Source organism: Schistocerca piceifrons, chromosome 3 (genome assembly GCF_021461385.2).
Source record: "Schistocerca piceifrons isolate TAMUIC-IGC-003096 chromosome 3, iqSchPice1.1, whole genome shotgun sequence".
In the NCBI taxonomy this organism is placed as follows: Eukaryota; Metazoa; Arthropoda; class Insecta; order Orthoptera; family Acrididae; genus Schistocerca; species Schistocerca piceifrons.
In genome coordinates this window covers 212,952,049-213,083,253 of record NC_060140.1, presented here as the reverse complement: position 1 = coordinate 213,083,253, position 131,205 = coordinate 212,952,049, and the positions used below count along the sequence as shown (strand labels likewise).

At 38.0% G+C, this 131,205-nt stretch overlaps 1 protein-coding gene and 1 non-coding gene across 2 annotated transcripts; one reads left to right on the top strand and one right to left on the bottom strand.

The window, feature by feature from the left end:
- Positions 1 to 9,670: 9,670 nt before the first annotated feature.
- Positions 9,671 to 68,742, bottom strand: LOC124788359 (ATP-dependent RNA helicase dbp2-like). The gene is made up of 14 exons (XM_047255624.1): positions 68,683 to 68,742; positions 68,493 to 68,582; positions 56,275 to 56,511; positions 56,064 to 56,189; positions 54,269 to 54,380; positions 53,997 to 54,185; positions 42,621 to 42,800; positions 42,252 to 42,424; positions 42,059 to 42,169; positions 38,538 to 38,599; positions 37,719 to 37,778; positions 21,109 to 21,345; positions 17,056 to 17,974; positions 9,671 to 10,914 (listed from the first exon to the last, which is right to left on the bottom strand). Coding segments are annotated over exons 2-14 (2,736 nt in total). The 5' UTR covers positions 68,495 to 68,582; positions 68,683 to 68,742; the 3' UTR covers positions 9,671 to 10,586.
- Trnaa-agc lies at positions 30,211 to 30,283 on the top strand. Its single transcript has one exon. It is a non-coding gene; the product is annotated as a tRNA-Ala (tRNA).
- Positions 68,743 to 131,205: the final 62,463 nt, after the last annotated feature.

The following is a 131,205-nucleotide window of genomic DNA, read 5'->3' as shown; positions in this document are numbered from 1 at the left end:
TCTGAGAATTTACGTACCCTGACATATACAGCCATGCATCACCAGAACAAAATGCATCTCAAGATAAACTTCCCCATCGTGCACAGACTGTAAAACTCCTGTTACACGAAGCGCCACACAAGTGCCGAAAGCGGGCATATCTGTGCCAGCGCAAATCTTAGAATGGCCTACACTTGATTAGCATGATGACTGGTTTCTATGCCTTTGCAATATTTTGTTGTAGAACTTGCACAAAATTTCAGAAATTTTTGATTGTGTGGTTTTGATTGTTTATAAAACTGTTCAACTGGTCCTTTTGATGAATGTAAATTTCAGTCTCTTCAGTAATGTCCACGACTTTACCTTTCTGTGAAGGATCTGTAGTGATTTATGAACACTGGGTGTTTTGTGATCTGCACCACAAATGTGGAGAGGTTATTGTCATTGTGTGGTGTTTAAACAGGGTGCTAATCTTCCTGTTTGTCCAATATAAAAATTTTGGTAATCTTTACTGTTAATTTTTTTATATTCTGGATTGTGAAAAAGGGCCCAATTTGTGTGGTATGTCTTTCAATAGATGTTATAGACAATGTCCCTGTACCTAGCTTCTACTGATTAATAGTGACAATGCTCCCATAATAACTGAGCTAACATTTCTGACTGTTACATCTTCTGCAATGTTACTTGTAATGTTCCTAGCATATTCTGAGGTCTGATATACTTTGTTTAATTCTTAACTGATGCTAGCACCCTGTATATTATGCTTCTATTTTAGATACTTAAAAATAGTCTAGGACTGATATTGCACAATAGCACAACAAATAAATAAAATGACAGCTGAAGGCGGGACAAAATCACTAACCAAATTGCAGCTATGAACCCAGTTTCAGTGATTATTGACTGAAGAATGACTTGTATCCCCATTACACAAGTGGTTATACATAATGATTTCTTGTGGTTAAAACACTATTATGATACTTCTAATTAAAAACACTACAAACTATGCCCCTTATGATGCTAGTGCAAAACATTTAAAATTTTTCGTTTTAACTATTCAGACTCTTGACGTGATGTGCAATCTTCTGTTACGGTGGTATAATGCCACTGAAACCAACAGTAAACATTTTACGGCTACGTTGTCAAGCATAAAAAAGGGGCACTGAAAGACCGTCAAAGGTTCATTGGTGGTTCTAAGCAGATTGTTTGCGCGTGCGCTCTCTCTCTCTCTCTCTCTCTCTCTCACACACACACACACACACACACACACACACACACACACACACACACACACACACACACACACGAAAGCATGTGAGCCATATTGGTACAAAACTCTACACTACCAGCCAGCATCAGGAAGTTAGAAGATAAAAACAGATTTAAAGTACAATTAAAAGAATTTCTACCTGAACAATGTTTTTACCCAGTAAATGACTATTTAGGCCAATTAATTCTGATAATGTTTATATTAAGGCAAAACTGAATTACACTGTCTTTCACCTCCTCAACTTTCTGTTAATTTTTTAAATCTGATGGACAGCTGGTGAGTGAGGTAAAATCTTTACTGAATTATTGTAATGATGAATACTAGGGCTTCCTGTTCAGGGAAGACAAAAGTAAAGCCTTAGGGCAAAAAGACTATGCAGTTACAATACTGTCAGTATGTTGTTGTGGTCTTCAGTCCTGAGACTGGTTTGATGCAGCTCTCCATGCTACTCTATCCTGTGCAAGGTTCATCATCTCCCAGTACTTACTGCAGCCTACATCCTTCTGAATCTGCTTAGTGTATTTATCTCTTTGTCTCCCTCTACGATGTTTACCCTCCAGTATTAAATTGGTGATCCCTTGATGCCTCAGAACATGTCCTACCAACTGATCCCTTCTTCTAGTCAAGTTGTGCCACAAACTCCTCTTCTCCCCAATTCTATTCAATATCTCCTCATTAGTTACGTGATCTAGCCACCTAATCTTCAGCATTCTTCTGTAGCACCACATTTCGAAAGCTTCTATTCTCTTCTTGTCCAAACTACTTATCGTCCATGTTTCACTTCCATACATGGCTACACTCCATACGAATACTTTCAGAAATGACTTCCTGACACTTAAATCTATACTCGATGTTAACAAATTTCTCTTCTTCAGAAACGCTTTCCTTGTCATTGCCAGTCTACATTTTATATCCTCTCTACTTCGACCATCATCAGTTATTTTGCTCCCCAAATAGCAAAACTCCTTTACTATTGTCTCATTTCCTAATCTAATTTCCTCAGCATCACCCGACTTAATTCAACTGCATTCCATTATCCTCGTTTTGCTTTTGTTGATGTTCATCTTATACCCTCCTTTCAAGACACTGTCCATTCCGTTCAACTGCTCTTCCAAGGTCTTTGCTGTCTCTGACAGAATTACAATGTCATCAGCGAACCTCAAAGTTTTTATTTCTTCTCCATGCATTTTAATACCTACTCCGAACTTTTCTTATGTTTCCTTAACTGCTTGCTCAATATACAGATTGAATAGCATCAAGGAGAGGCTACAACCCTGTCTCACTCCCTTCCCAACCGCTGCTTCCCTTTCATGCCCCTCGACTCTTATATGGTTTCTCTACAAATTGTAAATAGCCTTTCGCTCCCTGTGTTTTACCCCTGCCACCTTCAGAATTTGAAAGAGAGTATTCTACTCAACATTGTCAAAAGCTTTCTCTAAGTCTACAAATGCTAGAAACATAGGTTTGCCTTTTTCTGCGGCTGACGCTTATAAGCGTCAAAGCAAGCCATGAGCCAGTACGGCTGACGCTTATAAGCATCCGCGCTTACTATCGGATTACTCAGTTTAGTTGCAGAGTCTAAGCTAGCATCAAAGCGTGTAAACTTTTGTTTTGTGGGGTCAGTTATCGAACATATATTGTTGTAATGGTGGCAAATCAACCAACACCTAGACCTTCCAGTGTGAAAAGTGTTAAATTGACAGAGGAACAGTTACTTAGTGTACTAGACGACAGTGATTTTCTGTGTAGTGAGGACGAGGCATACCATGGAGATTGTCATTTACAGGCTGCAAAAGAATTGCAGAGTGATGATAGCGTGGAAGCACAGCTTTCGAATCTGTTTCGTGACAATTCCGAATCTGACGATACGAATCACGACGATTGTGTGGAAATCGACGATGAAAAAGAGCTCGACCTGTCACACGGAGATAATCCAGGTGAGTCCTGGCATAAAGAACCACATAATATGCAGTATCGCCCATTTACAAAGGAAGAAGTTCTGCAAATTCATCTTGCTGGCAATTCTCCTATGGATTTCTTCAGATTATTGGTAACAGACGAATTGTTGAAACTTACAGGTGACGAAACGAACGATAATGCAGTCAACATATCGCTGAGCGAAAATACAAAAGAGGGATCTAGGATCTGTAAATGGAAACCTCTAAGTGTAGGCATCATCATTAAGTCAGTATAGAACATGATCCTACAGATCTTACAAGGTCTTGACGTCGGCCTGTATCTCAGCTGTCTTAGGAGCGTCGGCTCCAAGCAGTACGTGCCCTTTCAGAGTGTTACCGGCCCGCACTTGCACGTTGCCGGGCCACACTGGAGAGTTGCGCACCTGCACCGATGCCGCAGCGAAAGTGTTAATTTTTCTTCTAAGGTAAGTCGTAGGGTCAGTATTGCCTCACGTGCTCCAACATTTCTATGGAATCGAAACTCATCTTCCCCTAGGTCGGCTTCTACCAGTTTTTCCATTTGCCTGTAAAGAATTCGTGTTAGTGTTCTGCAGCTGTGACTTATTAAACTGATAGTTTGGTAATTTTCACATCTGTCAACACCTGCTTTCTTTGGGATTGGAATTATTACATTCTTCTTGAAGACTGAGGGAATTTCGCCTGTCTCATACATCTTGCTCACCAGATGGTACAGTTTTGTCAGGACTGGCTCTCCCAAGGCTGTCAGTAGTTCTAATGGAATGTTGTCTACTCCCGGGGCCTTGTTTCGACTTAGGTCTTCCAGTGCTCTGTCAAACTCTTCACGCAGTATCATATCTCCCATTTCATCTTCATCTACCTCCTCTTCCATTTCTATAATATTGTCATCAAGAACATCGCCCCTGTATAGACCCTCTATATACTCCTTCCACCTTTCTGCTTTCCCTTCTTTGCTTAGAACTGGGTTTCCACCTGAGCTCAAATATTCATGCAAGTGGTTCTCTTTTGTCCAAAGGTCTCTCTAACTTCCCTGTAGGCAGTATCTATCTTACCCCTCGTGAGATAAGCCTCTACATCCTTACATTTATCCTCTAGCCATCCCATCTTAGCCATTTTGCACTTCCTGTCGATCTCATTTTTGAGACGTTTGTATTCCTTTTTGCCTGCTCCACTTACTTCATTTTTGTATTTTCTTCTTTCATCAATTAAATTCAGTATCTCTTCTGTTACCCAAGGATTTCTACTAGCCCTCATCTTTTTACCTACTTGATCCTCTGCTGCCTTCACTATTTCATTCCTCAAAGCTACCCATTCTTCTTCTACTGTATTTCTTTCCCCCATTCCTGTCAATTTTTCCCTTATCCTCTCCCTGAAACTCTGTACAACCTCTTTATCCAGGTCCCATCTCCTGTTAGTATACATGTATAAAAAGTTGTATAACTTTGTATGACCAAGTATTGTTCTTTGTACTACTTCCTGTAAAATTTAGTATGTTCCTTTTGCACAAATTTTTTCCCATAAATTTACATGTACTTTTCAACATCCATACAATATTTGTCTACAGATGGATAAGTAAATAAATAAAAATTTATAAATACACACGCTGGTGGATGGTTTACTGCCACGCCAGGGTGTCAGGCACTGCTGTAGCTGCCACCAAGCAAACGGCTTCCGGCATAGACGTCAGCTATGGCCACCAGCACCACTGTGGCATTCAATGTCTTAAGGGGAAACCCTTTTTTTTTCCACATTTTCAGATTTTTACCTCATTATAAAATGATTATATATTGTACCCTCTGGCTCCTACCCTTGTAACTGCCCCCAGTGTAAAACCTATCCCATGCACCCTCCCACCACCACCTACTCCAGTCCTGTAATCTGGAAGGTGTACACGATCAAAGGCAGAGCCATGTGTGAAAGCACCCACGTGATTTACCAACTGACCTGCCTACAATGTTAAGTTTTCTGTGTGGGAATGACCAGCAACAAACTGTCCATTCGCATGAACCGACACAGGCAGTGTTTGTTGGTAATGAGGATCACCCTGTGGCTAAACATGCCTTGGTGCGTGGGCAGCACATCTCGGCACAGTGTTACACCGTCAGGGTTATCTGGATACTTCCCACTGAAACCAACCTATCAGAACTCCGGAGATGGGAACTTGCCCTTCAATATATCCTCTCTTCCCGTTACCCACCAGGCCTCAACCTCCGCTAATTTCAAGTTGCCGCCGTTCATACCTCACCTGTCATTCAATAACAGCTTTGCCTCCGTACTTCCGTCTCGTCTAACATCTCTACCCAAACTCTTTGCCTTTACACATGTCTGCTTGTGTGTGTGTGTGTGTGTGTGTGTGTGTGTGTGTGTGCGTGCGCGTGCGAGCAAGTGTATACCTGTCCCTTTTCCCCCCAAGGTAAGTATTTCCGCTCCCGGGATTGGAATGACTCCTTACCCTCTCTCTTAAAATCCACATCCTTTCGTCTTTCCCTCTTTCCTGATGAAGCAACCGTGGGTTGCAAAAGCTTGAAATTTGTGTGTGTGTTATTGTTTCTATCAACGTACCGATGCTTTCGTTTGGTAAGTTACAGAATCTTTGTTTTTAGATATATTTTTCCCACGTGGAATGTTTCCCTCTATTATATTGATTATATATACTTATATAATCACATGAGAGGTATTTTATTAAAAAATATAATCTACACTGGCTGAAATTGTTAAAATTTTTATGTGCATTACTTCCAAGATCTAAAAAAAAAAATGCTAATTTTTGATATAGAATGCTGTGTTATAAAGGTTAAATTACGTGTTTGCATTGGTAGCACTGCCAAAAGCAGTATCTTATCATTTTATAGTATAAACGCACATTGTATGTCTAAGTGTTAACGTTTTTCCGAGGAAAATTGACGAATAGATTGGTAAATATCTCAAAAAGTAAAGTATGATGCCAAAATGAAGTGTTTGTAAGAAACATGGGTTTCATGGTAATGGATTTTCGAATAAAGGGAAACACTTGGTGTGTGAAGTTATGGACAATGAAATACAGGCAAACTTCTCAGTGCTTCAAAGACTACAATAAAACTTGTGATACACAGTTTTTTTTTCCAAAACGAAAGTGATGTAAGTGGTAGGTTAGGTTATGTTCTGATTGATTTACACATACTAACAAGAGTGTTAGGTGAATGTATGTATTGTAAAATATGTGGAGGCCAGTTAGTTTACATGAAGACAGTGAGGTATCAAATGGACTAACCAGGAACCTTATTAATTGTGCCAGTTGCAAATATACTCACTCACTTTGGTTTTTATGGATTGAGAGCTATTGGCAAAGGACACACTGCAGCAGAAACGTTGTGTGCCGTGGTGAATATGCCATGCCCACCTTGTAAAATCGAGAAGTATGCAGAATTTATTGGAGCTGCTGTGGAATCTGTTGCACATGAGTCAATGAAGGGTCCTGTAAATGGGCACCAGGTTGAGGAAATTGAAACAAAGTTTGAGACACAAGAAACTATCTGATGGTAAAACCATAACAGGTAGGCTGTCAGACAAAATGATTGATGAACAACAGCAATATTATGGAATGGCCATTAGAAATAATACTGAGGATTTGTTGAAAATGAAGCAGGCAGTATGGGCTGCCTTTTTCCACATACGGTCAACTGATGAAAAACCAGTACACCACATTTGCCCTCCTGGCCCTGATTGATGGTGCCATGTCCAGTACTCAAATACAGTAGTTCATACAGCCATAAACATTTCATCCCAGCAGCAGTCATGGATATCATAAAACCTATTTACAGAGACCTGGCAATTCCTGAAGTTGTGTCTTCATGGTCATGCTCAAAATCACAATGAGTCATTCAATAATCTTATATGGGCTCGTTTATCAAAAAATGCTTTGTTGGAATGAAGACACTAAAGTGGGGAGCTGTTATTGCTTTTAATGATGGTAACATTCGTAGGGTGAAAATGCTACAGCATGTGGGAATTAATCCTGGAGCAAACTGCATCAGATAACTTGAACAGATTGACAAGGTTCACACTGATAAAGCAGAGCATGCAGCACAGTTGGCCACTAAGGAGTGCAGGAAGAAGAAAAAACTTGGAAAGAGATCAAGAGGTCGATACACACTATGGTGCAGGGTGCTTCTAAGTGACTAAAAATAAAAAAAATTACGTGAATTACAGTCTTTTGAAAATTTAGAAGTCGTTCCCGAAAAATTTACATTTTCTGTTGCTTTTTTCCCCAAATCTCAGAAACCATTTCAAGTAGAGTATTTAAATTTTCAGGGAGTAATAACATCTATATCCTGAATCTACTGAACTAAAAGAACATAATGTTATGTATAATTAAAAAATGTATTTCCAAAAGCAGTGGCCAATTATTGAAGGTCAGTAGACTCACAACATATGGTTTAATGCCTTGTAAAAGTTTCATGTCAATGGCTACAGTGGTTCCTGAAATACAGGGAAGCCAAGTGACTAAATTTAACATTGTCAGGACAGGGCGTTCCAACTCCCCTTAAGAGGGTTGAGTCTTGAGCGCATTGGTTTTATTGTTTCACTATTGAGAATGACACTGAAAGAATAAATAATTACTGGTCCAGCCAAGTCAGTACAAGATCGTATTTTTCTGAACACGAACACACTTCTTGGCCATGTAAAAAGTGACACTGACTTACAAAAATCTTATGTTAACCATGCGCAAATTTGATGTGAACAAATTCATCCCACAATTCTAAATTCTTTATCATCTTCACATTCAGCAAATGTAATGACTGCATTAAACACTGATTTGTCACGAAAACAAAAATATGCATTTATGATCTGGAGATGAAGGGTGGGGGCTGGAGAAAATAGGACAATTACAAGATGAGCCAGTTCTTTCCCTTCCATAACGTTTGATGTTACTCCTGTGTGTGATCTGCGACTGCTGGAATTTCACTTTGGTGGATGCATTCTTTAAAGTTAAAAGCTGTAACACCAGAATGTCCACATATTAAAATTTGAAATTACATGCCCAGTAAGCTGTAGTTAATAGATCCTAGTGGATTTCTAAACAAGTGTATAATTTTCACTTGCAGTGGTGAGGCATGGGCTTAAAAACTGAGGGCTGCTCAGTGAGCAGATAGAAGTGGAAGATTGTGACTATATTGAAACAGAAATGGAGACGGGAATAGTATTTACCAACACACATAGACAACTGACAAAATATAATTTTTTGCTGGATTCCAAAAGATAAGTACCTCACAAAAGCACAACTGTCATGTGCGGTAGTTTACATACAACGTATATGTGGGTTTCCACTGCTTCTTTGGTTCATCTGCTAGAAAGTTTCCTCCAAGTTACTTGTAAACAATTTATTTACAGAAGGAAATGACAAGAGTTATACCCAATTTTGATGGCACTCCGAAAATTTTACTGCTCTTTCTCACTGAATAAAGTTGTTTTATCTTCCTGTGAATTACCCTATTGTTCTAAACTTTCTATTCAAAATCATAAATGCTGTAAAGTCAGAAAGACGAAATAAAATCAATACAAGAATACCATTTAAGCTTTTAGAGACAATATAATTTCTACATCAAGTCATATAGTGCACTAATTTCACAAATATTTTTTTACTTTATACCTAGTAATTTCAGAGCTACCCTTCTGACAATGCAGTACAGAGGAATCAGTGCTTGTTTTAGTGTACACAATTAAGTTGTGCTGGAATGTGAAACTTACATTTCACTGAAGGAATAATATGCAAAATAAACTATCTGGACTGAGAACAGTAGTACACAAAGTATGCACTTTCATGCACTGTATGCTGGTTTGTGGAGTGTAGTTGTAGCTGAAAATAACCTTATTTCTAAACAACGTAGTGGCACTAAACATAATTGTGGAAACAATTACTATAGGTGGTTTCTTTGCTACACCTCACAACAGCCAATGACAATCCAGGCTCCAAAATTTGTAATGTTGAAAATATGTGGAATATCTTAAAAATCCTTCGCTAAAGGCCATCACAGTACAGTATTATGATATTTCCAGAAGCCTGGGAGACATTGAAACAGTCAGAATCAACAAGTAAACATTTTCGAAGTGCATTTGCACAAAAGGAAGATGACATCTGTTTACGATGGACTTAGTTCGACACAAGGTATGCTATGGTTTAAGGTTTGTGCGCCAATTTTTGTGAATTAAAGTTAATTTCAAATACTCAACCTTCTCTTTATATTGATATTGCCACAGTCATTCATGTCAACACAATCTTCAATGTCAAAGTGCCCATGCCAGAATCAATTGTTACAGGTTCCACATACGTTCAAACAAAATTAGCAGCAGAATTCACACACACACACACACACACACACACACACAGAGAGAGAGAGAGAGAGAGAGAGAGAGAGAGAGGGAGAGAGAGAGAGAGAGAGGGAGAGAGAGAGAGAGAGAGAGAGAGAGAGAGAGAGAGAGAGAGAGCGCAAGCAATAAGTCAATTGAAGACTGTTTATAATTTTATTCAATTGTATGAATTTTACATTACTGCACATTTTTTCCTTGTGCCAATTAACATTGAGAAAGGTTATGTGTGCAAGTAGCACTTGTAATGCTTTAAAAATTCACACCTGTCACAATATTTATTTTCATCAGTGTGAAATTGTTTTCAAGCACAACTATTAAAAATATACAAACATAAAATACTGAACGTACAAAATTCTGAACAAAAATTCACATGACTTTTTTCAACAGAACACAAAATAATTAACTTTCACATTTATAAATTATGAAAAATTCATGAAGTTGTGAATGGGAATGTCAACAGCCGTCAGATAAGATAGACAGTATGATTTATATTTTAATAATCCCAATATGCCTGCCCAATTTAACTACAGCTGTGCCATTAAGACAGCTTCTTAAAAATTTGTAAGAAGCACATCTGCTGAACACTCTCATCTGTACATGAGAATTACTCATTTCCACTATTCACTGCATGGTCAAGGTGCAACAACAGCAAGTAATATGAGCTTGCACATGTCTGAGCAGAAATCAATCTGCAAACGCAAATTTGTTTAATCAAAACCATGCATTGTCATTAAGCACCATGCTTTACAACCAGGTAATTGTTGTCTTAAGTTACAACAGCTAGGACGAAACAAATCCATTTTAATACACGAAACTATGAAGCCTCACATAGAACCAGACAGCTTACAATGCACAAGTAGTGGTCAATATGCATTAAATCATGATAAATATGAGATTATAATGGATGCACAGTCATGTGCTAAACAATTCTATTAAGATTGTGATGGAGGTGATGTGCATCTTCCTTGCTCCATTCACACTATCACAGTGACAAACTACACAAATTAAATTGTGACAATGTTTTGAAATTATTACACAAATATTAAGAATCCAGTTTAATTCCTTTGGTAGCCAAAACCATTTTGTGTATTACGTGACTGTGGATTCTGTTGGTAGTGATTGAAATTCCCACTATTGCTCATACCACCATATGCAGATGACCCTTTATTCATGTATGGCATCTGTGCTGGTGGACCACCTGTTTTCCCTGCAGGTGCTGGTGGTGGAGGTGGTGGTTTAGCTAAGTTCATTGATAACAATGACGGTGGGTTATTGAGAAGAGGCTGACCACCCCTGCTTGGCCCTGACAGTTGCCCATCTCCAGCTCTACCACGAGGCCCCCTGCTGACATCATCATTGTGTGGGAAGCTGTGAGGTGGTCCCCTGGAAAAAAAAGTGTGTGTACAATAAATTGAAAGCTTTAATACTAAGAGTATAAAGTGACCAAAAGTCACATTACTGTTTAACAAAAACACAATATGTGCAATAACGAATATCTTAGAGCGTACACACTTAAAAATAATGAAGCACATGAACTATTGCAGTGCCACAATCCAAACAAGGAAAACTAAGAGGGGACAACTAGTTTCAAAAATATTCACCAAGAACAACAGATTCCTAGCACAAAAGACTAACACTTTAGTCACTTCCTCAAATATTTCTAGGTGCAATATGCAGTTACCTGCACCACTTTGGAGAATTCATTTGAAATGCAGATAAAACTGATGAGAAAACTTAAATTACCAGTAGACACATGAACAACAGTTAAAGTCTGAAGAATTTGCTTTTGTGATAAATGTAAATTCTACCTCAAAATGCAAACTATGTAATACACCTGGTTCATATAGAATTTTATCCAGGAGAACTACTTTATCTGAGACAGCTTGAAAGAGCTCTATTTTGTGCTTATGAATGTAGGGAAAATTACCAATTTTCAGTTAATGGTATTGCACAACATCTGTCTAGGCTGAGCACAACTTCGAAAGAGAATGTGTGTAGGAACGTGTTTTCAAAAGAAAGAGCTTACCAACACACAAATGCGATGATGTATCAATGTGTTTATAAGATACGTCCCAGTCCCCTGCCAACTGTTGGAACACAGGACACAGCCATAGGACCTAGCACCTTAGACAAAGAGAAGCGTACATTTGTCTGCTAATTAAAATTGGTACAAGGTGTACATGCGGGTGGGGTGGTATATTAATCACAGATTTCCCATTCAAAATCCCCCCCCCCCCCCCCCCCCCCCGAGTGAAAATATCCTCTTTCCCCATGTGAAAATGTATGGCTTCCGTGTTAAGTGACAGTAAACTTTCCCTCGGAGCTGTAAAATCTACGATTCCTTTTAATGATGAAGGTTTTAGACATCAGTGTAGAACTTCCGCACACTTTGGGAAAGGAAAAACGGCAAACAAAATGTGTTTTGGAAAGATCTTCGATAAGCAGAAACTTGTCCACTGCATGTGTTTCGATTAGAAAAGTATAAATACATATTCCATCAAATATAAAACATTAGTTTCCAAAGCACTCAAACTGAGCACAGAACACATTAAGTAGTCAGCCAATAGCAACATCACTTAAGTAGCACAAACACATGAATTTGAAAAGTTAATGGTTTAAATTAATATACTACCAGTAAAGTTAAGCTTTCACATATAATATTGGTCCTTTCTTGCGTGTGTTACTCTTCAAGATGTATCAAACATACACATGCCAGTAAAATCTTAAATAATGACAAAACGGCTGGTCTTCTGGGCCCGCAATTTTTCAAAGTGGTTGGTCCTCAAAGTATTTAATTTAGAATGAGAGTCAAACGTTCATGATTTAAGAAATTCATCCTACATTCTCATACTTAACATATATCATCTTGTGTAAAAGGAAATTTATTTGGGAAGTAGTGCTTCTCAAATCACCATTCACAATATTTTCCTGCAATGTGTTAGAAATAGGTTTGTTTGAGCACTTACCATAGTGTGCCAGAAAACGGGCATTACTGTGCAGCTACGATGATGTAGGAAGCCATTGCTTGGTGTCTGCTCTGTTTGTTATGCCTTTTGTTGCTTTTCTGTTTGGAATTTTGTGCATGGTGGGGCATCATGAGCCCAATGTACAGCATTGCAGTGTGTTGTTCAAAGGGGACCTAAGGAGTTCTGTACTTATGGCAATTTTTTTCGTATTCTATTCATGCCAGGAATGCAAAATAAAGCAGTTGTTGACATAATAATCATGTCAAACCTATACTCTTCAACTCAAAGTATCCTAGTATTTTGCTATGTGTTGAGTTTAACACACTTTTTAGTTGTATTCTGGAATTCTGTTATCTAACATTTCCAATCAGGTTTATATCCACATAGCACTGCAAAAACCGAAAAACAAAGAATACAAATTTCTTTAGGGGGGGAAAAGTTGTTCGTACACCTCAGAATTACGGAAAATAAGCTTTTCATGACTTTTTGAAACAGTTTTCTGTGAAGCCAGAAACTGCATAATTGGCAGTTTATATTCTACTCCAGAAGTAAATAAAAAGCCTCGTTGGGAGTTACAATGATAAAAGACGGTGTGCTCCCAGTCTATAATTTACTGAAGAATGGTGTTCTGTAAATTTAAGATGTAAACAACACAAATTAAGAAATAATGTAAAGCCTAAAGAAGGTACCAGACAAGTGTTTAATGCCTTGTGATCGAAAAAATGTTTCACGGAAGACAGATTGATAAAACTCTGCTGAAGCTTTCAGTCTATTTGAAACAAAACATTTTATTCAATACTACAGGCAAAATTTGCCTGCTTAGATATCTCTAAGTGAACATTTACATATCTTCATAGTATGTAACATTAACAGATCTGACATCACGTCAGAATACTCCAAGAGCATCAGCATTTTGTAAACCATGCTAAAAAAGCATAATTCCACTCAAAGTGAACATTTGTATGTCCACATTCACACTGAGGTAGGCCCCTGCCAGGTACTGATCTTTTCATTGTGATTATCAGAATGCCAATTTTCTTGGAGTACCAATACTGCATTATCTCATGTTTGGTACTTTAGTATGGCATTATGCTGTAAGTGTCGAAGATGAAAATGTGCACTTGAAATTCTGCGAACAATTGAAACTGATGTGGAATGAAACACTTTGTTTCACATAAATTGGCTGCCTTTGAAGAAAAGATTAATAAAAGCAAAATTTCTTTAGCAAACCAACAAAAATAACTGTTCTGCAAATCAATTAATACTTGATTGCTAATAATGAGGAAAACCAATAAAATCAGAAACTTAAAATAACAGCATATTCTAGTCTGCCATAATTATTTGAACGTATTTTACACAAAAATTAACAGAAGTGGAGACTAACCCCCCCCCCCCCCACTATGATTCCGACTGATCTGTGCGTGAGTGAAATCTGGCAGCTTGAGTGCACTAGAAAAATTTTTGCTGCTAGCATCTGGCTGCTTGCTGCTACTGCTTGTAGCCAGAAGCAGGAGAAGGCACTGCTCATACGCAGCTTCAGTTCTGTGGATAAGCCTGCTGGTCAGCCAGCAAATGAAACTAATATAAACAGTTGTGACGTAGTGTTCACTGAAAGCAGTTTCTTGTTATGAAGTACTGCATAGCTATCGTCCGAAAGCCCTCGACGCATTTTACTGTTGACAGAGGATTGTGTGCGCGCTGTGTTGTTGTAAATGGTGTATTTTCTTTGTGATTTACGTTTTATTTTGGTATTTTTCTCTTGTTTATTTTGTTTTGCTGCAGCGTTATTCAGCAATAGTGGGCTAAAGTAAAATTCTTTGTTGGAGTAACACTTCTTATCAAAATTACACAAGTTTAACTGAAAACTAGAACAACTAACTCAGAGTTATAAAAAGTTCCGGGGTTTCCCCCCCCGTTTTCTTCTGGATGAAAAAATTCCTGAGTTTTTCCTGAGGCGTATACATCCTGTGGTATTATGCAGCCATTTTAACTTGGCAAATTTTAGGGGTGACGAGTGTTCTGCAATATACTGGTCAGCCTCGTTTATGACACTAACAACCTAGGCAAGGAATTGTGTGGTTGCCATTACCAAATGCTTTATGTATTCTGCTTTGCTGTGTGTAAGAGTGGAGAGACTAATCCTTATCTGTTATGGGAGTCAAGGGTAAGTCACACATCATCATAAGGGATCAGTAATCCCTTTGACTGAGTCAGTTCTGCTTTACATAAAACACAGAAAATGGGTGCAGGGTGTGACATACCTTCACTCAATATGCACACAATTTCAGAGATCGCATGTCCCTAGAGTACACAGACCACCTGGGTCAGCTCCCTGGCACATATTGGTGGGCCATCAAAGAAACAGTATTATTTAAGTGAGAGCAAACGGGTGCTCAGCCTATTCTGTAACCTGAATTACTGTTGTCCAGTTGATGTGTTCAGTACTATGCACAACCTGTATTCATTGAATCTTGTGTGTTTCTCTATAAAGTACTATGTTCCATAAATTGCATTTGTTCTTACAATAGCAGGCTAGTTGCCCTGTGAGAGGAAGACAGGGCTTATTTCCCCATACAGCTCCTCTCCTCTTGAGCAATCAGAGTTCTCGGATGTTTATGTTCACAGCCGAATGCCTCTTAACATACACGCTACAGTGAACACAAAACTGGTCAATACATTTCGACCAAGCGAAGTCTTTCTTTAGAACTACTTGTTTTCAGTTCTAATCCTAGGCCCAGGCCTTGTTGGTTCTGTTTGTAGTGTTCTCAAGTACATGTCACATAGCTCTGAATGGCCATGAAAGAGATCTCTATTATGTACATCAGTGCTTATTTGAAATCAACATTCTGCAGGTTTTGCAAATATTGAATTGGGTGAGAGAATCCAGCTGCTCCTCCGCAGAATTATTGAAACCTTAAATAGAACGAAAAGTATAAAGTAACTAGCACCATTAATCGCGCGCGCGCGCGCGCGCGGGTGTGTGTGTGTGTGTGTGTGTGTGTGTGTGTGTGTGTAGATTTTACAAAAGCAAACACTCTACTCAGAAAACTCTTGTTGTAGGACTAAAAATGAAATAAAATACGATATTCCAGTTCAACTGTCCAATTATACTAAGTTATCAATTTTGCAAATTTTTCACAAAGCACTTTCCGGCATCTGCCCATATTTTCATTGCTTTTTGGGAATTACCTTGTATAGACTGCATCCTTATCTGGTCTACATATTACTGCACAAATTTAACTGTTTATGCCGCTTTCATTAACCAGTGACGAAGCAGGTTATAACAACTGTGTAAATTTTTGCTAGCTGTAGGATACTCAAATGTGAATTGAGAAGTGACTATATCTAATAATTTACAAGACAAGAAAAAGAGTACATTGGATTAGATAATTTGGTAAACACCCATTTTCTCCACAGGTGGGTTTCACTTTTCACAAAATCACTCCTGTTATCTTGTCACTTTTAATAAAAAATTATATATACTAGGTAACATAATTGTCCAAACCTTTCATTAAATGCTATCTCTAATTACTACCAGCTTTAATTTATATTCACTCAATAACAACGACTACCTTAGAAACAGGAATGTCCCTAGCAACTTCTTCACAGCAAAATTCAAATCCATGCATAAAATTTACATTTTATGCCATTAAGTGTACAATGATTTGGCAACCTATTTGATGTCCTTTAGTACAGTAGTAGCAACTGCAGAAGTTTCCACTGATGGGAAGTTCTTCGTAATTTGTTTGTCCTTGTTTCTCTCTGTCTTGATCGTCTCGCTCTTGCTATCTTCTATTCATCTTTTGCAGGATATACAGCTTTCTCTGAATATCTTCCTCAATTATGCTTATCTTCCTTTTCTGATGCTATGATGTTGACAACACCCATTCTAATTTAGAACTTTGGCCCACAATTTTATTGACATTTCTTCTGACATCTTCATTTCCACTTCCACAATAATGGATGCTGTTCATTACAGTACATCATTTAAATTTTGTTTTAACTTACATAATTTAACCCCTAGTTTATCATATTTCTGTTTCATATTAACACAAGGGATTTTTAAAATTTGCAAAACTAGTCACGCACACAAAAAATTTTGTTTTTGAAGGTATTTGTATGGAATGTCATCCATTACTGAAATAAAATGTTAACGATAAGCAGTTCAGACAAGAGGAGAATAAAAGAATGTGAAAATTATGTTGGTATATTGAGTAATGAGGAAGTAGTGAATCAAGCTAGAGAAAAAAGAAATTTGTGGCAAGACATAACTAACTAAAAGACAGGATTGGTCAATAGATCACATCCCAACACTTCGAGGAATTGTCAGCATGGCAATATAAGGAAGTGTTGGGGCAACTGTAGTGAAGGCCATGGCATGAATCCAGTAAGCAGGTCCAAATGGATGTAGGCTGCAGTAGTTTTTTCAGAGATGAAGATGCTCGCACAGGATAGGCTTGCAAAGGGAGCAACACCTAACCAGTCAACAGACTGAAAGTAACAACTACTACTTAATATATGAGAAAAGAATTCCTTTTAATGCGATAAGCATATATACCTGGCAGAGCTTCCAACATGCGGCTGGTTGAAATCTTGCAGCCCACGATTTCCTCCCGTCTGGTATTCATTGGGCGGACGATTTCCTCCATGCTGAAAATCAGGATTAGGTGGGCCTCTGTTTCCAACAGGTTGGAAGTCAGGGTTCTGGCCCGCTCTGTTGCCACCTGGAGGAAAACTCGAATTCTGCATTCCCCTATTCCCTCCTGGCTGGAAGTCCTGGTTTGAAGGTCCCCTGTTACCACTCTGCTGGAAATTTGAATTTGGTGGGCCTCTGTTAGGACCTTGCTGAAAATCTGCATTTGCAATATTCCTGTTACCGGCTTGCTGAAAATCTGAATTCAGCATATTTCTGTTCCCTTCAGGTGGAAAGTCAGTGTTACTAGAACGTCTATTCCCAGCATGCTGAAAATCGGGATTAAGAACACTGCGACCACCACCCTGAGAGAAATCAGGATTTTGTAACAGACCGGCCCTACCACTGGCAGGACCAGTTCTCTGATTGCCAAGTCCTCCAAATCCTGGACCACCAGTATCATGATTCACAGGAGCTGGCCTCTGGCTTCCTAATCCACCACCCAAACCGCTACTGCTTGGGATATTCTGCAAACCGAGTCCTCCCTGGATGGTACTTCCTGAGCCCAGACCTCTTGGACTATTAGCAGAACCCAAACCTGGACGACTGCCTCCCCCTCCACCAAGTGGTTCAAAGTTTGCATTCTGAGAGCTGTCCCTACTGAAATCACTTCTGTCTCTGTCAGAAAAGCGGGTTCGCCTGCCACCCCCGCGATCTCCGTCACCCCATCGACTTCCACTCCGATCATTGCCTCTATCACGACCACCTCTGTCTGCATCACGGTCTCTACCTCTGTCACGCCCTCTGTCTCCTCCACCACGACCACTGCTCCATCGGTTTCTTCCTGAAACAAATTAATATTCCTGCTAAGTCTTAATATAAAAATACGTAACACACAAATCAGCTCTACAGGAGGCTACGTAAGGAATCACAACTTTTACGTTTAAATACTGATATCTGAACTATCTCTAGCAGCAGGAGTGGGGGGAAGGAGATGATGAAATAATTTGGGACAGGCAGAAGTGATATAAATGTTCATATTATTTCAATGTTTAGGTTTAAAACATGTACCCATTAGTTTATAGTTTGTCAGTAAAGTTTTTCAGTTAAGTGTCTGCTTTAGAATTTGGTCAAAATGTTATATAATATTTGCACATATGTTAAAAGATTATTGTTGATAGGTGTTTTGTTCAGATTTAATTACACTGCATTAAACAAATACATCCCTACAGAAAGGTTGACAAACAGAGCCAGGCAATAACAATGCGATTTTAAAACTCAGAAGAAATTAAATTCCACCACAAAGGTAACTATCTGCAAACATGGAAATGAGTGAATAACTTACATGTAAGCCTACCAAAATAATACACTTCAAGTTTGATAGGCTTTGCATATGTTGTAATGTAGAGCAAAACGAAAGATATATTTTTCCATAGAAGCCCACACAGCCTTTAAAGTGTGAAATGCCCCTTAGAGAGGTGGGGGTGGGATGGGGGGAGGGGGGGGGGGCGCAGGGAGGGGACACCTGAGTTTAATGTTTATGAATGAATACCATTGAAACAGTAACAGACATTAAAACTTCAAGTAACACTAACATGGGTCTTGCTGTACATTACAATGGTGCATCCATTTAACAAAGTTATGTTTTTCACAATCCCCTCCCCCACATTATTTTGTTTTCCACTTTGACATTCGACTAACAGCAAAAAATACTGAATGGGAGAGGATTTCGAAAAAATGACTTCTGTGACAAATATGGATGCACCTTTGCAGGGCACATACACAGTTACACTGTCACAAGTTGCAACAAAGTCTCAGCAAAATTTTCCTATTGATGACAGTGTGAACACGCAAGCAATATCGCAAGAACTGGAAATGGTGCAGGTTCCCAGAAAACTAATAAAACTAACACAAGCATGTATACATGAGACAACACGCACAGTGAAAATTGGATGGAAAATATGCCAGGGATATCAAGATGAGGACTAAAGTGCGATAGAGAGACTGCCCCTGCCCTTGCTGTTTGGTTCCAGTAAGAGCACTGAGAAAGGTAACAAGCCTAGAGACAGGAATTCAATTGCGTAAAAGGATCAACACCCTGGCCTATGCAGGTGATGTAGTTTTAATAGCACATAATAAGCAAGATCTGGTTCAGAAGGCAATGATGTTAATGGAAGAGGCAATGAGAGCTGGTTTGAAGATGAATACCTCAGTGTGCAGAGGGAGCAATGACAGACCTTTAGATGTGGATGGTAAAATCTTCGAGAGGGTGAAAGTTCAAATATCTTGGGGCACCACCCAGTGAAAGGTTTGAGACAGAAAAATATATAACGCGAAGAATTCAAGCATGAGACAGGCACCGTTTGCACTCAGAAAGCAGTTCCAGTCCCAGCTCTGACTCATATTAGATTCTATAGGAGTTTGTAATACTGTAGTCCTACATGAAGCAGAAACCTCGAATGACCCAAAAGATAAAAAGCAAAATTCTTGACATTTAAGAATGCTGTCAGCAAATTTTTGGACCAGTGAAGGATAGTGACTAAGGAAAAGGAAGAATAGTGAATTTCAGGGGTCGTGCAAATCACTGGACATTATGGTTGTGATTAAAGCGTGGAGACTGAAGTTGTATGGGCATTACCAGATCACCAGGCAGGCAGTGGAAGAAGGTATCGCAGCCAACAGACCCAGAGGATGACTGGCTGAGACAGACGGATGAGATCGGATAGGATATGAAGATAATAGGACTGACTGGAGAAAAATACATGGATTGAAAAACTGGAGGAGGACTGGTTAGGCCAAAGACTAACTTCAGTTCGTGTGGCAGAACTAGAAAGACAACAAATGTTCATTTATCTCCACATATTCTCATCGTGTTTGTGAGATATCTTTCACACAATCTGTGAAGCATATTGACAAAGTCATTCTTGACTATCACTTACATACGATGCACTAGTTGTGAGCTTCTCGCTGCTTTACAGAGTAAGTAATCAGCTGAAGTGGGCAATAAAGTTCACTTTGAGAGTGTGTCAAGAAATTAAATCATGGACCAAATGACATGTAGAGTGAAGCAGGATTACTGTATACTAATTCGAGAAACCAATTTAAAGCAAATGTAGTGTCTAAAATTTAATTACAGAAAACTAATACAATGGCTTTAAATACAACCATATGTTCTTACAGTGCACACAAACATGACTTTAATTTCTTCACATACACTGGTGAAGCTTCAGGAAATAGTATTACTAGCATTGCATCAAAGCCATGGGTATCGATTCGAGCAAATGGAAACTTTTAGGTCACAGTCCACAGCAAGAAGTCTAACCCCTGAAATGGTTAAAGTAGTTTGCAAAATTTCTGTTTATGTGGATGCAGGTCAGGGACTAGTAGATGTTGCTAACATTTCACTTGTTCTCACACATTCTAGCTATCACACTTTAGGGAAATTCTCCATAATAATAACAAAAACAAGAAAAAACATGAGTGCGAGTAGCACGCACTGAAAGTTCCTTACAAACTTGATTACATGTCGATAGTCGATCTATAGGTTTTGGCGAGTGAGCTTACGAGTATCGAAATATGTGACATGAATGTATCTTCTGACTGCACTGACTTACAAGCTTAAATTTTCACACCACCAAAGGACATTAGTATTTGACAAATTTCAACTGGATACCTCTACATCTTCCTTAGCAAAGGGATCGTAACAGACAGAACATGGTGATGATCCTATAGGAGTTCCATTATTACCAACTGATGTACAGGTGGTGGTGGCGGGGAAGGAAAATCCAAGGAAAATCATGATTTCTTTAATCTAAATATTAGTGAAAAAACCAAATTAAATACAAATTCTTAACTTGTATGATGTGATACAATTTGTGCATAGTGAATTACATCAGCAAATGTTTTGTACCCCCATCTATTAACATAAAAGTTAACAAATAATAATTACTTTAAATAAGGAAATACAACAGGTTTTACCTCTTCCTCCAAATCCACCTCCAATAGAGGCCATTTCCTGTAACTTTGGATTCACTACTTGATTGGCTTCTTTTAGCACAGAAATTAAATCACCTGCTTGCTTTGCATTACTTGGTGTGAAAAATGCATATGCTGTTCCTGTCTTATCTGATCGTCCAGTTCGTCCTATCCTGTGGACATAATCCTCTGAACTCTGAGGATAGTCAAAGTTGATGACAAACTTGACATCTTCAACATCTGAAGGCAAAGAAATACAGACATTGTGACACCGATTACATGGCTTACAAGCAACAAAACTATAAAGCTTATAATATCCATACCAAGACAGATAAAAAATATAAATCAACATAAAAATGGTCACAGGGCAACAGCAAATGTATACTGAATTCAATCCTTCATAGCTGAATGTTCAGACACTAAAGGAAACAAATATATGAGAAATTGGAAAGAGTGGGTTAGTCTTACCCACCAGAGAAATAAACCATGGAATAGTGGATATGAATGAACCAGCCTTTACCTCACATTCAGTGGTTGTACTGGCAACAAATATTTATTCCCTTTATTTCTTGGCTCTGAGCACTATGGGACTTAACATCTATGGTCATCAGTCCCCTTTATTTCTTCTGTTCTTTACCACTGTACCTCAGCAATGAAGTTAAAATTAAAAATAATATTTTCAGTATCCATTATGCATTGTTGCCATTCCTCCCATTCTTTATGTATTCACCGACTGTAGTCCTTTTTTATTTGCCTTAGCATAGTTTGTAAAGAAGAATGAATGCACACTATCAGCTAAAAACCTATTACTCAAATTACCTGGTTTTCCACTACTGCAATAGTCAACATCTATAAAATGATTGTAGTATTGAACTGACAATGACAAAACAATTTTTAAAATAAAAAAGTAATATTTTTGTATAACATACTGAATGACAAAATGCTTAAAACCATTTCGTATATACATACTGGCACTGAATTTTGATACCAAGGATTTAAATGTGTGTGTTTTGATTTTTCTTTATACTGAGTTGTGTGTGTGCCAATATGCATATAAATTTCTGGCAAGAACTTATTTACCTGTCTATTCCTTGACAGCATATCACTCAGCTGTGAACCTAACTGCTCAAGAGTTGAGTGGGTAGGGGTGTGACAAACGATAGGAGAAGGGTGTTCATAGAATCGTGGCATGAATTAAACTGCTTGTGGCTGGCTCTCCCGTGGGCTTCAACACCGTTGCCCTCGAGGAGTAACCAACCAATCAGAGGCACTGCCAGACAGATGCTATAAAGCACACGTGTTTTTTACTAAATTATCTTGCATGTGCCTCTGAAAAATAAGAAACAACCAGACTGATTAGTTGACAAATATAAAATTGATGCCCAACTATCAAGATATAACCAAAAGTCTGATGATTTATAGATAAATATGTACGCAATCAAACTTTCATCAACACTTCAACAAATAAGAAAGGAACTACTGGTTTGATTCACAACTGTGTCTGCTTTACCACCAGATAAAAAGCAATTTTCAGAAGTGCCAAATGAATAATTTGATTGAGTTACTTCTAAACTATGTATAAAAGCAAACATTAAATTAATTTCAAGGAAATTCTGAGCAATTTTAGTGCTAAAACGAGGTTCTCAGAAATCATAGCAAAGAATCATCCACAACTTCGTTATAGAGACACTACTTCATACTTATAAATGGAATTTGTTGTTGCTAAACTCTAAAAATAAACTGAAGGGTACATAAATTATTGTGCTTAACTAATAACACAATCTTGATTAACAATAATATATACCATTAATTCAGTGGAGCATCACAAACGAACTGGTAAATGTAGAATAAAATTTACACTGGTCACCTCCAACTGCAATCTCCCTTATATTATCTTAAACAAAAGGAAGGAAAACAGGCAAAGATCACACATTTCCTGAAAATGTGGCCAAAAAAGTCAAAAGAGTACTGGTGACAGAACTAGGTATATTATAAATGTTTCTCAAAAGTCATTGAAATGAAGTAAAATTTAGGAAACCGAAAAATATACAGTGTAATGAGTGCAGAAATGTTTACTTTCTTTTTCTCCTTTTCTTACAAATATGTTACAGTTCTGGACTTCGTGTAATTTTGAGGAACCTAATGACTCTTATAACAATATATGAAACAATCTAGTTTATTACAAATACTGTATCAGCAGAGGGCATCTAAATTCACATTACATATACAGTTATTTTTTTACTATTCACAAAAATGTAGAGGGGGAAAATACTGAATTACAATAGAGGTCAGCTTACAAAATAGTTCAACTGTGACTTCCTTTAGAAACATGTAAATATTGTGGCATTTTAGTAATAGACAGTTGACTAATTGCTAGCATGTGTGTTCGCATGGGAGTGGGGGAGGGGGGGGGGGGGGGAGATTCGAGGTAGGAGGAAGGGAGAGGGAGAACAAATTTTTATAGACTTTGTAAACGGAAAAATTGCAGTCTGAACAGAGAAAAAAAAATCATTAGACTGAGTAAACATGCATATTTTAAGCATTGTTTTTAAGTTATGCTTAGTAGTTCAAAAGGTACAAAATGAAGGGACTCAAGTTGAACCTTAACATGGGTTTAGTAGAAGTATCCATTTCTGCACACAGACGTATTTCAGGAGTAATGCTAGATGTAAATGTAATTTTGACAGTGTACAGTGCCATTTATGCGTATACACACTGTGTGCCACTTCACTGAGGAAAAATAGTACATGTTAATTGCTGGAGCAGTTTGATATTCCACAGCAAATCCCAACAGTGTGACTGACTATAGTTTGTAGATTGTGTTTTGTCACGTTTCAGTCAGTCTGCGTACATAAACGATCACTGGGCAAGAGACATTCCATAACAACAACTGTTTTACTTACAGTTAATTTAAATACAACAGCTGCACTATTTCTGAAGCACGTTGACAAAATTGAAATCAGTGTTTCTAAATTAACAAAACTGACAGATATACTTCACTAAAAAATTATGAATAAGAGAATGGAAGGTGGAGTTAATAGAGAGGGAGAATGAACATTATATTGACTTCTTACGCTGAAATGAACCACTACTCTTTCATATCTGGGCATACAGTATAACCCCACTTAACATTTCAAGTATTAATGTTTTCTAACCTTTTAAACCTTCTTATTGGCCCCTTCAAGCTCCCTATACTCACAATGATTTGCACCTATTTGTGTGTAGTTATCTATGTCACACCACACAACTCATGAAAAAAAAAGTGGCTGACATTATATTGAACTTCTAGTAATGTTTACAAATATTAAGCAGAAAACACTCTTGGGCCCTGGACTTCCTTGCTATGTATCGACAGATGTCTATCAAGCCCTAACAATCTGTGCACCAGTGCTGCGTCCCCTACCAAAGTCAACTTAACAATAAATATACATGTAATTATTACAAGTGTTCCCACATTTAGTAGATGTGTTAAGGTAGACTTCAGTTTAGTCTGAGCAGAGAAAAAGTTGGCAATGATGAACAAGAGCTATGGTAGTGCGTCTTTCGATTAATGTACAAACTAGTTTTGAACATTTGCATATGCGACATCTCTTAGGAAAATATATGAACTACATGAAACCTGTTGGGCTATTTTTCGTCAAATGAGCAATACTTTTCATTTCAAGGAAGATATTATCAAGTGGTAAACTGTATGCCCCCATACAGAATATGAAGTGATTCCCAATGTGTTGGTTAGGTTGGGAGCTAATAGCACAGCTTAAATTGTTGTGAGTGAAATTAGCAGCAATGATATTTATAATAATGACTGCCAAACAACGATTTTCAAGGTGTTAATTTCTCCCTCTTAAGTGCTACAGAATAATATTTCATTATCCTGCAGAGTATCTTCCTGCAGGTTACATCATGACAACATTTACCAAACATTCTATCACTCCTGTTCTTTTATATAATCATTTAACTTTGCGCTTTGTCAACCGCTATTCCATTTTTCTTAAAAATTTTCTGTTGTATATGCAAGCATATTTCTTTTGAATATATTTGTGAACTACAATAATAACTACAATTACAGATTTATTGGTAAAAATGCAAGAATTACCAATGTGTTCATGAAATCTGAAATGTATACAAGACCAAGCATTTCAATTTACATGTGAGTACAATGAATTAAATTGCTTACTGATCATTTCTGAAGTATGCACTTAAATTGTAATTTCCCATATTTATGTTTTCCCACAACTCTTGAGATAAGACCCTTGGCCAACTACGAAAGACGGGTTTTACTGTATTTTCATTCTATAAAGATATCAGTTAATTACCTGGCTAAAATTTCCATACAGCTTAAGCTTGCTGGAAACTGTAACAGGGGCTAACCTAATAATCTTTCTTGATCACTCTCAAGGCCGGTATCCGTCTGTGTTTAACAACTGTTAGTATACACAATAAAAAAGGGTATTATCACAAATGAGTTAATTTATACTCCTTGTTTACTTGAAACCAAGAATTTTAACTTTTTTCACGAATGGAGCTTCAACAAATGACTAAACCTGTTCCATATTGTACAATTTGGAACACGTTTTCTGAACACAAGTAGTTGATAATATTAATTTTTGTTAGGCTCAATAATTTAAATACACAAAATCCAACAATGCTCCTATGAGTATGTTGATACATATTCATTCTTGGAGAATAGTAACTTCTTTACATTAATGTGCAATATATCTCCTATATCTATCTTATCTATCTTATTTTCCCCGATCATATCAAAATAATTGAAAGGCTTAACATACCACCTCCACTTCTGCGTGAGAAGAAACAATCTATCAATGAAAACAATTTCTGAAATTGTAAGTGATTGGATATATAAAAGAAGCCTACTCATCATGCGGCGGAGGGAGGAGACACACAAAAAGGTATTACAGTTTGCAAGCTTTTGGAGCCAGTGGTTCCTTGTTCTGGCAGAAGGGCTGCTGGAGACAGAAGAGGGGTGAAAGGGGGGGGGGGGGGGAGGACTGATGAAGTTTAGGAAAAGGGGAAGAGTTCAGAAAAGTCGCCCAGAACCCCAGGCCAGGGGAGACTTACCGAACAGGTTGAGAAGTAAAGACAGACTGCAGGCAGTCCACCATGATTATCCTTTCCTTCTCACCCTGTCCGGTAAGTCTCCCTTAATCTGGTATTTTGAGTAACTCTTTTGAACTCTGCCATTTTCCCTCAACCTCACCATTACTTTTCCTTCCCTATTTTCCTTTCTCATCAACCCTTCTGCCAGGAACCACTGGCTCTAAAACCTTGCAAGTGTGTTGTCCTGCTAAGTTGATGTTTTGATGTTTTTATCTATGCATTTACTTCTTTTGAAAAGGAATAACCTGTCAGAAAAATAGTGTTTTAAAACTAAGGGTGGCGTCGCACAAAAACAAAAAGTGAACACTGTTTACAAAAATAAGACTAAGCCCAAAGACCAAAAGAGTCTTGTGTACAACAAGAAAGTCAGAAATTCAACTTGCTACTGCCCCTAAGGCTCTTCTTAACCCAGAAGTGGTAGTGTCAAAAGGAGAGAGGACATACCAAAGAGACTAGCTGAGTCATTACTCATAGGAAAGCTATCTTTATTTCCATTGATTGTAACACCACAGTGCTTTATAACACAACCTACTGGTCGAGATGGAATGTCCTTGGCTACCAACTCCAGATTAACGTCGAGGGCCGGGGAGCCGGCCTGCCTGCGTGGGGTTTCCAGCCTGTTACCCACACTCAATGAGGTATATGTAGGGCTGGTACCAACTTTCTGCCTCAAATACACTTTAGGCAAACACTTGGGAAATATTATCACATCTGAATATGAGATCTGAAATCTACATCAGACACATGTAGATGGGGTAGGGGGCAGTACGACAGCATCAAGGCGGCCATCTAGGCACCTAATGTCACCAACACAACCAAAATCAATATAGAACAATGCTGACTGGGTAGAGAAACGAGAAAAGGCAATGGGAAATGAAAAATTTTGCAGTCACATGCTATGATCGAACACCATGTATTTAAAACTGCACGTGACCAACTAATTTGAATACACTAAAACTTAAGCTTTTCAGTAACTTCAATCCTGTGATAATTATATCAAATTTTTGTACACAGGGTGTATATAAGCACAAGAAAAAAATTCCTGGTTTCCCCCTGGATTAAAAATACACTTTTTCTGCATTAAGGGACAGTATTCTTTCCCTTGGAACTACAAAACCTATCAATCATTTTGAACTGTTAAGCTTTTATACTTCTTGGCACTTTAGAAAACGAAAACGGATTTTGGAAAGGTCTCTGATGGTGCACCTGTACACTGCATATATTCGTATTACGAAAGCATGTACTCAAATTTCACACAGCACATTAGTTTTCAAAGCATTGTAATTGAGTGAGATTGCAATGAGCTTTTGTAAACCAATCATAGTTCATTGGCTCATGTCACGTGATCTCGTCAGCTGATGACAGGAGACTTTCACAGCATAGGACATGTGATGTAGTCAGCCAATAGCAACACCATTTATGAAGTGCGAACACAACGGTAGGAAAAGTTAGTGGTTTAAATTAACATACATAGTTTAAGTAATAGAAAAGCTAAGCTTTCACATATAATATACACGTTTTTTTGTGTGCCAGTAAAATTTTAAATGATGACAATATCTAGTTTCCTGGGCTCGAAATTCTGGTTAAGTGACTGGCACTCAAAGGGTTAAGTTATAAATGAGAGTCAAACGCACTGTGATTGAAGAAATTCAAAGCACATTCTTGAATGTAACATAATTCATCTTGTGTAAAATCAAAATTACTTTAAAAGTAACTCTCATCAAATCAACATTCACAATATTTTCCACAACCTGTTTTAAGTCATGCAGTTGTCAGAGCACCAGGAAATGAAATGTCACTGCATGTGCCCAGCTACAGTGACATAGGAAGCCTGTATGTTCGTACATAATAGCATTGAGAGATCTTATATTGTGCTACAAAATAAACAGGACATCAGATATTCCAATAACATTGGAATTTCTTAAACCACACTGGAATGCATAATTTGGCTTACAAGTACACGCTCTTATGTCCAGCTTCACAAAGAAGTAGGCCCCAACCTGATATTAAGCTTTTCAATGTGGTTTTCAGGACTCAAATTGTCTTGGGAGTATCAGTACTGTATTATTTCATGTTTGGTTCTTTATTATGGTATAATGCCATACGTGTCAGAAGATGAAAACATTCATTTGAAATTTAGCAAACAGTTGAAACTAGCCAACAGTGTGAAATGAAACACTTTGTTTCACATAAACTGACTGCCTGTGCGGAAAATATTAATAAAAGCCAAATTTCTTTAGCAAATCAACAAAAATAACTTCATTTTTCCACAAGGCAATTAACGACTCGCTGCCAAAAATTTAGAAACAAACTAAAAATCCGAGACCAAGTAACATATTTCAACCTTCCTTAATCATGTGAATGCATTCTAACCTCTCTCCCACTGCAACTCACATTGCTCTTTGCATCCATGAATTGGGCAGCTTGGGTGCACCAGAAAAATCTTCCGTGTACCTTCTGGCTGCTTGTTCCTACTGCTGATTCAGCTAACTGCCACACCACATCAAGTAACTAGGTGTGGGAGAATGTGCTGCTCATATGTGACTCAAGTGCGCATGCGCACAAGCTCCACTGGCAATTGCTCAAACGAGCCTTATGTAAACAGTATAATGTCATGCTCATTAGAAGCAGTTTGTTATGAAGTATTGCATTGTCTTCGTCCTAAATCCTTTGAGACATTTTGCTGTTGACAGACACTTTGTGCACTGTATTTTGCTGTTGTAAATAGTGCATTTCTTTTGCAACTTACACTTTTCCCTCTATCTTATGTGTTTTATTGCTGCAGTATTATTCTGCAGTGGTGGGATACAGTAAAATTCTTTGTTGTAATATCAGTTCTTACCAGTCAAAATTATGAAAGTTTAACTGAAAACTAAAACGATGAAACACTGCTGGAATTATAAAAAATTTCCAGGTTTTCCCAGATTGTCCTGGGGCGTATACAACCTGGTACAGTCGAGATGGCATAGAAAGATCCCCGAGAGCTTGCAGCACTGTTGCCAGCTTTCAACTATGAAGCACAAAAGGCTGCAGGTGAAAACAAGTCATCTATATAGCTGTGACAATACTGAAGTGTTGTCACAGAGATGTTTACAAAATTGCATTACACTACTGATTGTTGTAGACACGTGAAGCTGCCACATCCAGCCCACTGCAACTAACAGTAATCAACTTACATTGATTCCACTATGGAATGGTTTGCTCACTCCAATTCATATAGTACTTGCCCCTTTTGACTGTATATGCACTTTTGATACCTGCAGTGACAGAATTCTAACCTCCAAATTTAAAGTTTCAAATACATCACATGGCCAGAAGTCTCCCGGCGATTTCTGTCATTTTTTTTAAAGAGACATCAACCGTCTAACAGTCTGAATGCTTCCCTTTTGCTACAGTTACATCACCATGTCTAAAATGGCATTCCACTAAGTTCTTACTGAATGGCGAACTCTTTTTCCCATTCCTACCAAAGACTGGTGAACAGCATTTATCAGAACCTTCGTCAGACTGGTTTGTGATGTAACTGACACTATTTCTACGGTAATGATTGAATAAGAAGAAATGAATTAAAAATTTGTGCTGCGGCCTGGACTCTAGCCCAGGTTGTCATGCTAACCATTACACCACCACAGCCCTATGGTTAACATTCCTGCATGACCTACCCAAGTTGAGTGCCCTCTCCAACACAAACTTCAATCCGTATCTTCAGCTTATTTTCCCTTACATTGTCACTACTGCCAGATCTCTCCAGCATTGGAATAGCACCCCAGTGCTGGACGTAATGGGAAAGTCCTGTACCATAGATGACTGTATAGATATTATTATATTTTTCCCTGAGACATTTTAAGTCTCTTCTTTATCTACAATAATGACTGAAGCAGAAGAAATGAAATGAAATTTGGTATTCTCTAACATTTCCACTTCATTGTAACATTGCTATGGTTAAGTATTTGGTATTCTCAGACATTTCCACTTCACTATACCATTGCTATGGTGGTGTAATGGTTAGCATTTTTGCCTAGCAAGCAAGAAGACCTGGGTTCAAGTCCCGGCCACAATACAAATTTTTATTCATTTCTTCTGCTTCAGCCATTAATCGTAGATAAAGGAGAGACTTAAATGTCTCAGGGAAAAATATAAGATCTATATGACACTATTTCATGATTATCATATCAGGCTTTAATCATTTGATCCTAAATCAGAGGTGTAGCTAAAAGAGCATCACAACACCTCAATTCCATTTCAGTGCCACTACAATGCACTCAATAATATTCCCTACGCATCCACTAGATACCCACCGACCCAAAGAGCAACTTCATATACTGTGAACTGACCCTCCATAAAACCAATTCCACAGACCAATCACAGCATTACTTGCCCCACTAAATGGTGCAGTGAATTTATATTTGTGATCAGAGGCTACTCAACAATTGCATGTCCATGAACACCAACCGATTGTTTTGTCAATTACTTCAATGCCAGGGCTGCTTTACAAGTGCTATGCACTATATTCTTATGCTGTCTTCCGATTGGTTCATTCAGTAACATGCGAGTTTGACAGAACTTCTCAGTACATTTCTCACCCTTACCAGACTGTATTTTGGTATTCTCCAACATTTACACTTCACCATAACATTACTAACAGCAAATCTCAAGACACAAAACTAAAAAGTAATATCCCTAACGGAATGTATTAACTTACGCTGCTCCTACAGGCATGATTGATTCAGTTTCACTGATTCTCTCACTACCTTATTCTGAGAGAAGACCTTTATGATGCTCATGGAACATGGATGCTCTTAGATGCACAGCCTGAGGATATAGTGTGTTGACAGTAAGATGCGTAGTGATTTGTTGTCATTAGTACACAAAGTATGATAAGATAGTTACTCAATATTCAATACTGATACTGACTCGAGTAACCAAAACACACTGCCAGACAAAAAAATTAGTACACTTAAGGAAGATGACAATTTTGATCCAATGAGAGCATATGGCACCTGGTGATAGATGTACTGGCATTGGTATCAACACTGTCCACCAACAGATAGGGTAGTGGCATAGCTACCAGAGCTCCATCTGTGTCTACCTTTCAATAGGGACTTCTCACAGCCAGAAGGATCAGTGAGATACAAATGGGTGAAGCAAACAGGCAACAGTGCCACAGACACACACACGTGCTTCCTACAGCCAACTGAGCAAGTTTAAAAGGGGTCAAATTGTTGCCGTTTGAGTGGCAGGATGGTCTTTTAAGAAAATTATCAAACAAGTTGGGTGTGCTGCATCAATTGTGCACCAATGGTGTCAGTAGTGGCTACGTGAATATTCTCATGCCTGTAGACACGGTTCAGGACATACACATGGCACAGACGCCCACGGGGATTGTCGTATTGTAAGGGCAGCCGTGGCAGATCATATAGCTACAAACAGCGCAGATAAGAGGGCTTGTCAAACCAGATGCTGTGAACTGGTTATTAGCAGTGGGGCTATGGGCACCACACACATCTCTAGCCCATCTTCCACACATGCCACAGCATCAACATGCTTGGTTCAGCTGGAAGATGGAACATCACGTCCTGGTCTTCAATGATGAAAGCAGATTTGCCTGCGTGCATGTGGCGGTCATTTTTTGTACACAGTGTAGATCTGGTGAATGCTGTTACATAGAATGCATTCATCCATGAACAATGGTGCTGCCCCAGCCCTTATGGTCTGGGGTGCGATACGCTGAAACTCTCTTTCACCTTTGGTGTTTCTGGAGGGGGTCGTAACCAAAGCTCGGTAGGTGCAGAATGTTGTTAGACGCGTTCTTGTAACAGGAAGGTGATGTATTGTTTCAACAGTATAATGCTCCCCTGTAAGACATGCAGCAACTTCCCCAGCCAGCACTATCTCCAGATATGTCCCTCCATTGAGCATAAGTGGTATATGATAGGACGAGAAGTGTCTTGAGCAACTTGTCAGTCAACAATCTCTTATTGAATGATATGATCAGGTTGAGTGGGAATAGCATAAAATATCTGAGGATTGTATCCCCCAACTGTACGACTGACTGGATGCAAGAGTCAGTGACCACACTGGCACCCATGCAGCCTACACTGTGTACTAATGTGTTTCAGCACAGGTTGATACCTGGAACCTCAGAACTGCGTGTGCTATTGACCTGTAAGTGTGATCATTTCCATGTACTTCATATGCACTGTTGCAACAATAAATCTTTAGTGAAATTTAAACTTCTAAAAGTGTATACTAATTTTTTCTGGCATTATATAATGCATCTATTCAAAAATTCTTTTCATTCATAAGAAGTTTTATGAAATATGCTGCTTGAAGGTGATAGCAGTTGGCTTTTAAGGTCAATGATTGGCATGCACTTTCAACTGCAAACACACAATTTTATAAGATTAATAAGACTTCAATGTTGCAATTAACTAAAAAAAAATATCCCGGATTATTCCTGGATATCCCATTTACAAAATATGCTTTTTCCCAGGCGAAAATACACTTTTCCTGTGCTAAGCGGCAGTAGGTTTTTCGTAGATTTTCCCTCGGAACTGTAAACATTATCAGGATTGAAAGGTAAATGTTTTATACAATCGCGTAGAACTTCCCAGGAAAAAAAGACAAAAGACGGGGCAGAAGTTTTGGTGAGACTTAATAAAAAGAGAGAGAGAAGTTTTGGAAAGACCTTTGATTTGCAGCAACATATACGCTGCATATTTTCGGATTATGAAAGTATAAATTTGAATTGCACCAAACACAGGGCGTTAGTTTCCGGAGTGTTGAAACCGAGGTTGCGATGTCCTTTTGTAAGCGAGTCATATCTCAAGTCACGAGATCTCGCCAGCCGATGACAGCAGCTATTCAGAGCATAGGACACGTGTTATAGTCAGCCAATAGCAAGATCACTGGTTACATAGCACGAACACGCAAGAGTTAGTTAACGGTTTACATTAATGTACACAGTACCGCATATCTACAAGAAAAGTTAAGCTTTCACATATAATATTGGTCTCTAAGATTAACATGCTACAACAGAGGCTAAGCTTTCACATGTAATATTGATCTTTCTTTGCGTGTGTTATACTTTAAAATACATCACACAAATGTGCCAGTAAATTTAAAATTCGAAATTCTAGTATGTGGCTGGTCCTCAAACTGTTCAATTTCGAACGCTCTGTGATTTAGATATCCATCCCACTTTCTCACACGTAACATAATTCATCTTGCGTAAAAAGAAATTTACTTTGAAAGTAACGCTTTTCTATCCACCGTTCGCAATACTATCCGGAGACCGTTGGAAACAGGTTCGATTTACCAGTTGCCAGAGAGCGCCAGAAAACAGGCGTTATTGTGCGTGTGAAACTGCAGTGGTGTAGGAAGACCGCATGTTCGTGTGTATAAAGCACTAAGAGAGCTTACATCACACCATAAAAGAAACAGAGCATCAGAGAATACTCCAAAGAGCATCGGAATTTCGTAAACCATACTAAAATGCATAATTCGGCTTGAAGTGCAAATTGGCTTTCCCGGATTCACAATGAAGTAGGTCTCATCTGATATTAAGCTTTTCAGTGTGGTTTTGGGATGTAAATTTTCTTGGAGTACCAGTACTCTACGATCTCATTTTTGGTTCTTTATTATGGCATAATGCCATATATGGCAGAAGATGATAACATGCACTTTAAATTCAACGAACAGTTAGAACTAGTGAATACTGTAGAATGAAACACTTCATTTCAAATAAAATGATTGCCTCAGCGGAAAGATTAATAAAGCCAAATTTCTTTAGCAAACTTGCAAAAATAACTTCACTATTCTGCAAGGCGGTTGATTAATGCTTGACTGCTACTAACTTGGAAATAAAATAAAATCAGAAAACTGAAATTAATAATATATTTTTGCCTTCCGTAATTATATGAATGTATTTTAATTCACCTGATAGCTCCCGGCCACAGAAATCCGATTTGTTTTCATTTGACGTGGGAGCTGTACACGAAGAGAAGCAGCGAAATCACTTAACGTAAACACGTGTCACGTGGAGGTTAACTCCTTCCCCACTACAACTCAGATAACTCTGTGCAAGCGTGAATCTGGCAGCTAGGGCACGCGAGAAAAATTTTTCTCGTTTGCATCTGGTTGCTTGCTGCTACTACCAATACAGCTGACAGCCAAACTTCAAGTAGCGGGAGAAGGTACTGCTTATACGCGAGTCAAATGCGCAAGCGCAACGGACTGCTGGCAATTGGTCAAACGAATCTAATGTGAAAAGTTGTGACGTCATGCTCATAGCAAGCAGTTTATTGTTACGAAGAATTACAGTCTGCATCCTACGGCCTTTGACATATTTTTGCAATTTGCAGACGCTTGTGCGTGCACGATGTTTTGTTGTTGTAAATTGCACATTTCCTTTGCCACTAAAGTTTTATTTTTTCCCTCTCGTTTATATTTTATTGCTGCAGTATCATTCTCCAGTAGCAGAAAAATTCCCGGAATTCCGAAAAATTCCCGGGTTTTTCCCGGGTCGTGCACACCCTGTAACAGGAATTCTCTCACTTGCCAAATGACTTCTAAATACACAGTAATCATTGCTGGGGAATTTACTTTACACTTGAGAAAATCTTTAGTACCCTAGCAAAGCACCAGAGAAGAGGGCACATAAGAGCTGACCGACATTAACAGCATTGAGTAACTGACATGTTCTAAATTTAGAAGACAGATTATGGAATTGAAGATACTCTCACATATTTGAGTATGGCAGGTGAGCACACACACACACACACACACACACACACACACACACACACACACACACACACACAGAGTGAGAGACTAAATGGCTGAAAAACTTTTGCAAATATATAGAGGAGAACGAGGGGTAGCAAATTTCACAACACTGCTGATTTTACAGTGACATAGGTTTATAAAATCTGATATGAAGCTTCAAAATCTGATTGGATAAGTGATGCAATTTGTTCAAAACTGGAAAAAAACATGCTGCACTATGATAAATCAGTTGGAAGTTGGTGACAAAGTTTAAGTAACTGTGGTGTTATTCAAAGAAACTGTAAAACAGTTAATAAATCCTATAATGTTGAAACACTAACTTAAATGAGTGCACTCTGACCTCTTCATCTTTAGCGATTATTTCTTGTTATATGACGACGACTTAACTTATTCAGCAGCAATAAATCACCAGTCCACTGCTGAAAAGGATGTCTTGACATTGCGCTATCCTTTTTTTGACCACCTGATTTGTCTCCACCTTTGCGTAATTTTGTCTTCCCAATACTGTGAACTTCCCCTTCACCCAAATCCACGTGCATTTCTGCAATTACCATTTTACATTTAAAAGCTTTGTTGTATGTACATTCTACTTGTAAATCATGCTATAATCTCTACTTGGCGATTTCCATTCACCTGATCTAACTGTTTCCACAGCTTTACTGTAACTGTACTATACAAAACAACTGTTCTCTCTCAAGCATCTTACTTGTATCGAGACTGTGGTGCTCCAGAAGATTATGAAGGCATGCCCTGAGAAGCCCAATTCCTATATGATATAAATTTAGAGAGTAATATTCTATAAGTGAGGCAGTGTGTAAAGCAAAGGAAATGTGTAATCTTTAGCATCTGATAAACCTAATTAAGGAGATAGACTTTATCACAACACATTGTCATTTTCCAACCATCACAGTAGGCATAAATTAAACCAAACACCCACCAGTTTATTTTTTCTTGGCATTAAAAAATGCTTACAAGATGACAGCTGGACTACAAAAAGTTGAATGAATGTTATTATCATGACTGCAACTAAGTTATGAAACACACTTGGTGGAGGACTTTTCACTACTCAGCTTAAAAACTATGAAGTTAATGAGGATTACTCCACACAAATTCACCGAACGTCTATTACTCCATTTGCATCTTTAGTGAGCAATGGTTTCCTTCCACCAAATGTTACGGGGGAAAAAAATATAGATTTACCAAATAGCTCCACTGGAATTTCACACTCTTGTGGGATTCTTAGACATAAAATTTGGGAGACCCTCTTAAGGATAAAGTAACAGCTAGCTGAACAGTGAAACCACCATTTAGTGTGACCTGAGTGATCCATTAATGCTGTTTAAGTAGTTTCCAGCACACTTCCATACACTGTATTTCATCCAGTCAAATCAACAATAAATAGGGGTTTCGCTGTAACACTGTCAGATGTTTCATGTACAATCTTGATGCATGAAAACAACCGTGAATAATCCTAAGAAATAATGTTTACAGGGCATCAGCTTTTCCTATTTTGTCAACCAGTCTGGTGACCACTGCCACAATTTGTCTTTTCACCTCCAACAGAACACCTGGTATAAGTTTTGGACATTTATTTTTAAAAAAGACCACGGGCAATAAATAAGCTATAACTGGTAGTGCACATATTTTAAAATTTATCATGTTCACTGCAGGCTTAAGGGAATAACAGGTCAGCTTTATCTAATAATTTGACACCTTGAACTTGGCTGCAGTATACAATCTATACCATATTTCAGAACTATTACTGGGTGCTAAGTGTAATATTTCCAATAACCTCTATAGATATGGGTTTTAAATGACTTATGTAACTACAAATAGCATGATCAATTTTAAGGAATATTACATATAACATAACTTATTACCACTCCAATGCAGCATTGTCTGCTAATGTCATAATGAGGTGATTGGCTGTTACCTGAATTTAACTTCCCCTTTTATACATCAACCTCTCAGCTGTAAACGCTGATGAAGAAATACTAACATACTGAAAACTGTCAAAAAGTACTGTTACATGAATGATAGTGCTACAAAGAAATCACAGATGAAAAAGAAACACAGATCTGTAATAACACACTTTACTCCATGTTGGAAAATAACAGAATGTTTTCACTCACATGAACACTGCATTAATCTCATGGCATTCAGAACTATCTGTAATTAGATACACTAATGCAATATAAATGACAATGAAAGTTCCTTGATGGAATGTTATGTAAGGAGCAGAAGAAACAACTCACACAACAGTTTATGAGCTAAGTCACTGACAGGCAGATAAATAAGACTATGTTACTAGCTTTTTTACATATCTGTCAACTACTTAGTGTCTGAACTATTCAATGGGTTTATCTGTACTCCTTAAATTACTAATGCAATTTATGAGTATAGTGTTTTCTCCCTGGATGAAACAAATGATTCTGCTATGTAATTAACACTGAAAAATTTTAACTAGAAATTTTCACAGTCATGTGTGTATAAAAATAACTGCTTCAATTTAAGTATTGTATTAAGTGTGATTTGCCTGAGCTAACAGTGTTGTCTTTCTTATCAGTGAACAGAAATAAAAGTTACGAAAACTGTTGAATACATAGATTTTGTACTCCAAATCCATTACATCCAAAATTTCAATGGCAAAATTACCTTTGAAACATGGAAAAATGAATAATGTTTTGGAGTAATCTATCTGTACTTACCCAAACCACGCGCAGCAACATCTGTGGCAACCAAAATTGCTGCCTTCCCATTTCGAAATTCTGGAAAAAACAATTACATTGAAATTTTATGTAGAATAAAAATTCTTGATAATTGCAATAAAAATGATTTCTGGGTGGTTGCAAAATATCATCAAATGAGATCTTCCTTCTAAAATATTATTGGTTTCCACTGTTCTAAATTTAACAGCAAAGTAAGAAAGGTTTGGCTAATAGTCAATGCTAGTAATTTGTCTGTATGAGCTAATTACCTTAATTATCAAATGTTCAATTATGCTTCTCACATAACAGAAGTGGACAATACTGACAAACCCTGGGTGGCGCTGATAGAGAATGAAGAGATAGCTACTTACCAAATAGTGAAGACATGTCATTCACAGGCACCTTAGTAAGTAGTAATAGAACTTAGAAAATTTAATTCAGATTTCTTCTTTGGTCCAAATTACAGATCTCTTTTATATGTATGAGTACTACTCAACACACACACAATGCAGCAAATAGTGAGCACTAGCAAAAGCAACAACCCCTGAAGATTAACACTTGCCAACTTTTGAGACAGTTTGCTAACTTCATACACACCCAGTCCCTAAACTGGTGTATTTAGAGAGTGGATTTTTACTCCAAGCTACACTTCAAAGAATAAAATTTTAGTTCAGCAAAATCAGAGGATCCAGGATTTCAAAATGACAGGCATACTGCACAAATGTGACTACTTTACAAATTACAATGTATCACACAACACAAAACTGCAAACTGGGTTCAATTTCCAATTATTCTTAAATAAAATGTTGTTGACCATACCTGCTAATACATAATCTCTCTCCTGCTGTGATTTATCTCCATGAATACTTTTAGCTGGCCATCTAAATAAAGAAAAACAACAGTTAGCACATGGTCTGTACAAAAATATGGATAATAAGTAGATATTTTGAAATAATGAAGTTGTCATCTAAACTAAATAACAGCATGATTATCAGTTAAACTGCCATTCTCATCCTGGCAACAGCCAATGGTAATAGTGCTCCTCAATATATCTTGTCCTACATGTTTTTGCAAAATTTCAGCACCTCGCCAATATCACTTGGAATATAACATTCTACACGCTAAAGGTGTGCATTCCATGTCATCTTACAATGATCCAAAGTTTATTACACATTTCAGAAGGTTTAATTCTAATGCTTACACAGAAGGCAAGGATCAAAGAACTTTTTGGGGTGAATGTCCTTTGTACATGATCATAACGAAAGGTGATGATTACAACATAGCTACAACAATGTCAGTATATTATCAACACTGAAGACTGGAAATGCTGAAAGTACCAAAATTGTGCAATGTCAAATTTTTCACGGAAACTGTTGTAAGAGCCAAGGTCAGTAACATGGAAAAGGTTGGTAGTACCACAAAGATTTCCTTTTAGTTAGTTCACAAAACATCTGATGGGCGTAAGAGGAATGGCAGTGGCACTGTGAAACTTCAAAAGGCAGGAACATTGTGCAAGGACTGTAGAAGACACACTCCAAGTTCTCGAGCTCACAAAAGAAGTTCAACAATGAAAATGTGAACCAAATCACAGAATGTGTCAATAGTTTCCTCAAACAGCAAAAGGAAGTAAAGAATATTTCAGTCTTGATTTAAATGTAAGCCACACATACACTTCTTTTAGAGAAATATATGTGGCTTCTTCAGTTACTTACAAATATTATTCTACGATCTTCAAAAAATTCTACAGCAATGTTTCTTTCAGCAATCCAAGAAATGATGGGTGAACTATGTGATAAAGTGAGTATGCAGGCAAAAATAACATCTAATGAATTGCCAAGTCTACACTACAAACTTGATACAAACACACCAAGACACCTCAGGACTTGATGAAAATCTACTTTACAAATTCACAGATGCCCTTAAGTGAGGCATGTACTGTGTCCATAGATTTGCAACAATTTATGTTTACACCTATGCTGACACACATCAGCAAGTTTTACTCATGACAGCTCTCAAATCATAACTTGGGAATACATATCGATGCAGGAACATCATTTAAGTGCATGTGGCACGAAGGCCTAACTGGTCGAGGAGGTAATGAAGTGGTATCCTGTGTATTAATGCTCATGGCTTCAGGATTAACTCACAAGAAGGAACTCATTTTGTAGTGTGATAACTAGAACAAAAATTGTTTGATGTTGATGGTTTTAATGTTGCTTGTTTCAGAAAGATATAATAAGTGTTGAAATCAAGTTTTTAGTGACTGGTCATAGCTACACGTCTTCTGATCGAGACTTTGGTACTACACGGAAAAGACAAAGAATGTTAAATGCACGATGGAAATGGGAATTTTATGAACAGAATGATGGTTTAGCTATGGGTTCCCCTGTCTTGCCTAATGCAGCAGACATCTTCATGGAGGCATTTGAAGAAACAGCGCACCATTACACCAATTGCGGGCTACGTTATGTTGTTGATGTGATTTCATCTGGCCACATGGTGAGGAAGAACTACTGAAGTTCTACCAATGTCTCAATCAACAGCATAGTGAAATATAGTTTACAATTGAGATTAAAGAATGGGGTGCTGCCTTTCCTTGGCATATAAGTTTACTGAAAGCCTGATGGTATACTTGGCTGCAGAGTATACAGAAAAGCCACCAGCATGACCATGCCTCCTACCACCATCATACTACGCACAAGTCTGCCCTTCACACTTTAATCATGTGGGCCCACAGAATCAGTGATGACATACACCTGAAGGCAAAACTACGAAAGCTCAGATCCATTTTTGAAGCCGATGGTTATGGCAAGAATATGATAGATAAAACTATGATGACAACAGTGAAGGCAACAGGGAACAGCAGAAGGAAGCACAGAACATACCCCTATTACCCCACTGAACGTGTGGGCAAAATTCTCCATGGCGCCGACATCAAGCCAATCTTCTGAAGCAATAACAAAATAAAAGATGTTTTAGGCTCAACGAAAGAGGGAATTGACAAGCTAACCTCCACAGGAGTCTATGAAATTGGTGTGCAATGTGGACTGGTCTATGTAGGCGAGACCAATCAGCACACAAATTGCAGAGCACGAAACGTATGTCTATCTGGGACAACGCACCAGGTCAGCAGTGGCAGAACACCAGGACAAATATGATAGTCACCAGCATTGTGTATAACTCATTGCCAGTGACATGGCAGTCTTATGATACCCTTAGCAGTGCCAGTTGTGTTGGTGGTTACAGTGTAGCAGTCTACCATCTGAAGAATCTCTGTGCCAGTTCTTAAACAAATGCCATGAAATGCTTCCTTCAATTTAGGAATCAAGTTGAAGTCACAGGGGCTAAGTCCAGAGATTGTGGTGGCTGGCACAGCATTTCCCAATGCTATCGATTGAACAAATCAATCACTGCTTTCACCATATGCACCGTAGCATTGTCATGCAAAATGGCAGGTAGGTCCTGCAAACAGTGTCCCTGCTTCTTTCACAAAGCTGTTCATTTGTGGAACATAACCTGTGACCGGCTTAGAGAAACAAGAGGTGACACTATGTGCAGGACCAGCCTATGATTTTGCAGGATAATAATCAGGCGCAGGTTGTAATTGATTTGTTGGGTTATCATCCACCACGCACCCCAGACGTTAATACCATGTCTCTTCAACTTAATTCCTAAATTGAAGGAAGCACGTCATGGCACTTGCTCCACAACTGTTAAAGATTTTCCAGGCAATAGGCTGCTACACTTAACTATCAACAAAACTGACACTGCTGAGGATATCCTAAGACTTACACATTGCTGGCAATTGCTTGTATACCATTCTGGTGACTACTTTGATAGACATTAAAACTTTGAAACATGTGCCTATTCCTTATAAGACGTAAATAAATAGTTGCCACTATGAATGTTTCAACCCTCCTAAAATAGTACCCACTGCATATGAAAATTTGCGATTAGATTGTTTCTCCTCACCTCATTTTATGTCATGAGTAAACTTTTGAACAGATGTAAATAGCATTGTAACACATGTACATTGAAATTGTGCAACAATACACAAATTTTATTTGTATTTTCCACATAGCAGCTACTCTGGTGCACCTCCACAATCTGCCTGTGGCATTTTGCAGTCAGTCAAGTCAGTCAGTCAGTCAAGCTACAGTGGCCTCCATTAAATATCCTCTTACAATATTTTAATTCTGGGGAAATGTAAAGACACTGAAGCCTATATCATATTGAAACAATCATCTGTATGTTGCAGCCATTTGTTTTCTAAAAACAGATGACAATTTGCCATGTGGTATTAGATGGTACTAGTTATTTCACCTAAATGAATACGTTACCCATAACGAACAATGCTTCTTGTTATATCATCCACCTTCCTTTTAGTCTCTACAAATATTATGGTTTTGCTGTCTGGTTCAGCAGCTATTTCTGACAGCAACTTCATTAACCTGTGAACGAAAACAAAAAAACATTGAAACACATAATAAAAATAAAAAATATTAACAGTACACTTATAACTTCTGTACATACTTTGCTTCTTTCTCATGCTCCTGACATACATCAATAATCTGAAGGATATTGTGATTGGCAGATAACTGCAGAGAGCCAATATTTATCTGGATGTAGTCTGTTAAGAACTCTTCTGCCAGGTTACGAACTTCTTTTGGCCATGTTGCTGACCACATCAGGACTTGTCGGTCAGGCTTTTAACACAGAAACCAACACTTACTGTCATGAGAACATAAAACTAATTGTTTTCCATATGATAGATCACACACAACCTACACATTATGTGGTTAAATCTATTGTAACACTGAAAATAAGAACTACAAAATTCGTTTAAAATTACGTTTAGTTAGATAATGCTTGGAAGCAAGTTGGTGCCATGGACATACTTACCCTAATCTGCTCAATTATCTTCCGTATCTGTGGTTCAAAGCCCATATCAAGCATACGATCAGCTTCGTCCAAAACCAAATATGTGCAACGACGTAAATTCGTTGTACCTCTCTCCAGAAAGTCTATCAGACGTCCTGGTGTTGCAATCACTATTTCAACACCACGTTCCAAGTCCCTTGCCTAAAAGGTGAACGGGAATTGATTTAGAACTGATAAGACAACTCTAATTTTATCTAACCGACACTGGAAACACACAGTACAGTTGCCACAAACTATAGCTACTTAGTTGTTTCACACTTAGACGAAACATTTGAAACAGACACACACAAAAAGTACAGTGAAACACTGAGGAAAGTTAACATATTTACAGCATTTCCAGAGTACCTGCATGTGCTCTATCACAGCCATTAAAACTATCATTGTTCTTAGTTAGCGAATCATACACAGACCCTATATAGTTAAGACGAATTATGCCGGAAGAGTTTGAAGAAGCGTACTTTAACAAAATACAGTGTTATGACACACTATCTTGCAAAAAACCCCACACTAATAAATTATTGCAGTAGTTTACTCAGTATGAGGTACTGAACCTCGTGTAAAAATGAAATAGTAACAACAACAATAATACCAATATTAGATGCATTACTTTCACTGTTTCTGCTATCATACTGAACAACTGAATACTTTCATAGGACCAATACAGCACAAAGAAATTTTACAGCTCAGCAAAACAAACACAGAATGCATAAACAAAGGCATAATTCCAGGCAAACTTAATAATGATCCAACCACAAGAAAATTATCAAGCTCAACAATGGTGAGCCTACATATTGCAAAATAAACTTACAAGAAAACCTTATAAGTGACTTACGCTGCAAATAGAAACATCTAAAAATGGAAGCAAAATGTCTACCGTGAGTGGTTTTCAAAACATTAGTGCTAATATGCAAGAGCGTATGTGGAAAGCTATATTATTGCCCTAAAGGTATGTAGACACAATGATGTTTCATCGTGCACAATTGCATACACACCGAGTAACTGAGGAAGCACAAAAGTTTGTGAAAAAAAAAAAAAAAAAAAACCATGTACTTTTACGTCCACATGTTGCCACACTGCACACGCAGTCTGCTAAGGATCCCCTTCTTTGCTTGGAAGGGCTTGTGGTGCGTTTATTGAGATGAAAGGCAACAGAAAAACACACAAAAGCGACTGGAGGTAAAGATGTATCTAGATAAAGGTAAGACAAATTCGAAGTGACGACTTTTTGTTTGTGAATTTCAGGTCACTGAGATTTCAGATTTTCTGCTTGGGAACTTGCTGGAAATAACATTCCCCTAGCTAGTAGCTAGCAATTTATGTATCAGTTTCAACTATTTATTTCTGAAAAAGAAATACTTAAGGGAGGTTCTTAGTCATTATATGAAGGTTAATTTTCAATGCATAATTTGTATTTTATTTTATAAAAAAGTTATTTACACAACTTTAATCATGAAAGATTATATGCCAGACTATACAAATATGGAACTTCATAAAAAACAGTGGTTGTGTTTTCCAATACATATTTTTGGCATCATCAGTATCATTCAATTCTAACTCTAGCAGTTTATTGAGAAGCTACACACACTTCATCATCTTTTCTTCAGATGTCAGTTCCACAATTGTTCTAATATGTCCCCAGTATTCTTCTCTGTTTTCCTACTCTGAAGCTTACAGTACCTTATTCTTCACAGCAATAGGATCGGAAACTTGATCTAATACTTGACACACAGGGCATCCCATCTCAAATTCTTATTCAAATAATTTGTGGGTGCAGCATTCATGCAGCCTTTGTTGTTATCATTTTCGCCACGGACCTAATGGGTTCAGAAAGGATATGCTAAATACAATTGGGGTGGTGGCATGTTTGTTACTTTTAGAAGTAATTTATCTTTTAATGAAACTGAAGCAGATAGTTCCTGTGAGTTAGTATGGGTAGAGGTCATGTTTTGTAACCGGAATAAAATAATAATTGGCTCCTTTAACTGACCGTCCAACTTGGATGAAACAATTGATAACATTCGCTTGGCGCCTTCCTTAGAGACAATCTCCACTCCTACCAAATTAACACTTAAGTGTAGACCAGATGTGGTTTGGATTCAAAGTAGTAGTATTGACAGCAATTGAGAGACTTAAACCAAATAAATTAAGAAATGATGGAGCTGATCATTCACAGTGCACTAAACAGGTCACAACACTGTTCTAGAAACAATTAAAAAGGCAAGCCAAATTTAAACAAATGCAAAATCCCCAAGATTGGTGACCTTTTACAGAAGCTTGTAATTTAGCATGGACTTCAATGCAAGATGATTATAATAATTTACACAAAGAAACTTAAGTCTTGAAACCTGTCAAACTCCAAAGAGAGACTAGTCGTATATGAAGTGTGCCAGTGGTAAGACACAATCAATGCCTTCTCTGCACAACAACAATGGTATACTATAGACAACAGTACTGCCGAAGCAGAGTTACTACAGACAGCTCTCAAAAATTCCTTCACAAACGATGAAGTAAATATTCCAGAATTCGAATCAAGAACAGCTGGCAATGTAACTTAGTAGATATCCTTGGAGTGGTGAAGCAACTTAAATCACTTAATAAAATCAAGTCTTCTGGTCCAGACCATATTTCAACTAGGTTCCCTCCAGACTGTTGATGCAATAGCTCCATACTTGACAATCATATACAACTGCTCGCTTGACTAAAGATTTGTACCCAAAGACAGGAAAGTTGCACAAATCACACTAATATTCAAGACAATCCACTAAATTAGAGGCCCATACCAGTACAGCCGATACGCAGCACGATTTTGGAACATATTTTGTGTTCGAACATCATGATTATCCCAAAGAGAACCACGAAGTATTGAGTGCGGTTGACGGGGGATTTCGAACTGATTACGTATTCCTGGATTTCCATAAGGCTTTTGATACAGTTCCTCATAAGCATCTTGTAGTGAAATTTTAACAATATTCTGAGAAGGAAAGTTGCTACTCACCATATAGTGGAAATGTTGAGTCGCAGATAGGCACAACAAAAAGATTTTCACACTTGCAGCTTACGACAAATGGCCTTTACCAACGACACACACACACACACACACACACACACACACACACACACACACAGCTGTATGGTGAGTAGCGACTTTCCTTCTCAGATTATTGTTACATTCCATCCTGGATTTTCCACTAATGAAATTGAGTGTTTATGGAATATTGTCTCAGTTATCTGACTAGAGCCATGATTTCCTGTCAGAGAGATCACAAAGTTCGTAGTAATTGACAGAAAGTCATAGAGTAAAACAGAAGTGATTTCTTGCATTCCCTAAGGTAGTGTTATAGGCCCTCTACTGATCCTTATCTATATAAATGACTTAGGAGACAATCTGAGCAGCCGGTTTAGGTTGTCTCCAGATGATGCTGTCATTTATTGTCTAGTGAAGTCATTGGAAGATCAAAACAATTTAGAAAAGATATTATGTGTGTCGTGCAAAAACTGGCCATGAACCCTAAATAATGGGAAGTGTGAGGTCATCCACGAGTGCTGAAAGGAATCCGTTAAGCTTCGGTTACACAGTAAACTAATCAAATCTAAAGGCCATAAGTTCAACTAAATACCTAGGAATAACTATTAGAAACAACTTAAACTGGAGAGAACACATTTTCTATGTGAGGGAGGCAAACCAAAGACTGCACTTTTATTAGCAGAACAATGACAAGACGCAACAGATCTACTTAAGAGACTGCCAACACTACACTAGTCTGCCCTCATTTGAAATACTACTCCGCAGTGTGAGATCCTTACCAAATAGTATTAACGGAGTCCATCGAGAAAACTGAAGGAAGAGCAACACGTTTTGCATTATGGAGAAATATGGGAGGGAAGAATACAAGATTTGGGACGGGCATCATCATAACAAAGGCGTTTCTGGTTTTTTAGATCAACTTTCTCCTCAAAATGTGAAAATATTTTGTTGGCACCGACATAAGTAGAAACAGTCAACATAATAAAGTAAGGGAAATCGGAGCGTGCACAGAAAGATTTTTTTTTCCCCACGCGCTGTTAAGTGTGGAATAAGAGAGAATTATTATGAAGGTGGTGTGACGAACCCCCTGTCATGCACTTAAGCATGATTTGTGGAGTACCCAAGTAGATGTATGTGTACATCCATAAATTTAAGCAGTTTCCTTTGGAGTCAACAGACACACTTGACTTCATCCCATTTCCTTCCTCTTGACATCTGATGTGACTCAACGAGTTTTAAGTGGCACGGAAGAAGATATGGTTTGCACCATGGATGGTGACGGAGTTAAGGGAATGTTTTTTGCCGCTGTGAAGAGAGTAGATGTGAGAGGAAATGTCAACACAACTTGCAACATTCAGCATCATTGCACAATGATACAACTACTGCTAGATTGTGGCAGCAATGAAAAAACAGAGCAGTCAACATGACATGTTCCTGACCGAGCCAATATGTGACGCAGGGGCCCAGCCGCCACCTTTCTTGTGTCACTTATAACTCAGTCTCATCTTTTTGCAAGTATTTTCAATGTACTGTATTCAGTAACAACACTGATTGTAAATCTTTCAAATCCAAACCCCGAGTCTAGAAGAATATGCTCAGTTAGAATCAAAGAGAACCACTTGTATGAATATCAAGAGCTCAGATGGAAAACCAATCCAAAGCAAAGAAAGGAAGGCAGAAAGGTGGAAGGAATAAATAGAGGGTCTATACAAGGGCGATGTACTTGAAGACAATATTATGGAAATGGAAGAGGATGTAGAAGATGAAATGGGAGATATGATACTGCGCGAAGAGTTTGACAGAGCACTGAAGGACCTAAGTCGAAACAAGGCCCCAGGAGTAGACAACATTCCATTAGAAATACTGAGAGCCTTGGGACAGCCAGGCCTAACAAAACTCTACCATCTGGTGAGCAAGCTGTATGAGGCAGGCGAAATACCCCAGACTTCACGAAGAACATAAAAATTCCAATCCCAAAGAAAGCAGGTGTTGACAGATATGAAAATTACCGAACTATCAGCTTAATAAGCCACAGCGGCAAAATACTAACGCGAATTGTTTACAGATGAATGAAAAAACTTGTAGAAGCTGACCTCAGGGAAGATCAGTTTGGATTCTGTAGAAATGTTGGAACATATGAGGCAATACTGACCCTACGACTTATCTTAGAAGATGGATTAATCCTTTCCACTCCAATGTTGAGTGCCACTCGACATCGCGAAATTTGTTTTCCGCTCCGATGTTGAGCCTCATTCGACACGACTTTTTGAAGTTCTCAGACGTATTTTGAGTCTACTAGGCATTATTGCTGCAGTGTGCTGCCATCTAGTGTTAACTCTGTGTCAAACAGTAGCAGCTGTGTTAAGTCAAAGATTGTAATTATTACGTTCAAGTCCACGCGCTCAAAATGGCTAGTTCTTCATGTACAGTCCTTTCTGAGGAAGAGATTTTAGATCTTTTAGAGCAATCTCTAAGTGAAAACAAGAGTGAAAATGACTGATTATGATAGTGATTCATTTCAAAACAATACGAGTGACAATGACGAAGAAAACAGTGACAATGTGCATGTTTCTAGTGATTCAGCAGAGGATTCGTGGAGAATGTGGAGCGACACTGACTTCACAGATTTTCCTTTTGACGAATCGAAGTGTGGTTTTATAACAGAAACTAGTTTTGTTCCATCATTGCCCGGCGGATTCTTTCAATTAATTTTTACAGATAACCTACTTCAACAAATAGCAGATGAAACGAATAGGTATGCTACATCAAAAATACGTAAAGTGACACCACTTCCACAACATTCTGCATGGCGAGACTGGAGAAATGTTACCATGGAAGAAATGAAACACTTCCATGGCATTACAAAAGTGTAACAACTTGCAGGACTTTTTTCAAGAGAATGGTTACAATCATCCAAACTTCTTTCCAGACTGTTTTAGTCGCCGACGGTTTATGCAAATTTTCTGGGCACTTTCACGTCTCTAATCCGACTAGTGCTACACATGTCAACAGTCAGGTTCAGTCACGTCCGAGTAAAGTGACAAATGTACTAAATTATTTGTCAGGTAGGTTTCTCGAAATTTATCGACCATATCAGTATTTAGCTGCTGATGAATCTACAGTATCGTTCAAGGGTCGTGTATTATTCAAAATGTACAATCCTCAAAAACCAACAAAATGGGGACTCAAGAGTTTACGTAATTTCGGATTCATCGAATGGTTATATCTGCAGTTTGATACCCTATGTATACCCCAATTGTTGGCTAGCGGCCACATTGTTTCCACAAAGAGATCCACGCAAATCTCTGCGGTGCACTGCCGCCCAGGCGGCGGCGATTTAAATAAGAGCGCGCGGAGCCGCCCTGTGTCTGCCTTACAGAGTGCAAAGGGTTAAGGAAAGGCAAACCTACATTTCTAGCATTTGTAGACTTAGAGAAAACTTTTGCAATGTTGACTGGGATACTCTTTCAAATTCTGAAGGAGGCAGGGGTAAAATACAGGGCGCGAAAGGCTATTTACAATTTGTACAGAAACCAGTTGGCAGTTATGAGTCGAGGGACATGAAAGGTAAGCAGTGGTTGGGGAAGGGTGTGAGACAGGTTGTAGCCTCTTCCCCATGTTACTCAATCTGTATATTCAGCAAGCAGTAAAGAAAACAAAAGAAAAATTCAGAGTCGGTATTAAAATCCATGGAGGAGAAATAAAAACTGAGGTTTGCCGATGACATTGTAATTTTGTCAGAGACAGCAAAGGACTTGGAAGAGCAGTTGAACGGAATGTACAGTATCTTGAAAGGAGGATATAAGATGAACACCAACAAAAGAAAAACAAGGATAATGGAATGTAGTCGAATTAAGTTGGGTGATGCTGAGGGAATTAGATTAGAAAATGAGTCACTTAAAGTAGTAAAGGAGTTTTGCTATTTGGGGAGCAAAATAACTGATGTTGGTCGAAGTAGAGAGGATATAAAACGTAGACTGGCAATGGCAAGGAAAGCCTTGCTGAAGAAGAGAAATTTGCTAACATTGAGTATGGATTTAAGTGTCAGGGAGTCGTTTCTGAATGTATGGAGTGTAGCCATGTATGGAAGTGAAATATGGACACTAAATAGTTTGGACAAGAAGAGAATAGAAGCTTTCGAAATGTGGTGCTACAGAAGAATGCTGAAGATTAGATGGGTAGATCACGTAACTAATGAAGAGGTATTGAATAGGATTGGGGAGAAGAGGAGTTTGTGGCACAAATTGACTAGAAGAAGCGATCAGTTGGTAGGACATGTTCTGAGGCATGAAGGGATCACCAATTTAGTGTTGGAGGGTAAAAATCTTAGAGGGAGACCAAGAGATGAATACACTAAGCTGATTCGGAAAGATGTAGGTTGCAGTAGTACTGGGAGATGATGAAGCTTGCACAGGATAGAGTAGCATGGAGAGTTGCATCAAACCAGACTCTGGACTGAGGACCACCACAACAACAACAGAATCAAAGAAATCTCCGATTTCTGGTAGTGTGCTCTTATTGGTTGATGACTTGTACCGTCACCCATCAACCATTGCAATGACACCACACTGAAGCTGGTTTTACTTGAGCTATTTACTGGTCAAAATCGGCTACTCTAAGTGCTCGCGCCTCTCGTACTTGTGTGTAAAACGATGACAAGTGTGTCTACGACATCAATTATCTATAGATCATGCCGGAGTTCTAAATTTCCAAGTATGTCACATGCTGCGCACGTGCAGACAATGTACTATGGCAGCATCTGCTACCACTGGGAGCTATAATCAATCCTGACTGAGTTCATTCCTATTATAGAAATGCATTTTGTGATTTGTTGTCTTGTTAATGTTTATTGTTTTGTTTGCTTTGTTTTCGTGGCACACCAAAAAGTTACACAAGGTTCTGGTATTTTTTCCTACTAAAGTGCGCGTCATTTATGCTGGCGGCCGAGTTTAGGTTCGTTCTGCGTATCTGACGTCAAAAAATACAGTCAGCCAATGAACAGAGAACGACGTTGCCAGATCTCGACTGCAGAGCAGAGCACGGATGAGTGTCTTCAGTTTTAGAAACGTTCAGTCAGTAATAGAACAAAAGCAATGCCTTGATAGCATACTTTTTTGAAAGTTTGGAAAAACCATTCTTTATACCAATTGCTTCATTTTCTATTAATTAATTAAACCAAACAAGCAATAAGACTCTTAATTCAGGCGATAGCAAGGAAAGGTGTTTGTATCAATTTCACGAACCGCTTTTTCGGAATAAAGAACAGCGGTAATTGTTTATTTCCTATTGTACTTCGACAAAGTGCGAGTAATTCATAGGCATACCAACAGCGTTTGTCAGAATTTTGCGTGACCTGTTAGACTCCTTTTGTAGAGACGTTGCAGGACGAGCTGCGCTAGCGTAACGGTTAAGGTGTTGGGTTAGTAAGCGAAAGGTAAGGAGTTCAAACCTTGTGCGATACTAAATATTTTTTTTATTTTAAAACAATATCGAAGTGTCTTACTTCATGAATTTTATTCGTTTGAATGCAATTTTTTGAAATTTCTAGTGCTTTGTCTCTTCATTAACCCTTTCGCTGCTGCAGTCACGTGCTCCCCGCATTCCGCGCTGTGCGCGATTTTGTCATCACTGCACTGCTCGCCTGTGCAGACACATGGTGTTCCCACTGCTTTGACACACTTATCACTCCATTTCACAAAAACTATTTGGCCCAAAAATTAGATTTTTACACACCTTCTTGACTGATACCTTCCCCCCATAAATGACTTAATTTTGTTTCGATGTTCAACACAGTTATTGTGCAGCATTAAATGTAGTAAACCATTGCATGAAATTTTGAAGAGTTTGCAGAGGTAAAAGTCCATAGGGTATACTTTCCGTATGGTCAACTTTAGTTGCCACAATGTTGAGAATGAAATGTGAACAAGGTACCTAAATTTCATATAAAATTTACTGTATAACAATATCTCATTTAATTTAAGTACCACATAGGTGTCGTATGTAGTATTGAGAAATATTCCGTCTTTCGCGACTGTAATAAAAGTTTTATTTACACCGGGCACGTTTGGCTTTATTTTAAAGCACTTCAGTCAAAGGAAGTGGGGGGAAGGTATCAGTCAAGAAGACGTGTAAAAATCTAATTTTTGGGCCAAATAGTTTTTGTGGAATCGAATGATAAGTGTGTCAAAGCAGTTGGAAACACCATGTGTCAGCACAGGCGAGCAGTGCAGTGACAAAATCGCGCACAGAGCGGAATGCGGGGAGCACGTCTCTGTAGCAGCGAAAGGGTTAATGCGGCCGTGGTGGCTTTACTTCATAAACTGCGCGCTCCCCCCTAAGTGTAAGCTTGCGAACTACACTATACTATGGCGCTGTTTCTCTTGGCGCGTGCGTCGTGTGCAACTGGCAACGCAGCAATCTCCCGCGTCTGGGCGGGCATGCGCGAGCCGCCAAGATAAAAGAATTCAACTATAGCATTCTCCTACAGGAGAGACAAAATAATTGAAAGCAAAAAGCATTTACGTTTTACATAGAAAGTGCCTATACTGTGCACAGCTAAGAATGTAAACAGATAAATGTTTTAATTAAAATTATTTCAACAGTAAAAAAATTAGAATTGCTGGATGAGAAAAACAATTTTTGATGTTACTTGGCATCTATAAAAAGTAAGATACAAAGGATAAAAGGCACTATTTACTGAGCTATACATAGTGCCTGATACGTTTGCAAGCACATATTTTCTCGAGCAATTAAATGTGTGTGTTCTGAAATGTTTGGATGACATTTCCCATTCTTGCAGTTCTCAGGAGTATGAACTATTTACCACAAGATGTTTGACTAGAACATGATTTCTGCCTCTGTCATTAATTAACTCTGTTATCATTGCTTTTTCCTACATTTTGTTACTGTATCAATTTTTCTACAAACAGGATAATCGCTTATAATCTCACTTTCACCATACACATGTCAAATTCCATAGCAGACAGGTTTCACAACACCTGCAATTTTTGTACTGACGTGTGATCAAAAATGACCACTCAAAACAGATGATTCTCAGTACAGAAATAAAACACCAGGAGTGCCACAGTAGGCACCTCTGTCCCGAGTAGTCAACTGAGACAGAGTCCATTGTATAAATGGGGCTTTTAACACACATAAATTAAGCTCACCTGCTGGATACACAGGAGGTTACTGTGCTCACATCACTAGTGTGCAATATGTCATTGGCTAGAGGAGGAAAAAAACACTCCTACACCTTTCACTGCACTTCACAGTTTTCGGTTTAATTCACCGTAGTCATCAATTTTTGCTTTTTTTCTGTGTGAGCACAAACAAAAGATCTCTCAAAAACACATGTTTTGATGTACCATTTGTGGCCACAGTATGTCGGAAAATAGCTTGCTTCCTTGTACTCAGATACTAATTTCAATATTTTGACAGGTTTTACTTACTGTCACAAATTCGTGATTTTTTTTTAAGAAGTGATGAAATTCATTACCTCTAATTACTGCATAAGCATTGAATTCTATTTTTCAATTTCTCTCATTTATAGAGATTTTATACAATGTATTTTAGAGGATTACAATTTTTAATTATATATGCAAAGCGTAATATATATTTGTTTCTGCTTGGGTTTGGAGAGTTAACATTTTCCTTGATTCTGCACTGCCTTTAATTTGGCATTTTTTCAGCCTAGACTGCATGAAAATGTAAAATAGGGGTTTTAATTTATTACTAAGCAATGAGACAAAATTCATGCAACAAGAAAAATCTTTGCTGGGTCTGACAAAGTAATGAGCAGTGACTGGAGCTGCCCGACATGAGTAAAATCCTCAATGACTTCAACAGTGGCCCACATTTTACTGAAGTTATACACGGAGTCACAGATAAAACTGTCGCTAGACAATTCTCTTGTAACATGTGCAATGTGCGGTTTTAACAGCCATCTTTCGTGTTTTGCTGGAGTATGAAGATATTAAATGACTAACCACTTCAGAATTGTAGACAGACTGATTAATGGTGGTAAATGGGATGCATACTTTTTGGATTAAAGATATATGGACTTTTTCCTCTTCACAAACCATAATTTACCAGATTATATCAATGACACGAAGTCAAATTCTAGACCTTTGTAGTCTAGAACTTACATCACAAACACAAAAGGTTACAATACAGTCAGTTAACGTCTCAGACCTTTTACGTTCAAGGTTAATAGCAATAGTTAGTATCTTAAAATATTTATGAAATGTCACACAGGAGAGAGAGGGAGATTACTCTGCCTGACCATGAGAAACGTTTCAGTTATAACACACCTGTGGTCCTTTTGGCGCACCTCCAAAGATACAAGTGTTTCTTACAAGAGATGAAGCACCAAACTCTGAGGCAACCTGTTGTATCTGCTGTGCCAGTTCTCTTGTGGGAGCCAACACTAGTGCAATAGGGCCATCACCTCTTTGTAATCGTGGTTGATGATTGATATGGACAATTGCTGGGAAAATGTACTAAAAAGAAAAAAATAATAAATTAGACACAAAGTGATGACTTAATCAGATTTACAAGTATTTATTTGATACTCGTTATTTACCGCTAGTGTCTTCCCAGAACCGGTTTGTGCTATTCCAACCATGTCTCTTCCACTAAGAGCAATGGGCCATCCTTGTGCTTGTATGGCAGTGGGTTCTTCAAAACCTTGCCGTCTATTGAGGAAAGATTAACAAAAAAAAAAAAAAGGCAAATTTAATGTGTATATTTCACTTCATATGCAAATACTTTAATTTTATTATATCAAAATTAAAAATAACAAAAATCTTTTTTAACAGTAAACTGCCCTGCAAATCTCAAATAAATCAAAGTAGTTATAAGAACATCAGGCTGAATATACTGTAATTATGCAGGAAGTGTTACCTGAAGCTATTATATACAAGTATTACACATATTACGGTTAATTAACGTATGAAATTATTTTGCAACAGGTACGCACAAAAAGAATTTCAGTTCCAGATTTTTCACATTTCATTGCATGCACATTGCAAAGTCTATCCATCTGGTCAAGGTAAAACAAATTAAATGAAAGAGCAGCATTAATCATCACATACAAATCTTTTTAAAACTCATGATTCAAAATATTTACAGATGGAGTGTGAGTAGTAGAAGGGGAACACTCACTCATGGTAATAACTTTTCAAACAATCTGACAATTATATGAAAACATGATTTTTAGATACTTGGAAAAGAAAACAGAGTTTATCCAAAGAAATTCGGAAAACAGTACAAGAAGCATTCTCCATTTGGGATTAGTGCAACATGTAATATCATTCAATGTCTTCTATTGTCATACTGAGGTTCCTTTATACCAACACGAAAACAAGGAACGTGCAACAGCAAACGAGATTTATTTCTGGTCAAATGGCATTTAGTCACGTTTGGTTCACATCTGCTTGTGTTCTGCAGCTATCAATCTTTCTGCAAACCATTGAAGACGGTTTGTGTCATCTCTATACTGGCCCTAGTATTACAAAAAACTTGTTTGTTATCTTCTCTGCTTTTGTTATTGTTGATTGGAGTTGCATGAGCAATGGATTGGTCCAAAGAGAATGTACTGTTGGATGTAGGTATCGCACGTGTTTCTGGGAACCAACAGATTTGCAGCACAAAAGACTAAGGAAAAGAAATATGACTGGTAGAAAACTGCTGAAGCAATAGTTTCATTGGGGAATCGAGTGAATAAGCGCAAGTTCTGTAACTCTTCCTATTTAAAAGAAAAACAACAAATTTCCTTGAAAGTAAACAAGTGACAACAGGTGTCAGTTATGCTGATTAAAAATATGCGAAAAGACCTGACCATTCTCTTTATTACATTCATGGTATCTGTGATAACGTGACTGATGTTGCACTGTTATTACAGAAATTCTTGATGATAAATAAAAATTGTTTACCAGTGACCACATTATCCATCTTCTAGCATACATACAGCAGTTTTTATCAGGTACCCCATGTGAAAAGGTCACATGAATATTACACATTTCTGTTATCATATTTTGTTGAGATCACCACGTTATGTGTACACTTTTAACAAAATCCTTGAAGAGCTTCACATATGTCAACACAGACATCAAAAACTATCTGCCATATAGCAGCTACTGAAACACTCACCAGTCACCAACATAAACATCTCCACTTGTTAATAACCTTGTGTATTTTGCTTTTAAATTCCTTCCTCAACTGCAATGAGAAGCCAGTGAAGTGTCAACTGACACATGCTTAAGCTCTGGATAGTGGAAAGCAAAGCTGGTTCATATTTATTTATCAACCATTACAACTTATAAAAGTCTATACCTTAAACTGTTATGATGTATGCACTGTAACTATAACTATCTCACCTAACTTCGTTCATAACATAATCTGGGAAATTTCCTTCTTCAAAAGTTAAAGCTGGATCTGGAACGGCATTTCCCTTCACAGTTATTTCCTTACTTGCACGGTACCGTGCAACTTCTTGAGGGCTTCTATAAAAAACGGAAGGAGAAAAAAGTGTCAACTTTTATATACACCCATGTACAAGCAACATAATGGACAACGACCAAAACCAACCTGTTTAACACATTTGGATGTGGTACATAAAAATCTTTCCTGAATGGCGGTAGTGCTGACATGTCCCATCGCGGCCGTCTTAATCTTTCACCAGGCTGCTTTCCTTTGAGACTGCTTGCTCCAAATCCCCCTCCACCACCACCACCACCACCACCACCAAATCCTCTTCCTCCTCCACCCCTCGGACCACGATCATTGGACCTTGGCCTGCCGCGATTCCTGCTTCGATCTCTGTACCTAATAAAATCAAAATAGAGGATCACATTTTAATATAGTATTAAGCTTCCAACAATACAATTCTAAAAAATAAGAGACTGGAATTATACTGATATATCATCATTTAAAGATATGTCTTCTTTAGGCATCGGCTTTTGGTACAGACATCTTCAACAGTCATACAAGGTGCTGTATAACTAGCCACACACACTATAAGATTTCCACCACAGGCCAGAACCACAGCAATCTCTGACATGGACTCAGAACTGCCATGCATACTCGACAGTTGCCACTGTGTCTCATCAACTCTGTCGTACAATGAAGCATTTTATAGGCATTTAAACAAGGATAAAGGAATGTAGTTGAATTAAATCGGGCAATGCTGAGAGAATTAGATTAGGAAATGAGACACTTAAAGCAGTAAATGAGTTCTATTTGAGGAGCAAAATAAATGATGATGGTTGAAGTGGAGAGGATATAAAATGTAGACTGGCAATGCCAAGGAAAGCCTTTCTGAAGAAGAGAAATTTGTTAACATCGAGTATGGATTTAAGTGTCAGGAAGTCGTTTCTGAAAGTATTTGTATGGAGTGTGGCCATGTATGGAAATGAACCGTGGATGATAAATAATTTAGACAAGAGGAGAACAGAAGCTTTTGAAATGTGGTGCTATAGAGGAATGCTGAAGATTAGGTGGGTAGATTACATAACTAATGAGGAAATATTGATTAGAATTGGGGAGAAGAGAAATTTGTGGCATAACTTGACTAGAAGAAGGGATTGGTTGGTAGGACATGTTCTTGAGGCACCAAGAGATCACCAATTTAGTACTGGAGGGTAAATATCGTAGAGGGAGATCAAGAGATGAATACACTAAGCAGATTCACAAGGATGTAGGTTGCAGTAGTTACTCAGAGATGAAGCTTGCACAAGATAGCATGGAGACCTGAATCAAACCAGTCTCTGGACTGAAGTATGCAACAACATTTTATTGCAGAACATTTTTGCACTTGGAAAGTAGTTCATATCTTCGAGAGAAAATATGGACAACACTACGAAGAAAACAGATTAGCCGGCTGGTTGAACTTTTGTAAAGTACAGTAATTCATAATACCCATAAAATAATGGACATAAAATTGTGGAATAGTCAATAATAATAATCACAGCACAAGCAAAATTTTACCGACACTCACTACAGTGTTGATTTATACAACTCCTCCCCCAACCTCCTTTCACACACTTTTCAGGATACCTACATCTTTCTGGGATTATTTCTGAAATTACTGAAGGTACTTCAAATCCATCTCTGCTACTACAACAAAATGTGTACTTGTCACAAATGCATTTTGCTTTATTAAAATAAAAGTCTTTGGCAGTCTGTAATGAAACACTTTTACGATCTAGTTTGCTTACTGCATCCGAAAACTGTTTGTTAGAAAATATGATTATGTTACTCATGATATATTACATCCAATTTTTGCTCACATCAGGAATTGTCGTAGGCTTTCACTTGCAAAAAAAACACCCTTGTTTGGCACTACTGTTAGTTTATATAACACTGGTCCATAGTTGGAATACTGTCTAGTAATGTTTGACCATCTCTTTGTGTGCTCTAACTTTAACATTCTTGTTTGACTAATGTTCATGTACCATTTGCCACAAAAAAAGTATTTCGCAGTACAGTTGTACAAATTTTTCAATGTGGTCACTGGTCCAACTATTTTACTATACTTGTAGCAACTAAAACTTACTCTCACTTGAAAACCACTCATTTCTCTGGTTGCCGTGTAAAAATTTGCTTCTTTTGGCACAACAACCAAGTGTTTATACAATGTTACCTTCCTGACACCCTAATACAGTTGCAACTGTGATAGAACACGAAACAGCAGTTGATTAAATGAGGAAAAGAGAACAAATCACAGGTCAAAAGCTTATGAAAAAGCAAATTCTTGGTATCGATATAAAAGTGTGCCTTTTTCACTGATCTTGTTGCAAAGCTATACTAATTCACATTTCACCAGTTATCGGTCAGCAGTTACTAGTATACCACAGTAGATAATGAAGTTCCGCCTGTTTACCATTGCAAAATACTTTCCTCTACATGCTATCATTTTGCAAGACCTCATTTCAATATCTCAAACCATTTGAGAGATACGAGTGACAGCAATAGTATTTCAGTCTAGCCTTACTGCTGACACGGACAAACATGAGTGCACTCGTTAACATCTGTTTTCCTGAGACTGGAGATGAAAGATCACCTATCAAGCCTGAAGAAAAATTCAATACTTCAGTTACATTTCATATACAGCAACACACGGTCTAACATACATAAAATGCTTATTCATAGCCATCCCAATTTTTCATTGCAAACTTTTCGAATTTCACTGTGTTACTTACATGTGAACATCACAATAACTATGAGCATTTGTAAAATAATAGCTGCTTTATCATGATGCTGATATGTAAAGCATAACTGACAAAAAGATGTTACCAAATAGTTTCTCAGACTGCATGACAGCCAATGTGAGCACATTGTTCTGCCACAGTAGCACATCAGTTCACCAGCCCACCAAAAACTCACGCTGAACTAGGCCTGTCACTAAAATCTGCTCATGCAAGGCCATCTACTGGATGAAGGTGTAGTAGTCCTTCAGAAGCCATCTTCACCTTGCAGGCTGTATCAACTTTGTTAACTTCATGTTTTAATATCACTGTATACTATATTTTATACTGCAAATAGAAAGGTGCTTAAGCAATTTACATGAACTGCTGGCACTTAATGTCATCACAGCAACCATAATTGCTAAATTAATAAATCAGTGAATAAGGCTAGAAGAGCGTCTCTGATTGTTAGCATCTCACTTAAGACAATCACCTGACATCTATTAGTTACAGTATGATACCCATAAAGGAATTACAGGCAAAGTTTGAACAGGTTGTAAATCATGCTCTGGAGCAGTATGGGTCCAACCCCATCGTGGTTTAATTATGAAGTTGGAAAACACTGAGGAAGCAAAGGCTGTTGCACTCTCGATTCAAAAGAACGCACAAAGGATGTAAGACAAAAGTTAGAATAGATCCGCGCGTCCATGATAAGATCAATGCGCGAAGTATACAACTACCACTGTCATCCCTTAGCAACAAATCTGGCTAAGAACCTCAGAAAATCCTGTCTTATGTAAAATCACTAAGCGGGTCTAAGGCTTCCACCCAGTCACTCATTGACCATTCTTGAGTTGCAGTTAAAGATAGCAAAGTGAACAATGAAGTTCTAAATTTCATGTTGGCCCCTTCCTTAGCTTGTATTTATCGCAAATCCCTCGCCTAGTGCAAAGATCCAAGCAGTAGAAAACTGTGCAAGTAAATCCTGTACTTAAGAAGGATAAGAGAATAGACCCACAAAACTACAGGTTAATATCCCTAACCCTGGTTAGCTGCAGAATCCTTGGAAATATTCTCTGTTGAAATATAATAAATTGTCTTGGGACCAAGAACTAAACCTTATGTCCATGAACCAGCTCTGTTTTTGAAAGCATCATTTGTGTGGAATTCAGCTTGCCCTTCCCTCACAGTCCACAGTGAACCATGGATGAAGGGCATAGGCAGATTCCATATTTCTAAGACTTCAGGAAAGCATCTGTCACAGTCCCCCACTGTAGACTTAACGAAGGTAGGATGGTGGTTGTTGGGATGTTTAAGGGGGACTAAACAGCTAAGATCATCAATCCCCCATTCCAAAAACAAGCGAGACAAAGTCGCAGAGCAGATAAAACCCCAAGGGGAAGGAGACTGCCCCCCCCCCCCCGGGTGCTAAAGAACACAAATTAGGCAACGAACACTACAGAAAAGAAGAGTACGGACGAACACCAGACAGAAAGAAATAGAAGAAAAGAAGATGGCCAGAGACTGGTTGACTGACCACGACAACAAAAAAGGGAAAGAGTCAACCATCCAAAACAGCAACAAATATGGAGAGACGCGAGGACAAAAGACACAGAAACGGAAAAGTGCAAGACCCCCCTAAATGGATCCATAAAAAGGACTAGCACGGATAAAATGTAAAACATTGTCAGCCATGGAGGCATCGTCTCATAAAATCAAAGGCAAGGTGCCCGGGAGATTAAAAGACTGCCCTAGGGTGCGCAGTCGGGGACACTCCAATAAAATGTGGGCGACTTTCAGCCGGGACCCACACCGACACAGGGGGGGATCCTCCTGACGCAAAAGATGGCCGTGCGTCAGGTATGTATGGCCGATGCGGAGCCGACACAGGATAACAGAGTCCCTGCGAGGTAGGAGCATACAGAATAGGTTCTCCGATATGAGAGTGGCTCGAAGACTTCTTTTATGCAATAGAGCCCTATGTGTTGCCTTTGATGGTGAGTGTTCATCAGAAACAAGGGTATATTAGGAGTGTCGCATGGAAATGCAATAGAACCATTATTATTTTCCAGATACATTAATTATCTGGCGAACAGGATGGGAAGAAATCTGCAATTGTTTGCTGATGATGCTGTAGTGTAGGGGAAAGTGTCGAAATGAGTGACTTTAGGAGGACACAAGATATCTTACATAATATTTTTATGTTGGTGTTCAGTAAACTAGATAAAAAATCAGCATGTCGTATCTCAATGAGGAGCTTGAAACTTTCAGCACAGGGCAGCAGCATGTAGAGCAACTATGGCTCAGGTATAATAGAATAACTGACCATGCACTGAATATGTACGTGCCCAGAAGAACAGTTCATATTGGTTGGTTGGTTTTGGGGTTTGATGGGGGCTAAACATCGAGGTCATCAGTCCCCTGTTCCAAACAGACATACTTGTAAAAGGCCTATACAGTAAAAGAGTAACTTCTGCACCCAGAGGGAGGGAACACCATGGGGTACAGAGCTAAAATGAACACCGCAATAACACAAAATAGAGGACACTTAAAAGGAGCAGAGAAAATAGTTACTAGAGCTGGCAAGCGTTGATAGAGGTACCAACACAACTTGTTACCATAAAAGACACTATTTTGGTATCCACGTCACAATTAAAAGTCGCTGGAGTGGATGTAGCCTGAGAATCATGCGAGAGTGCCCACACTAGAGTGAGTGATAAAACCCAGCTGCATGGATAAAACGTAAAACTGAGTCAGCTATAGAGGAATCGTCACCCAGAATTAAAGGAAGTGCAGCTGGTAAATTAAAGGACTGTCGCAAGGCGGCTAAAAGGGGGGGGGGGGGGGAGTCCATCAGGAGATGGACCACTGTCAGCCCTGCATCACAGCGACACTTGGGTGGATCTCACGGTGAAGGAGATAGCTGTGGGTCAACCGCGTATGTCCAATTCGGAGATGGCAGAGAACAATTGAGTCCCTACGCGTGCACCTCAAGGATGAGTTCCCATACGGCTGTGGACGACTTTACCATGCGGAGCTTACTTGGCGTGTTCAAGACAGACCATTCAGAGCGCCAGACATCGCGGAACTTGCGATATAGGGCTGACCAGAGGTCTCTTTCCACGAGACCCAGCTCCAGGGGTGACAAAGTGGTGGCCTGCTTGGCCAACCGATCAACAGAACAGTTCATATTGGGAGACCCCCATGATATAGAGCCAGTGTAAAGAAACTTCTAAAGAAACAAACTTGCACAATACGTATAAAACAATGCACGGAACTGAAAGAGATGTGCTGAATGAAATCAGTTTGGTTGTCAAGAGAGCAACAGAATGTCTCCAAAGACAACTGTAGCAGAATATTGTCAAATCAACTTCCACAAAACCCAAAGAATTCTGGTGTGATAGCAAAGTAAAAGCAGAAATGCTGAACTCTGTTATCAAATATTCCATTACAAAGGAAAACCCAGGAGAACTGAGCCAATGTAATCTTTGTATCACTGAAAGGATGATTGAAATAAGTATGTGTCAGTGGTGTTAAGAAACAGATGAACTTATTAAAACTGAACAAAGCTCCAGAGCCTAATGGAATCCTTATCACATTCTACACTGAATTTGCATCCAAGTTTGCCCCTCTCCTAACAATAATTACTGCAGATCCCTCTAACAAAACAAGCGCAGTAGTTGGAAAAAAAGCACAGGTCACAACAGTTTACAAGAAGGTTGGAGATTTGTTGTAGAATCTTGAACACATTCTGCATTCAAAACATATTGAAGTGTCTACTACAGAATGATCATCTCCTCCTGGTAAACCAGCACGGATTCCAAAAACACTAATCAAGTGAAAACCAATGCACACTTGTCTCACACGACATACTGTAAGCTATGGATAAAAGAAATTTCTTGATTACTGAAAAGTATTGGGCTCAGTACTTCAACTACTATATCAAGTGAAATTTGTGACTGGACTGAGGACTTTTTGGTAGGGAGGACACCATATTATCTTGGATGAAGAAGTAAGTTTGGGTGTGCCATCACGTATTTATGACCTTGCACACAATATTAATAGCAACCTAAATTTTTCGCAGTTATCTATAATGAAGTACTGTCCGAAAGAAGCTGCATACATATTCAGTCAGATCTTGATAAGATTTCAAAGTGGTGCAAAGATTGGCAACTTGATTCAAATGTTCAGTAATGTATAATTAACCACTTCACAAAATGAAAAAGGGTAGTATCATATTACCATAATATCAATGAGTCACAGCTGGAAGCAGCCAACTCATACAAATACCTGGGTTTTAACATTTTGTACAGATACGAAATGGTATGACGACGAAGACTTCAGTTTATTGGTAGAATATTGGGGAAGTGCAATCTATCTACAAATGAGGTTGCTTACAAACCACTCATGCGACCGATCCTAAAATACTGCTCAGGTATGTGGTACCCATACCAGATAGGACTAACAGGAGATATTGGACGTATACAGAGAAGTGTGGCACAAATGGTCACAGATTTGTTGAATCCATGGAAGAGGGGCACAGAAATACTGTAAGAACTGAACCGGAAGACTTTAAGATAGACGTAAACTATCCCAAGAAAGTCTATTAACCAAGTTTCAAGAATCGAATGATTATTCTAGGAATATAAAACATCCCCCTACATATCACTCACATATGGATTGTGAGAAGATTAGGATAATTACTGCACGCACCGAGGCACTCAAACAACCACTCTTTCCTCATGTTTTAACTAAAACATGAGAGGATAGTTGGATAAATATGTTTAGTTAAATCATGGGAGACTGTAGTTGGATCATTGTTTATGAATAACCCATGATTTAATTAAAATCATTGATCCACTTAGTTGTTATATGGGAACCTTAACATACGGTTTAAATTTTACAAATTCTGTTTTACATGCCAACATTCTGCACAGTGTATTGCTTTGGGTCACCTGGTAATTTCGTACACTCCACACCATGACGATTTAGCACAATAAATGACAACAACATAGCTCACAAACATTGCCACCACATAATTAAAACTCTTATAGAGCATACCATCTCTTCATCACTGTGTCCTCTACAAAAAGATTTCAATTCCATTCCAAAACAAGCACACCATATCTCGATATCACACCACACATCACAACTACGTCACAGGTCACAGCAGACTTATGGTGTCTCTCAACCCAGTATACTACTCCAAATCACCATTCCCCTAAAAAAAATTGTCTGCAAACTATTAACATTAATTTACTTGCTGGAACCATTCTTACTGCTTATACTGTCAGTCCTGAATAAACAGGCACACAATCGCTTTCATTGCATTTTTTTGAAATTATACAAACCCCTTAAGTATGAAAGGGCTACATTCTCCATGACCGCAGAATCAGCCGTGTTTCATTTGTATTATATCAATATACAAATTGAAGTCCCCCACCACAGTTTCTGTTCAAAGGTTTGTGCGAATCTCAGGAACTTCTGCAGAGCTTTTGATGTGGTTTTCAATAATAGATAAGATTGCTTTGCGAAGAAGGTTTGAGGTATATAATTTGCACATCCTTTGTACAGACTGGTTAACTAAATGAATTAGGGCCACACATCACTGTTAAAACGATGCCACTGACATCTAATGGTGAATGGCAGATTGGCTCCCGAATGCAATACCAGGCAGGCACAAGCTACCGCTACTGGGAAGGCCAGCGCACTCTACCAACAACTTCCTGAACAACCTGCAATGCAGGATGTATCATGTAGTAACGTAACAAGAGCAGAATGTTTTGGCATACAATTTTTTGTTTCCCTTGGCATGCACTGTTTAAATCATTAACAACAAATGACATCATTCTCTACATTTATGCAATGGACAAATGTTATTGCTATGCCACAAAACAGCCCTGCCATAACTACCAGTGTGAATAGTTTGATGTAGTTGCACTGTTACAATAAAACTACTAATGATCTAAGGGATATACAAAGGCATGCTGAAAAGTAATATTTTATTAACAAAGCTTTAAGAGCTTTCACAAAAAAATTTGAAGGCATTACTTTTCAGCAAATCCTCATAAAAACAAAATCAGATTTAAACACACTGTTAATGACAAGCACAACACCAGAAACTATCTGAACACTAGGTCTTTCTGTTCACAATATACTATTAGTTTTGATGTAAGAATTGACATTAGCTTCCAAACGTTCGGAAAATCACATCTACGCCTAGTTTTTTTTCCCTATTGTTTGCAATAATCGCTGTTTACAATTCTAGGAAAGCTAAGAGAAACTTTTACGGAATACCTTAAACTCAAACGGAATATTGGACATCTTAACTTTTCGAAACCCTTAGTACCTCTGGTAAACTACCAACACTCAATGTTTTAATTGTTACACTCGGACGTCATTTTCATGGCTATTAATTAACTCCTACAACACTGGGGGGGGGGGGGACATCTTGTGCCCATTTTTTAAAAATATTTTTATCTTGTCAGGGACATAATATTTTAAATTTTGGAAAAAAAATAGTTTTTTAATGAAGTCTTCTACCAGAGTCCACAAACATTTTCAATTTTTCAGTTAACTTAATCCAAAAATGTAAGTCTTAGTAGCAGAGATGTGACTTCACAATGAGTATCACATTTTCAACTCTAGGACCTACTTATACATTTGTACACCTTTAAAACTTATTTTGGAAGTAAAAGTCAACATAACCAACAAAATGTGCATTTATATTTTTTGTGGTGGTCATAAAGTACATCCCCCATTATAGCACGCATTACTGAAAGTGAGATGGTATTTAGTGTGCTATATGGTACAGTTAGGTTCCATACCCTACCTGCAAATTAATACTCCTTTAATAAACATGTTGTTAATGTAAGTAAAAACAATCAATAAATTATATCTTTTAAAAATTCATTTTAGGGAGGGTATAAAGTATCCCCCCCCCCCCTCTTTGGCAATACAAGTTCCTGAAAATGCACTGGTACTGCAAGTGTTAGTGAATGTACCTATGCTGACACACACAGTTCACTTTCACGCATCTCACTGCAAGGCTGGAAGCTGGTAGAACCTACTAATACCGGTATATTTACTTTGCTTCATTTTTCAGAATGCAGGTTCTGGCAACATGCAGGTCTCTAGTATAGCCCAAGGTCTGGTAGAGACTGGTTGGGACTGAAAATATGGTTAAGAGTTGACAAATCGAACAAATGTTTTGCCATGGAAATAACTGTTGTTGTTGTGGTTTTCAGTCCTGAGACTGGTTTGATGCAGCTCTCCATGCTACTCTATCCTGTGCAAGCTTTTTCATCTCCCAGTACCTACTGTAACCTACATCCTTCTGAATCTGCTTAGTGTATTCATCTCTTGGTCTCCCTCTACGATTTTTACCCTCCACGCTGCCCTCCAATACTAAATTGGTGATGCCTCAGAACATGTCCTACTTCTGGTCAAGTTGTGCCACAAACTTCTCTTCTCCCCAATCCTATTCAATACTTCCTCATTAGTTATGTGATCTACCCATCTAATCTTCAGCATTCTTCTGTAGCACCACATTTCGAAAGCTTCTATTCTCTTCTTGTCCAAACTATTTATCGTCCATGGACATAACTATAACTGTCATAATGCATATTTCACACACACTGTTTTATTGGAAATGTAGTGTGGATAGGGCCTCCCATCAGGTACACTGTTTGTTTGGTGCAAGTATTTTGAGTTGATGCCACTTTGGCGACTTGCATGTTGTTGTGGATGAGATGACAAAACACCCAGTCCCGGAGGTGGAGAAAATCTCCGACCCATCCAGGAATCGTACCAGGACCCTTTGGCATGACAGTCTGTTGCGCTGACCACTCAGCTACCAGGGCGAACACTATTTTCATGAATGGTTTTAGTCCATTACTTTGATTAGACACTGTGCCAAAGTTGATAAGTGGTATCACGAGGTTCAATACTTTTAGCCAGAACTATATGACTTGCTGTTACGCCTGATTCAGCATTGGAGGTTACATTCCTGATTAACTAACCAAATTTACAGTGTTACAATAATGTTCAGAATCATCAACCAAATGTACGGTTTAAGACTTGCAAAACCTGTGTAACACTTCAGAAGTAATCAAACCAATTGCTTGCTCAAGGGCAGTTCATTTGTTTTGGTGCAGTGAAAACCTTACCTAAAATCGATTGATCAATTGTCAGTTCGAAGTACTGGCTCAGATTTCATAGGAACTCATGTAAATGTTTTACATCTGTTCGCCTCACAAAGCAGGAGCTGTCGATGCTCATTTCCAACAATCCTCATACAAAGTGCCAAGTTGTACTACTTGGATAATATTACAAATGAACATGTACCACCTGCTGGTTTACATGCGTACAACAGACTGAGTTCATAAGTGAATTAAGTTAAGAAGTGAGCAACTACATCCAGATTAAGCAACATGTAAGTTTAGTGAACGTGCTATGAGTCACACCTATACACAGACATTCTCCATGCCCATTTCCCCCACAAGAAATGTTCTAAAACATCGGCACTCAACGTCTATTTTGGGTGTAAAGCAGAGGACACGTTACCAAAAGTTGTAATAGCACATGACATGCCTATGTATCAAGAAATGGGCTACATATAAGTACCATACAATAATGTTATGTAACTGTATATTTTACAGCAATTTCCAGGCCTCATAATAGTTACCAGTAACGATGTGTCGAGGGGGGGGTGGGGGGGTGAACACGCTAAGAAGTCAAGCTAGTAACTTTAGAACAAATGTAATTTTTTACTGATCAAGAAAGGTCTGTCTCAATTCACCAAAGGAGTAGCAAACATTTCTAACTGCCGAAGCATATGTAGTACATCCATTGCTACAACTTACAACAAAGTAAGTTGTTCAATAATCTTCTACACTGCTCCCACGAACAAGGAATGTAATATCGGTAATGACTGGTGACGTACACAATTAGCAGTAAAGTTTATTACTAACATACGCAACAATGTTAACAGTGCACCGATTTCTAACGGCATTGATATTCTCTTGCGATTTTACAGTGTGAAATTATGTTCCACCAAAATAAAACGTTTTTATTTATTTGCTTTCAACCGAACTAATAAGCAAACTATGCAATTTCCTCGCAACTCATCTGGCGTGGTTTACGAACAGCCATTCATTAATTACAGCTTTCTCCCGTGACGTAAAACAGAAGGTTCGAGTTTAGTAAAGGTCGCAAATCCACGCATCAAATTTATGAACTTTATTGGTAAAGAGTTACGGGAAGTATGACGTAGCCAAGACTATAACCTGAGCTATGCCAATCATAAATGGCGACGATGTAGTCAACTTAAGTTTCCTCATACCTCAAACAGCAAGACATAGAACTCCAGTATAAACACTTTCTGCAAAACAAACTGTGATAATAACAATAGTTACAGCAAGCGATATTTTTTGTTTTCTATAACCTTATTAGATTCATAGCATAACCAAACGAATTTCGAGGTAATCAATGTGCCTCTTCGATCATGTTTCCTTGAGCTCCACCATTACGGCTACACAGTGAAAACATCTCATTCATAACGTTCCTCTCTTGAACTGAGCTGGTAGGCGGCTAATGCCATACTTCCAAATTGTAACTTACATTTTAGCTTACTACAGCACGTCCGTTAGCAGTTCCTCTAAATCAGTTTTTTTAAGGTTTTTCTTCAATAACTTGGGAACCCGGCGGTTGCTAAAGAAAAAGAAACAAATATAAGTATCTGAAGCACATTTACAGCAAAACACGGCAATTAAATCCAACAAAAACCAACAAATTCTTAACGACAACTTACTATCAAAGCCGCACAATGACAGGAAGAACCGGAAGAGATCAAGGTTGCATCAACAAAATGGTTTCTCGCACGCCAAAGATATTATTTGCCACATCAGCAGCGTAAAAGGTATTGAGCTAAAAATTTTTTAAAAAGAAATTCAGCAAAAACAAATTTGTGTTTTCCTCATAAAAGTATTCGTGATAATGTATTGTCTACTGCTGTATATCCCAAAAGAAGTGTATTGCTTAGTAGATCCGTTTATTTCGAGCACCAACATGGAAGGGAACTAGAGGATACGTCAGCATAATGTCTCTTCCCTGTACCCTTTACTGAACATCGAAAGTGAGGTTACAAGCCACGAAACGTGATACACAAAATCAGTATGTACATTATTAAGGAATAAGTAATGATAGTGGAGTTTCTTAATGCCCAAAGCAAACTTTAGAACGACTGTTCTTGATGAAGGTTAAGGTAAATATTCGACACTGCTGAGAACTGAAAGAATACAAAATTGTCGACCAAACATTTAAAAACTTTAGCTTTAGTTTGACCGAAAAATTAATAGGCCATACAAAACCTACATGTCAAACAACCTTTGTAAGACTGAAAGTAACGTACTTTTATTTTTTCCTAAGTTTTCCTTCTGAATGTCCGATCGTATAAGAAACTATATTTTTCCACCAATAAAGCTGAATTATTCATTGTTAAAGAACTGTATTTTTAATGAAAGTTGTTTAACCTATTTATGTGCTTATTCAAGCCCAATGCAGGCTTTAAGTTTAATTTAGTGCTTTCTTTTATTCACTTCCTTTGTATAAATGTCGATTACCACTGGATGACACAGAAGGGAACAGAACTTCATGTTGTTCCGTAATTCATTTCAAGTGATACCCTTCATAGAAAACAGAATGGATGACACTCTCAACGATTGTAGAGAAGCAAGTGTTGACGTTGTAGGGGGAAGACTGACTTCATCTGTTTGGTAGTTAACCTACTCTTCCCATGCACGCTCACTGTGGCTGTGCGAATAAAGTTTTTTTCGACTGCATTTTGATCGCTGCGTCTGTCTTTCGTTTCGTAATTCGTAGATCCTTTAGATCCACTACGCAGCGCCATGTTCTTTCTGCCTTTCCACCGAATTTTTCCTTCAGACATATCTTTTAAGGTATTTAGCATAAAAATATAACCAAAGGTTTTGTTTTCTTCTTTCAAAATCTCCAACTTGTATTTATAATCCTTCTCTGTGATCATATCGTCATATCTTGTCCATTGTCAACAACGTTTAGTGTACTGTCACAGAACAAGAACACATCTTGAAAAATTGTTTCTTACTTTCCACACTATGTTACTTGTGTAACAGTAGATTTTCTCTTTCAGTAAAAACATTTTTGTTAAATTCGTCTTTTACACTTGTGCAGCGTCTATTTCCTTCTAAGTCATGCTTTAATAACATAAGTTACATGTGCTGGATTCTGTTTATTTTAATTTGGATGTGCAGCATTCCTAATGTCTTTGCTTTTGCTCCTCCTTAGTTAAGTGTTGGCCTTGCAGCAGTGGCAACACCGGTTCCTCTCAGATTACAGAAGTTAAGCGCTGTTGGGTTGGGCTTGTACCTGGATGGGTGACCATCCGGTCTGCCGAGTGCTGTTGGCAAGCAGGGTTGCACTCAGCCCTTGTGAGGCAAACTGAGGAGCTACTAGATTAAGAAGTAGCAGCTCTGGTCTTGGAAACTGACATATGGCCAGGAGAGCTGTGTACTGCCAACATAATCCTCCATATCTGCATCCAGTGACGCCTATGGGCTAAGGATGACATGGCGGCTGGTGGGTTATCGTTGGGCCTTCATGGCCTGTTCGGGAGGAGTTAGTTAAGTTTTGGCACATATCACTATATACTGGAATTTTTTTCAAAGTGGCTGGAGCTTTAATAAATATATTTTACATAAGATTTTGACTATTAATATCTATAGGAATGTAATCTGAAATTATTACCTATGAATAGGAATGTGAAGCTGCAATGTTACAAATACTGCTATAACACTATTGTTTTTACTCCCTGAAAGAATCATTTAAATATTTATATTTCAATTTAGGTACATCAGATATTTGACAATTTATTCAATCAAAATTATTTTGTTCTCTGTTCCATTTGAAGTTAAGAGGATCTAGCCAACACAGAATAATATTTCTCAACTTACTTAGAATTTTGGTGTGACCGTGATCACAGTGTATTAGCCAATAGCAACCAACAATGAGAAGATGGGTGTTGCACTGTGCAGAGCATTATTGCTTTTTAGTGTAATAATCAAACAAAAAGTAAAAACATTGTAACTGTACTATGTAATTAAGTCATGAAATGGTTTGATTATGGTCTGAATATCAAAGGAAGTAGTTGTCTTTTGACAACATAAAATTTTTACATGTAATTCAATAACTGTGCATCTAAGAATGCTACTAGTAAATGTTCTGGAAATACATAAACTGTAGATCAGGAAGAAATTTTTGAAGTTGAATCTTAGAATATAAATTTAAATTATTGGTGACTGATTCCATTATTTTCTTTATCTCAAAATAGAATAAAAAAACTTAATTTGAAGGCTAAAACGACAGAAACTGGAAGGCTCTGCAACTTTCTATATTGCAAGAAGAGAGAACTCTCTTTGATTGAACTATTAATAAACACTTTACAATATGAAAGATTAATTTATTTGTTAAGTCTATCATGTTCTGCATTGTTGTGTCTTTGCTTTACAGTGTTCTCTTTATTTTGAGAACTGTAAGATACACACTGATTAAACTATATAAGTTAATTTATTACCAGCTTCATACAACACACACCATAGATACATTTTATATACATGTTCAGAAAATTCACATTAATTTTTTTGTTCTGGTTGCCAGCCTTTAAAAAATGTGTAGCTAACACCATCCTTTACCACTTCTACAACACTTTCAACATACATTGGAATGTAAACAAGAATTTACAAAAATTTATGAAACTGAAAAACAAAGATAACAACTAGTAAGACTTCATTAAATCTTGCATAAGAACAAGTATCACATCTATCTTGCATGTTAAACAATATTTCCTTGAGACATATTTAAGTGCTTCTCTTTGTTGTTATTGTTTTTAGATTGTTCTTACGACTCATATATCGTTATTCATGTTATGTGTGTTAACCGTTTTTATTCTTAGATCCTGTATCCATAAACTATTGCGTATTTGGTTTTCATTCTTCACTTTATTTCGAATATAATCTACACAGTGATTAAATTATATAAGTTATTTTACTATCAACTTTGTACAACGCAGACATGTTTTATTCATACTCTCAGATAACTTGCTGTCTAGTTTTTGTTCTGAATGCAGACTTTAAAAAAACATACAGGAAATTTGTATTTTACCAGTTCTTCAACACTTTCAATGTTCTTTTCAGTAAATCTAAGTCATAAGTTTTACATTTTTAGTTACTCAGTAATCAGTTCTTACCTAACATACTTCTAAAACGAAGTTGGGGTAATTGTTTGCATAATAGCCGTCCTAAAGTTGTCAAACTTTGAAATTAGTTAGTTAGCTAGATTCGTGTCCCAAGAATAATTTGCATGATAAATGGTAATGATGTGAAATGATCTGGAGAAATGCATGACACATATTTTGCTGTCTTACAATATATTTATCCGCTACTGGTTGTGATCACAGACCATCTTCACAGTGCTAGCACAAAAATGGAAGCAAAATAAAAGCTGCGAATGTCAACGCAGATTACATTTTCATGAGAATAATTAATCGGAAAAATTAAATGTAGTTACAAAGACTATCTATCGTGACACTTCACATGTCATACATGCTTTTTAACCAGAATAGTATATGACATTGCTGACATGAGATAGTTTGAAAATGATAATTAATGCCATAACACCAGGTCAAACAAACAGAAAATATTTGAAATATCTAAAAAAATGTAACCAGTAATTCCACAGCACCACTGCTTTGGCATAAAAGCTGGCAGGTTAACGCACAAATGTTGATCAGTCAAGCTACAAGCAAAAGTCAAAGATCATGATCAAAGAACAAGTTTCAAAATGTGTACACTGTGGTAGGGTCGCAGAGGGATAAAAATACACTTAAATTACAATAAAAGGGGATACAAACGTATAAAATTTTTTCTTTCCTCCCAGTATACTGTTTTATTTCTGCTTTTCCCTTTTATTTTTTCTCATTATATTACTACTAGCATTATTACTTTTCCTTTTATTTTCAAGACAGCAAAGTGTGCAGGTATTTCTCCAAGTGTGTCAATGGTGTTGACAGCGCCCGAAAAATTTTTGATTTGAAACTTGTTTTACATTCACCTGTAAATATGGACACACACTGAACATTTGCAAGGTTTTATCTGATTTATTATTATTGTTATTAAATATACACATATGAGTTAGTAATTCCTACCCACAACCTTTTGCACATTACAATAATAGAAATTGTTCTATATGATATAGAATAAAAGCAGTTGTCAATGAGAAACTTTAGCAGTTTGTTTTCATATTTTAAGAAAGTGATCAGAAATTTTATATTACTGGGCAAGTTATCAATGTGCTAAAGACAACTATAATGTGAAGTAATGGATATCATTTTTACTTTTGGTATTGTAATTATGTACATCATTATTATTTTTGAACTACACAGAATTAATTATAACAAACTTCATATGGGAATACATAAATTGTGAAGCAGTAGTCAGAATGCCCAACTCCTTGAACAGGTTTCTGCAAGATAATGGTGGACGAACACTACATATTATTCTTCCAGCATGTTTTTGAGCAATGAAGACGTTCTTTCCAAAAGATGAGTTACTGCAGTGTATTATATCATACGACATTATAGAATAAAAAAATGCAAAATATATCAGCTAACTGATTTTCTCCCTCCAAGATTCGAAATGCTTGTAAGTGTAAATGTGACTGAATTAAGTTGTTTTAGGAGTTAAAGATGTTAAATTTTAATCAATTTCGTCATCTAAGAATTTTAATGTTTCCACCCAATTTCTTATTTCCTCACCATGAGTTACATTTATTATTGGTGTAGTCCCTAGATGTGCAGAACTGAATATGTTGTGCCTTTTTAAAGTTGATGTTAGATCACTCACAGCAAATCAGTCAACGGTACTTTTAAGAATCTTGTTTACCATTTCTTCTGTTGATGTATATTAACTTGAATTTCCTACAATAGAAGTGTCATCTGCAAAAGAAACCAATTCTGCATTGGTGAGTATGTTTGTCAACTGTTCTTTTGCAGTACACTACTTCACCTCACAGATCTTCTCTGTGTTGTTACTAACATAATAGAATTTAACATCTGTATGTTTCCTTCACCTAACATTTGTGTGGTAGTTTGATTGTCTACATGAAGAATGGTCTTCACTTATCTTCTAGATAGCTCTCGTACTAGAGTTTTGATGAGATTATTTCTTTGGTGCATCCTGTTGCTGAAATATATTCTGCATAAGTTGATGAAGTAGGTTTTATATATTGTTTCTTGATACACGAAATAATGGGAGAAATTTTATAAAGCATATTGTATGCACTTGTACTCTTCATGTCTCTGTGAATAATCAGCATAAAAAAGAAAAAAACACCATCTTAACAGATCTTGAAGACCCAATGGTACCGGCCGGCCACTGTTTCATCCTCAGCTCTTAGGCATTACTGGATGCAGATACAGAGAGGCATGTGGTCAGCACACCACTCTCCTGGGCATTCTCAGTTTTCATGATCGATACCGCAACTTCTCCAATCAAGTACCTCCTAAATAGGCCTCACAAGGGTTGACTGTTCCCTACTTGCCAACAGCACTCGGCAGACATGGAAAGAGACCCACTAGCGAAGCCTAACAGTGCATAATAAGCGTCACAATGCACAGTTAGATGCATAGTGTCATCTCCTTCATCTTCTTTGTCGTTACAGAAAAGGCCATAATTATTAGAATCATCTGTTTAGCTCAGAGTTCGTTTGACATATCGTTAATGCCCTTTCTTTCGATCTTCATGAATGACTGTGAATCCGAGGTTCTTCAACAGTTTTTCAATTTTCTCTAAGTCTTTCTGTATTATAATTCCATCATCACCATTATAATCCTGTACATTTCTTCAGGTACATCTTTTAATATTCATTGATATGACTGTAACTGAATTTGTCTTTCTTTGGAAAATTTGTCTGGGTTTTACTGCCGTCCATCCTTTTGTCAAAACACAAATTTTCCAGCTACTTTGTATCTTCATCAAAATCTCTTCATTCTGTTTCCCACAGAGAAAGATTATTTTTAACACAAACACTCTCACTTGGAAATTTTTCTCTGCTGCCAGAACAAACAACAGTCTTACAAGGGGACGACACCTACACAAATGACAGCGATGTGATTTAGTCATTCTTAAAAAGAAATTATAAATAACTGTAAGTCTTTGGAGATATGTGGGGGAGGCAGCAGAACAGACAGCTGCTATTGTTATAATCACCTGTAATACTACCAATTCTAATCAGTATCTTGTAAAGTAATGTATGCAGAAATTATCGCTTAACATGATTTCTTCTTGATAGTAGCAACTCCAGAACATTCTTCTGTGGCCTTCCTCTTACTAGATAAATAAATTTCATCTGACAATATCATATTGGTGAGGCATCATCTTTATGATATAATTTTCATAGTAGGAATCGTAATAGACATATGTCTTTCCTCTTACTAAATTAAGCTCACTCCAAAGTTGTAATAAACACTGTAAGGGGTTCATTAGGCGTTCATTACTATTCACTAGCGCACTTGAGCGGATGTAATTTCGATGGATTGTTCGCTCGCTGCCTGCGATATGGAATATCTATGCTACAATAGAATCGCAATTCAGAACAGTGCTGCAGTAAGTCGAGTTTAGTAGCTCAGAGGGAGCAGTCGTGTTTTGTAGCTCACACAGAGCACTTGAGTTCTGGAGTTCGTACAGGGCAGTCCAGCAGTTGACTTGTGTTGGGCTGGTCATGCAGAACGATGGCAGTGCCTGAGCGATGTAGTATATGGTAAAAAAATGTTATTGTTCTTTGTTGCTGTGCACATATGTTAATTGCTGCAAGACTCAAAATATGTCAGGTTTATTTAATTCCGATGTAGTGACCAACAGTGCACAACTGATCAGCAAAGCTTTTCATGAATCAGACAATGACCAAATGGTTACAGAACACATATCAAATGCAGATACACTATCACACAGCACAAGAAACAGAGCAGCTAAATTTGACATTGATCAAATTATGGCAATATTTCTACAACTTAATGAATCGAACAAACAACTTAATGAGTCGAACAAACAACTTAATGAAAATTTCAAACAGTCGAATGAAAAGCACGACAGGTCGATCAAACAAACTAATGAGAACTTCAAACAGATTAATGATGAGATTACAGCAATTGCCATGCAATGTAAGGAAACTAAAGAACAATTACATGAGGGAATTAAGGCTTGTGCAGGAACAGCAGTGAGGAAATTAGGTCGATTGCACAAGAGATACGCAATACACATGAAGCTAAAACAAAATTACTTACAAGGGAACCTCCCCATCGCACCCCCCTCAGATTTAGTTATAAGTTGGCACAGTGGATAGGCCTTGAGAAACTGAAAAACATATCAATTGAGAAAGCAAGAAGAAGTTGTGTGGAACTGTGAAAAAATAAGCAAAATATACAAACTGAGTAGTTCATGGGAAGCTAGGCAACATCAAGGACATTAGGGACGCAGGAGCGCCATGGTCTCGTGGGAACATGAGCAGCTGCGGAACGAAAGGTCCTTGGTTCAAATCTCCCATCGAGTGAAAAGTTTAATTTTTTACTTTCAGTTTATGTGACAAACTCATGTTTTCATCACTTTTTTGGGAGTGATTATCACATCCACAAGAAAACCTAAATCGGGCAAGGTAGAAGAATCTTTTTACCCCTTCACCAAGTGTACAAATTAGGTGGGTCGACAACATATTCCTGTTATGTGACGCACATGCTGTCACCAGTGTCGTATAGAATATATCATACGTGTTTTGCTGTGGAGGAATCGGTTGACCTATGACCTTGCGATCAAATGTTTTCGGTTCCCATTGGAGAGGCACGTCCTTTCGTCTACTAATTGCACGGTTTTGCGGTGCGGTCGCAAAACACAGACACTACACTTATTACAGTGAACAAAGACGTCAATGAACGAACGACAGATAATAACTATGCAAAAATAAAGAAAATAAAATTTTCACTCGAGGGAAGACTTGAACAAAGGACCTCTCGTTCAGCAGCTGCTCACACTACCACGGGACCACGACGCTCTTCAGCTCAGATTGTCCATGATGTTGCCTATGCGACCCGTGGACTACTCAGTTTGTATATTTTGCTTATTTTTTCACAGTTCCACACAACTTCTTCCTGTTTTCTCAATTGATCTGTGTTCAGTTTATCAAGGCGTATCCACTGTGCCAACTTATAACTAAATCTGAGGGGGGTGCGATGTGGAGGGTCCCTTGTTAGAAATGTAATCAGTGCAATCGCTAAACAGAGTTCAGGAAACACAATACGTTTACACGATGAGCTTGAAGCAGTAGCAGCAGAACTTTCACCCACCTTGGATGCAAAAGCTGACGAGAAATTTGAACAACAGAACACCCAAATTGACGAACATTTTAATCACCACCTACAAAACAACAAAATACGTTACCGCGAATTCATACAGGAACAGAATGAAGTAAAGAAAAAAGTCATGGAAACAATTACTACACAGAGACAGGAAGACAAGCGTAAATTGTTCGTGAAAGTAAAAACATATGTAGACACAAACATTGCTACAATATCAGATGAAATTAACACAGTCACACAATCGAACACAGAACTAAAGAATGAACTTAACGATCTGAAAACAAAAACAGATACTAGTATTCAGACCTTGGAAAATAAATACATAAAAGACTTTCAGACAGTTAGCAACAGACTTGAACAACTGGAATTAGTACAGGATCCCTATACCATTAAAGCAGATGTTAAGAAATTAAACAAAACCACACATAAAACGCAAAAACAAATTGATGCTTGTGATACCAAAAATGATGAGCAGGCAAAATCACTGACTGAAAAATCTGATGAACTGGGCAGGTGTATTGACATCATTAAAAATAACAATGACACCAAATCAGATGATACGTCACCAGTTTCATTCAATCAAACACCTGAATTCCAAAACATACAGCAGACAATCAGTGAGATAGGTATGTCCAACAATACATTGCGTAGAAAACTGTCATCCTTACAGCAAGAAGTTACAGAAATGAAAAATGTTTCAACCTCTAACATGTCACAGCATATGCCACAATCTGAACATTTGTCACACTCCCACATTCAATAAAACTTAGGCAGATTACAGAGAGTACATGACCTAGATTCCGAACAGACACAGGCAAACAGATTCTCATACAACCCTGATCTTGGTCAGACATTTAGAGATGATAATTTTGATTACAAGCACCTTCTGTGAGTGAGGAAATTTAAGGTATTTAAGAATGACAGAACACAGATTCACCCTTTGGACTGGATACAACAACGTACTTTTGCATTTCCACCAACTTGGCCTGTAACACACAAATTAGAATTTATTTGCAGTTTTTTGGAAGGCGAACCGGCAACTAGTATGAGACCAATCATGAGACAATGTTACTTGGTAGAAGAATTTCAAAATGCTTTTCTGTCAGCGTATTGGTCGATGACGACACAGTTGCAGAATTAAAAATCAGTTAATTAGCCTACCAAATTACGAAAACTCAAATTGCTCCACTATCATGTAATTTTTTTGAACATATGGTACACCAAAACCAATAATTGTGCGAACCATACAGTGAGTCAGCATTAATCCAACTATGTATTTCAAAATTACCACGATCGTTAAGAGTTTCGCTGTTAACTGGACAACAGAAAGAAAACATTTCGGCTTTTAGAGATTTATTACAGCTTTTGGAAGTCCAGCAGTCAGGTTATTCTTTCGTCAGTAAAAATTTTTCATGACATGACCAAGGCCAACAGGTATATGGCAACTATGACCAGCCACGATATTTTAATAGCAAAGGAGATAGACGCTCCAGAAATGACAAGTACCACAATTTTAATAACAAACAAAATTTTAATCATCAGTATCCTCAAAATTATTAGCAACTGAAAACACATTTTGGCAACTATCGTGGCTTTTCCCCACAACAGCAACAAAGCCAGCCAGTTGGCAACCTAACCAACAATGTAGTTTACAAGGTCAGGCAGGCTTTAATGTTTTACCACCTGCACATACAGCATTGTGTCCGCTGAATAATAACGCTCAGTAACAAGGAAACCAGTACGTACAGAAAACACATTATTTCAACTCCCATCTCAGCGTGCCATATAGTAGCGACGATCATGACAGACGTAAAAGCAGACGTAAAAGTTTTCAGCGCACGTTTAATAACAGTAGGTTTTATCAGCAGCAGAATCATCCACAACCACAGTTTATTATGAATGAACCAGACAGTCGGTATCATTCTCAGACAAATACGTCAGGACGAAGTAACAGAACAGTACAAATAGTCGAAATGCCACAGCATCCTTCTGCAAATAACAGTATGTCAGAAGAAACGTGACTAGATACAGTACAGGTTACTTCCTCCAGCGACATACAGCAACATAAACAATACTTTTGGCACACAAGATTTTGTTCACTAAAATGTTATTACTTTTGACGATATCCGAGACACGCTTTTACATGAAAAACCAGTTACAAAAAAACATTTCACACCCTGTTATTGAAGTAAAAATTGGATCATCCACATTTTCAGCAGTAATCGATTCTGGATCACCTATGTCAGTAATAAATGAAGAGACTTTCAAGAAATGTATACTTATTATACATTACCACCAGGCAAAACTAAAGTAAGAGGAGCAATATCTGGTAAAGGAGTAGACATAAAATTACGGACATACTTATCATTTTTTATTGTAGGCCATATGTTTCACACAAATTTTTGGATTGTTCCTTTACTGACAACAGACGTTATTTTATGTACGAATTTTTTGGTGCAATATGACGCAATTATTAGACTTTCAAAGTTGCTATTTGATGCTAAAGGATGAAAAGGTAAAACTGGCATTGGAATTTCAGCACGCATTATCAGCAGAAGAACAGGCAAATAATCGAACAGAGGTCATTTCTATATCTTGTAATGTAGAGTGGCATACCACATTGTTCACAGATATGTATGTACACAATTACAATACACTGGATGAAGCCGATTGTGACGTTATGCAAATAATTTCTGACAAAGTAAAACAGAGCGACGCAAATACATATGATGAACATGCAGAGCTACGCAAAATTCTTTTACAGCAAGCCCCAGTTTTTGACAACATTCCTGGTGAAACGGTCCTGTAGTCCCCTTTCATTATCATTTTATTTACTTTCCAGTGATACAAAACTCTCTGGCAGGCGTGAGTGAATGAATATGGCGTGTTTCATGTCGCTATACGCTGGTTTCGTCTGCTGCAGAGAATCAGCGGTAGTCGTAGAGAATGGCCAACCCCTGTTGTTTTCAGGTAGGCAAAGAGGTTTGCTCTCCTTGTGTGAAAGTTACCGGTGTTAGATTGGTGGTGGAAGCCTCACCTGTGGCTTTTTCTGGTCACGGAATCACGTGGGAGACGTTGGAGTGTGTGAGACAGTCAGTCTGGTTCCAGTGCGCAGAGGGTCTACAGCCGAGCTCTCTTCGAAGAACGGTGAGTTGGTTTAACTGCATGGCGCGTTGTTTCGTAGCGAGAGGGGAGCTTTTAGCTTTTGGTCTCACGTCTCGTCTTATAAAGATTGTTTATCCTTGTTGGAGTAAGGAATGCAAGGCTTCTGCAGATTTTCAGTTTAATTCCTAATACAGACTTTGATCTGTAAGAAGAACGTAACACAAAGGTGTTGCATAAGTAAGAAGTGAGCCCTCGGTTCAGTGTGAATGTTTGTCTGCCTGCAACTGCGTCTGTATACGTTCTAATCTTTCCTGCACCTTAATAATTTTGCCTCTTCATGAATTTTCTTTCTCTCATTTACCTTATGTCCGTTGGAAGCCGTCCACATGGTTTAATATTAGAGTTTTTTGGCCCACTGCCATCACCCTTTGTCCATTCAAACGTGCCTTCTGAAAAATGTTAATTGTTCGCAGCTGCGTGGCTTAATGTGGTTAAAACTTGGCCGTGGTATGTCGAAATCGTGTCTCCACAAACCACATGAACATACGAGTGTGTCGTGAATCGTGTCCCGTTTCACAAGAAATTGTACTTAGTTACCAGGCAACAGCAGTTGTGTAGATGCATTACATCAACGTTTTAAGGAATAAATAATTTTGCCAGGAATCTTACCCTGTGTACCGATGTTACGTCTCTATTACCTACGCCATTTACCTTGTAGCTTCCTTGTTAGCTCATCCATAGTGTTTCCATGCGCACAGGCCCAATAAGTAGTGTTACCCTTTTATTTAAAATAAATTCTTTAGAATAGATGTTGTTTTCAGGAGTGCTGCTGCAAGCTGCTCTTATGAACAGTGTTCACGCATTATTTTAATATTTGATTCACGTGAACAATGCCTGGACCTAACTAGTAATTACATCCCATTCTTTATGAGTGATAGTACAATGAATGATCTTTTATGAGTTTTTTTTCTTAGGATTAAATTAATTAATTTTCTGTTTCAGTCGAACCATTTTTGTCGTGTGGCTAGAGTCGGTGCCAGCCCAATCTTTTACGTTGATTTCTGTGTCATATAGCATTTTCTTATTCAAAGTGAGATTCACGCAACTTACACATAACACCATTTTTTTCCGCAACTTACAAGTAGTGACCATGACGCAAGCTAAGTTACACTGGTACTATGCCTGGTTTTATGTATGAATTTCAAGTTAAACAGCACGACACGTTTAAAGCTAAACATTATCCTATTCCATATCCACAGAGAACAAGTTAAGAAAGAATTACAAGCTATGCTAGACCAAGGGATTCTTGAACTGGCAGTTAGTCTGTATATAAACCCACTCCACATTGTTATGAAAAAGGATGGCTCACTTCGCCTCATACTAGATTCCTGTCATGTCAATGACATTATTATTAATGAAACTGATCACCCACAGACACTAGAGTAACTTCTACAGAAATTTCATGGTACTGCTATTTATTCCACCTTAGATTTAATTACCGTTTGGTCTAACAATTTCTTCAGCAGCATTTATTCATGGTCTGAATTCAGTACTTCCAACACAACTTAAAGATAGAATCACAACATAGGTAGACGACATCCTTATCACAGAAGCTAACTGGTCTCAACATAATTTGGTTCTTGAACAGCTGTTACAAACTTTTCATGCACAAGGACACACAGATAATCTTAGCAAGTCGTACTTTGGCAGAAACTCCATAAAATTTCTTGGGCATGTAATATCAGAAGAAGGCATTGCGCCTGACACTGAAAAACTTCAAGCATTACTTGATACTGTTCCAACGACCAAGAAACAACTACGCAGCTTTCTAGGACTGATGAACTTTTTTCTTAAATTTATTCATTAGTCTGCTTTAGACACCCCTAGATTATACCAGTTGACTCGCAAAAACACTATTTGTTCCTGGGATAGTCAAGCACAGTTTGAATTTGTTGAATGCACCACTTTTATCACACCCAGATCCCACCAGAAATTTTTCCATTGCCACTGACAGTTTTAACACCACTCGAGGTGTACATATTTTTCAGGGAATTGAAGAAGGCGGTACTACAGCAATTAAAAACATCGCCTTTGCAAGTCGCATTCTGTCACCTGCTGAACGCAGTTATTCTGTTGCAGAGCTAGAAACATGATGTGTTGCATGGGCATTTACCAGATTTAGGCATTTTCTTTATGGGAGGCATACTACTGTTTACGCAGATCATAGAACTATACAGTTTTTACTTTCTGCGAAATGTACACATGACAAGTTAAGCAGATGGGAACTTTATTTACAGTAATTTAATTTTACAATTGTTCACATTTCCAGTATAAAAGATATTACAGCAGACACTCTATCCCGTTCTCTCAGCAACAATCAGCAAGACATCGCAACCAATTTCTGTCAAACAAATTTCAGCCTCATGTATATTCAACAAGTTGCATTTGAAAATTTTATTTCGTCGTCATTACGAGACATACCGAAAGAACAGAGCAAAGACAAGGTGTGGAAAGAAATTAAATACCTTTGTCAAGATAGGAATAATGTCACCATTAGAAACAATTATACTGTGCACAATAACATTCTGTTTCGCCGCTCTCGCCCTGACAGCAACAACTGGTTACTCTGCATTCCTGACGAACTGGTTAACAAATTAATTTGGTATACTCATTTAAGCTATGCACATTATGGAGCCAGAAAGTGTTTTCTTACCCAACATCAGAATCTTTGACGCCAAAGACCGAGGTACATTTAAATCAGCCGCTTGGCTAACTGAGACCTGCCCTGACCTCAGTTTTGTTACAACTGACAAGAACAACAAACCCCTGCCGGTCTCTCGCACGGTACTTGAGGATTTCCCCCACTCTCAGCATCGTCCAGTGCTCTTAGAAATAGGTCTTACTATTCCCCTGATATCCTCTTATCCTCGTCCTAGATGGAACTTTGGGAGGGCAGATTGGGCAGCTTTCTCGGAGAAACTTGATAAATGCCTTGGACGGATACCCCCAACGTATAAGAACTACGAAAGATTTGTTGGAGCCGTCATCAGCTCAGCTAAAGTTAGTATGCCCAGAGGATTCAGAAACGAATATGTGCCAGGATGGAGCGAGGAAAGTGAACGGCTTTATAGACAGTTTCTGGACAATGGGGATAAAGAAATTGCAGACGATCTATTAAATAGCCTAGACGCGGCCATGCGTGCTAAGTGGATGGAGACCGTGGAACAAATGGATTTTACAAGATCAAGCAGAAGGACGTGGTCTTTGCTTCGGAGACTTGGAGGTGGAGGTAAAAATCTGCGAATGACCAGCGCTACGTCCCCAAATACAGTTGCGGTTCACATCAGCAAGACGTCCAGGGCCCCAAAGGGACGAGCCCATACTATAAAAATTAAAAAGGAGCTTAAAGAGCTAAAATCGACAGCAGAGAACAATACATCTTATTCCCAACCTTTTTCAGTCAAAGAGTTAAATATGGCCCTGAACGATATAAAACCAGGAAAGGCCCCAGGGTTTGATGGGATTCACCCAGAATTTCTGCTCCACTGTGGTAAATTTGCAAGATCATGGCTTGCGCGATTCTTCTCTAACGTGTTGCAAACTGGAAAAATTCTGCACACTCTCAAAAAGGCTAAAATTGTTGCCATATTAAAACCGGGCAAACCGAGTGACCAACCTCAGAGCTACCGCCCAATCGCCTTACTCAGCATGATCTATAAATTACTGGAGAGACTTATGTACAACAGAATGAGCGAAGTCATCCTGGAGGCTGTACCAGTAGAACAGGCGGGCTTCTGGCCGAAAAGAAGCTGCACGGATCAGGTCCTCGCTCTAACAACCTAAATCGAGGCGGGCTTCCAAAGACAGCAAAAAACATCAGTGGTATTTGTTGACCTGACGGCGGCGTTCGACACTGTCTGGAGACAGGGCCTGATTTATAAGCTCCTCCACATCGTGCCATGTCTAAAAACGGCTAACCTAATCAACGAAATGCTCTGCAATAGACCATACCAGGTTGTCATCGGTAACAACAGAAGTAAATTCATGAAACTTAATAATGGCCTGCCCCAAGGTTCAGTACTGGCCCCACTGCTTTTCAGCATGTATATATCCGATATGCCTAGGACGAGATCCAAAATGTTCGGATATGCGGACGACTGGGCCTTGGCCACACAACACAGAGTGATAGAAGAAACTGAGATCACACTATCCAGCGATTTGACCACTCTAGGAAAATACTTCCGTGACTGGAGGCTCCAACCCAGCCCATCCAAAACAGAGGCCACTTGTTTCCACCTGAATAACAAATTAGCAAACAAAGAGCTCAAGATCCGCTTTGATGGCGGCATTCTTCCATATAATAGAACACCAAAGTATCTGGGCGTGACACTCGATAGAACATTGAGCTATAAACAACACCTTGTAAACACTGCTGAAAAAGTCAGAACTAGAAACAACATTGTCCAAAAGCTTTGTGGCACTAGTTGGGGGTCCACTGCCTCCGTTCTGCGTAGCTCTGCACTAGGACTTGTCTATTCTGCAGCAGAGTACTGTTCCCCAATATGGTTAAATAGTGCTCACATCAAGAAGGTGGATGCAATCTTGAACCAAACGATGAGGATTATCTCTGGAACGATCAGGCCAACTCCTGTCCAATGGCTGCCTGTATTGAGCCATATCCCACCGCCACATTTGCGCAGAGAACACGCACTTGTCAGGGAGTGTCGAAAAATTCAAAATAGCCCAGATCTTCCTATCCACACCCTGAGTAATGGAATTGAGCAAAATAGATTGAAATCCAGACACCCCCCTCTCGCAAGTGCCAAAGATCTGGTAAAGAACGCTTTTATTCTTGAGGACCGCTGGAGAGAAGAATGGGAGGAAAAGACACCGCCTCAGGTTAACACCTTATTGGGAACATCTAACAGACCTCGGGGCTTTGACTTGCCCCGCAAAATCTGGTCTACCCTTAACAGGATCAGGACGAGCCACGGCCGTTGTGCGGACTCCTTGTACAAATGGGGCATAGTGCCATCACCACAGTGCGACTGCGGCGCTGACAGGCAGACAATTCACCATATCGTGGTAGAATGCCCTCTGAGGGCCTACCCTGGGCCAACAAGGGACTTCATGGATGCGACTAACAGTGCAATCGATTATATTTCTAACCTAGGTGTTTGTTTGTGATATTGTAACTGTTTTGTGTGTTATGTACTTTTAGATTTTTCATACATGATTTGTACTTGCCATACGCTAAATAAAAATAAATCAGAATTGTTATTTTGCCAACATGGAGAAATGTAGTCGACGAGTTTTAGCATTGTGTAAAATCTGCCAGAAAGCTAAATCAGACATGACTTCACATATTCCACTGTTACATCCTATTGTACCCATTAAATTAAGACATATGACCGCAGTAGATATTTTTGGACCGATTCCCAGATCTAATAGACGTTTCTAATACGTCTTTATCGCTGTTGGACTCACTTCGAAATTTGTTACCTTCACTCTGCTACGCAAAGCTACTGCTAAATCTATTTCAAATGGATTTGTAAAACATTTTCTACCTTTGTGGGTCATGTATGGAAAGTAATTTACCGACAATGGGCCACAACTTCGATCTGCGACATCGACACATGGGTTACAAGCTAGAAACGTTTCTCCGATCTATATATCCAAGTACCACGCTTCTTCGAATTGCCATAAAAAACGTATTGGTTGGAACACACACATATTCCAATTCCAGGATGTAATTAACTCTATACCAAATGAATCCACTGTGTTATCTCCTAATGTTATCTTGAAAAATGTTGAACCACCCAACAAAATTAAAGAATTGGTACCTTTTCCTACATCTCAAAGACTGTGCCACCATGAAGTAATTGACATTGCGCTCAAAAATATCAAGCGTGCTGCACAGCGCCGCAGAAGACAGCAAAAACTGCTTTGTGAACACCACGAATTTCACATAGGACAGAAGATATTAGTACGCACACACTATTTATCCAACAGAGGAAAGAGTAGATGCAGTAAATTTGAGTGTCTATACGCTGGTCCATATAGAATTCGCAGCATTCCTCACCCCAATGTAGTACATATTGAAACTTTAAGAACCAGAAAATCTAAGGGCTACCACCACATTTCAAATATTAAACCCTTTATACAATGAACATACTTTATGATTTATCACACTGTAATACCATTTTCTCCAGATACGCTTACATTTATATGGCCACTTATTGATGATGATCGTATTTTTCTTGGCAAGTGCCTGGCAAGGTAAGGTTAGCATGTCGCTTTTCTTGTCATTATATATCAGATCGTGCACATTTTCTAAATGACATAATTTTCTTGGGGAAGTCCCAATAAGTTGAACTTAGCAAGTCAATCCATGTACTATAATCACAGAACTGAGACATTTTCCACTTTATAATGTATATATGAGAGTATTCCTATAGAGAGTAGAATATTCTCTGTATGCACTATGTAGTCTGTAAGATGTAACAAACACCAGTTGACCTTGACATTTCGCCTTATGATATCCCACTGTCATGACTATTCTACATTTTTATGCTACTACATTATGTTATTGTGTAAATACTCTTTTAGTTGAAAATATTCTTGTCTATGGATTTGGCCTAACACATTTTGTCATGCTTTGCTGTATGCTTAGTTATATCATTAGAAACAGAAGTTCCTTCAATGAGTATATGATATAAATGCATGATAATGATCCATATTCATCATTTTCAGAAAGCAATATCCTGTAAAAGAAATAAATTAAACAACCACAGCATTTACTGTAAAATTACATGGATATTTTACCATCAGAAGGAGAGAAAGAAGGTGCAATACTTTGTCACGAAAAGTAAATGGATTGGAATTAACGTCATTAACAAGAATATACTATACACACTGTATGATAGCAGTCTTGACTAATTATTATTCTTTCAGAATGTGATGTGATTGTGGCAGGCTGTTGGAAAAAACTACACATGTTTATTTTAGTGATGAAATATGCTAGAAGTAAGAAACTCTGTAATATATGAAATAATGAATGATGATGAATAGTTGTATGAAGAAATTGGTAATATGAATAATGAATAATGAAGTGTCTATTTGTTTGCAAATGATAATAAATGATGATGAAATATGAAGAATATGGTAAAATGAATAATGAAGTTTTTCTTTGCAGATGATGATAACGATGAAGTTTATATATTTTCTATTAGTTAAAAGATGCTATGTAGTTATTTAAGTATTTGTTGCAGTTCTGTTTTGGGAAAGATATCTAGAGTACATATATGGTATAATAAGTGCACGTTTTATTACCTGTTAATTTGAAGTTTACTGCTTGTCAGCATAATATGAATACATTTCTTATTCCAGCTTAATAATCCACTTTGTATTTTTTCTAGGAGAAGCTTTCATGATATTAAGATCATTTCTGAAATATGTCCTTATGTTATATGCTACAGGCACTCAGTTATTAAGGCTGTTCCAGTACCTGCATTTTACCTAGTTGTTCCTATGAGTCATGAATGTGATAATATATACTCTACTTGTTTTTGCTAACCTTGCTGCACCTGACTCATGATGAATGACAAACGACTTTCATTACTTTATTTCCAGTATATGAAAGGCAAATATTTTCATGCTCCAGCAATTAAATATTAATCCCAACACAAAAATATTATTACTAGTCCCATCTATTACCAGTACACAAAGAAATAATGTTACCACTCTAAAAATATTGCTAGTCCAAAATACAATGCAACATTCCATTCTGTCTGATGTACTTATTCCATTACCTGTATGTATTATTAGGCTAAGCACCTTGACTACTAGGTCAAATCTCTTACATTTTAAATATATCTTTTGTCACTTGCATAATATCATATGTACTCACTAGCAGCTTATCGCTACATGCAATAAATCCTAGTTTTGAAGAATGACTTCTATTTCATTTGTAATACATAATGAAACAACAGGCCACTTAGTGCCAACACTTATTTAATTAAGATGATATACCAATATATACTTCTGAATGACGCTTTTTAATGATCAATGAGTGCTTTGTAATACATCATGACACAACAGGCCATTGGGTGCCAACACTTATTTAATTAAGATGATACACGAATACGTACTTCTGAATTGTTGTTTTGTATTGCTAAATGAATGCTTTGTAATACATAATGAAACAACAGGCCACTGAGTGTCAACACTTATTTAATTAAGATGATATACCAATATGTGCTTCTGAATGATGCTTTGTAATGCTCAATGAAAGGTTCATAATACACAATGAAACAACAGACCACTGAGTGCCAACAGTTATTCAACTATGATGATATACTAATATGTACTTCTGAATGATGATTAGTATAAGACTCAATGTATCCTTCACCTTCTGACCTAATTACCACCAATTACTGAGGCATCACTTTATCCTGTCCATCCTCACGGTCATGGAGCACTCTATTTGGTTTTTGCACTAATTCTAGGTTGATGTAAGAGTATGGATTCTACAAGAACATGGTGTTGGCATATCAAGCTGTCCACCACCATGAACGACAGAGTATTATTATGGACATACTGTTTGCTGTAACTAATGTACCACCAAAATGATAACATACATCATTAATACAACATTTCAGTGTCTTGGCTACACTGATAAATACTCCAGGGAAGAGGACTTCGGATTGTCTCACTTGGTATTGTGCTTCTGTAAAAGGATATGGACTTTTAGTGCAGCTATGTACAACCCACTGTGCTACAGCCATGATGCTATCTTGCCATTGCTTCACTAGTTCTTGTAAAAATGCTAAAGACTTTTACAGTGCATGTGCACTTCATTTCACTTCTTAATATGTTCAATTCTTATAAAAATGTTAAAGACTTTTACAGTACATATGCACTTTATGACATTTCTTAATATGTTCTGTACTTATATTATTTATGAATAATGTCATATATACTATGTGACTGTAGACTTAGTAAACTGAATATGTTACATCTTTTTGCAATAGAGAAATTTGTTGCTCATGGCAAGTCCAATTGACTAGTGCACTTGAGCGGATCTAATTTCGATGGATTGCTCATGTGCTGCCTGCAATATGGAATATCTATGCTACAATAGAATCGCAGGTCAGAGCAGTGTTGGCTGTAAGTCGAGTTCAATAGGTCATAGAAAGTAGTTGTGTTTTGTAGCTCGCACAGAGAACTTGAGTTCTGGAGTTCAGACAGGGCAGTTCAGCAGTTGACTTGTGTTGGGCTGGTCGTGCAGAATGATGGCAGTGCCTGAGCGATGTAGTATAAGGTAAAAAAATATTATTGTTCTTTGTTGCTGCACGCATATGTTAATTGCCACATCTGATTTAAGTGTAATGTTAAAGTCCCCTGTAATTCCTTGCAGAAATGTTTCAATAATAACTTTTGGTCTGATGAAAACTTTCGCCAGTCGTTTATCTGAGTTTAAAGATTTTACGAATTTTTCCTGTGCATACTCATGTTGATTAAGCAAAATAAAATCAGTTCTTTTCCTACAAATGAAAATCTAGTGGCCAGCATTGTACTGGACTGTGCCAAGATTTTTTTATAGGAGCAGGTATATAGATAGCGTTATCCGGCTGCATCATTGTGAGGTAAGAATTCTTCAGTTTATTCAGGATGATTTCACAGAGCCACGACGCAACGCTGCTGAGGTCAAAACTTAATAATCTCGATGTGCAGTCAGTCTTTAATGGAAGGTCACACGAAAACTTGAAATTTTATTATTGGAAAGACATTTTTCTATTGGGAACTTAACCGAGATTTTTTTCTGTTGAGAGGATACGCAAATGTGAGTATTGTAATTATTTTTCTGTTCCGAGGTTACAACCCTGTGTTGGTTATTTTTTGATATAAGCTTACACTCCTTTTTTTCACATAAAAGACGAAGAGTCTTCATAAGGTATCCTACCATGGAGTCATCCGAAACAAGAGAAGTGATTAATAAATAGAAAACTGTTAACAAAAGAGTATTAAAAATTGAAATTAATCGGATAACACTGATTTTATACCACGTTTTGTATAATATTGTTAGGATTATTTCCTATAAATCATGAGAGAGAGAGGATTGTCTTCCTATAAGCCATGAGAGAGAGAGATTGACAAACTGCCCCTCTAATGGAGACTGGCATGTCCATGCTTTATTGGATGGCAGTATACAATAGTAGTAATGGTATACTTTTTTGCTTGTTTAGTGTCTGTCTATTCTCTGCTCAGTGCAAATGTTACTATTTCTATATTGGGTTCTTGGCCTGGAGGGAGGTCGGTACCCTTTATTGTTTGCCCAAACTTAACAAGTTTCTTTAGTACTCCTACACATGTGAGCTTTTTTAAAACTTTTACCCATTATTTACTTTACAAAATTCTTATATACAATAACATAATTTGCAATATTTAATATACATTTACTTTTTCTCTTCTCCATACCCTCCTTAGCTCAATTTATAAGTTTTTTATGTATTGTCACTACAATGGGCATATTGATTATTTAAATTCAGTCTTCACTCCACATTGTTAGCATGCAACCATAGCGCAGCATTGGAGCCAGTCTGTATGTCGATGTAGAGGTGACGAAAACTGGTCAAGGTATGAAACTTCCTGGCAGATTAAAACTGTGTGCAGACTGAGACTCGAACTCGGGGCCTTTGCCTTTCGTGGGCAAGTGCTCTACCACCTGAGCTAACCAAGCACGACTCAAGCCCCGTCCTTACAGGTTTACTTCCGCCAGTACCTCGCCTCCTACCTTCCAAACTTCACAGAAGCTCTCCTGCCAACAGAGTGAAAATCTCATTCTGGAAACATCCTCCAGGCTGTGGCTAAGCCATGTCTCCGCAATATCCTTTCTTTCAGGAGTGCTAGTTCTGCAAGGTTCGCTGGAGAGCTTCTGTAAAGGTTGGTAGGCAGGAGGCGAGGTACTGGCGGAAGTAAAGCTGTGAGGACGGGGTGTGAGTCGTGCTTGGGTAGCTCAGTTGGTAGAGCACTTGCCCGTGAAAGGCAAAGGTCCCAAGTTCGAGTCTCGGTCCGGCACACAGTTTTAATCTGCCAGGAAGTTTCATATCAGCGCACCCTCCACTGAAGAGTGAAAATCTTATTCTGGAAACAGTCCCCAGGCTGTGGCTAAGCCATGTCTCCGCAATATCCTTTCTTTCAGGAGTGCTAGTTCTGCAAGGTTTGCAGGAGAGCTTCTGTAAAGTTTGGAAGGTAGGAGGTGAGGTACTGGCGGAAGTAAAGCTGTGAGGACGGGGCGTGAGTCGTGCTTGGGTAGCTCAGTTGGTAGAGCACTTGCCCGTAAAAGGCAAAGGCCCCGAGTTTGAGTCTCAGTCCGATACACAATTTTAATCTGCCAGGAAGTTTCATATCAGTGCACACTCCACTGCAGAGTGAAAATCTCATCCTGGTCAAGGTATATAGAAAACCTATGCAACCGGTTGGCAGAATTTTACGTATTTTTCAAAAATGGTTGCAAGTTGTTGACCTTTATTTTGTTCTGCCCTTCTTGTGTAGTTCATATAATTAACTGATGTTTACTGAGTTGTTATAGAATAGTGTGTAATTTCATCACCATCTCTAGTTCTGTAACTGATTTCTAGTTTTTTAAATTTGTATCTGATAGTAAAATCGTAGTTTTTTATATAAATTTTAGGTGTTATTTGTTTGGTTTAATTTTGTATATAATCATATTCATAGAGAATACACTCAGATCCTCTGCAAATCTGTAATGAATGAAATATACAATAACATTAATGATCAACATTTTTTCTGTCCAAACAATGGAAACCAAATATCTTTGAACCACATTCCTAAGTTTAACTAGCAATTGCTTTGGTTGATAAGATATAATATACATAACATTACTGTTGATTTCAATTTATTTGTAGCTTTGTTTCAATCAATGTACTAAAGAATTTTCTTTTATTAGAAAATTATTTTGCTTTAATATCATTAATTTTTAGTTAGCTACACCTTATTATATTTTGTATAAATTGTATTAAATCATTTGAATTAATTCCTGTTCCAAAGGTTAAATTATAAAACCTTGAACATTTAACTATTACCATAGTTGATTTTATGTTATAAACTTTTTTACCATCGGAAGTGAGCAACAAATCTTCAGATTGTGTCTAAACTAAAATGTGTAAAATGTTTGTAATTTGCAACTAGTTTGATAGTTTAAATTTACAAGAATACACCAAAGATGCAACATAGCATTATAAAGCCAACTGGTTTGGTACATGACCTAGATTTTGACACCTATGAAGAGTGTTCTCATCAGAATGAAATTCTCATAAACTGTAAAATTACACTGCAAAAAAAGCAGTGGTCTGAATTTAGAGTAGCTGTGCTCATTCAAGTCAAAAATAAAATAAAAAGTTCTAGTCTTTGCCTTGTGGGCCTAGCCAGGAGAAATCTCTGATGTTGTTCCTAGCTTGACATATGTGGAAAAGGTTGCAATGTTGTCATTTATTTTTAAACTTAGCATAGCTTCTCCAAATTCCGACCATTTTTTTGCAACGTAATTTTATGGTTTATAAAAATTTCATTCTGATGAAGACATTTTTAGTAGGTGTCAAAACCTAGGTCATTTATCAAACAGTAATTTAATTGCAACTGTTTGGGTTTATAGTTCTATGTTGAAACTAGGTACACAGTTGCTGAGTATTGACCATGATTAACAGCATACAAAAGATGGTTATAGAACAATATGTAGAACATTTTTTATCTAGGCTCATAAAACTTGTATAATAATAATAGAATTCTATGTCTATGTTGAAAATATATTTCTTAATGTTATTACAAAGGACTTTCGAAGTGTTTATAATTATGAACATTCCAAGATGTTATTATCTATGAAAATTATGAAAAAAATGAATGTGAAAAAGAAAATTATATTAAATGTCAAAAATTACATATTTTTATTGTTTTTATCCTAGTCTATCATCTAAAGAAAAATATAAAATCAATTTCGAATCTGTATTCGAGGATATAACAAAAGAAGATGTATAGAATTATGAGAATTAAGTTCAGGTTTACAAGAGTTAGCAAAGGAATGTTTAACATTTCAAGAAATTAAAAGTTTTGTTTTTAGTCAAATTCAGAAGCTAATGCAATTGTCCAAGTAAATGTGTTAATTGTGTATCAAAATATATGACAAATAAGAAATGCGAACACAGCTCGAAACTGGATTGAATGATGTTAAATTTTTTTGAATAATTATTAACAGATTCTCATGTCTAATTTTTTATTTTCTACAAAATTTCTTTCTCTTATAAATATTAATGATAAACTGGTGAAAAAAACGTCTTCAAACCATTTAAAAATAATTTCATAGTCTTAATTCTGAATCTGCCTTCTTCTTTAACTCAATTAAATTTATGTTTATTTTATATATAATTAATTTTTACTAATTTGGGATTCTCTTTACTTATCTTTTATTCAATTAATTTTTAATTTTTTATTATCTGTTATATTTCAAATAAAATGTTTTACCAAATAAAATGCAACAAATTGAAAAAGTTTATAAACGCTGAACTTCGTGATTACTGTAACAGAAGTTATGTAACTGGACATAGTAGATTGATAAAATATGATTGAATTGATTTCATAGTGAAACATCGTAATAAATAGAAAAATATTCAGAAAAATATTTTTGAACAATTACCTTATTTTTAGATTAGAAATGTTCATGACATTTTTAATAATGATGAAACTCAACAATTGAAAGTATTCCATATTCTACTAATGTATTTGGAAAACAAAAAATGAGAATAACGGTCTTTCAGTATCTAGTTAATAAAAATTTGAAAGTAGATTACAAACTGTAAATTAAGAAATCAACCTTAACTAGGTTGATCCAAACTTCAACTTGGGAAGCACCAAAACCAAAAATTAGGGAAACAGTGAAAGAAAATTTAAAAGTACATAATGGACTAAAAGTAAATTTTATAATTTTTTTACTATAAGATGAAATAATCAAGTTCTGAAAAAGATTGAATTTAAATTTCAAACAGATTATTATATAATCACGAATTAAAGATATTTTATGTAATGTTATGAAAATGGCAAAAAAAAAGAAATTTCAGCATGACAGTCAGAATTTAGAGCTGCAGGATCTGGATGAAGATTAAATCGAATCATTCGATTAAAGTTAGCAGTAGATAAATATAATCCGTGGAGTGAGTCTCCTTACATCAAATTACCAGAAAAAATAAAGGAAGAGAAATGTTATGTTAGTGTTAAAAGTAGTGTTCGAAAATGTTCTTTGTGGTCAATAAAATTGGCATTGCAGCATGTAAGTAACTATCCAGAATGAATTAGTAACTATGAAGATGTTGGACCTGACATTGATCAAAAACCTGAAGAACTTGAAGCTACAGTTGAGATTGACACTATTCCAAAAACTGAGACTAACTGTAATATATCTGTTGTTGTTTATTCATTTGAAGAAAAGTGTCAAGCATATTAACTGAAAATAAATAATCTAAATAAGATAAGAATATTCATCTATGAAAGTAACTCGCATTTCTGTTGTATTAAACATTTATCTCGAGTTATTTCAATTCAGATCCCTAAACTTTAAGAGTGGAAATTTATTTGTGATAATGTTCATTACATTTTAATGTTAAGTTAATAAAGTTAATAAACCGTTAAAAGCTCAAAAACAGTTAAAAATTCATACGTAATTTTCAGAAATTATTAATATGCAATAAGGATTCCATTGGTTTTTGTTAATTTTGGATATTTACCTTTAAAAATGGAGAATTGTCCACTGATCCAGAAAAATGAAATAGAATGAAATATCTTAAACGTGAACCAAGTACTTTTAGTTATTGCATTAAATACATAAACGACATTACAGAAAACCAGTGCTATAATGAGGTCCAAATTATCTTGAAAAATTTATGAAATTATCGAGAAACAAGTTGAAGGAATTGGTAATTTATATTTAGAAACTAAAGAAATGGAACTATTTCTATCTGAAGATAACTGAAACATAATAAATGAATATCTAGTTCATTATATAGGTGTAATTATTCACAAAAAATAAAAAGTTCTTCATCATGATCATTTAACTGGAAAATATATAAATCCACCGCGTAATAAATGAAATTAACGACTAAAACATACGAGTTTTGTATCAGTTTATTTACCTATTTTATCCGGATGTAATTCTTATATTCTTCCATAAAAGAACTTGATGTCTAGAAAAAAATAGATTTAATACTAAATAGTGAAAAAAATCAGAAGTATTGATCCATTTAAGTTAATGGCTTCAAGCCTTGAGAAACTATAATCAAATTTGAGAAAAAAGTCGAATGAAAGAATTAGAAAATTTTTCTAGAAGACTTACTAAATTTAGTAATTGAAACAGGAGGTAATCCTGATGATTATATGGATAGTTGAAAAAATTTGAAAATTTATCTTCAATTAAAAGAAAAAGTCTATAATAAATCAAATGAAAGTGATTTAGTGATGACAATTGTAAACAAAAAAAATTAATTTGGGAAAAGTTTCATAGAAAAAATATATGTGGATATCATGAATTTTATCTTAAAACAGATGTTTGTTTGTTGTGTTATACCACTGAAAATTTTAGAAATATATCTTATGATTTAGATCCACCATGATATTTTGTGGCGCATGGTTGAAGTTGGGATTCAATGGAAAAAGTTTATGTTAAAATTGTTAGATGATTATGTTGTGATCTTAATGGTTGAAAAAGGTATAAGAGACAGTATTTCTCAGTGCTGTAAAAGGTTTCTCATAGCAAATAATAAATATTTGAAAGATTATGATTGAAGTAAGAAATAAAATTATTTAACGCATTTCAGTGAAAATAATTTATGTGTTGGGGGCTATGAGTTGATGCTTGGTATATGACGTATTTAAATGGAATGATCAAAATAATTTTGATTGTAAAAATTAAGTGAAATTCCTTATAATACAGAAAATGGAAAATTTTTGATGTAGATTTAAAATATCCAAAAAATACACACAACGAACATAAAGTTTTAACACTAGGTCCTCAAAATACTATTTTGCCTGAGGCTGAAGAAAAAAGTTATTGACAGCATTGAGTGACAAAGAAAGTATGCAGTTAACTACAGAAATTAAAGCAAAAAATTGTTTTCAGGAAGATTTCTACAAGTTAATGAATAATTTGGTATTTGGAAAAAAATGGAAAGTATAAAAATCAGAATGGATTAAAAAGTAAATATCAGATGCAAAAAATGTGAAAAACCAATTTTATAGGAGAAATAATCAATGCTCAACGAAAATGTTGCTGCAACTCAAATGAATACTGCAAAAAATTGTTTAACAAATCAGTTTATGTTGGAATGAGCATTCCATATTTATCTAAAGAATTCATGTAGAACTTAAACTGTAATGTCGTCAACCAAAATATGGAGAAAAAATTGAAGTTTGTTATTAAGATACTGACAGTTACATTTGTAATAAAGAAACAGAAAATATGAAGACATTCTTGATAAATTTGACACAAGTGATGACGCAAAATATAGCATTAACAAGACTTGTCAAGTAAATAAGAAAGTATTGAAACTTCCTGGAAGATTAAAACTGTGTACCGGACTGAGACCCGAACTTGTGACCTTAGCTTTTCGTGGGCAAGTGCTCTACCGGCTGAGCTACCCAAGCATGACACACGCACGATCCTCACAGCTTTACTTCTGCCAGTACATCGTCTCCTACCTTCCAAACTTAACAGAAGCTCTCCTGCAAACCTTCAGAACAGGTTTTGGCAGAAGTAAATGTGTGAGGATGGGGCGTGAGTCGTGCTTGGGTAGCTCAGTCGGTAGAGCACTTGCCGCAAAAGGCAAAGTTACAGAGTTCGAGTCTCGGTCCGGCACACAGTTTAATCTGCCAGGAAGTTTCATATCAGCGCACACTCCGCTGTAGAGTCAAAATCTCATTCTGGAAACATCCCCCAGGCTGTGGCACAGCCATGTCTCCGCAATATCCTTTCTTTCAGGAGAGCTAGTTCTGCAGTTCTGCAGGAGAGCTTCTGTGAAGTTTGGAAGATAGGAGACGAAGTACTGGCAGAAGTAAAGCTGTGAGGACGGGGCGTGAGTCGTGCTTGGGTAGCTCAGTCAGTAGAGCACTTGCCCACAAAAGGCTAAGGTCCCGAGTTTGAGTCTCGGTCCGACACACAGTTTTTAATCTGCCGGGAAGTTTCATATCAGCGCACACTCCGCTGCAGAGTGAAAATCTCATTCTAGAAACATCTCCCAGGCTGTGGCTAAGCCATGTCTCCGCAATATCCTTTCGTTCAGGAGTACTAGTTCTGCAGGTTCGCAGGAGAGCGTTTGTTAAGTTTCTAAGGTAGGAGACGTGGTGGTGGCAGAAGTAAAGCTGTGAGGATGGGGCTTGAGTCGTGCCTGGGTAGTTCAGTCGGTAGAGCACTTGCCGCGAAAGGCTAAGTTACAGAGTTCGAATCTCGGTCCGGCACACAGTTTTAATCTGCCAGGAAGTTTCATATCAGCGCACACTCCCCTGAAGAGCGAAAATCTCATTCTGGAAACATCCCCCAGGCTGTGCCTAAGCCACATCTCCACAATATCCTTTCGTTCAGGAGTACTAGTTCTGCAGGTTCGCAGGAGAGCGTTTGTTAAGTTTCTAAGGTAGGAGACGAGGTAGTGGCAGAAGTAAAGCTGTGAGGACGGGGCGTGAGTCGTGCTTGGGTAGCTTAGTCGGTAGAGCACTTGCCCGCGAAAGGCAAAGGTCCCGAGTTTGAGTCTCGGTCCGACACACAGTTTTAATCTGCCAGGAAGTTTCATATCAGCACACACTCCGTTGCAGAGTGAAAATCTCATTCTGGAAATAAGGAAGTATTAATTAAAATGAAAGATGAATCTAATGGAAAAAGGAAGTGTACTAATTTAGGGTTTAAGATAAAAATGTGTGCTTATAGAATTGTTGATGAAGATGAGAAAGAGTCACTAGGTGGTATGTAATACATTGTAAAAAATAAAATAGGCTTACAGGATTATGAAGATTATTCGTTTAATAACGCTGAACAATAAAGAACTATGACTTTAATTCAAGATAGTAAACATGTAATTTATTCTGTTGAGGTCAAAAAAACATTAAGTCTACTTGATAATAAAAGATATGTTTTGGATAGTAAAGTAGATGGATTGAAATATGGAGATTGTAAAATTCTATAATTATTTTAGATTTACGTTTAATGTTTTTTGATATTTTTCTTAAGTTTATATTTGATATATTTAAATTTGCCACTTAAAAATGAACAAATTGTAAGTTCTTTGATCCCTGAACTATTTTACCAGCCATCATTATCATTTTTCAAATGCATATCACCAATAAAATTTGGAAAACTTTTTTCATAATTTTCAAGTATTGAGTGTTTGTGATAATTATCATTTTCATACATTTTATCAAATAATATCTTTGATATTTCTACTAAAATTTATTTAATGTTAAAATTTCCTAATTCTTTCAAAACATTGACAAGACCCATTTATAGTAAAAAAAGTTTTTTAACGTAAAATTTGTGGTGAAATTAAGGACTGAGGAAAGTGAAAAATTATTAGTTGTTTTACTGTGTTTTTTTCCATTGTTTTTCATCACATTCGAGCAAAAGAGAGGTGAAATGAGGATATGAATTAATATTTAATGATTTCACTGTCAAATATTTGGAAAAAATATTTGAAGAGTGTTTGGGCAATGATGGAAATGCTCGAAGTATCCTGTAACAGTATTCGAAATTATTGGTGAAAATATTTGAAAATGATTAAAATATTTGAGAAAAACACAAACAAACCGTTAAAATGCATGAAAAACACGATTGTTTTTGTGTTCATCAATTTAACTTTTTTCTTATTAAAATTCACATTCTGTCAAAATTCGGTGGTTTGATAAATTTTTAGTCGTTTTTGTGAAATTTAGCATAAATTTCATGATTTTTAAAAATATGTGAATATTGCGCTCGAAATCTCAACATAGCTCTACTGATACATGGCGGGAAGCAACTCTTGCATATCTCTCATATATCAACATGTGAGATTGGATTTGTCCAGTACTGCCTTTTTTACAATATTTTTCAGAACACTGCCGCAACCATCCCTGGTTATTATTAAAGGGTTGAGTGTTCAAATATCACAGCTCAACCTCCCTTGTATAGGAACTGACCTGAATTTGTCAAGAACACTTGCTCGAATTGTATGTCCATAATACCAAGCAAACTGTCATCTTGAATACAGCCTACTATGATCTGATCTTTCGTTCTGACATCCAGTGATGTGGCAGCACATTCTAGAACGCTCTTATGAATGCGACACAGTTTGTTTTCTTAATATCAGTCGAGTATGCTGGATATCGCCTGTCCCTAATTAGGCCTTCATCTGATAAAACAGATGTTAAACAAGCAACTGTGTTTGCAGGCTGCGCCACCATCTCTGCCTGTGTGTTATTATATGCAACATGTGACGGCATTTTCAGTGGTATTGGTTGTTGCAAATGATATTCCCTTTTAGCACCACACTATATAGTCACAGGTGAAAGTGTGTAAGCATTCTGCTTCCTGACACATCTATTTGGACACGATTGTTGATTGCACTCGGCTCATTTGGGCTATTGCTACCATTCATGAGCTCTGTATGTACTCACTCTTTTGCTGTTTTGATATCTGAGTCGATTTTAGCAATTATTTTGCTTTGCTTCTGTGTCATTACTTCTTCTGTGAAACTCATATACATTTTATGCCCTTATACGAACTTTTGTGCAAGCATAGTGTCACTATCTAACAACACGACCTTGGCTATTTCAGTTAGTTTCTTGATATCTTTGCCAATACCTTTTCAGTATTCTTTCAAGAATTCGTGACCTAGCTACAAGTGTTTCAACTCTCCTTATTGTATTTGTACTTGATTCAGTAAGTTCTTGCAAATTAATTGCGATTCCATGATATTGCCTTGCACAACCTTCAAGGTTTCTGTAATTTCGATCTGTGCAGTTTGTAACTTATTCTGAACTTGTTCTATGGACGAGAGCTTGTGATTGCCTTATTTAATTCAGTTGACAAGTCTGTGCATGAATCTTTCACCAAATTTCTGTGTAGGTCTTTGCATTACTCTGTGCTCAAATTGTCAAACTTCTCTGTTAAATCATTATACAAGTCTGTGTGCAAACTGTGCATGCTCGTATTTAGATCACTAATACCTTTTAATATTACTTGTGTCATGGAAATTAATGAAGTGCTAGCGCTTTGTGTATCTTTCAGATTTTGTTCCCTCATGACAGATTGTGTTCACATAATGTCGAACATACAGATTTTCCAGAATGCATACAAGTGCATCTTTCGCAATTATCTAAATAATGTTCACAGGAGTTGCTTGTGAGTGATTTCATCTACTGCAAATAATGTTACATTTCCGATCAGTAAAATATCTTCCTCAATATCAGTTGACTATAAGTAAAATTCGTGGGTATTCTGCTAACATCTGACATGTCATGGTTCGCTAGCATTTGTCGTCTGACTTTGCACAGTGACATTTCCTACACCTAAGTTTGCTTCACTATTCTAAACAACAACTTTACTGACAGGTTCCATATCGACAAACTGAAAAAAATTCTGTTGAAAATTAAAACAGTAATCTTCTTTACAATATATTATGAGACATTTCAAAACTTTATGTGCAATTTACACTATGTCCAAATAGCGACTAGTTGTTACCTGAATTATGGTCAATGTAATATTGAAGTAATTTTTTTTGTACAACAATACTAGTGCTACTACTACTAATAAAAATAATAATAGTAACCATAGTTCAAATTTTTAGGACAAGACAGGATCTGTGTTTACTATTCATAAAGACACTAACAAATGTAATGCCAGCTCATTAATGGGGTGGTTCCTACCTTTGTTAGAAAATGGTTATCTGTTCATTCTTTTGCAATTTATCTGCAGTACATAACCAGTATAATTTTTTGTAGCTGTTTTCAAAAAACGGCTCAAATGGCTCTAAGCAATATGGGACTTAACATCTGAGGTCCTCAGTCCCCTAGACTTAGAACTACTTAAACCTAACACACACATCCATGCCCAAGGGAGGATTCGAACCTGCGACCGTAGAAGCAGTGCGATTCCGGATTGAAGCGCCTAGAACCGCTCGGTCACAACGGCTGCCTAGCTGCTTTACATCCTCGATTTTGCTACTCATCTCTTTCATCCATAATAGTTGCAAACATGTAACACAGAAGTAAAGCACAATTTGTTCATTTACAATGTATATGATATAATACTTTTATCTATCCATTTATATGTTCATTCAGCACTGTTCTGTCATTTGTAGCCAGCTGAAGTGGCGACTACGTGATTTGGTTATTTTTAAAATTTTTATAAGTAGTGTGGAGTTTTTGAAGATATGTGAATGGGGATGGCAGACCAAACTGTTGCTGTTGTTACATTAACCTGTAACACTACTGATTCTCGTTAATGTCTTGTAAAGTAATATCTATATAAGTTGTCACTTTACTTCATTTCTCCTAAATACACTCATGCTCATAAATTAAGGATAATGATGATACACGGTGAAACAACGCTCATGGTGAATCAACGCTCTGGTGGGCGGTTTGCTGGTTTAAATCACCTCGGGGTATCACCATGCGGTGCATTTGTCCTGTGGTCTTCGCACTCTGGCGCTAGCAGCAGTCCCCAAGAGGTGTGTTGGTACATGTCAGAGTACGGTGCAGTGAGTAAGTGTGCATACGTTTTCAGACGTACTAATGGTGACTGTGTGTTGAAAATGAGTCAAAGAACATATTTTGATGACGTTATGAGAGATAGAATACTAAGACGACTGGAGGCTGGTCAAACACAGCAGGTCATAGCACAGGCCCTCTGTGTGCCGCAAAGTGTGATCTCAAGATTATGGCAACGATTCCAGCAGACAGGAAACGTGTCCAAGCACTACAATACGGGATATTCACAGTGTAAAACACCACAAGAAGTCCGATTTCTCACCATCGGTGCCCGCAGACGGCCACGGAATACTGCAGGTAGCCATGCTCGGGACCTTACCGCATCCACTGGAACAGTTGTCTCCATACCCACAGTCTACAGACGACTGAACAGACATGGTTCATTCGCCTGGAGACCTAAAAGGTGCATTCCACTGACCCCTGGTCACAGGAGAGCCCGTAAAACCTGGTGTTAAGAACACAGTACATGGACACTAGAACAGTGGTCCCAGATTATGTTCACGGACCAGTCCAAGTATAGTCTGATCAGTGATTCTCGCCAGGTTTTCATCTGGCGTGAACCAGGAACCAGATACCAAACCCTTAATCTCCCTGAAAGGAACCTGTATGGTGGTCGTGATGTGATGGTGTGGGGTGGGATTATGATTGGTGCATGTACACACCTATATGTCTTGACTGTAACAGGTCAGGTGTATTGGGACATAATTTTGGACTAGTATGTCCGCCTTTTCAGGGGTGCAGTGGGTCCCACCTTCCTCCTGATGGATGATAATGCACGGCCCCACCGAGCTGCCATCGTGGAGGAGTACCTTGAAACAGAAGGTATCAGGCGAATGGAGTGGAATGCCTGTTCTAAACCCCATCGAGCACGTCTGGGATGCTCTCGGTCGAAGTATCGCTGCACATCTTCAAGCCCCTACGACACTTCAGTAGCTCCAACAGGCACTGGTGCAAGAATGGGAGGCTATACCCCAACAGCTGCTCGACCACCTGATCCAGAGTATGCCAACCCATTGTACGGCCTATGTACATGTGCATGCTGATCATATCCCATATTGATGTCCGGGTACAAGCGCAGGAAGCAGTGGTGTTTTGTAGCACATGTCTTTCTGGACGATTTTCTCAATTTATCACCAATACCGCGGACTTACATATCTGTATCGTGTGTGTTCCCTATGTGCTTATGCTATTAGGGCCAGTTTTGCGTAGTGCCACGTATTGTGGCGCCATATTCTGCAATTATCCTTAATTTATGAGCATGAGTACAGTAGCAGCTCCAGGATCTTCTTCTGTGGCCTTCCTCTGACTAGATAGATAAATTTCTTGTGACCATATCATGTTAATAGGTGTCATCTTCGTGATATAAAATCTTTGAGACAGGAATCTTTATAGACATATTTATCCTGCTACTATATAAAACCTCACTCCAGACTTGTAATAAACAGTGTAATGAATACTTCTTGAGAGAAGTTTATATTTTTCCTACACACAGAAGACAGAGAATCTCCCTAAAACATCCCACCATGGAGGTGACTGATGCAAGAGAAGTGGTTACTAAAAATAAAACTGTTAACAAATGAACATTAAAAAGGTTGAAGCTACTGCGATAACATTGATTCTGTACCACATGTTATTTAATCTTGTTATGTTATCTTGAGAGAGAGGGAGAGATAGAGACAAGCAATAAATGAATTACAGAGTTTAATGTACTGTAGTGTAGGTGTGATAAACTACTCATCATCAACAAGTTCATTCCAAATTTACGGTACATGCAGGGAATGGTCATAAATGAAAGGATTGTACTTACAGCATCTACAGGGCTCTGCAAATAACTTTCCAAGAAGAAACTGTAATTAAAGGATAAACAAATGTGTATTCCATTAGTTTCGTTTTGGCTTCTTCGAGCAGTCCTCAGCAACTAATGCAACCCTGTAATATCTATTTTTATCATCAAATAAATAATTTGATCAAAAAGCTCCCAAGCTGAGAGAGAAGAAAGAAAATCATGTCTCAAGAAGACTGCATCAAATAGCAGTCTGTTGTGCATCTCCAACTATCATCGACAATACTTTGCAAAAGGACACATTACACATGGTTTGCTGTCAAGCTGTACAACAACAGTAAGTCTGTTTTCCCATAGAAAGTTGAAACCCGCAATGTAATGGTGAAAATGTGACGTTTATAACATATGCAAGTTGCCAAGAAAGTTCCTGCTTCTCTTGTGTTTGTGATTAATATCTCTCCAGAAGATACGACACATCAACTGTAAAATAACAAATGTGATTTTATGTATGAAGTTCTTGTGTATGCTGTAGAATCCCTCCCTGGCAAATTTTTGCAATCTCAAATTTTTTTGCCTTGCCTTAAGCCCTTTATGAAAATATTAATAAACTATATGAATTATTTCGCCGTATTTGCAATGTAAGCAATGTAAACAATGAAAATAATAGACGTTTTCACATAGGGACTCGTCCCCACAAGGCTCAGATTGCACTTATGTACTCTTATCGCTGCACCAGCCACTGTCTGGAAACTACACTAAAATCAATGGCGCATGTCTCACCTCGTATGTGTCAAATATGTTTTTTTTCTAAATGTTTGGATATTTAGAGCTCCCACTGTTATCACTTTCATTTCTGGTCATTCCTTGTGTATACCATAAATCTGAATGAAATTAACAGATATCAACTACTGGGCTGAAGAATTACTTGCAATTTATGCCATTTTCGTATTGACAAGCTCCAACAACCAATCCAGTTTTACACTGACCATCACCTTTGACTTTAAAGATCCATTTGCTCATCAAGATCTCTTTCCCCATTGCCTCTTCCAACATCTGTACTCACATCAACAATACTTAATTTTTAATAATGAACCTTACAAATGGGAAGTCTGGATATGGTTGCATAATTTGTTCTACCTATGAAAAGAGCTCATGAGTATAGGTTGAACTTTTCATAAAATGAAGATCGTAATATAAGTTAATTTAGTAATAATCGTTATTTAACTTACTATCTCATTTTGACATATTTTGACATCCTTTTTTGTTGACCAGTATCTGGACGTATTCTTCAATTTGCAGGAGGATGTTCAGGTTTTTTTTTATGTGTATGATGAAATAGCTTGTTGGAGGCAGTTTATCTTCTGTACTCATTCTTAAACTGCACAGTCTCAATCACCTGTCTGGATTTCATATGACAACATGACACACACCGCATAAGATCCTACTAACATACAACTTCCAACTGCTAATCAAGAAGTACAAAAATTACGTACACCTTAAATATTATATTTTACACAGCATTAGAACTGCTTATTTGTTATCTTTTCTTTGATTTTATTTTGAAAGTTAATAATTAAGAATAGCAATATCTATGACTTCAAATGTAATTAAAATTTTTAGGTAATTGAACATATAAAATATTATGTCACTCAAAAGTAATGATATTAATACCATCCAACTCAATACCAATGCTTGAACATATATTTTCGTAACTGAATGTAAGTACTTTCCTGTATGTTTAGTCAAAACAAAAATTTTTGTGATTCAGAAGTAGGTAGGTGTATAGAGTAATCTGTTTATGTCCATGTGCTGAGTAATGCAATTGCTTATGTGTGTCAAGTAATCCAATTATCTGTGTGTATTGTCAAGTTCATTTGTGGCGAAAGTAAGCCATTGATAAGTTCCATTACAACTGTCTCCAAGAATTTGGCAAGCATAAAAATGCTAGCAAAACTCTAATGCCACAGCAGTGGAACTGTCCAATGGTTAATTTTGACAAATAGGTAATTTTATGAAAGACAGTTTTTAAGTGAAATATGCTTAATATGTGTAAGTGTTGCAGCCAGTATTATATTCAGTAATAAAATCAAAATCAGCTGAACTAGCACATTGCTTATATTTTGTCTGTAAAGTCCTTTACAGTATATTTTCAGGTTAACATAATTGAAACAAATTGTCAAAGTGGATACTAGTTGTACATAATGAAAATGAAAATTGATTACCCTAATAATAATAACTGCAGAAAGATTAACAAATAAGTTTTTCCATTAAAACAGTATTGTAAGTGCCTAAAAATGTTGTTAGAAAGGCAAAGAGTATGTGGTATGCAAGCAGAACAGCTAATTCACAGGATAAAATTAAAACTACATGGTCAGTTGTGAAGGAAATATATGGTCAGCAGCACAAGGTCGCCAATACAAAGTCACCAAAATGAGACTTTCACTCTGCAGTGGAGGGTGCGCTGATATGAAACTTCCTGGCAGATTAAAACTGTCTGCCGGACCGAGACTCGAACTTGGGAGCTTTGCCTTTCACGGGCAGGTGCTCTACCGACTGAGCTACCCAAGCACGACTCACGCCCCGTCCTCACAGCTTTACTTCTGCCACTACCTCGTCTCCTACCTTCCAAACTTAACAGACGCTCTCCTGCGAACCTGCAAAACCAGCACTTCTGAAAGAAAGGATATTGCGGAGATGTGGCTTAGCCACAGCCTGGGGGATGTTTCCAGAATGTGATTTTCACTCTGCAGCGGAGGGTGCCCTGATATGAAACTTCCTGGCAGATTAAAACTGTGTGCCAGACCGAGACTCGAACTCGGGACCTTTGCCTTTCGCGGGCAAGTGCTCTACCAACTGAGCTACCCAAGCACGGCTCACGCCCCTTCCTCACAAATTCACTTCTGCCAGTATCTCGTCTCCTACCTTCCAAACTTTACAGAAGCTCTCCTGCGAACCCTGCAGAACTAGCACTCCTGAAAGAAAGGATATTGGGGAGACATGGCTTAGCCACAGCCTTGGGGATGTACGATACCAATAAGAGACTGTTCTATGGCCTTAGACGCGTTGGTAAAGGTGCAAGGGCTGGTAATGTTCTCTGCACTGTGTTGAATTTGCCAAAACCACCTTCTAGGTATATGAAACGGACAAGAGCAATTGGAGACTCTGTAAATGCTGTGGCCGAAGATTCAGTGGTTGCTGCTACATCAGAAGTTGTTGAAGAAAATGAGCGCACACAGATATCAGCATTTCTGTGGATGGGTCCTGGCAAAAGCGTGGGTTGAGTTCAAAAATAGGTTTTACATCTGTAATAAGTATTGACACTGGAAAAGTTTTGGATTTTGAAATTTTTGGTAAGTACTGCCAATGCTGTACAGTGAACCAGAAGAACAGATTACTTCATAAGCAGCAGTGTAAAAAAAATATGATTGCGGAATTGGAGGAATGGAGGTAAAAGGAGCAGTTAACATTTTCCAGCGTTCGCAGAAGGAGAGAGATGTCAGATATTTGAATTTCTTAGGTGTTGGACACAGCAAGGCTTTCATTGCAGTACAAAGCAGTAAGCCATATGATGTTCCCATACCAAAAGTTGAGTGTGTAGGATACGTCAAGGAAAGGATGGGAACACGTGTGCATAGCCTAAAAACCAAGCTGGGTAACACAACTGTCTGATGGCAAGACAATAACATGTGCTGGAAGACTAGCAGACAAAGTAGTTGATGAATTGCAGGAATATTACGGGAAGGCCATCAGAGATAACTGCGACAATTTAGAGATGAAAAGAGCTGTGTGGAGCACTTTCTTTCATCAAATATCAACCAATGAAAAGCCATGTCATGCTCTGTCCCCCCCTCCACTGAACACTTGGTGTAAATAAAGGCAAGCTAAATTTTCTTGCACCCTTCATGAATTTACACATAAACATTCTCTCCCCTTGGCAGTAATGGAGGCAATCAAACCTATTTACAGAGATTTGGCAAATCCTGAGCTACTAAAGAAGTGTTTACATGGGAAGACCCAGAATGTGAATGAGTCTTTCAATAATGTTGTGTGGTGCCATGTGCCTAAAAATGTATTTGCTGGCCTTATGACTCTAAAGTTAGCAGTGTCTGATGCTATAATAACTTTTAATGGTGGGAACTATGAAAGACTTAAGGTTCTGGAGAAGTTAGGGGTAAGATTTGGACAGAACATGGCTAAAGCACTGTGAGAACTGGATGAGCTTCGTGTACATGAAGCAGAGTTAACTGCTCAGCAAATGACAAAAGAAGGAGGAAAGAAAAAGAGGAGGCAAGCACTGGGCTGTTGTGACACTGAAGAAGACACAGGCAATGGGCCAGGGCAATTATAGTGCATAAAAGACGTAGAAATGTAAGTATGTATAAGAATATGTAATAAAAACGTTTTAAACCTCAATATTTCTGAACTATATTTTTTGCAATAAATGACCCATTTTCTAAAAAAGTACTGATAGTAGAGACATGAAATTTTCACAGTATGCCAAATGTGAGATTAAACACATATGGAACTAGAATAATTAAAATATCCTGAGCTGTTTTGTTTTGATGTTCATTTATTTACAAAATTCTGTCAAAAAATTGAGTGTTTGAAAAAAAAGACAAAATGTCCCACAATACAATTTTAATAATAATTCTAGTTCAATGTATCTAGAAAGGTGCATTCAATAATTAGGAAAATTATAAGTTGATGTCTTTAAAAATTTCTAAGACAACGGGTCACAAAATTCGATAATTTCACCCAATGTCCCCTTAACTAAGACGTTTGATTGTGTTGATCACTAAATAGTGCTCCAGGAGTTGGACCATTATGGAATACAGGGAGTAGCTCACAATTGGTTCACCTCTTACTTTAACAACAGACAACAAAAGGTCATATTCACAGTGTTGAGCATGGATGTGATGTCAGGTTTGAGTGGGGTATGGTCAAATGGGAGGTGCCCCAGAGATCACTGTTGGGGCTACTCCTGTTCCTTATGTAAGTAAATGATAGGCCCTCTAGTATTACAGGTAATTCTAAAATATTTCTGTTTGGCTCTGAGCACTATGGGACTTAACATCTGTGGTCATCAGTCCCCTAGAACTTAGAACTACTTAAACCTAACTAACCTAAGGACATCACACACATACATGCCCAAGGCAGGATTCGAACCTGCAAACGTAGCAGACGCGCGGTTCCGGACTGAGCGCCTAGAACCGTATTTCTGTTTGCTGATGACACTAGTTTGGTAGTAAAGCATGTTGTAGGCAACACTGGCTGTGTTTCAAATCGTTTAGTTCATGAATAAGCTCATGGCTTGTAGAAAATAAACTAACGCTAAATCACAGTAAGACTTAGTTTTTACGGTTTCTAACAGACAATTCAACAAAACACGACATCTTTATTTCACAGAATGGGCATATGATTAGTAAAACTGAACAGTTCAAATTTGTCATGGAAAGCCTATATTCACGATCTTGTTCAAAGACTTATTGCTACCATTGTTACTATTCGAATGGTATCTGAAGTGAGTGACCATTTGACACGAAAATTAGTCTACTTTCCTTATTTTCATTCGCTTATGTCATAAGGTATTTTATTTTGGGGTAACTCTTCTCATTATCAAAGATTATTTTTGGCTCAGAAACAGGCAGTACAGGCAATAAGTGGTGTAAGTTCATGAACCTCTTGATGACCCCTGTTCACTAGTCTCAGTACTCTGGTATTGGCCTCTCAATATATATATTATTTACTGTCGGGTCTTGTTAACAATATCAGTTTATTCCTAAGAATTAGTAGTTTTTACTCAGTTAATACCAGGGAGAAATCCTATCTGCAATTGAATCACACTTCCTTAACTCTCATGCAGAAAGGTATACAGTATACTGCTGCAAACATTTTCAACAAACTCCCACAAGAATTCAAAAATATTAGCAGTCATCCACACACTTTTCAAATCGAAACTGAAGAGTTTCCTCATAGGTCACTTCTTCTAACCTGTCAAGGAGTTTCTTGAAAAATTAAGCTAATTCCTGTGTCATATTGTTGATTGTATTTACTTAAACTCATGGCTTGACTTTTTTGGGTTCATAAACGTTTCAATTTTATCTGATATCACTTTTATGTTGTGATTTCATGTACTGACACGTTACATAACGTTGGAGACTTGCTACTTGCTCCTCAGTTTGGTCCTATGAAACTAGATGTGTCAATAAATAAAACAACAACACTAAAATGTATGAAGTTCACATATTCCAGACAAAACAAGAAAAAATCAAGTTATATGTACACACATATGATAATGTATAAATGTATTTTCAGTGTTTAATAAAATCAAAAAATATTTCACTCTTTTTCCAGTAAAGTACTTTTTTTTCAACTTCAGATTTTTGTATGAAATATGTCCACCTTTCTGTTTATATGGTTTCAAGACAGTTATGTTTCTAAACACAAGAAGTTTCGTTGATTTGGGATAAATGAAACAGTATATGTTATGCGTTATCTGATATGCATTATGCAAGTATCCAAAAAACTTTTTCATCTCAGCAGACAGCAATTTAGACCGCTTGTGTGGTTTGACTCATCAATAATCCTCAGTTTCAAACTCTGTTGTTTTAGTTTTGCGTTTCCCCATGCTCCTTCTTTGTTTCTTTTGCAGACATAACCCTACATGGTGGGAAACTCAACTAATTCAAGAATAGTATTTGCATGTTATGTAGTAGAGTGGAGCAGTACATTGTGAACAGATCGATGCCAATTGTATTGGAGGTTACAATACTCACATAACTTGGTTCATATGCGAAACATCCAGATTTCTACGTTTCGTAACGATGTTATTCAAATAAAACAGACAGTTTGTGATATAATTAGTGAACCTATTATGTTGCAGGCAGTCACAAAACCCGTGGTAATTCTGTGCCACCTCGCTCTTTGCACAGAAGAGACGAATGTGTACATTCGTTGCAGAGAAAAGGTGGCTGTAAATTGAAAGTACATCGTTCGTAAGACTAGACTCTATTTTTAGCATTACATTATGAGATACATTTACAGATATGTCTGCATGGTTGGCAGCCAAGACCCATCTCCCTCGCCGGCCGAGGTGGCCGAGCGGTCCTAGGCGCTACAGTCTGGAACCGCACGACCGCTATGGTCGCAGGTTCGAATCCTGCTTCGGGCATGGATGTGTGTGATGTCCTTAGGTTAGTTAGGTTTAAGTAGTTCTAAGTTCTAGGGGACTGATGACCTCAGAAGTTAAGTCCCATAGTGCTCAGAGCCATTTGAACCATTTGAACCCATCTCCCTCACTTCTGCTGTCATCCAGATGTTCCACAGTGCTGAAGGCCAGGTAGAAATTCTTACCTGCAGTGACAGTGACCAGTCACTGCTGCACCCTTGTGAGGGCACCTGGCACCAACACACAACATTCTGCCAACCTAATTTGCATAAATTACGAATTATGCAAATACAGATAATCATACCTGGTAGAAGTTAACTCAAACAAACAAGGAAATAAATGATTGAAAAATTCAGGTCCACTGTGCACAAAAGAAATACTCGTTCAGATACTAAATGAATTTTTAAGAGTACAAGAGTCTATTTTTCGTGTGGATCAACACAGATCTTCGTCAGCTGTCGTTTATACTCTGTTCAGCCAGAACATTATGACCACTTGCCTAATAACCGACATGTCCACCCCTGGCATGGACAATAGCGGGAATGTGTCATGATTTGGAAGCAATGAGGCCTGGGTTGGTCGCTGGAGGGAGCTGGCACCACATCTATACACACAAGTCACCTAATTCCTGTAAATTTTGGGGATGGGATCGATGAGCTCTGACACCACGTTTAGTCACAGCTCAGATGTGTTTGATTGGGTTCAGATCTAGTGAGTTGTGGGGCCAGCACATCAATTGTAACAGGACACTGCATTCCTCGAACCACTCTGTCACACTCCTGTTCCTATGATATGGCGCATTATCTTGCTGAAAAATGCCACTGCCATCAGGAAACATGATTATCATGAAGGTGTGTACGTGGCCTGCTACCAGTGTACCATACTACTTGCCTTGCATGTGCTCCAATCACAGGATCCATGGATGCCAACGTGAATGTTCCCCACAGTATAACGGAGCCACCACCAGCTTGTCTCCATTCTGCTGTACATGTGTCAAGGAGCTGAAGGAGCTGTTCCCCTGGAAGACGACGGATTTGTGCCCTCCCATTGGCATGATGAAGAAGGTATCAGGATTCATCAGTCCACGCAATGCTCCGCCACTGCGCCAACGTCCAGTGCCGAAGGACACGAACTCGTTTCAGTCACAGTTGCCGATGTTGTGGTGTTAACATTTGCACAACCATGAGTCATTGGCTGTGGAGGCCCATCGTTAAGATTATTTGATGCACTGTGTGATCAGGCATACTTGTACTCTGCTCAGTACTGAAGCCTGATGTTAGGTCCGCAACATTTCGCCGCCTGTCGCATTTACCACTCTGCCTACGACATCTGTAATGAGGGGTGGCCATCCAACCCCAAGTCGTCTGGACATGTTTTCACCATGGTTTCGCCACGTGTTTAAGACACTCCCCACAGCACTCCTCCATCCAACAAGTCGTGCAGTTTCCGAAACGGTTGTGCCAGGTGCCTGGGCCATTACATCTGCCCTCAGTCAAACTCAGGTAGATGGTGCGACTCCCCCATTCTACACACGGACAGCACGCTCACTGATACTACATGCACCATGTGTGTGTCTGACTAACAGTCATTCTTGATGATGCTGGTATCGCGTGAATGGGTTTATGTCGACAGTAGATTGGTTGACATAATGTTCTGGCTGATCAGGTATAAGAGTTCATCTGGGCTATTAAGAAGTTGCATCACGGATCCAGAATTAAAACAAGCTTTAATTTGAGTTAGTAGTGTGTATACTTCTTATGTGTATACTTCTTCAGGCTTCAGCACTTGGTTTCCCATGACTCGCTTTATATTTATCTTGGTGCAGTTTATACCTTCTTTCCACAGCACGCCAAAATGCAGTGCGTGAGTTGGGATAAAATGACGCTGTATACCATTCTGCGATGCATACTTATGGATTTGTGTGGCATAGAAATGAGATCTGAACAGTTTGTGCAGTTCACGCAGCTCATTCCTTTGCCTTCATGAAGGTCTTCCGACAGTCACTGTAAACGTTTGCGCAAATCCTCGTCTTGAAACAAATCTTCGAAGAGCAGCAATGAACATTTGAGAAGGACAGATCAGTGACAATCTTGTTGTGCTGTGCTTTTGTTGCCACGCAACAGAAGACGGCAACGTGGACCTTTGCGCTAGTTTTGCTCCTCCTTTCTCCATCCCTGATGAATAGCGGCCCTAAATAGTCAGTCCTGCAATTAAGGAAAGGTCTGCTCTGTTCTTCTCGCTCTGAAGGAAGTTGTACCATAAGATGGGTGTGTGGTAACAAGTAAAAGACTTGTTGATTATTTACTTGTTTGCAGATCTTCCATTGAATGTAAAGGATTGTTGTCTGAGGCTTGCTAACAAGAGTTGAGATACTGAGTGCACAAAAGAGATGCTCGGCCATGATTATCAATTTATTTACATGATGCTTAGGGGAAAGTATCATGGGGTGTTTCTCACTGTAAGAAGCCTTTCGCTGTTCCAACCTATCGCCCACCCTTAACAACTCTTCCCTGTCCAGAAAGGGATGAAGTGAGGTCAGTTTGCTTTTCTTGGGGATTATTAGCCATGTTTTAGTTGTACAGTCTGCATGTAATACTGCTGTTGTACCATACGAATGATTGCCTTTGATGCTCTGTGAAGTCATCCTGTTGTCAAGTTTCGTCTAATGGTTTTCGCAAAATGCTCTTCACATAATCCCTGTTCTTCCGTGTGCACAGAAAGAGACTTCTGCTGCCAGAATCACTCGACCTGAATGTTAAGGTTGTTGTTGCGTGCGAGGCGTGACCTTCGCGAACTGGACTTGATTGAGTGAGGTGGTGCATTTCCTCGCACAGTCCAGCTGAATGATGTGTCCTAGGTTGGATGGTTCACGCTCTTTAGCTGACCGGGTGTCAATATGTCAAAAAACGTCGATGCTCCAAGCAGGAGATCAATCTCACAAATTTTATTCAATGATGGATTTGCTAATCTTATATGCTAAGTAAGTTGCCAGGTGTTGGTTTCAAGGGATGCTGTTGGGAGTGGCCCTCTTATGCGTGATAGTAAAGCACAGACAGCAGAGGTGTGGTAGTCAGCAACACCTCGTAAATGCATGACGATGCTATTGTTTGGGCATCGTTGATACTACCTATTGGAATCAGACGCCGGCTGAGCTGTAGTCCCATTCGATCTGCTAAACTCTTAGACAAAAATTCCGTGTGTGAGGCACTGTCAAGAAGTGCTCTGCATCGGTACACTGTACCACATGTTGGCAATGTTTATATGGGCAACTGATAATAATACTTTCCTTTCATTGAGTAGTATGTTTCCTTTCGCTATATTTTTGCTTCTTACTTTGTAACTGATTTGCACCCTGTGCAGTAGCAAAATGTGGTGCCTGTTACAAATGTGGCAGGCTGCCGGCACTGCATTCCTTCTGCCTACGATTCGTGCCCAGACAGGTGAAACATAGCTTTTGTCCATTCACGAAAACCATTCTGCTTGCAGTAGCGCTCTCTTTGAACTTAATGTTACGGTGTAACCACAAGCGCTGGAATGAAGACGAAGAACCCGACCTCAGTCAATGCGCTGATTAGGACCGAGCCACGAAATGAGCGAGACCTACAAGAAGTGAATATAAGGCCCGTCCTGGCAGCCTTGGCCGGACATTAGTGGACAGCACTAGCGCGGCCTAGCAGAGAGTGCTATGGTATCAGATTGTAGTGATCCACAGACTGTGTGTCAAACATGCATGAACTCTGATTTGCGATGTATGTCGCCCATCGCTTGCGACTCCATTAGTACTTCAAAGTATTGTCAGTCTGCTGTAAAGAAATAAAACTACTAATGTTATTTGCTTGAATTGTTGTATAGCATTCCGAGAATGCAGCATCCCTCAGGCACGCTAAACGAGACGAGTGGGCAAGACCCAATAGTTAGCATGCCTGCTTATTCTGTGTGTCGAGTTAGCACAGAATTCAAATTCGGGAGCAGCAGCGAGAAATGTTTCTCGAGAACTGTACGCTCTTGCGTTAGTGTGCTTTGCGACTGGCTGCTGGGACTCGTGCAGGATTTTGTATGAATAAGCTCCAATGTCGGACAGCGGTTTTCTAAAAACGACACCAGAGCCTTAGAACGAGGAGTCGTGGTGTCAGCTGTTTTCGATTTCCACTGATCCCTCAGATTCAGAATAATGAGATCCAGCAAAATGTGGGACAGTAATATCTCATGCAATGGAATGCAGCCTTGCATAACCTCAGTAGTGTTCAGTTTCATCATTAACTGGTAAGGCCTTAGCAGATTTAGTTCTGACGTTAGCCATATTTAGGAGTTCTTTTGTACGCAAATCAACAATTAACTTGGGGTTGTTGTACCTTTGAACAATCAGACGCCATGCAATCTTAAATTTACGTTTTGTAACCAGTGAGCTCTCACTCAGCTTACGAAGTTCACCAGATATACATGATAACAAATAACAATGCCGCTAGACATCACTTAATGTCCCACTGTTAATAACCAGTGCTCTAAGTATCGAAAAAATTGATGAATTCTGCAATGCTACCATTGGATTATGGTAATGAAATTGCTGGGAACTTTATTTCACTCAGACTTCATGGGAAGGTAACACAACACCTGACGGTAGTAATATCGTTATCTTTGATTCTAAATGTAAGCACAACCCTTCAAAAGACTCCCTGTCAACATCATAAGACTCTCCCACATCGTCGGTCTCTAACTGTGTTTGTGTTCATCTTTACTTGTACAGAGTGAGTCAAAAAGGACTTTACAACTTCGGAACAGTATAGAAATGTATTGAGATAAGTTACAGGATCGGTAGATGTGCCATTTTGTATCAAACAACCTCATGTTTGATTCATATAGTGCATTAGTAGCCCATTCCACCACCAGGAGTGCTAGCGTAGTGCACAGTTAAAATGGCTACTTTCACCTGTGCGGCGCGTTCTCGCTATGTACGAGGTTGAGTCAGATGAAAACCTTAAATATTTTTTAAAATACTATTTATTGCTCAGAAATGGTACAAAGTTGTATCACTTTTCAACATAATCTCCCCCACGATCAATGAGTCCTCTAGTGCTTACAAAGTGCATAAATTCCTTTAGAAAAACATTCTTTTGGTAGTCCGTGCAACCACTCATGCACCACGTGGCGTACCTCTTCATCAGAACGGAACTTCTTTCCTCCCATTGCGTCTTTGAGTGGTCCAAACATATGAAAATCACTTGGGGCAAGGTCTGGTGAGTATGGTGGATGAGGAAGACACTCACAATGCAGGTCTGTGATTGTTGCCACTGACAGTATGGGGCCTTGCATTGTCATGTTGCAAAAGGACACCTTCTGACAGCAATCCACGTCGCTTTGATTTGATTGCAGGCCGCAGATGATTTTTTAGGAGATCTGTGTATGATGGACTGGTAACAGTGGTCCCTCTAGGCATGTAATGCTCCAAAATGACGCCTTTTTCGTCCCAAAAGAGAGTCAGCATAACCTTCCCTGCTGATGGTTCTGTTCGAAGCTTCTTTTGTTTTGGTGATGAGGAATGGCGCCATTCCTTGCTCGCTCTCTTCGTTTCCGGTTGGTGGAAGTGAACTCAGGTTTCGTCCCCAGTAACGATTCTTGCGAGTAAGCCATCACCTCCTCGTTAAAAGCACCGAAGAAGTTCTTCACAAGCATCAACACGTTGTTCTCTCATTTCAGGAGTCAGCTGCCGTGGCACCCATCTTGCAGACACTTTGTGATCGTGCACAGTGTGATGTGCTGACCCATGACTAATCTGTAAACGTGCTGCAATGTCATTCAGTGTCACTTGGCTGTTTTCCTTCACTATGGCTTCAACTACTGCAATGTTCTGTGGAGTCACAACACGTTGTGCCTGACCTGGACGAGGAGCATCTTCCACTGAAGTCACACCATTTGTGAACTTCGTACGCCATTCGTAGACTTGCTGCTGTGACAATCATGCATCACCGTACTGAACCTTCATTCGTCGATGAATTTCAATAAGTTTCACACCTTCACTAAGCAAAAACCGAATAACAGAACGCTGTTCTTCCCTGGTGCAAGTCGCAAGTGGGGTGGCCATCTTTATACTACTACTGCTCGGAAAGTGTGCACCTGCACTATGTTGCCACCTACAGGCCATTCTGCATACTGTTTGTAGCATGCTTACCAACTTAAAGGATAACGGCGCGAAATTTTGATTTGTTATTACAAATTTGAGGTTTTCATTTGACTCACTCTCGTACTTTAGTTTCACGAAACAAACTCTGAAATAACCGTTCGGCGAAAATTTCGCACCGAACACGCTAATGAACCTCCAAGCAGGCCTACAGTTGAGGCTGTGTCCTACGTAAGTGACAGAAGCGAGTGACAGCTTCAGACGACGAAACACCACCGCAGGTATGGTTACGGAAGTGTCCTACGTGGGCGACGTCCGTGGTGCTGCCTGTCCTCTGCTACAGTTAGCGACGTTCGAATATTGTCGTTGCAGCAAGCGCGACAGTAAGAGCGACAGATACGTGTCTTCTCGACAAAACAGTGGAGAGGACGCGACGGCAGCTCTGAAATACTTATCATCCGATTTTTAGGAGACTATTGGGTGAAAAAATTTGATTCTTCTGTGTCCTATAACTTGATATCTTTGCTCGATAAAAGTCTTAATTTATTTTCGTTATTCGTCATGGTTACTGTGCTGCATGGAACTGGGTACACGGCATCACGAAATTTTTAAGAATTTACAGAAGTAAAATCATATTGCGTAGACTTTCCGTGTAGTTCATTTAAGGCCATACATTACTGCGTATGAAATGTAACCAATATATCTAAATTGTATTTAACGTTGAGATCGGAATGATAGCTCTTTTCAATCTTGAGATATTTGTTGTTACATCCGCGGACGGGTCTCTCGCGGCGCGTCCGAATCCTTTCCTGCGCTTCGGGAACCAAGTAGTCGGAAAAATCGTCGTATCTCACAAGCGCTTCAAGAAATCGATACGACGTTTTTTGGAAATGACAGCACGCAGAAAGAACTATTTTACGGTACGATTAACACTTAATACGTTTTTGTAAACGCGTGAGCAGGGCGAAAACAAAACTCCCTAGAAATTACACCATGAGGTTTTGTCCGAATTTTCATAGCCAGACAAAGAGAGAGAAGCAGGCAAATGGTGTATCAAAGTGACCAGCGTAACGTTTAGTTTTGCATGAAAATATTTAACTGCTTGCAAGTAATCAGGATAATTAAGGGAATCTTAATCAATGAGTTGAGGAAAAATTGAAATATTTCACGGAAAGCTGCTGCCAAACTACGTAAATGAAGTGTCAAAAAGTTCACCTGTTCAAGGCCTAGCTATTTTGCACATAAAAAGAGACGTTTGTGCGGTATTTAAATGTCAAGAAGGCTTCCTTCGAATCAAGTACCAAAGTAAGGACTTTCGAGAACAGAAGACGTTAGGCAAGCAAGCAAGTAAGATCATGCTTCCTGAATAAAACTTGAAAATAAAAAATGAAAGAAATTGGTCAAATATTTTGTGAAATGATTTGTGTAAAAGAATTAAATATATCAGAGAGACATTCTACGTGCCTTTGAATGATGCTCGAAATCATGAACAAAAAATGAGATGTATCAGACGTTTCCCTAATATTTTTTATTTCATACCTTCAGACAAATCATTTTTCGTGGAGAATTTCACAATTTGTATGGTCAACTACAAAGGTCAGCAGACAAATTCTTCAAATATACGTGAATGAGCAGAGGAGCATTCGACTATCTCATCAATAAATTAAAGACGAATGTTTTGTACATGATCAAGAACTTTTAACAGCCAATAAGTAGGGAAGAATGACTGACTCCTGTAAATTCAAAGGATGAGTGCACCAAATCAACAGTTAACTTTGGTGTAACAGTAACGTTCATGGTTTGAAATTGCGGCTATAGAGAGTTTGTGGTTTCGGTCCTAGCCCCTTCCTATTTTCTTAACTGATTCAGTTACAATTCTGTTTACTAAGTTTTTTTGTGTTTACTGTTCACACTGCATCACTAAGTATATTTTTAAGGTCTTGCCAAAGTACTTGATTTTTAAGTTGTATACGCACCTATTCCAGTGTATCACACACATTAAATTCCTAATAAATTACCATGAACAACCATTTAATTTTAGATATTTGATAATGCGAATTCATCAATAGCCGGTGTTAAGGCCAAGCGTTTCGGTTGATCTAAATAGTCTGTAAAGGTAAAGCATACAAAATTTTTGGAAAGAAAGTCAAACGTTTTTATAGAAACAGCTGGTCAGCTCTAAGCAGCCATGTTGTAGCGCTAGATGGTCGCTCGCACGCAGAACACCTGTGCTATTCGCTCAATGTTGCTGCTTGTAGGTGGAGTGTCACGTATCCAGATGTCGGTCGCTTCTGACACTTATGTAGAACGCAGCCTTACTTTTGGCGCAAGAACTTTGTTGAGTGTATGGCTCTCTATTCTTCATGGAGAAAACTGTCACTTGTATTGTGTATCTGGATATGTTTAACAACTTCTCAATTCCACAGATCGATGAAGATGACCAAGATAGGATGGTTTACTACCTATAAGACTGTGCACCACCTCATTTCCTCATGGAAGTTCGAGATTTCCTCGATAATCGCGTCCCTAGTCGGTGGACTGGCCGCGAATGGCCAATCACTCGGTGACCTCACTCCCCAAACTTGACACTATTGGAATTCTCACTGTGATGTTTCGTTAAAGACGGTGTGCGTGTTCCTCCTCTACCACACAATATTGCTAACCTGAAAAATCGAATCTCGGTGGCACTGCAGGAGCTACTCACCATTTGCAACAACGCGTGTGGGAAGAAATTGTTTACTGGTGGGATGTTAGCCCATGACAAATGGTAGACACATCAAACCAAAATGACACTCGACACTTTCATGTGAAACTTGAGATTATTTGCTACAAAATGACACATCTACCGATTCTGTGAGCTATCGCAATAAATTTCTACATCATACCAAAGTCGTAAAGCCTTTTTTGATTTACCCTGTACTTGACACTGGCTCTAATGTTGTTGAGATTTGATCTTTCCTGAAATCTATTAACAAATGTGGAGTCATTCGTAATGTGGTAGCTGCTCTCATCTTACTGAAAATTCGTTTTTCGACAGGATCCATAATTAAGAATATCAGCACATAGGATATAGATGAAGGAAACAGAGCCTGCGTCTTTACTGAGCTCTAACTAGGCTGCAGCTGCCGGCGGCAATGGATACGTACGGCGCTGCTCACCTGCGCCGTGTTGCCGGAATGGAGAGGCTGAGTTCAGACGTCTGCTGGCTTGAGATGCACTTCACAAGACTATTATCGCGGAGCTTGCAGTTTGATGTGGTCTACTGTGGACAGATGTCACTGTTGAAACGTGGGAGAAAATCGTAATGCATGGCAATCTCAGAGACTCACACATTACGCCACAGTGACAGCATACTCGTAATTCGCGGCAGCGGCACATATAACTCAAAGCATATGATATTTGTGCTGAAACACTTTCGAACAGTTTTATTTGTGCCCAGAGGTCCAAAATGTAGGCAGCCGCAAAAAGCGAGGTAATTCTGCACTGCTTCGCTCTTTCCACAGTCCAGACGAATGCATACACTCGTTGTATTGAGTAGTACAGTGCGAGACGTAGTTACAGGTGCGTCCGAGCAGCGACCGTGACCAGTTGCTGCTGCACCCTCGTGAGAGCATCTTGCACCGACACAGAAGATATGTGTAAAGTAAACAAACATAGTTACGGTCAATTCACGCTGGCCGCACGGCACCATCACGTCACGGAACTGTCAGGTCAAAGTATATTCACACTATCCGTCACGTCATGGCCCATCAAATCAGTTCAAGTCACATGATCTCAACTCGAATGGCTGTCCTTAACTGCTTTTTTCGCGGGCATTGCGATCTTCGCAAGATGATATTCAACTGTTTTTACTCGCGAGGCGCACATACACGAGACGATAACTTACAAACGTGGATACTGGAGTGCGTATTTCTACGAAAATTACATTTATTGGACTAAGAATTGTTTGCAGGTTCCACAGACAGCTTGTATGTTAGAGAAGGAAGAGAGAAGTGGAAAACAACACAAAAAGGAGTGTGCATCCAAAAAAAAGGAGCTTGAGGAAGAGGAATCTGTGTTTTATATTTAAGCATCAGTTCTTTTATTTATTACGCAAAACTGTACCCAGAATTACTAAAAGGAATGCGATATAAAGAGCTGCCAATGATTTGTTTAAGGTTCAGTTTAGTTGCTTGACCAGCAAATGTTTGTGCAATAATCGTATTTCCCATAATACCTTTCCTCTCTGTCTTTCTTTTGCTACTGCCTTTATCCCGCATTGTGCGCAGGGTCGGTAGGATTAAGAACGTATTTGGCATGGTTAATTTTAAGGGGTGGCGGGATGCCCTTCTTGCTGCCACCCCATACCCCCCCAGGACAGAATTAGTGTACCCCAGCTGTCTGAGTCCTGAAATAGTGTGAATGTGTTTCAAAAGACTGCGAGTCGCGTAACTGAGGTGAGACGTGGGGACCAGCCCGGTATTCACCTAGTAGGATGTGGAAAACCGCCTAAAAAACCACATCCAGGCTGGCCAGCACACTGACCGTAGTCGTTAATCCGCCAGGCGGATTCGATCCGGGGCCAGTGCGCCTACCCGAGTCCAGGAAACAGCGCGTTAGCGCTCTCGGCTATCCTGGTGGGTTCCCATAATACCTTTCTCTTCAAGATTTATAGGTTTTCATTACATCTCGAATTTGGCTTTTAATAGTTCATGTGCCTTATCTGTGCTGGGATGAGCTAGTGTAACCACATAAATATTGACCACTGATGCTTGCAAAAATGTTTCACACACAATCCAGAGAGCTACTTAACAATAAATAAGCCTACCACAAACACATATTTAAATGAACAACTTGCATTGTCAAATGTTTCAGACCACTTCTCTATGAAACACTACATATGCATGATAACACTAAAATAAATGTCACCTTTTAATCATCTGATTCTACTCACAGTATTTTCTTAACTTCATTTCATTCTAAAATATTAAATACGGTACTGCTATGTATAAAAATCCGCTTTATAAATGAAGTAGGGGACAAGTAATTTAGTATGCTCGTATTATACAATTCAGACTGCTACCTCACTGTTTCAATTCATCTTTCGTCATTTATCATAAATTTTAATGACAGAAATAAGAAAATGTAACAATTTGTAACAAATAACGAACATTAAACAACTAATACCAAAAACAAACCACTTTGAAGTGAAATACAGAGATCGTCCATGGCCATATATCAGGAGTAAATGAGCTTGGAGTCACATGATGTACAATGAATGGGCAGATGATTTCAACCATCAGACTTTTCTTCTCAAGAATCCTTGATCATGCCAAGATGTGATGTGACGTAATGGTATGGCCAATGTGGATGCCACCATTGGAAAAGCATTGCAGAATGTTTTGCCAGGATGTGAGGTAACTTGACATGACATCCAGTGTGAACTGGCATTTACTGCTATATTTATTATCTTTGTACCAGTTTTGCGATAGCTTTTGTCTTGCTCTCGTTTAAATACTAGAACATAACTTATGTGTAAAAGAGTTACGAAAATATAAGAAGCTAATCTGGAGTGCAGAGTAATCACTTAAGGAACCCACACCACATTTGTTATAACGCAAGAGTTTGTGTAGCATTTTTTGCAGCTGCTGCGGAGCTAGCTGCGATCATCTTTGTCTGAGAAAGTTGGCTGCCACTACGTGGCGCATTTAAACTTTTTATTTCCACAGGAAATACGATGAAGCCGGAGCAGAAGGACTTATTTAAAAATACTATTAAAATTAATTAGCACCAAATCACAAGATTTATTTTATCATAAAGTGACTATTTACAGTGATACAATTTATTATAGGTCACGTGCCTCCTTGCACAAATTTTATCACGCTAACACATCTGTTATTATTTGTAGGGAGCCTGGCGCTCGTTTTCAAACAGAATTTAAAGTTTAATTTGGCAACTTGCAAATATAATATTGCTTATTTGTAATTGTTTATTACGAGGTTTTATGAAAGATAGCTTTACGAAATTTAACTTCACGAACTTAATAGAATCCTCATATAACTTATAGCAGAAAGAGACATTACAAATGGATGTTGCCCAAGAACGTGGGGCTCGAGAAGAGGAAATATTAATAATTCAGTATATATGTAAATAGGTATTCATTAACTTTTATTGTGTTCTAATAGAAAATAAATTTCATTTCATGTATAAACATCCTGAGCGAGAATAGCAGAGAAGTACTGACTATAACCTGAGACGATGCAGATTGCAATAAGAAGAGAAAACCTTCAGGTGACGGACCACTGGGCATCATATCTTGCTTGCTACATAGACAAGTATCATCAAAGTACAGTATCATAGATGGTACATGGTGTTTAGTGAGATAGAATATATTCTGCGTTGGTAACAACCCCATAGCAACCAAGTAATAATTTTGTGATTTTTTGAAGTAGTAACATTAGTATTTGTGAACATAGTCCGCATTTATAGTTTAGTATAGGTTTAGTAGTTAGATAAGTGAATATATTATCATTATGGGGAAAGTTGGACGAGTTTTGGAGTTGCAACCAGATGTTGGGACGAGTGTTTTAGATAATGTTCAGTTATTTCCTGAAATGGACAGGGGTAACGAAATGTTAGACATTAATAGTGAGCAACGAGTAGAGAACATAGACACTATAATTTCCAGTGAAATGCCAGTAAGTAGCTAGCGTACTGAAATTTTAGAGCTAGTAGCAGCTACCAGCAGGGATAGTGTTAAAGTTTCAAGGAGTAGGATAACTACCACACCACTATGTTCACCAATACCAGATCCATTTGCTGAATTTCTTAGAATTAGAAGAAAGAGATAGATTAAGGGAACATGAATTGCTAAAAAGAGATCAAATCTTAATGGAGAGTATTAGTAGTTTGAATAACCAATTTGAAAAGATACAATTAGAGATGACCGAAATGAAGAAAGCCCATGCCGAGCTACTGAAGATGAGCAAATGTTAAAAACTGCGCAGACAGTAATTAAGAAAGACGTGGAGCAACTATCTAATCGCATGGATAATTTAGAAATAGCCCAGAAAGAGACAATAGAACAACATTTAAATGAACAAGCAAAAAAGGTCGAAAAGGAGTTCCAAGACTGGTTAAACGAAAAGGAAAACCAGATCTCCGAACAAGTAGAAAGCAAGGTGCAGGCTGCAATGCAACAAGCTATTAACGGAGCAGCGGTAGGCAAACAAACTAATATCGAAACGCTACCACTCGGAGGTGAAAAAATCGAAGTGAAATATACCGCTCTGGCAGGAGGAAATCACTCTAAAAATATCTGTACAAGAGCGTGCGCAATCGAAAGCGAGTAAAAGCAACGACTGTGGCACGCTCATCCGGAACCTGCACAGTAATGAACGTGCTATGTACAGTCCGCATCAACAAACCAATAATTCGGCCAGAGAGAATGTACCTGTACAGGGAAGCTTGCCGATTCATAATCATAATTCTTCTTATTCCGTAAACAACATAGGTGGAAGCTCGATCAAACACCAATTCCAGGTGTTAAACGCCGAAAAGAAAACCATACATCCAGTAATTTTTATCAAAGGATTCCGTACTGTGTTGCCGACTGTCTGGAATGAATGGTAGAAAATACAATTCACAATCGCACACATTGAAGGTGACGGTGCCCTATGGGCAAATGAAGTCATAGATAATTGCCACAGTGTACCGCAGTTTGAGAAACATTGTTTGGAACGATACTGGTCGAACGCAATTCAGAAAGACTTAGAACTGAAGTGTATAGCCCATGGGATGTTATCCAAATATTAAAATTACGATTACCCAGCTATATTCGTGACAAGTTGATAAATGTACCAGAAGATGACTTGGAACGATACCTGTTTCTGTTGGATGAAATTGATCTTTCACAGGAGGAAAATAGGTCAAATAGGGACTGTGAGAATGGAAATTCTTCACCCCGTAAGTTTGGAAATCGTGATAACAATATCAATTCCAATTTTGGAAATAATGGTAACGGAAAATCAGACTAATATACCGAACGAAATAGGAAGACTGGAAATGGACAAACGCCATATAATAAAAAAAAGTAGATGGGAAGAGAGAAGTCAACCCACATACAACAACAATAACAATAACTCGAGCAACAAGCGAAAAATGAATGAAGGTCAGTGGCCAAACCAAAACAACAGTGCAAATAACCACAATTACCTGGTGCAGAGGATGCCGCCACCACCGCCAGTTAATAGCACCCAATATCAATACCATAATCAGAATTCTGTGCAGGATACCAATGCCATACCACAAACGTGGACAGATACTATCAGGAGTGTACGAATAGTGGAAATGTCATCAGATGGAAGCAACAACATGACTAGGCCGTCAAACGACAGAAGACCTCAATAAGCTCCCAATTGAAGGTCGACGGGCAGAAAGGGGGCACATCTACAAATAATGCACAAAATAACGTAAAATTACTGAGGTACCAGGAGGGAAGTAATATGCAACAAGATTTGTTAACTGAACATCATATATGTAATCCAACAGAAACAAATGTACTGCAAACTATCATAAAAGAAGGATAGATGAGATTCCGATAGAAGTCTACATAGATGAAGCTGCTACTACCAACGTAATGAGCTACGATCTATACAGAACCTTGAGTCAAAACCGCAAATTACGCACATATCCTGTACAAAACTGTCGTGTCACTGGGGCAATTAGTGCACAGGCACAACACATTCAGTACCACGTGGTGGTGGATTTATGCCTGGGAAAGGATACTACTAAATGTAACTTTCTTGTGGTCAAGGGATTAAGAGTAGCCTTCATCCTGGGGTGCGACTTCCTCAGCGCGAGAAAGGCAAAGATAGACCTTTAAAGCGGAAATATTTGCATGATGAATGGCAATAGACAGATTGTATTGGGTTTTATGCCAACTGAAAATGTTCTTGGTAAAAATTGCCAGAGCATACAGGTGAAAAGCGGAGGACTGCCCATATTCCAAGTAAGCAGTGACTTAAGAGGGCAAGAGGAATATTATTCAGATCTAGTTCAACCTGAAACACTTCGCTGGACGGACACGCTCGACAGTAATGTGCACGAATCAGAATACCTAACCGGATCTCAACGTCAACAGCTTACACAGCTATTAAATAACTACAATAACGTATTTTCTGAAAAACCTTGAACCATCAAAGGGTACGTGTATGACATAGGGGTGTTTCCCCATGACATATACTGCCAAGCATCGTATTCTGTTCCGTGGACGAAGAAGGAAGCAGTGAGTGAAGAAATCCAGATAATGTTACAATGGGGGATAACAGAACCATCATTATCATCATACAGTAGTCGTCTGTTAGCTGTAGCCAAGCCCAGAGGGAAAATCAGACTTGTCCTAGATGCCAGAAACGTAAATAAGATTATTATACCTGTTAGAAGAAGACCAGCAAGTTCAGAAGAACAACTGCAGAAGTTCTATCGTGTAAAGTATCTAACCTCGATAGATGTGCAAAGCAGTTATTGGCAAACCGCATTAACTGAAGAGTCTAGAAAATATACAGCCTTTATTTTTAATGAAAGAAGTTATCAGTTCAGAGTGTTGTCTTTTGGATATATGTAAGCGCAGGTGTGTTTATTACCGCACTGGATCAAGCACTAGGCGTGGATTTACTCGAAAAGGTGACTCTTTATGTGGATGATCTTCTAGTGGCCACACCCACAAGGGAAGAGCACGTCGAAATCTTGGAAAGAGTATTAAATTAGTTAACAGAAGCAGGAATAACGGCAAATTTGGGAGAAATCATCTTAAGTTCCTTGGGCATATAATATCACCTCTAGGAATAACGCTCGATGGCAAGAAGTTACAAGCAATCAGAGAATTTCCACAACCCACCAATAAGAAGCAGTTAAAATCATTTACTGGATTAGTTTCTTTTTTCCGCCGGTTTGTACCGAACCAGCAGCTCAACAATGAAGCATTGCTTAACTTTTTACGTAAAAACACCATCTGGAACTGGCCCCGGGAATGCCAACAAGCATACGAAGAGATTAAAGAGACATTAGTAAATGCTATATTGTTATATCATCCGGATATGACCAAGGACTTTAGCATAGCTACTGATTCCTCATCCTATTGTTTAGGAGCAGGTTTATTTCAACTTGAAGAGGTAAATGGAGAAAGTGAAATCAGAGTAATAGCTTTTGCCAGCAGAGTGCTCAACAGTTGTGAAAGAGCATACTCAGTTACAGAATTGGAAGCACTAAGTGTAGTTTGGACCTTACAAAAATTTCATTATTATGTTTATGGTAAACAAATTATTCTGTGATCATCAAGCTTTAAGTTTTTTACTAACTTGCAAGCTCTTACATGCCAGACTAGCCCAATGGCCTTTAGTATTACAGGAGTACGATTTAAAAATAATGTAAGTAAAAGGACAGGATAATGTGATTGCTGATGCTTTATCACGTCTACCTGTAGGCATGTCACAAGTAGTGGAAATGGTTGAGCCAGCATCAGAATATAAGATGCTACTAATGATGTCACAACCACACCGTCGTGAATATTTACACACATGCAGAAATATTGGACAGCTACAAGACGAAGACCCTATCTGGACAAAAATAAAGCATTCAGTGAAAACAGGGAAAACCAGCAACGACACCTTACAGTATAAAATAGAAAATAACATCTCATATCATCGAAACGACATCGCCTCAGAAATTTGGTGTGTGTGTATTCTGTACAAGTACATTCAAACTTTTGTCTGGTACACGCACTACACTTGGGGGCACATCGGAATATTAAAATGTGTAAATATGATTCAATGACATTGTTACATTCCTAATCTTAACGTACAGTTCAAAAGATACTAAGAACATGTGATCTGTGTCAGAAAGCTAAAGCCAACAATCGGAGTAATAAAACAGAATTACATCCAATTATTCCTGTACAGCCACTGCAAATCGTGTCAGTAGACGTCGCAGGACCGCTACCGACTGCTTGCGGTGGAATGAGGTATATATTAGCATTTTATGACACCTTCACGAAATATGTTAAATTGTTTCCAATGAAAGCTACTACTTCCAGACAGATGGTGCAACGTATGCTACAAGATTACTTACCACAAATAGGAAAATCGCAGAATATTCTCACAGACAATGCTAAGTACTTCACTGGTCAGCTTGTAACACCATAGTTTAGACATTACATACCTTTTGTTGATTCATTTAGCTTTCTGTTTTGTTCAACATCCCATCGTTGAACTTCTGTTATTAGTGTATGATTAATTCAATACTGTAATGAAGTATAATCTCTGTAATGATCTTTTGCCTTCCTACATAACCTCTTTGGTTATCTTTAAAATTAAATAATTTCCTACATAACCTCTTTGGTTATCTTTAAAATTAAATAATTTTATTTAAATAATTTTGTGTAGAACTACCAATATATGCAAATCTTCTGTTTTATTCAAAATGTTTGTTTGCGGTTATGTAAACTGCTGACCTTCACTTAGGGTTCTTAGTTATTTTGTATGTAAAAGGTGTTGAGAGTCAATCAGGGATGAGTTACTAAACTATCAACTGCTCATGTAAATGTTGTGTATTGTGCTGGTTCCGAGAGAAGCTTTTCCTGACGCTTTCCAATGCCTCGGATGGATGGATAAAGAGCTGGAGCTATTTTGGAACTGATATCTATCACCGCCACCAAGAAATGACAGAGTCCAGCAATTCTACCTGCAAATCCACCTGCCAATATGCAATCGCCACCACATTGCGCAGTCATTGAAAAGGAAGCAAGGAATAGTAAAAATGTAAGGTGAAGGATCAGCTCATTGGATGTTTTAGTGTGCACAAATATAAGGTAACTTATACTCGAACACTTATGCCTACCTTGATTTTTTATCCCTAGTCACACAACCACTTAGGGTCCTTCCCATGCTAAAGTGATTACTGAGTGTCCTTATTGAAAGAACATTAAAGCTCAGTGTTTTAGCAGAACTGAGTAATATAGTGAATAATGCTTGCTGAAAATAATTTTTCTATTAAAACTGCTTATTAAAATTTTGTTGCCAACTTCTAAAGTAAAAGTTCTCAAAACTGAGGTTTACAAAGTTTTGCTTAGTAAGTGATCACAGTGCAGTCTGTTGAAAATCGACCAAAGTTGAGCTATTGTCTTATAACAACATCAAGTTGTTTTCTACTGCAGTAAGAGTTGAGAACTAATACTGTTGAAGGTTACATTTTCATACTTGTTAAGGGCTTGTTTCTTTAGTGTATTGAAAGTGTTTTTAGTATGCTCTGCTACAGTGGTCAAAATTAAGGGCCCCCTTCACTGAAAGTAGTTCAAATGCACAAAGTTACTTAATTATAGCAAGTTTCAATTACTCTTCCTATTCAAGTGAGCTTCTGTACGATATTGGACTCACCTTGTGTATTAAAAGTGCATATTAATGGTGTAACCGGATCAACAGTTTGTTATTGTGCTCATGCTAGATAACGATTAATAGAAAGATCACTATCTATGAAAACAATAATTTCTTTATTCAGAAGACAGTGAGAAGTAATCTGTTAGTGAATTCCATTTAATTTTCATTCTAAATAAAAAGGTATTTATCTGAGAGAGACTTAACATATGACCAGTTTATAATTTTGCAGTGAGATACGTTTACAATTTTTTGACAGACAGGAAAATGTTTGAAAAGTAATACTGGACTTATGCCCAATTTACGATCCTTCATTGAATATTAATAGTAACATTATTGAGACAATTTAGTTTGACTAAGTCCTCAAGGTGTGTTTTGTTATCTGTTATATTTATGTAAATAGTTTGTTCTGTTCTAGCTGTTAGTTCCAACCTTAACATTAACATATGCAGGTGTCAGAGTTCATTGCACTCGTGTGTGGCAAAGTATAGTTTGTGTTTGTCCGTTAAAGTTACTAATAACTATTTTCTTGAACAAGAATGTTAATCATTCTCACTCCTAATTAGACTGGCGACCGTTTTCTTTATTATCATTTGGACGCTGTAGATAAGTAAATTATTGTTTGTTACTGTTTAAATATTTACGTAATTCTGACTTTCACTTCCGATAAGCTCCCTCCGTTAGGTATTTGACTGTCATCACAAATAAAATTCCTCTCAGAGGGTAACACTGCTCTGTTGCTTTATACTATAATTACTTTAACAAAATAGTTCAATTTTACAAACTGCCTCCAGCTTTGAGGTTATTGTATAGCTGTAGTGCAAAGTAGTGTTATAAGCTGTGGAGGAAATTTCTATGTGACCAGGAAATAAAGCACAGATTAGTTGCACATTTCCACTCGGAACCCAGCCCTGTGGAAAGAATATTTCGTGAAATGAACAGATTTATCCGAACCTATGCTCATCAGCAGCATACTAAATGACGAGAGTTAATACATTTATTCGAAAATATCCACAACAATTTGCCACACCCAACAGCAGGATATACAGCACACGAACTATTATTCAATGCTTCGTAGCCAAACAATTGCATCACTCGGTTGCCAAAACTACCATGCAAGGATACCACCCAAAAGGAGAGAATAAAAGACGCAGTCAACATTATGGCCAGAGTTGCTCATCGATGAAAGCTTCAATATGGCAAGATGATAAGAAAAGCAGTCACATATCAAGTCAATGACTTAGTCCTGATAAGAAATCACCCTAAGTCATCTCTCATCACAAAGGAGAATAGAAAGTGGCAGATGTTATGTACCAGACCTTTCAGAATTGTGCAAATCCCACATAATTGTAGTTACATTCTAGCTGATTTGACTAGTGGGAAAATCAAAGGACTATATCCTTATGAGGACTTGAAGAAATTTATTATGCCTGGAGAGTGAACATGATTACCTTTTCTGTATTTTGCATATACAGGGTGAGTCACCTAACGTTACCGCTGGATATATTTCGTAAACCACATCAAA

What these genes read in the sequence shown, in the direction of transcription:
- LOC124788359 (XM_047255624.1), bottom strand. An exon ending in AGAAGCATTGTTCGTTATGG is followed by an intron (nt 38,600 to 42,058) that starts GTAACGTATTCA and finishes TTCTTTATTTAG; the next exon opens with ATGGCCAGCTAAAAGTATTC. An exon ending in AGGTGGATTTGGAGGAAGAG is followed by an intron (nt 17,975 to 21,108) that starts GTAAAACCTGTT and finishes AATTTGTTTCAG; the next exon opens with GAAGAAACCGATGGAGCAGT.